Source organism: Meriones unguiculatus, chromosome 8, assembly GCF_030254825.1.
Source record: "Meriones unguiculatus strain TT.TT164.6M chromosome 8, Bangor_MerUng_6.1, whole genome shotgun sequence".
Lineage (NCBI taxonomy): Eukaryota > Metazoa > Chordata > Mammalia > Rodentia > Muridae > Meriones > Meriones unguiculatus.
Genome location: NC_083356.1, coordinates 87,725,180 through 87,869,358, shown reverse-complemented (window position 1 = coordinate 87,869,358; position 144,179 = coordinate 87,725,180). Strand labels below are relative to the sequence as shown.

Genomic DNA, 144,179 nt, shown 5'->3' with positions numbered 1-144,179 from the left:
TCAGAGTGAATCAAATAAAATATTCGTTACATTTCATATTCTTCCCTTGACTTGTGATCTGGTTGTAGTGAAATAAAATTAGGATGTTGCTTGGAATTAATTTAAGCATTATGCTGCATTATTCTAAGAGTGCTCATCTGCCTAGTGCATCAAGTAATGCACTATGCCTGACTTTCTAGATAATGGTTACCTCCTTGATACAATAAAATAATACCGTAACTGCATTCAATTTTTCAGCAAAACACACTTAATTCTGGTAATGATAAAAAAAAATCAGGGAATTACAATGTTGTGAGATCTGCCATTTTGAACAAGAAAAACTCAGCATTGTGGCTTTTATGTTATAATATGGAAAAAGTGCAGTTACTGATTATAACTATTATATCATCTTGAATTACAATAGGCAAAGCAGGGGACAGGGCATTAGCTTGACATTCCAGAATTAGCTTAATTTTTTGCTGGTACATTTTTCAGGAAGCCTACATATGTGTATGTTCATGTATATTTAACTAAAAATTCAGTGAAGAATAAAATGTGTTATATGCACATAAATAAAAATTTAATGCTGAAGAAACTTCTAAATTATTATTTTAGGAACTAATTTTCTTAAATCTGGGGACAATTATTCTCTCCAGAGGCCTGGGTAAGAGCCAGTGCATCTGCAAATATAATTACAGGTTAATTGTGGAAAGTGATTTAACATAACTTGGTAGAAGTTAGATAATCCAAAATTTTCAATGTAATTATTATTATTAGTTTTAAATCTTACAAGTTATGAGAAAGCTACTGAGCTTTTTGATTGTAGTTATTAATCTGTAGAATGGATGCTCTATCAGTATTTGTGCATAGAGAAAGCTACATAAAAATAGCAACCACTAGCATAAAATATCACAAAATCACCTTGCATGCTTTCTTCCTTTCTTGTTCATTTTCCATTTTCCTTTTTTTGGGGGGAGGGGTGGTTTCTCTGTGTAGTCTCGAACTTACAGAGATACACTTGCCTCTGCCTCCTGGAGTGATGGGATTACGGGAGTGTGCCACCACACAGGTGCATTTCTCCTATTTTAAAGGTATGTCATGATTGGGAGGATAATTTTATTATATTTCTTAAAATGAGTGTACCAGCAAGACTGTCTAAAATTATTAATAATGGCTTCCTTTCATGAAATATTGAAGTCTAATAACAAGTTTGACATATGTATTCATTGTCTCTGAATTCCTTTTATATCACTGAATTTTCTATTTTTCTTTACAGTAAATAAGACGTTTAATTTTTATCTTTCAGTTGATATATTCTAACTGGCTAGCCTAGTATGAGATATGTTTAAGAATTAAGTATGCATTTGCTGAACTTAAAATGTATTCAGTAGTCAACTTGTTACACATTGTTGTTTTTTATTTTCATTTATTACTATTTTGCCCACATACATTTATTAACAGTGAAGAATAATAATATGATTATTAGTGATCAAGATTTTACTTTAGGCATAAAATTGACAAACATGATATCTATAATCAGAACTTAGTAAATATACAATGGAAAAGAAAGCATTTAGAAATCAGAACCCAAAGTTCACTAAAATTATTTGAGAAAAAAGAATAGCAGATTTTGCTTATGATTAGTATGAGAGACATACTAATAAAGCTTTGAAATATCTCAACTGTTCAACTGAATTGTTTTATAGCAGCTTGCAAATCAGAGCAGTTAACTTAAATTTCGTTATTCAGGTTTTTTTTTTTTTTTTTTTGGTATTCCATTGTGAAATTTAGACTCATTTTATATCAGAATTTACAGGACGTTTTCAAGTTTGTAATATAAGGTTTTGTGTTCTTTTTCTGTCACTTCTTTTAAAGCAACTCAGTACTAGTGTTTATCTCCCAGAGTAACAAAAAGACTGTACAACCTCGAGAGTAGGAAAGAACTGTAAGGGGAAGCCGAAGAAGTTTTCTATAATTTATTTAAGGCAAACCTCTTAAATCCTTCAGAACCTACAACAATTACCAACATTACTTTGTTCTTGTTGTTTTACGTGTGTTTTCCTTGTGTGTGTGTGTGTGTGTGTGTGTGTGTGTGTGTGTGTGTCTATCACAGGTGCACATATTTCACATGTGTCTAACAGAGGACAGCTTTTCCTTTTCAAGTGTTTTTCCTCTATTTCCAACATTTGTGGCCTGGACACCAATGCCAGATCTTGGGCTTATTTACAAGTGCCTTCAATTACTTACTAAACCCTCTCAGTGGTCCCTCACTTTAATTTTTAATCAAGAAAATATTTGAAAGAAAAGGCTATGAAAGCATGACCATTTTCATACTCATATATTTACCTTGTAAAATAATTGGATGTCAGACAAAGAATTGCTTGTCATATTTTGCTATTAATATAATATATTTTATGCATAACCTGACCTGCCTTTATAAGTTACTGTAGCCTATTGTCTTCTTGCAAGATTTTCCAATGGGATTTTAATAAGACTCTTGTGTTTGCTGTCTTAAGCAGTACAGGCTGTTGAATTCAATTTGCAAGAAAAAATATTCAGGTATAAAACCAGATAATCTGTATCCCTATAGAATCAAAAGTCATTTTTACCAAAATATTTTAACACACAAAATTGCTTCTTGAGAGATGTTTGCCGTGATAAAGTGACAGAAAACTACATTTTCATTATAATTATAACTGACTTGTGATGCTAAGTTTTTATAATTTAAAGGTATTCTCAACTCTGACAGTCCTTCCACGTTGAATAATGCATCTCATCCTCTTAAATAGTTCTGCTGGCACAAGACAGCTGAGATGAAGTTGTCTTTCTAAAATAATTGCTCCATGGAGCATCCATTATACCTTCAGAAAAATGTATTCCTTGACTTCTACAAATTATAGACTAGCCTATAATGGGTATTTTTGACAGCTATTAGTTTAAAAAAATCTGAACAGTAAAATGAGTATTGATATCACAATGGTGAGCCGTGCATGTTAATACAGCTTATTCTCTGCTCTCCTGGAAAGCATGATGTCATTGTTACTTATAATGACACTGATGTAACAGCACTCATGTCCAATACAGTATTGGCAACATGTGCCATTTTGTCACCTATGAGATAAAAGCATAACTAAATATTTACAGTAGATGATGAAAATACCAGCCATAAAAGATGAAAAAAAAAGTATACATCTTTGATAATATCTTTCTTGATTATGACATTTTATGTGTACTTTAGAAACCATAAATTAGAAAAATCAAGAGTCAAACATACATTTTCTTTTTTGTGATACTCCTCAAAATGTCATACACTAATTAAAACATTTGATTTCTCAAAAGTTTTGAGAAATTTGATTGAAGTGTATTTTTTCATGAATAATTTTGAACTTTCACTTTTCAAATCAAACTTACTTCAATTAAAATATGTTATATATGCATATATACATGTGCACATATAATTTTCATTAATATTGCCCAAATGAAAAATAAAACTTGTAACTCATTACAAATTTCGTGACATATTGTTAACGTTTTCCTTATATTCTCCTGAACTCAATATAATAAAATTAAACTAAACAATTCTTTATAATGTATAGCCTTAATTTTGACAACACAAAATTAAACTTAAAGTATTTATTAGAGTCAAAAATCCCAAATACTTATCAAATTGTTTAACCATTTACATAGTTGAGGTGTTGTAGATGGAATTAACAAACAAGTATCTTGCCTTGTTTCATAACAGAAAGGCCCAAAATAGCAAAATTAATAAATTCAATGAAAAAGAATTGACATTTCATTGTCTTTGCAGTGGACTAAAAGTAGAGTGGGTAGACTTTTAAGTGGATAGATTATAGAGTTGTAGATAGTATTTGCCTTTGAGAACTTGCATGTGTAATACCTTTAAAAGCCCTGTACCTGTGTCACAGTTAGGACTGCAATTCAGTATGCATAGATCAGGAATGTATGCATAACACAAAATAGATTATAACAAAGATGGCCTCTGAAATACTCTACTGATTGAGGTTTGAAGCAGAGGCTGAGATACATAGCCAAACTTTGGGCAGAGTGCAAGTAATCTTATGAAAGAAGCGGGAGATAGAAAGACCTAGAGGGGACAGAGCTCCAAAAGACCAACAGAGCAAATAAATAGATAGATAGATAGATAGATAGATAGATAGATAGATAGATAGATAGATAGATAGATAAACTGAGTTCTGGGAGCCCTGCAGAGGCAAATACCCCAACAAAGGACAATGCATGGAGAGGACCTAAAACCCAGGCTCAGATGTAGCCCACAGACTCAGTCTCCAAGTGGGTTCCCTAATAAGGGGTACAGGGGCTTTCTCTGGCATGAACTCAGTGACAGGCTCTCTGATCACCTCCCCCCTGAGTGGTGCAACCTTGCCAGGCCACAGAGGAAGACAATGTAGCCAGTCCTGATGAGACCTGATAGGCTAGGGTCAAATAGATGGGGAGGAGGACCTCCCCTATCAGTGGACTAGGGGAGGGGCATAGGGGGAGAAGAGAAAGGATAGGTGGGATTGGGAGGAGATGAGGGAGGATGACACAGCCGGGATACAAATTGAATAAATCATAATAAATGATAATAACAAACAAAATTTAAAATGCAGTAGAACTGTTTGATTTAATTATTTTTACTTTTCTATGTTTAAAATATAAGTACTTTACGATGATTTTTACAAGTAGTACAAAAATCTCTTCATGTTTGAGTTTACCACAACAAAATTGTGGTGAAAGAATTACAGTGCTTCCCTTCAGGTCGTAAATTGTAAGTCTCAGAAAGAAACAAACAACACACATACAAACAAACAAACGACTGAAAAGCTATTCATCCTATGAGGCTGATGAACTAACTAAAACTTCAGTGATTATGGAGCATTTTAATGTTTCAGATCCAGAGCCAAATCATCTCAGGCTCTCTTAGGTCCGTATATTATACACAAACATCTATTCTTTGAACTTTATGTTTGACCCAAGAATATTGTGACTACTAAACCAATCTTTGGAATCCATGTGCATCTCCATATCTCCAGCCAATCCAGATGCTAAGAATGTCCTCAGATAGCATCTGAGACCTACAGCAGATAGATATTTTCTTGTTTTGTGGTAACCAGCCAATCTAATATTTTTTACAATACTTTTAAATTTAATGCATTTTAATTAACAGATACTTGTATCACTTCCTCCCTTCCCTTTTCTTTTTCAAGTCCTCTCCTTCCAAATCCTTCCATGTCCGTCCCACTCTCATATTGATCCATAAGGTGCAGTAGCAACACACTGAAATGTTTGCAAATGTTTGTGCTAACCAACAGCTGTCTATTTGGACTTGAAGGCCCTCTCATTGGAAGTGGCACATGCCTGGTCCGAATCAACTGGCCACCTTTCTGGGGCTAGTGAGATCCTGCTTCTAATAAGATAATCTACTGCTGCTATTTTGCTAGACCAGAATAATCCCTAACTACGTTCTTAATCTTCTTACAACCACAGGTATATGTAAGAACTACTGCTCATCAAAGCATCTTCTCTTTAGAGTAAATAGAAACCATCACAGAAATCCACAACTGGACACAATGCAAAGATCAAGGCTCACAGTGTACCCAACCCCAATGGATCTATCAGAATTAAGGTTCCCTGATCTGGGACCTAGACCGCCTGCTCACATGTAGCCCATAGGTAGCTCAGTCTCCAAGTGGGTACCCTAGAAAGGGGAGCAGGATTTTGAGGAGAGCGTGGTGGCCAAGTATTGCCTGTAAGAAGGTCTTCTGGGGTCTGACCAGTATGACTGCTGCTGGTTCTAGTTAAAATATTTCTGGATATTGGTACCTGAGATTTAGGATTGGAGATGGGCTGGGAGGCTGGGTGGGTCTTCTCAAAAAGGAAGGAAGCTGAGTCTTGCACCAGGATCTGCTGTTATTCTCTTGGGTATTGAGGCAGGAAGTGAGGAGACAGTACATCAGAAGGTCTGATAGGGAGCTGGGGATGAGACTGGGATTGGATGTGGAGAAATGAATGGAGTGGTGAGGATCGGCAGCTTCCCTGCCAGAAGTGGCCTGCTGGAGTTGGGGGTTGAGATAAAACAATGCAGAGCAGGAAGGAGGTGAAGAGGAGAATATCTGTGCATCGGCAGGAGAGAGAAGGCAAAGAAGGGAAACGGAATGAGTTGTTCTGTTGCAGAGCTGGCAATGAGGCTGAGGGAATTGGGTTTGGAAAAGCAGAAAGAGAAGTGAAGGTTTGTGGGTAACCTGCTTCCCTGGCCGGACTGGCCTGTGTGTTCAAAGAGAGTGCTTACTGGAGGTGGGGCTAAATGCCTTTTTAGCTAGTTGAACTTTAAACTAGCATCCACAAATGGGAAAGAGAAAGCAATGTTTATTTTTTCTGGTTCTAGGTTGCCACACTTAGAATTATTATGTCCACTCCCATAATTCTGCATGCAAATTTAATTTTCTAAACAGCTGACTAATATTCCATTATTTCAGTTTACCACAATTTCATTGCTGGACACCAAGACAGACAGTCTCTGCTTCCTGAATATTGTGACTAAAGCACCGAAGCACATGGGTGGGCAAGCGTGTCTGCAGTAAGATATAGGTAGCTTTGAAGGACTTCCTAGGAGTGGAAAACCTGGATCAAGTGATAGATCTATTTCAAGTTTTTGAGGACCCTATACACTGATTTCCATAGTGGCCACAACAGCCACTACCAGTGTGAAGAAGCTGAGTAAGCGTTCCCTTTCCTCATATCCATGTCAATGTTTATAATCCTTTATACTTGAATGTTGTCCATTTTGATTGGAGTAATATGAAATATCAATGGAGCTCTAATTTGCACTCTCAAAATGCCAAATAATTTTGAATGCATTTTTAAAGTGTATTTCTCACTCCTTAGAATTTCATCTTTGTGAACTCTTCATTTAGTTCAATGCCTTACTTTTTAATTGGGATATTTTTTAGATGTTCAGTTTCTTTTACTGTTTATTATTATTAGTTACATTTTATTAACTGTGTATCCCAGCTGTATCCCACTCCCTTATTCCCTCCCAATCCCTCCCTCCCTCCCTCCCTCAGCTTCTCCCTGCCCCTTTCCAAGTCCAAGGATTGGGGAGGACCTCCTCCCCTTTCGTCTGGCCCTGTTTTATCAGGTATCTTCAGGGCTGGCTGCAAAGTCCTCCTCTGTGGCCTAGCAGGACTGCTCCTCCCTTGGGGGGTGGGAAGGTGAAAGAGCCTGCCATTGAGTTCCTGTCAGAAATAGTCCCTGTTCCCCTTACTATGGGAAACCAATTGGTTATTGAGCTACCACGAGCTTTGTCCGAGTAAAGGTTCTAGATTATATCCATACATGGTCCTTGTTTGGAGAAACAGTTTCAGAAAAAATCCCTGTGCCCAGATGTTCAGTTTTTTTTGTGTATTATGGATATGAAATTTCTGTTAGATGTGTAAAGATGTTTTTCCATTCTCTTTGATGCTTCTTCACTTGAATGATTTTTTTTTTGCTGTGTTCAAACTTCTTTTGTTTCATGATGTTCCATTTATTAGTAATTGATCTTAATACCTCAACAACTACCACCCTATTCAGAAAGTCCTTTGTTGTGCCAGCGAGTTCAAACTTCTTCCTGTGTCCTGTGTCAGATTTAGGGTATTGGGTTTTAAGTTGAGGTTCTTTATCCTCAAATAGTTGAGTTTTATACATGGTAAGATGTTAATGACCTCGTTTCATTGTTTTACATATACAGTACAGTTTGAATAGCACCATTGATTGAGGTTTCTATCTTTTTTCAATGTGCTTTGTTGTGTTCCTTATTAAAAATCAGGTGGCTGTAGGAACTCTGATCCTCAGTTTTGTCTCACTGATTATTTTGTCTGTTTTAATGACAGCATAATGCTATTTTTAGGTATATAGCTCTGTAAATATAACTTGAAATCAAGATGGTATTCCCAGCATTTTTCTTTTTATTGTTTCGTTTTGTTTTGTTCTGTCCTGGTCTTTTGTGTTTCCATGTGAAATTTAATATTTTATTTTCCTATTTTTTTTTCGGGAAAATTGCATCAGGCTTATTTAGTTATGTATTTATTTGTTTGTTTATTACAATTTATTCACTTTGTATCTCTGCTGCAGCCTCCTCCCTCATCTCCTCCCAGTCCCACCCACCTTCCCTCTTCTCCCTTATACCCTTTACCTAGTCCCCTTGATAGGAGAGGACCTCCTCCCCTTCTATATGATCCTAGCCTATCAGGTCTCATCAAGGATGGCTGCATCATCTTCCTCTGTGGCCTGGCAAGCATGCACACTCCCACTCACAGGGAGAAGTGATCAAAGAGCTGGCCACTGAGTTCATGTCAGAGACAGCCTCTGTACCCCTTACTAGGGCTCATACTTGGAAACTGAGCCACCTATGGGCTTCCTCTGAACAGGGAGTCTAGGTCCTCTCCATGCATAGTCCTTGGTTGGAGTATGGCTTTCTGCAGGCCACCCTGGGCCCAGGTATTTTGGTTCTGTTGTTCTCCTTGTGGAGCTCCTATCGCTTCCAGGTCTTTCTATCTCTCCCTTCTTCTGTAAGGTTCTGCAGCGGACCGGCCCCTTCAGCCCTGCATCTGCAGAAAAATTCAGAGAATTCAGATATCAGGAAGGCACAGATAGGCGAAATGACAGTCAGACCCACACCAGGTGGTATTGGTTTGGATCTTCTGTGTTTTACTGAAGTCAAGCCAACACTTTTATAGTAATCTTACAAAGAAGCACCTTAAAGTTGACATATCCCCCGGAACATTTACAAAATTTATATTTTAACTGAAAGAGTAACCTGGTAGAAGCAATGTCTACAAAAATCTTGGCCTAACAGCCTCTTATGCAGAGCAAACATAGAACTAGTGACTGGTTTGTCAATTTAGCGAGTAGAGGGCCAGGGGCTTGTTAAACTTGTCATCTGTTTACATACTTTATTGTTAGTTAATTTGGGGTTGTTAATAATCCTCCCAACTAGGTAGGCTAAAGATTTACAAACCCCTGGAGGTAAGCAGTGAGGGGAATTCCTCCTGTTTGGCTTGCTAAGGATTTACAATCTTTCCTTAGAGATAGGATACTTGAGCTAGTCTGTCCGTAAAACTTATAGTATAATACAAAACTTTTTGACCTCCTATGTTTGCCTATCTTCTTTCTGCCTCATCATAAATATCTGTGTAGGTAATGGTTTTGTAGTAGCTTTACTGCAGTGGGAATATCCAGAGCATTTATCCTAACAGATCCTGATTAAACATTTTCTTTAAAAAGCCCTAAAACCCTTGTCCTTTTACTACCTAAAATGTTTGGTTTTTCCACAAGCAATTCCTGATGCTGAATCTGATTTATTACCTCTCCTAAAATTTTATTTTCCTTCTATTCTTATTTGCTAAAGCTTTTAGTGATCTATTAGAAATGTTTCCTTGAATAGTTAATTGTACTGTTTTAAGAATCATAGAGAAACAGCAAAAAAGCTCATCAATTTAATCCTGTAACCAAGTAAGCGTGGGACTTAAAATATGTCTTTTGGCTTAGATGGCCATGTTAGGGTTCTTGCTAGGGACTTCCAGGAAGCTGATTCCCATAGGAAAAGTGTCTTCTCCTCTGTTTGCATAATTTTATGCTTGTATAACATATTTTTATGCTACATGACGGTTCTGGAGTTAGTGTAGCAAGGTTCCCTGCCTATGAGTCTCAGTATCTCCTTTGATACTGTGATGGATAGAGTCTTTCAGAAGCTCTGCATTGGCCTTTTAATTCTGACTGTGTGATTCTATAGCTTGTTTTGGTAAGATTGCCATTTTCACAGTATTAGTCCTCCCAAAGCATAGGCCTGTAATGTATTTCTATCTTCTGCTATCATTTTCCTAAGTGCCTTATAGTATTCATTGTACAAATCTTTCACTTCCTTAGATAGAGTGGGAATAGTGTGACTTTGCAGTTGGAAAAAAACAAGAACTTCTTTGTTCACTCAACTGTGTTTTTAAAAACTATATTATTTTTTCTTTCTTGATATTTTAATTAATGTATGTATTTATTCACTGTACACCCCAATTTTAGCCCCTCCCTCCTCTCCTTCCAGTTCTACCCTCCCTCCATCTTCCCTCTTCTTCCCTCCCCTATTCTTCAGATAATAAGAGCCCTACCCCCACCCCCACCCCACCTCTTTATGTAGCATCAGGACTGAGCAAGTCCTCTTCTGCTGCTGTGGCCTGACAGGGCGGCCCGCCAGAGGGGAGAGATCATAAAGCAAGCAACAGAGTGTGTTTCAGAGACAGCTTCTTTTCTTACTAGAGAACCCACTTGAACCCCAAGCTGCCTATCTGCTATCTGTGTAGAGGGCCTACGTCCAGTTCACACATGGTTGTTGGTTGGTGTTCCAGTTTCTGTAAGCCCCTCTGGGCCTCGTTAGTTGGGTCTGTTGGTTTTCTTTTGGAGCTCCTGTCACCTTCAGTTCCTCCTATCCTTCCACACAATTTTCCACAAGACTTCTGACACTTTACCCAGTGTTTGGATGTGAATCTCAGCAACTGTTTCAATCCACTACTGCGTGGAGCCTCTCACAGGACAGCTGTGCTAGGCTCCTGTCTGTGACCATAGCAGAATTTTGTTCATAGTGGTAAGCGGTTGAGTCTCTTCCATGGGGTGGGTCTCAGATTGGGTCAGGCATTGGTTGTACATTCCATTAGTCTCTGCTTTATCTTTATCCCTGCACACCTTGTATACCGCCGGGTAAATTTGGGGTGGAGGTTTTTGTGGGTGGGTTGGTAATTCCATCCCTCCACTAGGAGGCCTGTTTAGTTAGAGGGTGTACTCTTCAGTCCTCATGTCTCCTGGTACTAAGAGTCTCAATTAGAGTTACTCCCATAATCTCTAAGAAGCCTCCCATGTCTTAAATCTCCTGCGGATCATGGAGAAACTCCTGCCAGAGGTTTCTCTTCTCTCTGCAGGCCTTCTGTTCTCCTCTCCCTGGCTCTCCCCAGGTCTGATCTCCACCCTTATTCCTCTTTTTTCTCCCTCTCCTGTCTTGTTCCATTTCTTCAGCCACTTCTGCTGTCTATTCTATTCCTCCTTCTGAGTGAGATTTAAGCCTCCACCCTTGGATCCTCCTTGTTACTTCTTTGGGTCTGTGAATTGTGGTATGCTTATCCTATACTATATGGTTAAAATTCACTTGTAAGTGAGTACATACCATGTGTGTCTTTCTGCCTCTGGAATACCTCACTCAGAATGATCTTTCCTAGTTTCCACCATTTGTCTGCAGATTTCATGAGGAGATTAGGGAGACACCAATTGGAAAGTAAGAAGTCACATTTATCACTATTCAAAGAAGATAAGATAGTGTATATAAATGATGCCAAAAATCCTGCCAGAGAACTCCTACAGCTGATAAACACCTTCAGCAAAGTGGCTACAAACAAGATTAATCTGTAAAAATCAGTAGCCCTCCTATATACAAATGACAATTGGGCTGAGAAAGAAATTAGGGAAGCCACACCCTTCACAATAGACACAAATAATATAAAATGTCTTGGTGTAACTCTAACCAAGCAAGTGAACGTCCTGTATGACAAGAACTTCAAGTCTCTGAAGAGAAAGTTGAAGAAAATATCAGAAGATGGAAAGATGTGCCATGTTCAAGGATTGGTAGAATTAACATAATAAAATGGCTATCTTCCTAAAAATGTCTTCTTCTATAGACCTATTAAAAAAATCTTTAGTTGATGCAGCTTTTGTCTTAACTGTTTTTCATATCTACTTGGGAAGTCATTTGTCTTCTTGTCCCACTTAAATTTCAAGACCATATACCTTGAGGTCCTGATATGGAACACAAACTGGAAAAAAAAAGCCTGTCCTTCTGGGTGTTACCTTATACTAATTCCTCTATTTAGCCCTCTCCACCTTTTTATTTCACACACTAGGTTTTATTTTCCATTTCATCTATGACACTCAACAATTTTCCTTGAGCAGAGAATACTTGCAACTCTATCCTATCTGTAAAAGGGGACCACAAGAAATCAGACTGTCCCCAAATGTAAAAGAATCCAAGTCAAAATCACTGTCTACAAAATGGCGCAGTAGGACTGAAAGGTCCATGAGGCATTTTCCCTCCCTAGCTCCCACATATCAAGCTGCCATTTCCATCTAGAAGCCCTAAGTGACCTTGATGATACAGGGAAGACAGATACAGGGAAGACAATATTTTCCTGTTGAGACAAAAAAAGCTCTCCAGGGGGTATACTGTCTAGTCTTCAGAATAGCTCCACTCAGAAGACGCCCCTCCCCCATAACTTCAAGTCAATGGGAGGTCCTTAAGAACTGTTAAGAACTGTTAGCAGAATTTCCACTTTGTATGTTTTTGCTACTGAAGATTCCTGTTGGTCCAATTAATAATGTATTATTTACTTTGATTCTAATTTCAATTTACTTAGTTTCTCTGTGTCTATGAAACCTCTTCATTGAGTAATAGGAAATCTAATGTATGTACCCCTAATATTATTGCAAACTCAGATAAGTCAGTATTTAAAATATTCTTAGAATAATGCCTGCACACACACAATATATACACAAATGCATTTTTTTCTGACATTAATTTCATCATCCAGTATTTTAACAATTTTATTTTCATCATTCTATTCTATTTAAACCTACTAATCACCTTAAAAGTCACCTTAAAAATAGCAGAACACCACTGTCTTATTATGCTATTGCTTTGCCTGGAGAAACACTTTCTACTGTCCATTTAACCAAGACAACAGATAGGGCTCCAACAAAAGACCAAGAAAAGAGACTCCATCCAAGTCTCACAAGGTGAATCAATGAGTTTACTCTGTCTGCTTATAGTAGCATGAGTGAGAGTTTACTTACACAAATGTGATGACTGAAAAGCAGTTACATTACCAAACATACTCATGACATCATCGTGGATGACTTTCTTAGGGGCACTGCATCATAGAGTTTAGCTTTTTGCTTCTTTACTTTTTACATTTCTAGCACCTCTCATGACTACGTTCAACTGGAAGGAGAAAAATCCCAAGTGAGAACCTCATGACTCTCCTCAATCTCTTTCACTGTGGATTGTCACCAAGTCTAATATCATAAGCATACATCTGGCCTCTTCACTTACGTCATTGCCATGGCTGTCAATAATCCTATCTGCTCCACGATGCCAAAGGAAAGTCATATCATACCTGCAAGATATGTTACAGTGTAACAACAATTTGAAAGTTTATCGAGCAGACCAAGAATCTAAATTATTACATTAGCCTTCATCTTCTGACATTTATGCTATGATTTTCTTTACAGAATGGTCTTGTGTACAAATAAATTAATAAAGACAATTGTTGAAATATTTAAAGAATTATGGCTCCTGAAAATTGATCTAAATTTTCCAGATTTGATTATAAGACAGCAACTTAATTTAGATCATTTGTAATAATATACATTCTATAAATTAATATAATCTATATTCAATATTATGAAAGCAAAATATTTTGTATTTCTCAAGTTATAGGAGTGTGTAAGAATCATAAGTTCTTATCACCTATAAAATGGTTAGAATTTCAATACAGCTTTTTGGTCTTTTAAAATAAGCTTGTTAGCAAAGCAAGACATATCTACTTTTGTCATATAACTTTTTTACTTAACACTGTTACCTTCTTTGATTTTTGACTTTTCTTATTGCAAGACATATAATAAAATATAGTTGAAAAACAAGGACATAAAGCTCCTAAGTTAGGAGCACTTTTTGTGCTTTCAGGAAATTCAGGATTAGCTCCCAGTACCCATATGCCACTAACATTGTTCTGCAACTCCAGTTCTAGAGGATCTGACACCCTCCTCTAGCCTCTGTGGACACATACCACACAAAGTACCAAGACATATGTGCAGGCAAAGACATGTGTTCATATAGTAAAATAAATAAATAAATCTGTCAGCCTTGCAACAAAATACATATATACAAGCACCCTTATATATGCTTACAGAAAGTATTTGTATATTTACAAATATATGAAAACAAATGAATAAAAACACATTTTTATTTATGAACAATGAAAAAAAACAGAGACCATAAACTGTAATGACAGCAAGTAGGTACACAAGAGGGTTTGGAGGTAGGAAAAAGAAGGGAAAATATAATTACATTTTAATTTAAAAATATAAAATAATATCTATAAAATAAATCTTTAAAGAGAGAAATAAAAATACATAAGTACAAAGTATAATGTACAGTCATTCAAAAATAAACTTCCATTTTCTATTTATATATTTCCTTCCCATGTACAACAGTGTTCATGAATCTAATGAGGTTATTTATAAATACCATTAATGTAGTGTTTCTGATTTCAATGTATTTTGGGCTTTTTTCCAAATCGGTACATTGAGATCTATCCCATTTCTTTTAAACGGCACATATTATTTTATTATAAGACTATATCACACTTACTATGCCATTACTATATTACTGGACATTTGGGTTGCTTCCAATTTTTGATATTACCAATAGTGTCTTAGGGAATATTCTTTTATTTTTTTAATCTTTGTGCACTACTACCAGAATTTTGTCACATGAATTCCTAGAAATGGAAATGCCAATACAAGGGTTGGGCCTGTTTGTTAATTGCATTGAATTTTGGTAAGCTTTCTTCCAATGTTATAATAGAAATTTATGTGCCCTCTGAGTAAAGAGAATATGTTTTCTCCATATAGAGTACTTTCACTATTTTATGTGAGCTTTTCCAGTACAAACAGGCCTAGTAATTTTTTTTCAGTATTTCAAACTATTCCTGAATTTTAAACAGCCCTGTCTTTGCAAGTTTTGCTTGAGTATCCAATGGTTGTTTTTGATAGAAGGTTGTTGTACACTGCTGAAATTTCTGAATGATTTCTTGAAATAAAATGACACACACACACACACCCAAACTTATCTTGTCTGAATTATACTGTGCAGAAATGAAGGATATAGTTTAAAACTAAATTTCCAGAACTTACCAATCAAGTCATGACCAGCTTGAGCCTGACCTGATGTCTTGAACAGACATCTGGTGCCTAATGCCTAGTGACCCATGTCAGTTTGCAATGGTGGGTAATATTATAGAAAACAAGCAACACTGTAAAATGTGTTACGTAAAAAGGTAACAGGAAGAGCATCTGCCTTCTCTGATAACAGCCTACACAGGAGTCCCATAAGGATAAGACGTCCTTAGCTTCCCTCTGTCCTGCTAAAATGAATTTCCATCCCCTTCTAGTGACATGAGACCTTCTTTGGAACTTTCCTACCTCACTGCTGCAGTGTACTTCAACAGATTCTCTTTGCCTGGTCATAGCTGGCTTGATAAATTCCTTTGCTGCTCATATCACTGTCTCCCCTCACCCCAAGATGTTTCTAATGCCATCGCATTGACATGTGGGAAAATATCCACTTAGCCTCACTTGGCCAAGTTTTCAGTGTGTGTGTGTGTGTGTGTGTGTGTGTGTGTGTGTGTGTGAATCACTTAGCATTTAGGAAGTAGCAGAGGTCTTCTTATCTTGTTCCGAATGCCACTAGGCTATAATCAGTATTGGGATAGAATCTGATTCTTTTCCACTCACAGCTCTCAAGGTCTGTTTTTTCTCTTTTAGCCAGATGTCTAACAAGCAACAGGACAGGAGCCTACTGCAGAGGGCCCCTGAAAGACTCTATCTAGCAGTGTACCAAGGCAGATATTAAGACTCATAACCAAACCCTCAGCAGAGTGCAGAGAATCATATGAAAGAAGGGGAGTTAGTATGATGTGGAAAGGATAGGAACCCCACAAGGACCAAATATATCTGGGCACAGGGGTCTTTTCTGAGGCTGACACTCCACCAAGGACCATGTATGGATATAACCTAGAACCTCTGCTTGGATGAAGCCCGTGGTAGCTCAGTAACCAATTGGTTTCCCATAGTAAGGGGAACAGGGACTATTTCTAACAGGAACTCAATGACTGGCTCTTTGACCTCCCACCCCCTAAGGGAGGAGCAGTCCTGCTAGGCCACAGAGGAGGACTTTGCAGCCAGCCCTGAAGATACCTGATAAAACAGGGCCAGACGAAAGGGGAGGAGGTCCTCCCCAATCCTTGGACTTGGAAAGGGGCAGGGAGGACATGAGGGAGGGAGGGTTTGGGAGGGAATGAGGGAGCAGATACAGCTGGGATACAGAGTTAATAAAATGTAACTAATAATAAATAAATAAATAAATAGAAAAAGAAATTTCTAGATTACATTAGTACCTCTGTCCCCTCCAAACAATTAGAGAACTGTCACCAGTTTAGGATATCATTTCAGTTAATATTGTCTCTCATAGAATTCAAAATATGGCTCATGCCCTCCATTTTTTCCCACTCAGCTCTGGATTATATGCTCTTCTGGATGCTTTCTCTGCAGTGGCATCCATTTCTCTTTTTCCAGCATGGGCATCATCCTTTCATTTTATTCTTTGCTCTGCTTTTGCCTAGTAATACAGTCATGGCATAGTGAGTGTGATATGGACTTATAATAAAATCATATGCAGTATTTAAAAGAAATGGGATATATATAAAACATGTACATTGTCACATGAGACATTAAACTCTCTTTCTGCCTGTCTAGTCTGCCTCTGAGATAGAACTGAGGTAAGAGAGGAGACTTCCAGTCTCACTCTTACTTGTCTATTTGCCCGGAAGTTTGTCTCTGTGGAAGTTTGTCCTGCTAAGTATATTCTAAGCACTAGCCTTTGTATCCAAACTGTAATAAATGGGTTACCATAAATACATGGTGGTTTCCTCCCTTGTGCCTTAATAATTTGTTTAATAAAAGAATATAACATCTTGAAAATGGTTTTCATGGCAGTCAAGAAACGATTTGCCTGATGAGACAAAGGCAAGAGTGAGACTAGGTCCCATTTGAATAAATTCAAAGATAGAAGCTATATATTATGTGGTCAAATATCTGTTTGTCTATTATTGGCCCTGGGTGGTTTTATTTTAAGAGTACACACTTTCAATCTGCTAAATAATCCAATAAGTATCTCTTACTTGTCACCTTCATTGCTTCCTAAAAATATGGATTTACTATGGAAAAATGAATACAGTTAGTAGTTTCTTGGACTTTGACAGGCATTGAAGTACTTAAGGGGACTTGGTAAACAGCCTCTGAAAGACAGTACTGATCCGGGTATCGAAGCAGAGGCTGAGACTCATAGCCAAACTTTTGGCAGAGTGCAGGGAATCTTAAGAACGAATGGGGAGATAGAAAGACCTGAAGGGGACAGGAGCTCCAAAAGGAGACCAACAGAGTCATAAAAACTGAGCCCTAGGGTCCCTGCAGAGACTGATACCCCAACCAAGGACAATGCATGGAGAGGACCTAAAACCCAGGCTCACATGTAACCAATAGACTCAGTCTCCAAGTGGGTTCCCCAGAAGGGGAGCAGGGACTTTCTCTGGCATGAGCTCAGTGACAGGCCCTCTGATCACTCCCCTGTCCTGGGGTGGGGGTTGCAGCCTTGCCAGGCCACTGACAATGTAACCAGTCCTGATGAGATCTGATAGGCCAGGGTCAAATGGAAGGGGAGGAGGACCTTCTCTCTCAGTGGACTAGGGGAGGAGCATAAAGGAAGAAGAGAGGGAAAATGGGATTGGGAGGAGATGAGAGAGGGGGCCACAGCCAGGATACAATTTGAATAAATGGTAATAAATGAGATAGATAGATAGATAGATAGATAGATAGATAGATAGATAGATAGATAGACAGATAATAGATAGATAGATAAGACCTAGTAAGATCCTTTTTAAATGAACTACATTTGGTCATCTGAATGACTGTGAAGGTACATTTTTGATGGTCATACTTTTTTTTTTTTTTTAAGATTAGATCCTACTTTCCTCATGTGTGTTTTAAGATTATATGCTGGACACTTTCCCTGCTAATGACTTTCCTCATGAATGACTAGTCTCCCAAAGTATACAACTAATCAATGGGCAGTTATTCAAAATCACTGAAATCTGTGTTCATGTGCAACATTAAATATTACCTGTTTTATAGGAATTCTTTGAGACTCAACAAGGAATACCACAAACAAAAACTGAACAATGGAGGCAAGACTCTGGCAGGTTTACTTTCACTCATGGTGTGCCTGTTAACACAAAATCCTGAAGATGTGTTCCAGATGGCACAACTGGATTCAGGTCCTTCTCTGATCCACACACCTAGTGATTTCTAGTCCTTCCACTTGAAACAACAGATTAATTTTCAGCACACTTCCTGGGACATCTAGGCCCTCTTCAGCTAACTCTGGTTCTGGGAATCTAAGATGGGATTCCATATTGATTTAGTAATCTTTATGTTTGTCTCCCACAGTTTCTATAACTAATTTTACTTGCAAAGCATAATTAGAATACAATGATATCTGACAATTCCAAGTTTCTATAGAGTCTAGAAAATTGATATTTTTTGTGGCGTTTAACTATTTTTGTCTCTTAAGCGTCATTTTGCCACCTCCTTGCCATAGTTCCCTGGGTGCCAGGTTCCATCAGAATCTATTTCTAATACTCCCAATTGCTAGCCAGTGTGCTAATTAGGACCTAACTTTTCCTTATCGAAGGATCTCAGGTGGCTCTCAGAGCACTGAAAGTAAATAACTACTGCATGCACACTCTAACACAAGCAAGTGTGTAGTGGGTGGCAAATGTGCATGTTCATGCACACATAGACTATGTACACACAATAAATAATGAAATATTTAAAATACCATTTATAAATGTGGCAGATTTATAACTATGATACACAAAATATCTTATAATGCAAGGAGAAAACTTGAACTTTAACTAATTTTCTTCTATTTTATTGATTCAAGTTCAGCATTGATGGCCATCCCTCTAACATTTTTCCAGCACTCTCTCTGCTTTTCAAAAAGTTGGATCAATGGAACCAAAGACCCGGAAATAAACCGACACACTTATGGACACCTGATCTTTGACAAAGATGCCAAAATCATACAATGGGAAAAAAAAAAGATAGGAACTTCAACAAATGGTGCTGGTCTAACTGGATGTCTACACGTAGAAAAATGCAAATAGATCCATACGTACCACCCTGCACAAAAGTAAAGTCCAAGTGGATCAAAGACCTCAACATAAAACCTGCCACATTAAATCGGTTAGAAAAAACAGGTAGGGAAGACCCTAGAACTCATTGGTACAAGAGACAAGTTCCTGAACAGAACACCAACAACACAGGCTCTAAGAGCAACAATCAATAAATGGGACCTCATGAAACTGAAAAGCTTCTGTAAAGCAAAGGACACCGTCATCAAAACAAAACGAATGCCTACAGATTGGGAAAGAATCTTCACAAACCCTCTATCTGACAGAGGGCTAATATCCAGTATATATAAAGAACCTAAAGAAGCTGAAAAGCACAAATCAAGTAATCCAATTAAAAAATGGGGAACAGAGGTAAGCAGAAAATTCCCGATAGAGGAATATTGAATGGCAGAGAAACACTTAAAGAAATGCTCAACCTCATTAGCCATGAGGGAAATGCAAATCAAAACAACCCTGAGATTTCACCTTACACCCATCAGAATGACCAAGATTAAAAACTCAAGTGACAACACATGCTGGAGAGGCTGGGGAGAAAGGGGAATCCTCCTCCACTGCTGGTGGGAATGTAAACTTGTACAACCACTCTGGAAATCAATCTGGCGCTTTCTCAGACAACTAAGAATAGCGCTTCCTCAAGATCCGCCATACCACTCCTAGGCATACATCCAAAAGAGGCTCAAGTACACAATAAGGACATTTGCTCAACCATGTTTGTGGCAGCTTTATTTGTAATAGCAAGAAGCTGGAAACAGCCCAGATGCCCCTCAACTGAAGAATGGATGCAGAAATTGTGGTACATCTACACAATGGAATATTACTCAGCAATGAAAAATAATGAAATTTGCAGGTAAATGTTGGGAACTAGAAAGGATCATCCTGAGTAAGCTATCCCAGATGCAGAAAGACACATACGGTATATATTCACTCATATAGACATATAATATAGAATAAACCTACTAAAATTTGTACTCCTAAAGAAACTAATCAAGAGGGAGGACTCTGGCTAAAATGCTCAATCCCCATCCCAAAAGGCAAAGAGGATGGATATCAGAAGAAGAAGAAATCAGGGAACAAGTTAGGAACCTGTGACAGAGGGTGTCTGAACTGTTGGGTAGAGAGGACAAGAGCTCCACAAGGAGAGAAACAGAACTAAAAAGTTTGGACACAGGGGTCTTTCCAGAGACTCATACTCTAACCAAGTACCATGCATGGAGATAACCTAAAACCCCTGCACAGATGTAGCCCATGGCAGTTCATTGTCCAAGTGGGTTCCATAGTATGGGAACAGGGACTGCCTCTGACATAAACTGATTGGCCTGCTCTTTGATCACCTCCCCCTGAGGGGGAAGCAGCCTTACCAGGCCACAGAAGATGACAATGCAGCCACTCCTGATCAGATCTGATAGACTGGGATCAGAAGGAAGGAGAGGAGGACCTCTGTTATCAGTGCACTTGTGGAGGGGCATGGGTGGAGAAGGGGGAGTGAAGGTGGGATTAGGAGGGGAGGAGAAAGGGGTTTATAGGGGGATACAAAGTAAATAAAGTCTAATTAATAAAAGTAAAAAAATAAAAAAAGAATAAACCAGAGGGCAAAAGTTACCTATTGATGCAACTTTACAAATATCATATGTCTTCAAAGGAAAATGTTGAATCAAGACTGTTGACATATATTATTAATTCTATGATCCTGGACATTCATGTATCTCCTTTGCCCACAAGTTGTGTTCTAAATATTAACTATTTTTTCATATTTCAGATTTTGGGTTGTTTTGTTTATTTCTTTGTTTTTCAGCTAGTTTATCACTAAGATAAGAAATAAAAGCTCCTTTAGTTGTCTTATTGCTCTGGCTTGGACTTCAAGTACTATGTTGAAGAGATATGGGGACAATGGACAGCCTTGTCTTGTCCCTGATTTCAGTGGGATTGATTTAAGTTTCTCTCCATTGAGTTTGATGTTAGCTATAGGCTTGCTATATATTGCCTTTACTATGTTTAGGTATGTGCCTTGTATCCCTGATCTCTCCAAGACTTTAAACATGAATGGGTGTTGGACTTTGTCAAATGCTTTTTCGGCGTCTAAGGAGATGATCATGTGGTTTTTCTCCTTCAGTTTGTTTATGTAGTGGATTACATTGATGGATTTCCGTATGTTGAAGCCAGAACCTGGAAACAACCCAGATGTCCATCAACGGTGGAATGGGTACAGAAATTGTGGTATTTTTATACAATGGAATACTACTCAGCAATCAAAAAGGAGGAAATCATGAAATTTGCAGGCAAATGGTGGGATCTAGAAAAGATCATTCTGAGTGAAATATCCCAGAAGGAGAAAGACAAACATGGGATATACTCACTTATATAGACCTATAAGATATGATAAACATAATGAAATCTATACACCTAAAAAAGATAATCAATTGAGCGGACATGGGGTAAGATGATCAATCCTCGTTTAGAAAGACAGATGGGATGTGCATTGAACGTATGACAGGAGTCTACTGAGCGCATCTGAAAGACTCTAACTAGCAGTGTTTTCAAAGCAAAGACTCATGACCAAACCTTTGGCAGAGTACAGGGAATCATAAGAAAGAAGGGGAGTTAGTCTGATGGGGAAAGGATAGGAGCTCCACAAGGACCAAATATATCTGGGCACAGGGTCTTTTCTGAGACTGACATTCAACCAAGGACCATGTATGGATATAACCTAGAACCTCCACTCAGATGTAGCCTGTGGTAGCTCAGTAACCAATTGGTTTCCCAAAGTGAGGGGAACAGGGACTATTTCTAACAGGAACTCGATGACTGGCTCTTTGGTCTCCCCACCCCCGAAGGGAGGAGCAGTCCTGTTAGGCCACAGAGGAGGGCTTTGCAGCCAGTCCTGAAGATACCTGATAAAACAGGATCAGATGAATGGGGAGGAGGTCCCCCCCATCAGTGGACTTGGAAAGGGGCACGGTGGAGATGAGGGAGGGAGGGAGGGAGGGACTGGGAGGGAATGAGGGATCGGGACACGGCTGGGATACAGAGTTAATAAAATGTAACTGATAAAAAAAAATAAAAATAAAAATAAAAAAAAGAAATAAAAGCTCTTATGTACATTGCAAAAAAAATAAAGTTTAAGATCTTCTGGTAAATAGTCCTGAGTATTATACCAAGATGTTTCCACTGAGTCATTATTATTTGGCTTGGAAGTTTTTCTTTTCTTTTCTTTTTTCAGAAGTGTGATTGGAAATGAGGAAAATGTTTATTGCTGGGGAGTGAAAAATGATGGGGCAATAAAACCCTGTGTTCTAAGGCCATGTGTGTCAGTTTTGCTAATTGGAAGGAAGTGAATGCAATTAAAAATGGACAGAAATCCAATTCCTTAAATTACCAGTATGTGAGAGGCAGCACTTATGAAGTATTGCTCATTAATGAGCCCAGGATAGACCTCTGTGCCAGGAGTTGGTGGACTCTGAAGTTGTTCAATACATCCGCTTTCAACTATTCATAACCATCAATGCTGTTCATGTTCGTTGCAGATCTTGTTGAGTCTAAGTGTTGTGTTGTGCAGTTTTGAGTGAATATTATATCTACTCCAACCTCTGTTTATTTTCTAGTTTTCATCTCCAGTATTGCATAAGATAAATATAGAGAAACCAAGGAGTATCTTAGCTTAGAAACATTTCCATGTTTCCTCCTCTTATCCTTTAATAGAAAAATGTTTGCAAATTAAAAGATTGAAGACAAAGATGATTCTAAGATATTTTCTCACAGTACCAGGAAGAAGTACTGAGGGCTTATGCTCTTAGGTATTAGGTAGAGATGTTTATTGAAGTATCTAGCTTATACCACTTTCTATTATAAAAGAAAATGAATAAGTGTATGAACAATGAAAGGAAGAAACAGAATGAATGAAGAAAAGAAGGGAAGAAAGAGAGAAAAATGCAAAATAAACTAAAAATTTTGGTTACCACAAAGTGAAGGAATTTATCTTTACCACAATCTTTGATTTTTATAAGGCTTGCATAGGTTTCAGCAAAAACTGTTATTAAAGAGGTTTGCGTAGCCATTAAATGAGGTCTGTAAAATGATTTCTAAGTAGCAAAGGACATCCTACAGTATTATTTCCTATCAAATTATTGGTAATTCAGCAAAATTTACTCTGAAATCTGGGTTTGACCTGAGATATGATAGTCAAGGTGAGCACTCATTTGTCTTATTCTTTTCTTCTCTTTTCATGTTGGTAAAGTAGAAAAAAGCTTCACGTGGGAGAATGATAAGAATGTGATATAGTATACATATATGTCATGTGTCATTATATAGGGAAGTTAAAGTAGGACACATACTATCATGTGTCATTATATAGGGAAGTTAAAGTAGGAGCTCAAGCAGAGCTGAAATCAGGATGCAGAAACTGAAGCAGGGACTTTAGAGGAAAAGCTTAACAGCTTATTTATTCATTTTACATCCCTATCCCAGACCCTTCCTCCATTCCACCTGGTCCCACCCTTTTAGCTTTCCCCCACTCTTCCTCTTCAGCTAAAAACAAAAAGAAAAACAAAACAAAAAAACCTCAAGTAACAGCACACGCTGGCCAGATGTGGAACAAGGGGAATACTGCGTTCCTGGTGGGAGTGCAAACTTGTACAACCACTTTGGAAATCAACCTGGAGGTTTCTTAGAAAATTGGGAATAGATCTACATCAAGACCCAGCATATCCTGGGCATATACCCAAAGATGCTCCAACAACATACCACATGGATCAGTCTGCTTTCCTCTACAAGCCAGAATCATCTGCTGAGGAGCGTCACTGCCCATAGTGCACTGGGCCTCCCATGTCAATCATTAATCAAGGAAATACCTCACAGACTTTCCTACAAGGAAATTTGAATTTTTTTTCAGTTATGGCTTCCTTTTCAAAGTTGACTTTAACTTATGTTAATTTCACAGAAAAAAAACTAACCACCATGCCTGCTATTTGGGAGTCCCAGCAAAAGTTCTTGATGTCCTGGAGGACCAATTCAATTCTACTTGAACTTGATATTTCAAGCCAACACCCCTTATTCCTCTGTCCTCTTTTTTCTTTTCTTCTTTCCCCTTTTTTCATTCTTTTCTTTCTTCTGTGTTTCTTCTTTTTTGTTATTTAAATAAAGTATTATAACTTCAGGGCATGATTAAAATAAGCTTTTCACAGAACCCCAAGCAGTCTTCCCATAAGACCTAAGGATGTTAACCTGTGGAAATACAAGGCCAGGATGAATGAAACACAACAAAAATACAGTGTGGCTTATCAAGCTGCATAAGACAAGTCTTAGAAGTACTTCTAACCATTCATTCTTTCATCTAAAAAAATACTACCAGGGGCAGAAAAGATAGTTCATTAAAATGCTTCCCTTACAAGCCTGAGGACAAAAATTTGATTCTCAGCACACGCGGTTTAAAATAAGTAAGTAAACAAAAGCCAGGTGCTGCAGTGGACGCTTTTATCTTCAGCCGGGTACAGGCAGATGCAGGAAGGTTCTTGGGACTTTTGGCCAACCTGAATATCGGGTTGTGTGAGCTCCAGGTCCAATAGAAAACCTTGTTTCAAAATAACACGGAGGAAGGTAGGGTCATGGCTTGGTGGGGGAAAGCTCTTGCTACATGTACATGAGGACATAATCCCCAACACTCATGTAAAATGGAGGGAGTGACTACGCATGCCTGTATCCCCAGTGTTTGTTGGGAGCAGAGTTAGAGGTTCACCGTAGCTTTCTGGACAGCCTGTCCAGCTGAAGTACAGTGAGCTCTAGATTCAGTGAGGGACCTACTTTCAGGGGAATTAATTGGAGATAGAACAGAAACATCCTACAAATGCACACACACACACACACCACAGGACATGCCACATACCTCACAAACACACACTGAACAATTGATACAGGTCAACTTTAGTGACAAATCTGTTGAACACCCGTGATGTCCGTATTAACCACTGATGTATTCTTGAAGGTCAGCATTCTTACAAGGGCCACCCTTGAGTCTTTAGATAAATCTTTTTAGGCAAAATAAAATCAGAACAGTGAGCCTCAACTGTCTTTAAAAACATGGCTCTTCATGGGTCCCCTGCATTGCCGAGGATAGGTAAAAACAGCGCGGGATTCAGTTATCTAATTCCTTCCTCTTGTCTCTTAATTTCCTCCTGCCAACTAGATATCTTTCCCTGACTATGGCTTATAGAATTACAGTGCAATGATATCATGAATCACTTGTATTTAAAAAAAAAAAAACAAAAAAAAAAACCTATTGTCTATACTTGTCTATACTTTAGTGACTTTTCCATTTGAACACTGTACCCTAACAAAATAAATATGCCATCTATTCTGAAAAATGTATCTACATAACATGTTAATCTTTTATGGCATACTCTTATCAAGGAGTAAATCTTAAAGCAAAAAAAAGTTACTGCATTTATTAAAATGGGTGAATCAATTTAAGCTTTCTTATGGTTTGTCAAATTTATAAAATATTATATTTCTCTTCAGATAGAATTACATACTGTGTAGCTCAAAGATAATCCCTATGGTCTTGGCATATGTTACTTAATTGTCTCAGAAGGAAATGCCATAAATAGCATGCTGTCATCCCCCACAGGCATTGGCTCATCTGTCACAGTGGGGGCTCCAGACAGGGTGAGGTGTTCTAAGACACTTAGTCTATGTAAATCACAGCCATTACTTCTTACCACTTCCCAATTGGTCAATTATGTATAAACATGTGTTAATAAAAATTTGTCTCTGTGCCTCTAAGGTACACGCCCATAACGCTATGTGAGTATGATAAAGTATAAATGGCATGCATTATTATCTGATCCAACCCCCCTCATAAATTATGATCCAAAGTGCCTGCATGGAAACAAAACTCCAGGAAAACTCTTAATGCCGGGGGGCCGGGAGCCAAATGATAGACTAGAAAACAATAAATTTCTTCCTGTCTGTGTCGTTGTGTGGAAAAAAAACAAACAAACTTGGATTTGTTTTTCCTTAGGAATAAAAATAAGCAAACAATATATTAAATCTTAAACTACAAAGGTTTTATATAAGCCATTAAATTCTTAATTTCCACAGACGATGGAACCATAGAATTAATTCAGTTGTTGATAATAAATATAGAAGTTGGAATTTTAGAAAGTCTAAGAATAATATCTTTTCGTTGTTTATTCTTCATCTACGTGTAGTGTGTATGTCTGTGTACAAACGCTACATGTCTGATGTGGGTGGCTATCTATGGAGGCCAGAAGATAGTGTCTGATTTCCTGGAGCTGGACTTACAGATGGGTGTGAGCCTCCAGATATGGGTGCTGCGAACTGATTTTCCATCCTCTGGAAGAGCAAGAAAATTTTTAACTCTTGAGCTATCTCTCCAGCACCTAGAATATGTTTTTGGAAAATATTTAATAATTATTGAAATGATGGAACAAACACCTTTTGAGTAGATTTCTCTAGGTTGCATTCTATATGAAGCTAATGGACTCTGTGAGAGACTATTATCAGCACATTTTAACAAGATACGTAAAAACTTTAGAATTACAAAGCCTGAATCAAAAATCCTCTCCCCATCTTTATGGGAACTACACTACATTAAATACACCATTGAGTTGGCCTGAATTTGTTTCCTTGGCAAACTGTAAATCATGCTAGTGATGCCAGTACAAATCAGAGTTGTAAGAAACAAGTGAGATTAGTAAGAAAAAAACTACAATGTTGTAAGGTCTCTATTTTATTTTTTTTTGCATGTACACTCATTTAAAATATTGAGACATTTATGTATAATAATCATGAAAGTATGATTATCTTTATTTGATATAAGTTTAAAAATGTTCCTTTAAATAAACATTTAGTGATGTTCATAAAACAGTAAATTATGCTTGAACATAATCAAAGCTGCAACAGTACCAATTATTTAATACACAGAAGAAACTGCCGAAGTAGTATATCCAAGCTCAGTAAACATTGTAATTATTTATTTGTACTTTCACTGAAGTACTATTGACATGAAGACACCTGCACAAGTTTAGTGCGTAACTTTGTATGTTTGCAAATATGCAACCCTTGATGCTAAGCTATACCTCTATCCCTCACATTCTGTATCATGGACTGCATCCCACAGCAGAACCTTACAATTTACTCATCTAGCATATAGAACCTTCACACCCTTGGAAGTTTCTCCTACCTTCCATGTTCTAATGACTGGTTAAAAAAAAAAATGAGTTACTCAGTTTTAGATAACTCATGTAAGTGAACATTTGTCATTCTGGAACCAGTTCAATACATAATATTATTTCAAGTAATGTTGTTACCAATTTCATAGTTAACTTACATTTTAAAGTTGAAATATATATACACATATATAATTTAGTATTACAATGTAGATAATGTATAATTAATCTATCCATGTATACTCATATTATTCCCATGTCTTGGTTATTATTAAAAATGATGCAAGGGACCACAAACTTTTCTCAGGAATCTATACTTTAGTTCTGACATATAATTTAGAATGAAAGCTAGAGGCAAGTTAATATAATCCCCAAATAAATACCAGTATTGTTAATACCTCTTTTGATCCAAGTTGTAAAGTCCTGGGACTCATTAAACTTCATGACGTTTTTTAGGTTTAATGTAATGTGGGTACCAAGTATGTGTACATAACTGTCAAGCTAGATTCAATGCAGACTGGGGTCAATTCTAACAGCAACTCAAAACACAAGCCAAAATATACAGACAAATCAGTTCAATGATTTGAAATTTCATAGAACAAGGCATATCATTACCAGAACACAGTGAAAATTGATCTTCAAAACTAAAGAAAAAAATTAAAACTCTAATTGTTTTTCATAGACATGGCCTGTATGTTATTATTACTAATAAATATTTGAGGTGCTTGTACTTCACACTTGTTTATGATACATTTAATCACCATCTTACATGGACAAATAATCAGAACATAGACTAACAAATCAATTGTTTTAGGATCTCTAGAATATACTTAAATATTTAAATTGTGAACTCATGTTAGACTGCTATTTATTATTAAAATAAATAATATAAGTGATTCCCAGTCACTTATATGCAGTGAAGTCTTGGTTTCTTTATTAGTATAATTATCAATTTATGAACTATGGATATAATAAATATTAAGGAACATAAGCAGAGAATTATGACAGGGTATGAGTTCATACACACACATCACACACACACACACACACACACAGAAAGAGTGAGAGAAAGAACCTGTTGGTAATGTACTACTTTTTACTCTTTAACATTATGATACATTCACCAGAGAATTTTTTTAATGAGAATATTTTTAATTCTTAATCAAAATTTACATTTATTTAACATTTTGCCTATCTTCAAACAACCTAGCACACAAATGTTTCTAAAGGGAGTACGTAGCAATATTGAGTGAAATTAATACATATGGAAAGGATGGTCCACTTTCATCTCTTTGCCTTCATTTTAATTTATAAAAAAATAACATTAAAATCAATATCTTATGTGTAGTATAAAGTGTGGCGGTCTATTTACATGAAATCTATATTTCGTCTTATCTTTCTATATTCTCTTTCTTGTCTTCTTCTCTTATATATTTTTAACTTTTCATTGTTTCATTGTTTCCAATACTTGTTTGTTCACAGAGTGAATTAATAAAGAATCACTGTTTTGTCCAATAATGTAGTTTGTACATAGTGAAACTTCAGATGGTACCTTTTATTGTTTTATTCAAAAAGGATGTATTGATTTAAATTTTAATGATTTCCTAAAAGAAAATACAAAAAGTAGCCTTTTATTATAGACCAGTAAACAGATTAGATAAAGACACAATTATGAAATAACTCATACAGTAAGATGTCACTGCAAAAAAACGGTGTGTATTCCCATCATCATTACAAAGTGTTGAGTCAGCACATGTGACTCAATAGATAATTGTGCAAAATTGGGTGTATTACTTTTCCTATTGATGTGAAGAAACAGCCTGAAAAGGACAACTTAAGGAAGACAGGGTTGACCGTGAATCCTACTTGAAGGGTACAGTCCATCTTAACTGGCTGTCAGGGTGGCAGAAACTTGACAGAGCTAGTCACATTGCATTCAACAGCCAGGAAGAAAACAAACGCTGCTGAATCCTAACACTCAGCTAGTCCTCTCTATTTCATTCAGTCTAGGGCTCAAACCCAGGAAATGTCATTGCTTACATTTAGGGTGGTTCTTCTCACCTCCAGGGTCCCAATTAGTGTAGTCATTCATAGGAGTGGCCAGAGGCTTATCTCCTAGGTATTCTGAATCTTGTGGAGTTGATAGTCATTATTAATCATCAAAATGAGGAAGAATGTTATCAATATCTATGGATGTTCTTCTACTACTAGAAATAAAAACTTCTCTAGGAATATCTCCTGACCACTTACTAGATCTGAATGTATCTTTTGTGTTGGTTAAACCAGCAATAAGAAAGAATATCGGAGGATATATAATAAGATGGATTCTGTCACATGTCCCCAAACCATCTCAAAGGAAGAAAGGAAACAAGGTAGGAGATGGGGCACAGAGAGTTATGAGGGTAGAGGTCAGACCTTGAAAGAGTGCGGGGGTGGGGTGAGAAGACAGAAGGACTGTAGAAAAAATAGAAACAGTGTGGGGGCATCTCTATGACAAGCTGGCAGCCTAAGTCAGGGTAGCTCCTGGGAGGATATGAGGGGTACTCAAGAAGAAACTCCTAGTAGCAGAGACCATAGAGACTGAAGAGGACACACTCTAACTAGACTAGTCTTCTAGCAGAAGGAGGGGTACACCAAAATACCCACAAAACTTGGACCCAAAATTTAACCTGCCTACAAGATGTGAAGAAATAAAGATAGAGCAGAGATTGGGGAATGTCCAAATCGTGCCTGGCCCAACCAAAGACCCATGCTACGGAAGAGAGCAAACCTCTGACACCATGAATTATATTCTGCTAAGCTTGCGGACTGGAGCCTATCAGAGTTGTCATCTGAGCCTCTATCCAGCAGCACCTCAAGACAGATGCTGAGACTCACAGCCAAGCACTGAGTGACGGTTAGGGAGTCTTGGGAAAAAGTGGGAGGAAGGAGAAAAAGACCTGGAGGTGACAGGAGCTCCACAAGAAGATCAACAGAGCCAACTAACCAGGGCCCAGAGGGGCTTGCTGAGACTAAAGCAACAACCAAGAACCATTCAAGAACTGGACCCAGGCCCCCTACACAAAGGTAGCAGATGAACACTAGGCTCCATGTTTGTTTTCTAGTAAGGGAAGTTGGAACTACTTCTGACAAGGACTCACTTGCTAGCTTTTAGATCACTTCCCCTAGTGGGACTGCCTTGACAGGTCACAGGGAGATGATATACTCAGTCCCTTCACAACTTGTTGAACCAAGGTGGATGGGAAAGGAAGCTCCCCTTTTCTGAGGAATAGGAAAGGGGGGAGGGAAGAAGGGAAGGAAAGATAGAGGGAGGAAGGGAAAGATGGAGGGAGAGGAAGAGACTGAGAGGGGAGGTACAATGGAGTTAACAACCAAGATGTAAACTGAATAAAATATAAAGAAAAAAATCAAAAGAAAACTTAAAACAGAAAAAAAAATAGTCTCCCAACATGTGACATAAAAAATTGTGCAGGACAAGACCCTCCAAAACTTTATGAGTAATAATAGCACACAAGCCCTGTCTATGAAAAACGAATAGATTTTTAATTTTTCCATTATTTTTGAAGATCACTTTTACTTTTTTGGGTAATGATTTGCCTTTGTTCAATGATGTTTCAGAACACACAATCCCATATTGACTGGCATGCACCATAAAGACTTTTATATTGTGCAGTCATATTGATTAACATAGACAGGAAAGAAGGGGGTATTCTGATTGGACAAATTCCATCTTTTGAAGCCATGGGTATTTGGCTCAGTTTTTAATGTCAAGTGTACGTTATAATTTATTCAGTCTTGCCTTTTGTTCTTTTCCACCCTCAACCTTAAATAATATAGTGTAATATTAGGTGTTTGAATTTATTAGTATTCATCAAAGAGTACTTTTGGCAGAATTATATCACAAAGACTGACAAGGGTATGTGTAAAACAGTACATGTGTAAGCCAGCAAAAAAGGTACATTTAGTGAGAATGTCCATTATATAACAGAAACTATATATTTTTTTGATCAAATAAAATTACGGAGGCGCCATGCATAGTGCTGTTGCTGAAGGCTATCATAAACCCCGATTTTCATGGGGTTATATGGTCTTTTCACCAAGGGAAAAAATTTCTTTATTTAACTTGCCAAAGTATTGAAACAGTTTGGGGATGGAGACCTTTATTTTTCCAATAAAAGAAAAGAATACCTACCACTTTTGCTTTTATATGTAGATGGAATAAAAATGCAGAAGGTATTATAACATTACACTGAAAACATGTGCTGCTTTTTGTTCTTTATAAATGTGTATCATGTGAATGTCACATTCTTTTTTGTGTGTCTCTTAAAAACAGGAAGATAAGTCTGTCAGTTACAACAATTTAATTTTAAAATATCTTTATGAATGCTAATATGTAAATAACAAGGGTAGGAAAGCAATTAGTAAACCTCCTGTCACTAATCAATTGTTCATTATTCAAAATCATAAATTTCTACTTTCTCTGTGAGAATGAAAACGAATTTCAAATAACTTGGTAATCCATTATACATTACAGACCCTTCTTGAAAATAAGAGTTAAGTGCTACTGACTATTTGAGTCACACCTGGGTTGATTTTCATTAGGAGCATGTGAATATTCAGAATATCTAACAGCTCTAAAGCCTTTCAGTCAGAAAGTTAAACATTTCACCAGCAAAAAGTTTTATTTCTTTTTGTGAGTAAGATTTCATGTATATATGTGTGTGTAGATAGATAGATAGATAGATAGATAGATAGATAGATAGATAGATGCTATCAGAAAAAAATAACGTAAGATTTTTAATCTTCTATAAACATAGCTGAGCAAATGTCTTTGCTTTGGTGGAGCATCTTTAGGGTATACACCCAGGAGTGGTATCACTGGATCTTGAGGTAACTCTATTCCTAATTTTCTAAGAAAGCACCATATTGATTTTCAGAGTGGTTGTACAAGTTTACATTCCCACCGGCAAGGAGTGCTCCCTTTTCTCCACATCCTCTCCAGCATGTGTTGTGACTTGAGGTGTTGATCTTAGCCATTCTGCTGGGTGTAAGGTGAAATCTCAGGTCCTTTTGTTTTGCATTTCCCTGATGACTATGAACATTGAGCATTTCTTCAAGTGTTTCTCTACCATTCAATATTCCTCTACAGAGAATTCTCTGTATAGCTCTGTAGCTCATTTTTTTAATTGGATTACTTGCTTAGTTGGTGTTTAACTTCTTGAGTTCTTCATATATTCTGTATATTAGCCCTCTGTCAGATATAGGGTTGGTGAAGATCCTTTCCCAATCCATAGGCTGTCATTTTGTTCTGCTGACAGCGTCCTTTGCTTTACAGGAGCTTTTCAGTTTCATGGGGTCCCATTTATTGATTGTTGCTCTTAGAGCCTGCACTGTTGGTGTTTGGTTCAGGAAGTTGTCTAAATTTCTTTCCTCAAATCACACTTTAAAGCTTATTACTATTGTGCTTGCAACTTTTAAGAGCAGTTTAAACAAATTTCTGTATTTCTGACATTTTCACATTAGGGGAATGGTTCAATTTAGTTTAATTAAGCACTGTAGATCTGATTTTTTAATTAGAAAATTTTTCAATTAAAAAGGTAAAAGCAACAGGTTAGCAATGTATACTATACTGTTTTAAAATAAAATATATTGGTATAATGAATGAAACAAATGTTGAAAGCATTTTTGTCATTGTTATCCTATCCTTGGATATGTATGATTTATGAATGTCTTAAATATATTCTGAAAATATATGTTGATCATGTTAATTTTAAAAACAAAACAAAACAAAACAAAACAAAACAAAACATATAGCCAATTTCAGTTGGAGATTGTAGTTTTCTCATTTCAATTTGGTTTTCATAGTCATAGATTAGCTCTTTTTTACACAAGGTCGGTCTACTTTGTAGTCCAGACTGGCCAGAAATTTACTATGTAACTCAAGTAGCCCTCAAATTCCTGTCAAATCTCTCTAATTCTGAGGTTTGAAAACACAAGGCGGAGTCATTATTCATGGCTAAAAATGTCTCTTTTCAAATTGAGTTAGAAAAATTAATTAGTTTAAATTTAATAATTAATTAATTTTAATAACTGAATACTTAAATTTAATAATTAAATAATTAATTGAATAATTTAAAATTAATTAAGTGATTACCTAGTGATCATTTTTTAGGGCATAATTATAAACAACATAATTAATATAACAACATAATTATAAAGTGTTATATACTTACATAGGTCTATAATATATAATATATAGTATATGTAGAACTTATGTTAGAAGTATTATCAAATTCTAATAAATATGATAGGAAGGATTGTTAATTTCTACTGTATTTGTTTAAATAATTATAACAATTATTCAGTTTACATACTTATTATTTTTTATTTATTATTTATTACAATGTATTCTGTTTTTATCCCAGATGCAGCCCCCTCCCTTATCTCTTTCTGTTCCCACCCTCCCTCACTATTCCTTCCTCTGTCCTCCCCTTCCCCCTGTCCACTAATAGGGAAGATACTCCTTTCCTATTATTTGACCCTAGCCTATCAGGTCTCATCAGGGCTATCTGGATCCTCTTTCTCTGTGGCCTAGTTAGGCCACCTAGCCAGGGGGAGTTGATCAAAGAGCAGACCACTGAGTCCATGTCAGAGACAGCCCTTGCTCTCCTTACTAGGGAACTCAAATGGAGACTGAGCTGCTCATGGGCTACAACTGAGCCAGGGGTCTAGGTCCTTTCCATGCTTGGTCCTTCGTTAACTCATCAGTCTCTGCAGGAACCCCTGAGCCCAGATTTTTTTGCCTCTGTTGCTCTTCTTGTGGAACTCCTGTCCCCTACAGGTCTTTCATCTCCCCTTCTTCCATACGATTTTCTCACTCTGCCCAAAGTTTGGCTGAGTCTAGCATCTGCTTTGATACCCTGCTAGGGAGAGTCTATCAGAGGCCCTCTGTGGAAAATGAAGGTACAACTTACCCAAACTTATGGGATACAATGAAAGGATTGCTAAGAGGAAAGTTCATAGAACTAAGAGCCTTCATTAAGAAATTCAAGACATCTCATTAAAGGCTCACCTGAAAACACTAAAAAGAAGAAGAAGAAAAAGAAGAAGACACATCCAAGAGGAGTAAATGGCTGGAAATAATCAAATTTAGGGCTGAAATCAATAAATTAGAAATAAAGAGAACAATCCAAAAATCAATGAAACCAAGAGCTGATTCTCTGAGGAAATCAAGTTGATAGATAAAGCCTTAACCAAACTAACTAAAAGGCAGAAGGACACTATACAAATAAAAAAAAAAATCAGAAATGAAAGGGGGGACACAATGATAGACAATGAGGAAATCCAAAGAATCATTAAGCGCTACTTTAAAAGCCTAGACATAACAAAATTTGAAAATGTAAATGAAATGGACAATTTTCTTGATAGATTCCATTTACCAAAGCTAAGTCAAGATCAGGCAAATAAATTAATTACTCCTATATCTCCTAAGAAAATAGAAGCTGTCATCAAAACACTCCATTAAAAAAAATGTGCAGAACGAGACAGTTTCAGTGCAGAATTTTACCAGACCTTCAAAGAAGAGCTAATACCAATACTCTTTAAACTATTCCACAAAAGAGAAACAAAGGGAACACATAATTATTAAGGTAATATCATTAATGACATAGAAGAGATAGACAAGTATAGAATGACATAATGTATAATCAAAACAAAAAACATAGCCAAATAGAAGCTTACGTTCTTATGAAATGTCCTTTCCAAGATAAAAAAAGAAAACTTTTGAAAAACTCTGAAGTACTTATTGGGAAATAGTCCACAAATTTTCTGTTTATCTTTCATCTATTAGTGTCTGAATGTGGGACAAATAGTTTTCCCTGGGGAGAAGCACAATTGGTTGTCTAATAACAATTGGTCACCCCTAAAAATCATAAATATGAGTGTCATTACAGGGACTGAAAAGGCAGTATTAATGTATTTAGGAATACACACATGCTTGTATACACATGAATGCACACATACACACATGCACACATAAATGTGCACACATATACACACACAAACACATACCTAACAATAATTTAAAAGAGACCATTAATTTAAAAGAGAGTGTGATAAACACTGAGAGGAAATAGGAACAGGAATGAGGAAAGAGTGGATTATAATCACAGGAAAAAAAACTCAAAATAATAAAAAAAACATGAAGAAATTAATGTTGCCTCTTTACTCTTATGTTAATACAACCAAATATTATCCACTTCAAATAAACAAAGTATGATAATGAACTGGAATGTGTGTGCTGAGAGAAAAGTGGTTTGGCATTCGTGACAACAGTCACTAAGACATGAGTGCTCTTCAGTGGGGGATGTTGAACAAAAAAGATAGTTACTCTTGGTATTGGGACCTCTGTGTTCCAGTGTACTTGCTAATGATGTGGACGACACACAAAGAGGGAGGGGGTAAAATATTCTGACAACATTATGCTACTTTGGTTAGTTAAAAACTAATGAGATTTGGGAGATGCTCCAGATGGCTCTAATCATACTGGAGAATTGTGCAGCCCAGTGGCAGATGAAATTCATTTTTGATAAATGTACATGAAAGAACATAGGAAAATTATAATCTAAACACTCCATGTACACCATGAGGTTTTGATCTTGCGAATTCTCTGAGGAGCAAGGCCTTTACTACTACCATTGATGGTTCAGAGAAGGTGTCCCCTAAGCATGTCTCTTTGGAAACAGCTGAGAAGATACTTGAATGTATTGAGACAGAGTTTTGAAAATGCAAATTATTTGGAAAGCTGTTTTGAGACAGATAAAAATGTTTTGCCCATTGCACCAGGATGAGTTTCTTTTGGGTAACAAGAACTGACAGAGACAGGAAAGTCACAGGAGCTTGATGGAATAGTTACTTATTCCTGAAGACTGAAAGACTGTGACAACAAGAGATCACATTTACATATAGTGACAAAGGTTTACTATGGTAAAGCTTTTCAGTCACCGAGAATTTTATCTTATCAACAGAACAGCTACTCTCAGACCCTGACAATTAATAAATTAGTTTAAATATTTAGCATTTGAAATTGAAAATTCATAGCTTGGTTTGTTTCAGGTACAGAGATGTAAGGGTTACATCTTGTATGTGTCCTATTATAGCTTCTTTGTCACATTTATACATAAGAAACAAAAATTATTTTAAAGGACTATGATTCTAATTTACCTCTGAGTAATAGATATAAATGCAAAATAATGTAGGATATATTATATACATGTACATTTTAAATATATAATTACTTCGTGTTCATAAGAAGTAATTAAAGAATTAGTCAAAATTGTTTTTAAAACACACACAAGGAACAGGGGTGAAAATGTCATACAGAACTAAGGTCCATTGATAAATTTATCAGCTTTAAAAATATGGATGAAATAATTTAATTTATTTAGTAAAGTACTAGACATTTTTTTGAAAACTGTTTAACTTTTGAAAAAATTCCAAAAACCTGTTTCCAAACATATTTCTTTTACAAAGAACATTTGACATCAATCATAACCTATGTAAGGGTTTTTTGTCTTTATAACATTTGACAGAAATGTATATATGTTCATAATCTCACATACTGCTTATTTCTTTGCAATATTTTATCTACTTAAAATGTTTAAAAATATATTTAATTTGTTCAGATGTATGTAAAAATATTTAAATGTGTGCTTAAATATTGCTCAATGTTTAAGAACACTATTAAGGTAAAAAAGCTGTTGGGGCAGTGGACAGGGGAACTTCAGAAGCTTGGCAGAAAAAGGGACATTTAGTATCATTCCCATCACAAGAGTGTCCCTCTGAATGACACATAGTTTCCCATGAGTTTGAGTAGACAGATTCAGTGGGTCATCTTCAGCTCCTGAAACCATTAAATCTTTTGCACAAATCCGTGTGGATGCCCTCTGATTCTCAGTATCCCTAGAAGCCAACAACTCTTCTCCAAATACTCCTCCAAAAAAAAAAAAAAAAAAAAAAAAAGACAAATCACACCGGCATGCTATTAACCTTTTACTGAAGAGTTTGTAGAAGTGAAATGAATAATATTAATCGCAACAGTCAAACGGCTCCATTTCGTTTTGTGAAGTGTGATTTTTTTCCCTTCTGAGAAAGACACAGCAGGGGAGCAGAGCTCTGGGCATTCACAAATAACTCCACACATTCTGTAAAAACACCTGAGCATTGACAGCTTTACCTCATGGAAGAACTGGTTACAAGGTAGTGTTAGTTTAAGTTTCTGATTTGTTAAAAACAAAAATTATGGTAATAAATCCCTTTGTAAAAGAATCATTTCTAAGAAAAATGATGTAAGTCAATGAGTCTAAAAACCCCCTTAAGATGGAAAACTTTGGTCAAATTTTTCATAGGATGTCAGAAGCAAGCCAAATGTTTTAAGTATCTGATTCCTTTTTCTTCTTAAAAATAACTGTTAATTTTCACAAGAGCCCTGGGCTCAGGGAAATGCATAACAAAATGAACGCATGGTTCATTCAGTGGACCCTATAAGTAGAGGGAAAAAACACTATCTTACATTTCCCCCAATAAAAGTGAGAAGAGAATCCTATTTCAAGGGCACTTTACCAAATCACAGTGTGTTTCATGTGAATGATTCGATACATGAAACATCTATTGTTCCTATTCAGCAAAACCACAGCTAAAGAAATGGAATCCAGCGTATTGGAGCTAAAATAGAAAAGCCAATTGAGCTTTATCTAGCCTTCCACAGTGAAAGAAGATGAGAAAAACAGGGGCATCTTATATATTATTGCTCATTTGATGTGTGTGACCAGCATTTGTACAATTTACACCATAAATTCCCATTAGTCAGAGTTAATCTCTCCCCCAGGAATTTTGCTCTCTTTACGTTTCTTGGCTTTATGCAATCTTTAATATCTATTCAAACAGGAAAAGTCTATCCTTAATTAACAAATGCATGTGGAAAGGAGTGAATAAATGAATAGTTTCATTGAAAACTGCATGGAAAGAGGTTGTGAATCTGTAATTAGAAGGGAAGAATAGCATAGATGACCCAGCCCAGATTTGTTATCCACATGTCATGCAAATTTTGCAAACAAACAAACAAACAAAAAAAAGTTTCTCATTATATGCTAACCAAAACTTAATCCAAATGGAGCACATAAAAAATCTGAGGCATTTCTGGCAACATTACTAATGCAGCCATGGTTTGAACATTCTTTTCTTCTTGATGACTTACACGCGCTAACAGCGGAGCACTTCAGCTCAGAGCAGAATGCATGGAACACAGTGGTTTTTGTCTTCCTTTTCCTTTCTTTCTTTCTTTCTTTCTTTCTTTCTTTCTTTCTTTCTTTCTTTCTTTCTTTCTTTCTTTCTTTCTTTCTCTCTCTTTTTCTTTCTTCTTTTTCTTCTTATCATTATCATCATCATCACCATCATTTATAATTTATTTACTTTGTATCCTAGTTGTAGCCCCCTCCCTCATTTTCTCCCATTTCCACCCTCCTTCTCTCTTCTTCTCCCATCCCTCTCCACTAGTCCACTGACAGGGGAAGTCCTCCTCCCCTACTGTCTGACCTATCAGATCTCATCAGGACTGCCTGGATCTTCTTCTTCTGTGGACTGGCTAGGTTGTCCCACCAGGGAGATGTGATCAAGAAGCAGGCAACCGAGTTCATGTCAGAGACTGTCCCTTCTCCTCTTCTGCTCTTCTCCTCTTACTAGGGAACCCAAATAACACTGAGCTGTCTGTGAGCTACATCTTGGCAGGAGGTCTAGGTTCTCTCTATGTATGGTCTGTTTGATTTATCAGTCTTTGCAGTCGCCCCTGGGCCCTGTTTTTGTCTGTTTTGTTGTTGTTTTTCTTTGTTGGTCTCATTGTGGGGCTCAGGTCCCCTCTGGGGTCATTATACCTTCCCTTTCTTCCATAACACTCCCTGTGCTCTGTCCAAAGTTGTCCGTGAGTCTCTGCATCTGCTTTGATGCGGGGCTGGTTGGAGTCTTTTTAGAGGACATCTGTGCTAGGTTCCCATCCTGTTCCCTCTCTTCTACAACTTCTGGTGTCTATCTTATTTTCCCTTCTGAATGAGAATTAAACATTCTCCCTAGGGTCCTCCTTGTGGTTTAACTTCTTCAGGTCTGTATATTTTAGTATATTTATCCTATATTATATGGCTAATATCCACTTATAAATGAGTATATACCATGCTTTCTCTGCTATTGGGAAACCTCACTCTAGATGATCTTTTCTGTTTTTACAGGACACACAAAAGTTTTGGTTTTTATAGAAATGTAATGGCTTAATTAGGGAAAACAACCACATATTTTCTTACTATAATGTCAGCATGCAAGAATCAATTTAGTACATTTTGAATCAAATTTTGTTAGAGTTACTTTTTTATTTTAAAATTTACCATGTGAGTTACTAACTTGAGTTTCATAAAAAAATTTATAAATGTTTTAGCTGATATTTAGTACATAATTTCTAACAGTTTCTGAAATAGTTCTAAACACTTTTCTGATATTTTGCATTCACTGTATACTTATTTGAAGTGGTTTTTCAACATTGATCATTCTCAAATCAAAATATTGGTAACTATGGATGGATTATTGAGGATGCATTAGATCCTAAATATCAAAGTCAATATTTTAAATAAACAAACTTATCCATCTTATTTTTTTGCAAAATTGTTGTTTTATTTAATAAATGGTAAAATTCCATGCATGGCAATTACTTTATAATTATTAAATTTATATTTTGTGCAAGCGCATGTATGGACATCAGAGACAGCTTGCAAGATTAGTCTTATTCTACCATGTGATTTCTTGAGAAACAGGGATCAAACAGACTGTCAGAGTAGTGTCACGTGCCTGTACCCAGTGATATATTTTGCTGTCCCTGCCAAAGAAATTTTTAAAAATAAAATTATTATATTTTATCAAAAATGTTTGATTTTATACTTATATGTTTTATATAAATGGCTTCACAAAAATCTTTTTGGTGTAGATGAATTGTGATTAAAAATTCAAAAGCTTCAATAGAGAAGAAAGTAGAAAACATAAAGGCATAGAAGCTAACTGTGCCTTCAAAACAGCAGATGTCAAAGCGAAGATCCACTGGTCCCTATATCCCAACAATTCATGTATGCACGCTTTTGCTGAAAAGAAAAAATTTGTTTCCTTGTCATTAGTAGATACGGTATCATTTTATCATCTTGTGAAATGGAACTTGCTCATTTCTTGATTATTTTTTCTGTTGTTGGCTTTGATTGTCCCAGATTTCAGAGTGACTTATGTGACTCATTTTCCTCTCACAGCACAGAGATAGTACCAGCTAGAGTTCATGATCATCTCAGTCTTTCTTATCGTCCATGAAAATCTCTTACAATTCAGTTCTGATCACCATTGTTTCTAGTCAAATATTATATCATCAATCAATAAAACCTTTAATTTATTTTGAAACTCATAATTGGAATTGTTTACTTTCTCAGTCTCATTTGTCATTTTCTACATCACATATTCCTCTCATCAAGCTTATCCTATTAATTCTATTTCCCTGATCACCACTCCTCCGCCTTTCTTCACAGTTGCATATTTTGCACTGAAAACTTACATTATCTCATATAAATATTCTTGATTCAAATTTACTTTTATAGTGTTGTCAGATTTACATCTTTTTGTACCTGATTCTTTACACCCTGATGTCAAAAAGTTTCATTCTCTAACAACCTTTAAATAATTAATTGGCCAGTTTAGCTACTTAATCTCCTAGCATGCAGAGTTAGATGTTCATATTTATGATCCACTCATCTGATCCTCTAAAATAGAAAAAAAAAAGTCCTGACAGAGTAAATCCTGAGAACTAATAAGGTCTTAAATGGAAACTGAAGCTTCTTATGTGCTTGTTAGTAGCCCTTGATGATAAAGTCTATTTCCCTATTATAATTTGCAGATTGCAATTTTATCTTCAAATCCTTATCATAACATAACAAGATGAAGTATAAAACATATGACACATGATATTAGGGTCATTTGTTTGGGAACTTTATTCAAAAGTACTCTGTCTTTTGACAGTTAAGTATCCAGGGAATAAGAGTATTTGTGTGTAAAAAGGAGTAAAGTTTTGTGGTCAAGGATGATATTTGATCCTGTGATAACATGGGTCAGAAAAGTTGACTCAGACACTGGAATATTCCATAACAACCAAATACATCTGGGCACAGGGGTCTTTTCTGAGACTGACACTTTACCAAGGACTACGTATGGATATAACCTAGAACCTCTGCTTGGATGTAGCCCGTGGTAGCTCAATAATCAATTGGTTCCCCATAGTAAGGGGAACAGGGACTATTTCTGACAAGAACTCAATGATAGGCTCTTTGACCTCCCCAAGGGAGGATCAGTCCTGCTAGGCCACAGAGGAGGACTTTGCAGCCAGTCCTGAAGATACATGATAAATCAGGGTCAGATGAATGGGAGGAGGTTCTCCCCAATCAGTGGACTTGGAAAGGGGCAGGGAGGAGATGAGGGAGGGAGGGTGGGATTGGGAGGGAATGAGGGAGAGGGATATAGCTTGGATACAGAATTAGTAAAATGTAACTAAAAAAAAAAACAATAAAGATATTTGAAGTTGGAAAAAAACCCCTCACATCTCTGAAATGTGATCAAGATTAAATGAGATGTCATATATATAATTTTTGTTATAGTTCTTCTACAAAAAATTGAATAATTGGTTCTTATAATGTTCCCAGAAATAAGCATAGCACCTAGGTGAGATGTCAGAGGCTTATCAATTATAAACTCTTAGTTTCATTGTGTTACCACATTATTACAGATTGCTTTCAATATCTTTTTATTCTGAATTTTCAGAAATGGGAAGAATTGACTACTAAAATGAGAACTTAAAAATGAGAATAAGTCATCTTTTTTTATTAATTACACTTTATTCACTTTGTATCCTCCCTGTAGCTCCCTCCCCCTCCCACTTTCCCTTCCCCCCTTCTCCATGCATGCCCCACCACAAGTCCACTCATAGGGGAGGTCTTTTATTCCTTCCTTCTGATACTGATCTATTAGGTCTCATCAGGAGTGGCTGCATTGTCTTCTTCTGTGGCCTGGTAAGGCTGCTCCCTCCTCAGGGGGAGGTGATCAAAGAGCAGGCCAATCAGGTCATGTCAGATATAGTTCCTGTTCCCATTACTATGGAACCCACTTGGACACTGAACTGCCATGGGCTACATCTGTGCAGGGGTTCTAGGTTATCTCTATGCATGGTATTTGGCTGGAGTATCAGTCTCAGGAAAGACCCCTGTTCTCAGATTTTTTGGTTCTTTTCCTCTCCTTGTGGAGTTCCTGCCCTCTCTAGATCTTACTGTTTCCCACTTCTTTTGTAAGATTCCCTGCACTCTGCCCAAAGGTTGGCCATGACTCAACATCTGCTTTGATAGTCTGCAGGGCAGAGCCTTTCAGAGGCCTTCTGTGGTATGCTCCTGACTTGTTCTCTGTTTTTTCCTTCTTCTGATATCCATCCTCTTTGCCTTTCTGGGTGGGGATTGAGCATTTTAGCCAGAGTCCTCCCTCTTGATAAATTTATAAAGAACTAAAGAATTTAAAAAGCAACAAATTAAGTAATCTAATTACAAATGGGGAAGAGAGCTAAACAGAAAATTTTCTGTAGAAGACTATTGAATGGCAGAGAAACACTTAAAGAAATGCCCAATGCCATTAGTCATCAGGAAAATGCAAATCAAAATGACCCTGAGATTTCACCTTACATCCATCAGAATGGCTAAGATCAAAAACTCAAGTGACAGCACATGCTGGAGAGGTTGTGGAGAAAGGGGAACCCTTCTCCACTGCTGGTGGGAATGTAAACTTGTACAACCACTCTGGAAATCAATCTGGCTCTTTCTCAGACAACTAGGAATAGCGCTTCCTCAAGATCCAGCTATACCACTCATAGACATATATCCAGAAGATGCTCAAGTACACAACAAGAACATTTGCTCAACCATGTTTGTAGCAGCTTTATTCATAATAGCCAGAACCTGGAAACAACCCAGATGCTCCTCACCTGGAGAATGGATACAAAAATTGCGCTACATCTACACAATGGAATATTACTCAACAATTAAAACAAACAAACAAGGAATTCATGAAATTTGCAGGTAAATGGCGGAAACTGCAAATATCATCCTGAGTGAGGTATCCCAGAATCAGAAAGACACACAGAGTATATACTCACTCAGAGTACAGGATAGTATAAGATAGGATAAACCTGCTAAAATCTATACACCTAAAGTCATCTTTTTTTTTTTTTAAATCTTTTTGTTCTAGTTTCTGGTTTTTGGCAATTTGCCAATGATGTTATTTCTACCAACAATTTCAAAAAAGTTGAATAAAAGTCAGCCATTCAAATACCACTCTTTGCTTTTATAACAACCAAGCATAGAAAAATATTTGTCAGTGTGTGTGTGTGTGTGTGTGTGTGTGTGTGTGAATAAAATACCTCAAAATAATCAATGAATGGTGTCCTAGTTATTTTTCTATAGCTGTGGGAAATGCCACGAGGAAAGGTGCTTATTGGTTTGCTTTTGATGGCTTGTTTAGCCTGCTTTCTCATCAAGCTCTGGACCATGTGCCAAGAGATGAGGCCATCCACATGTGGTTTCTCCCACATATATGGTTAATTAAGGAAACGCCCTACAGATTCGCTTGCAAGCAATGTGTATGAAGACAGATTCTCAATGGAAGTTTCTCTTTCCAGATATCTGATGTCAACTTGTCAGAAAACCCTGAACCAACATGAACAATTATCAGAGTCCATAGCTGTGTGAAATAATCAATCATGGCATTTTATTTCAAACTCCAGAAAAGGGAAGGGGCAGAAAGGGGAGGATTATTAAATTATAGGACACGTTTTTAAAAACTTTTTTAATTGATTCCTGGTATTCTTCATACTGTGTACCTTAACCCCCATTCATCTTTCTGGCCCTCCATGCTTGCCTTCTACGCTTGCACCCTTCTCTCCAGAGAAAACAGACACACACATGAACAAAATATCTCATCATGGAAGCTTTAATGTGTCACAGTGTGGCACGCAGTATACCTTTAACACAAACAGTTTTTCTTGTAAACATTCATTGCAATGAGTTAATGGTGTGGCTCTCAGCCTCTGCCTTCTGCTATGCTATCAATACTGGTCCCTCACTGGAACTCCTTTTGGATACCCTGTTGTTACCCTGTTGTGTAGAGATACTTCAGCTTTGGTTATGGAGGACCAGTCCCTTAACATACTCCAGCAGTTCATAGATGGTGTAGATGTTGGGGTGTGCCAGCTCAAAGGCCTAGATATAGGCTTGGGTTGTAGCTGAGTTAGTCAGCAGGACCACTCATAATTATGCCATTGGTGCCAGCTCTCCATCACTATGTAGGAGAGTAGCTGGGTCAGATCTATTGCTCTCATGCCTTTGGGGCCTGCTCTCCCGCGTTGCCTGGGTGAGGGGTGGGGCCAGCTCTCAGACATCAACATGGCCATGGCAGGAGCTCAGACCAGGGATGCCCACAGTGCCTTTGGTGGCAGCATGGGCCAGGACCTTACAAGGCCTCAAGTGGCATTTCAAGCTACTCATATAGGGATGTTTCTCACTACCCTTGAGTCTCCAGTTCTACCTTTCTTTATTGTGCAGACACTGTTCTGCTTTTCTTTTCCATCTCTTCACCACTTACTTGCTCATCTGTCTATCCTGATGATGGTACCTGGAGCATCTGTCTGTCTTTTATATGGACAACAGGAGGAAGTTGCCTTGGCTGGGTAGCCTTGTTTCTGGCTCATCAATGGTTTAAAGAAGAGAGAAAAGCTTCATTATTATTTACCACCAGTTTCACCAATATTTATTTTCCTTATATTAGAAAGAACCTTCATTACAAGCATTTAGAATTGATTAGCAAGTTTCAGAGTGGTGACTGCATCTACACAGTTTTGTAGCATTTGACACACAGATATGTTTTAATATGCTGTGAGAGTAAAAAGTGAAATGTCTCAGAGCTGTCTTTGTGCTGTAAGTGTATAGGATGACTCCATTGCTGCAACTGAACTAAAATGGGTCTGTTTTTCACCAGCCACAATTTGGTAATGCATCGATACATTTTTAATTAAAAATATGTCACAAGCACAATAGTGAAGACATCATATATTTTCCTTAGACTTTCCATTTCTTCAGACCGTAATCAGAATATTGTCTCTGTTAGTTGGTGACAGAATATTTCTGTTAAGATATTTGAGTAAAATCTAGAAACCTAATACTACAAAACTGCATTTGAGGTTACATGCACTCTGTCACAGGCAATTTATATAGCACCATCAAGACATAACATTTGTCCTTGACAGTACAGCAATAGGTAGCAAAAACTCTAATGGGCACTTTTATTATACTTCATTGCTCATGCTGAAGAAGTGACAAATAATCAGGGTACAATGCATGGAATCAATTAGAGCATACTATTCCCTTAGGAGAGAGGTCAGAATGCTACGTTTATATGCAGAGGATATGAGGTTCACAAGGTGTGTGTTCCAAGATTCATGAGCAGCAGAGAGTATTGCTACATTCACATAAAAATGCATAGAAAAGCTGCCTTTCATTTTCTAGCATCTTCACTCTCATTTTTAATTAATTAATTAATCAATTAAAATTAATCAATTATAAATAAATCAATAAATTTATTTAAAATAAATTAAAAATGAAGTTTAAATAAAATTAATTAATTAATTAATTAATTAGTATTTATTATAATTTATTCACTTTGTATCCAGGCTGTCGCCACCCTTGTCTTCTCCCAGTCCAACCACCCTCCCTCTTCTCCCCCAGACCCCTCCCCAGTCCACTGATAAGGGTGGTCCTCCTCCCTTTCTTTCTAACCCTAGCCTAGCAGGTCTCATCAGGGCTGGCTGAAACCCATAGGCTACTCAGTTTCCAAGTGGGCTCCCCAGTAAGGGTATCAGGGACTGTCTCTGACATGAACTCAGTGGCTGGCTCCTTGATCACCTCTCCCTGGGGGGTTCAGTCCTGCCACCTTCAGTTTCTTTATTAAGTGTCTTAAAGTTTTCCGTTTCTGGGTTACCATTTTATCTAGGTATTTTATATTTTTTTGTGTGGCCAAAGTGAATGAGATTGCTTTCATGATTTTTTTTTTTTTTCAGTATGTCTCTCCGAAGTAGGCAGTCTGTTGGTTGTTAAATAGAATGCATGTGTGTGCGTCTGCATGCATACTCATATGTGTGCATGCATGCCACAGTGCAGAACAGAAAGTCTATGGACAATTTGCTACAGAATTTGTTTTGGGGGTTGGAGAGATGGCTCAGTGGCTGGGGACACTGGCTGCTTCTCCATAGGACTTTGTAAGTGGTAACCTAAAGTAGTTGAGCTGTTGTGAAAATTTGTTCAATTAATCCTAAAATTCTCCGATTCTTTGATTTCCATTTGCCCATACTTAACAAGATATTGAAGCAGATATTAATCCGCAATGACTAATATTCATCATTGTTCCGTTCATGAGACAAACTATAAACACCTCAAATGTTCCTCAGTAACCAGAACATAAATAAGACTTACACACTCTCTCTCAGTCATTAAAAGTACTCAGTCATTAAAAGATCCAAAAATGGATGAGTAACATTTCCATAATGGAAAGAAAGCAGGTATAATGATAGGCTACATATTCTTCTATTCCTTATATGAAATTTTAAGCAAATTCAAGGGCAATTAAATTATGTGTTGATTAAGAGCTTAAGGAAGGGAGGAAATTATATAATAAGTAAAGGTTTTTACGTCAGAGAAATTAAAATGTTTGCAACTAGAGGTTGTAAATACACACAAATGTGAATGAACCAAATACTGTTGAAAACAGTTAATTTTTTTTGTGTATTATCTCAATAAATATTTAAATGGAAACACCCAGCATGTGAATTGATGTTTAGCTATGTTTATTCATAGATTAACCCAACACAAGTCTTCTCAATCATTGCAACATTTCACATAATCACTGTTAACTATATTATCATCTGCCTAGCAGCAATATTAGCCAATATATAAATATAAAATTTGAAATATTCCCATTTAAGTCCTGAAACATCAGAAGCCTTTCTCCAAAGTAATCTGCGAAAACAACATTTGGATTTTCTTTAATGTGTATACTATATAGAATGACATTAGCATTTTGCAGTGTCCAGTATATCTGATAAAAATTAATGATAACTTGATTTATAGGCTCAGAGTGCAGTTTTGTCTTTACTAGTGTGAAGAAACACTGTATTGGGGCTGTGTTCACACTTGTGTGCTTTCTTTTTCTTTGTTAGATGGGACAATTAGTCTCACAAACAAGTTCTCCTTGTTCTTTCTTATCATTTGCTTAATTCCAACTATGTTAAAGTAATTGAAAAACAGGACTTACATGATTTTTAGTTGTTAAACTTGGTATTTTTTTTACATGATTCTGCATTTCAAAATGATACTACTCATTATACTAATTAAAATAGCTATCACTTTACGTAGCTGGAGACTATTTATGAAATTATGGCTTAATTTAATAGTAACATCTATGTAATTTATTGAGAATAATTCATAATATTCTAGGACATTTTGTTACTATGGTGTGAGTTTGTAATTGGTCTATTATTGACCTAGCTGAAGATGAGAACCAAATTGATCAGACTTCTAATAAATTCCAATTTTGGTATATTTATCAATTTAATTACTATTGGGTTTAATGATCCAATTTTGATTTGTTAATCTATTTTAATGAATTGCAGATACAATGAAACTCAATGCAATAATCAAAAATTTAAATTTAAAAATATATCATATAAATAGGATATTTAGTTGAAGGAGATAGTTGCTGTATTGATTAAAGATAAATCGTTAGAAATAAAATAATTTTGAAAAATATAACAGAAGTTTTCATAGATAGCAAAAGTGTCTTTGGAAATTAAAAAGCTGTGCATTATACAGGGAACAATTGTAAATAAACTGTTTTTCTTCTGAAAACACTACAAATTTCATGAACTTTAGGCCTTCCAGTTTTTTTGGGATCCATGTATCATATTTTTAAAAATCTCATATTGCAATAAGGTGTGTATTTTTTGGAAATTTTAAGTAAGGTTTACAATTTTTATCACACTGTAAGCTTCTTCTGCTTTATGTACTACTGCAAAAGACACTCTGGGTTCTGACTGACTGTCAGTGTTCACCTTGCTGCTGTGTGTAACGTATTCGATACTGGTGTTATTGATGTAAGGTAAACTTCAAAAAACACACGCGGCAGCAGTTGCCTCTCTGTGCACACCCTGTAAAATTTTAGATGGCTTCTCCTGTTTCAGATTCAGTGCATGCTAGTCATGAAATCTTTGCATTCTCCTTGCTCTAAATATGAAACATTAAACCATCTGTTTTGAATGAAGTTAAATTTTGCAGTTATTCATCCTATTTAACTACTTTATTGAACTTTTACATGAATTTATCTACAAGAAATCATAATAGTATATTTTTTTACACTTTAGGTTTGTCTGTCATATCTAACATACACTTATAAATATTCATCATAGTGGGTGAGACTTTTCAAAACATGACACACGAGGCGGAGCCAAGATGGCGACTAGCACACACAGTTTCTGAGCAGTGGGATACCTGATCTTCTGAGTTGGAGATTGGAAGGACCCCCAACCCAGGAAAACCAGAGCGAGGCTTTCTGAACAACAGGGAACATCGCAGGAGGTGAAAACTTTGGCCTCCGGTCACCCGGAGACTTGCTTGGGGAAGGAGAGAAACGATCCTTTGTTCTTGCGGCACTCCCTTCCCCCAGACCTCCTTCCTCCTCGGCACAGCGGCACAGCTGACTCATCTTTCTCAGCGCAGACCTAACTGCCTGGGGTATACAGCCTCTGAGACGGAGCCCCAAGCACTTTAGCGGCAGACAAAAGCCAGCAGTACGTGCCCCGGACTCCCAGATTCGCGCAGCGGCTGCACCATCCTCCCAGGGCACGAATCTGCTAGACACCATACTAGCTCCGCAGGATCGCCATCACTGACGGTGCGGCCCGCCCAATCCCACAGTGACAGAGAATACGCTATATACTCACCGAAACCAGGCAGAAACGTCATACAACCTGGACACACCAGGCGCTGGGCCTCCCAAGCTTGGAGAGCACAACGAAGAGATCCCAGGACTTCCCAGAAAGCTTTGGGACTAGCAACCCAGTCTCCAGTTACAGCAGGACGTGGAGGCAGAGCAGCACTGAACTGGCGGGGCACCACAGCCCTCCAGTTTAAGACTAACCAGGGCCAAACCAGAGAACAGAGAGCCTGGTTACCCCATCCCTGCTGAAGTGACCACCCTGAAATCTCCAGCTGCAGCAAGACTTCAGAACCTGGCAGTGACAGCAGCACAGAACTGGCGGAACACATCAAAGAAGCAGGGCCAAACCAGAGAGCAGAGAGCCCCGGATACCACGATCTCGGCCAAGAGACCTGCCTGTAAGTGAGTGCATCCTTGAGAATCTGCAGTTCCCCAGATCCTGGGTCCTTCTAAATCAGAAGCCAGGCATCGAACACCCCTCCCACCCACATACCCACTTTGGGAAACAGAGGGGCACTAGGGGCATTGAAGTTCCTGCCCTGTGGGCCTGATTGAGGAGCTAAGACAGTTAATGCCAGAAATTGCGCTGCGATCATCATTAGTGCCTGCGACATATACAGTGCAGAGCCCCTCCCACACACTCAAGGATTCAACATTAGCCATCACTCTGTCCCTCGAGAAACTCATCCACGCACACTTACACACACAGACACGCACGCGCGCGCGCACACACACGCTTGCATTTGCCCCGTTTGCGCTTGCATACTTTCCTCCCACAGGTACAGCTAGTCCTCAGCACACACTGAGAGTGCTCAGCTTCCTGAAGAACTCTCCAGACACCAGAGAGAGACAGCACCAGTCTGATCTGCAGAATCCAAAAACAAACAGGGAAGGTTTCAGATAAGCCAATGGCCAGAGGTAGGCGAAAGAACACTTCCAACATAAATCAGGACATCATGACTTCACCAGCAAACCCCAAAATCGGTGGATACACCAATTCAGCAGAAGCACAGGAAAATGATTTTAAAGCCATGCTTGCCCAATTATTTAAGGCTCATAAGGAGGAAATGAACAAGTCTTTCAAAGAGATGGCCAGTCAATTGGAGGCAAAGAAAGAAGAAATAGACAATATCCTTAAAGAAACACAGGCAAACATAGCCAAACAAATAGATACACAAGTAGAGGAAAAATTAGTGGCATATAAGAAGGAAATGAAAAAAGAAATAGAGGCCATCGTAGAGAGACAGGAATCCAAATTCAAACACATGAAAGAAATGGTGCAAGGCATGAAAACAGAATTAGAATCAATAAAGAAAACACAAAATGAGAAAACCCTTGAGCTGGAGAACTTGGAGAAAAGATCAGGAACCACAAAAGTAAGCATCACCAACAGAATACAAGAGATGGAAGAGAGAATCTCTGGAGCTGAAGACACACTTGCAGAAATGGATACTTCTCTCAAAGAAAAAGTAAAATCAGAAAAGTTCCAATCACAAAATATCCAAGAAATCAAGGATGCTATGAAAAGACAAAATCTAAGAATAATAGGAATTCACGAAAAAGAAGACTCCAGACTCCAAGGTCCAGAAAATATTTTCAAGAAAATCATAGAAGAAAATTTTCCCAACTTAAAGAAAGAGATGTCCATAAATATACAAGAGGCCTACAGAACTCCAAATAGACTAGACCAGAAAAGAAACACATCACGTCACATCATAGTCAAAACACTAAATCTACAGAACAAAGAAAAGATATTAAAAGCAGCAAGGGAAAAAGGCCAAGTAACATATGAAGGTAGACCTATCAGAATCACGCCGGACTTCTCATCAGAAACTATGAAAGCCAGAAGGGCCTGGGCAAGTATCATGGAGACTCTAAGAGATCACAAATGTCAACCCAGACTACTATACCCTGCAAAGCTTTCAATCAACATAGATGGAGAAAACAAAATATTCCATGACAAAACTAAATTTATACAATATCTACACAGCAAACCATCCCTACAGAAGATACTAGAAGGAAAACTCCAATCCAATGAAAACAAATTCACCCAAGAAAACAGGGCATACAGATAATGTCCCAACAAAAATGAAAAGAAAACAAGCAATGAAACAGGGTTAGATCTTCGACTCCATTACAAAAGGAACTAACATGCATTGGTCACTATTATCTATCAATATCAATGGACTCAACTCGCCAATAAAAAGACAGAGGCTAACAGAATGGTTAAGGAAACAGGATGCAACATTCTGTTGCATCCAAGAAACACACCTATGCAACAAAGACAAACACTACCTCAGAGTAAAGGGCTGGAAAACTGTTTTTCAAGCAAACGGTTCCAGAAAACAAGCTGGAGTAGCCATCCTAATATCTAATAAAATAGACTTTCAACCCAAGTTAATAAAAAAAGATAAGGAGGGCCACTATATTCTCATCAAAGGAAAAATCCACCAAGAGGACATCACAATCTTGAATATCTATGCCCCAAATACAAGAGCACCGACATTCGTAAATGAAACATTATTAAAGCTTAAATCATACATTGATCCTAATACCTTAATAGTGGGAGACTTCAACACTCCACTCTCACCAAGGGACAGATCAACTAGACAGACACCAAATAGGGAAATAAAAGCACTCACAGAATCCCTAAATCAAATGGACCTAATAGACGTCTACAGATCATTTCACCCAAACTCAAAAGAGTACACCTTCTTTTCAGCACCCCATGGAACCTTTTCCAAAATAGACCATATAGTGGGCCACAAAGCAAGCCTCAACAGATACAAAAGGATTGAAATAATCCCTTGTATACTATCTGACCACCATGGACTAAAGCTCGACCTCAACAACAACAGAAACAACAAAAAGCCGACACGCACATGGAAACTGAACAACTTACTACTCAATGACAGCTGGGTTAAGGAAGAAATAAAGAAAGAAATTAAAGACTTCCTAGAATTCAATGAAAAGGAAGGCACAACATACCCAAATTTATGGGACACATTGAAAGCAGTGCTCAGAGGAAAATTTATAGCACTAAGTGCCTGCAAGAAGAAATTCGTAACATCACATACAAACAACTTAATGGCCCAACTGAAAACCCTAGAAAAAAAAGAAGCAGATACACCCAAGAGGAGCAGACGGCTGGAAATAATCAAACTAAGGGCTGAAATCAATCAACTAGAAACAAATAAAACTATCCAAAGAATCAATGAAACAAAAAGCTGGTTCTTTGAGAAAATCAACAAGATAGACAAACCCTTAGCCAAACTAACTAAAAAGCAGAGAGAAACTATCCAGATCAGCAAAATCAGAAATGAAAAGGGGGACATAACCACAGACATTGAGGAAATCCAAACAATTATTAGGTCATACTACAAAAGCCTATATGCCACAAAATTTGAGAATCTGAATGAAATGGATAATTTTCTTGAAAGATTCCATCTACCAAAACTAAGTCAAGATCAGGTAGAAAGACTGAATAGCCCTATATCTCCCAAGGAAATCGAAGCAGTTATTAGCAGTCTCCCCTCCAAAAAAAGCCCTGGACCAGATGGCTTCAGCACAGAATTCTACAAGACCTTCAAAGAAGTGCTAACTCCAATTCTCCTCAAGCTATTCCACAAAATAGAAACAGAAGGAACACTACCAAACTCATTCTATGAAGCCACAGTCACCTTAATACCTAAACCACACAAAGACCCAACAAAAAAAGAGAACTTTAGGCCTATCTCTCTTATGAACATTGACGCAAAAATACTTAATAAAATACTTGCAAACCGAATCCAAGAACACATCAAAGATATCATCCACCATGACCAAGTAGGCTTCATCCCAGGCATGCAAGGGTGGTTCAACATACGGAAATCCATCAATGTAATCCACCACATAAACAAACTGAAGGAGAAAAACCACATGATCATCTCCTTAGACGCCGAAAAAGCATTTGACAAAGTCCAACACCCATTCATGTTTAAAGTCTTGGAGAGATCAGGGATACAAGGCACATACCTAAACATAGTAAAGGCAATATATAGCAATCCTATAGCTAACATCAAACTCAATGGAGAGAAACTTAAATCAATCCCACTGAAATCAGGGACAAGACAAGGCTGTCCATTGTCCCCATATCTCTTCAACATAGTACTTGAAGTCCTAGCCAGAGCAATAAGACAACTAAAGGAGATCAAGGGGATACAAATCGGAAAGGAAGAGGTCAAAGTGTCACTATTTGCAGATGATATGATAGTATACATGAGCGACCCCAAAAATTCAACCAGAGAACTCCTTCAGCTGATAAACACCTTCAGCAAAGTGGCAGGATACAAAATCAACTCAAAAAAATCAGAAGCCCTCCTATATACCAAAGACAAAAAGGCTGAGAAAGAAATTAGGGAAACAACACCCTTCACAATAGCCACTAATAACATAAAGTACCTTGGTGTGACTCTAACCAAGCAAGTGAAAGACCTGTTTGAGAAAAACTTCAAGTCTCTGAAGAAAGAAATCGAAGAAGATATCAGAAGATGGAAAGATCTCCCGTGCTCATGGATTGGTAGGATTAACATTGTGAAAATGGCCATACTGCCAAAAGCAATCTACAGATTCAATGCAATTCCCATCAAAATACCAACTCAATTCTTTACAGACCTTGAAAAAAAGATTCTCAGCTTCATATGGAGAAACAAAAAACCCAGAATCTCCAAAACGATCCTGTACAACAACAGATCATCTGGAGGTATCTCCATTCCTGATCTCAAGTTGTACTACAGGGCAACAGTAATAAAAACTGCATGGTATTGGCATAGAAACAGAAAGGAGGATCAATGGAACCGCATAGAAGACCCAGAACTAAATCCACACACCTATGAATACTCAATATTCGACAAAGAAGCCAATTCCATTCAATGGAAAAAAGACAGCATCTTCAACAAATGGTGCTGGACCAACTGGATGTCTACATGCAGAAAAATGAAAATAGATCCATATTTATCACCCTGCACAAAACTAAAGTCAAAGTGGATCAAGGACCTCAACATAAAACCAGATACCCTAAATCAATTGGAAAAAAAAGTGGGGAACAGCCTAGAACTCATTGGCACAGGAGACAACTTCCTGAACAGAACACCAACAGCACAGGCTCTAAGAGCAACAATCAATAAATGGGACCTCATGAAACTGAAAAGTTTCTGTAAAGCAAAGGATACCATCATCAAAACAAAACGACTGCCTACAGATTGGGAAAGAATCTTCACTAACCCTTTATCTGACAGAGGACTAATATCCAGTATATACAAAGAACTAAAGAAGCTGAAAAGCAGCAAACCAAGTAATCCAATTAAAAAATGGGGAACAGAGCTAAACAGAGAATTCTCGACAGAGGAATATCGAATGGCAGAAAAACACTTAAAGAAATGCTCATCCTCATTAGCCATCAGGGAAATGCAAATCAAAACGACCCTGAGATATCACTTTACACCCATCAGAATGGCCAAGATGAAAAACTCAAGCGATAACACATGCTGGAGAGGTTGTGGAGAAAGGGGAACCCTCCTCCACTGCTGGTGGGAATGTAAACTGGTACAACCACTCTGGAAAGATATCTGGTGCTTTCTAAGACAAATAGGAATAGTGCTTCCTCCAGACCCAGCTATACCACTGCTAGGTATATACCCAAAGTTTGTTCAAGTACACAAAAAGGACACTTGCTCAATCATGTTTATAGCAGCTCTATTTGTAATAGCCAGAACCTGGAAACAACCCAGATGTCCATCAACGCTGGAATGGGTACAGAAATTGTGGTATTTTTATACAATGGAATACTACTCAGCAATCAAAAAGGAGGAAATCATGAAATTTGCAGGCAAATGGTGGGATCTAGAAAAGATCATTCTGAGTGAAATATCCCAGAAGGAGAAAGACAAACATGGGATATACTCACTTATATAGATCTATAAGATATGATAAACATAATGAAATCTATACACCTAAAAAAGATAATCAATTGAGTGGACATGGGGTAAGATGATCAATCCTCATTTAGAAAGACAGATGGGATGTGCATTGAACGTATGACAGGAGTCTACTGAGCGCATCTGAAAGACTCTAACTAGCAGTGTTTTCAAAGCAAAGACTCATGACCAAACCTTTGGCAGAGTACAGGGAATCATAAGAAAGAAGGGGAGTTAGTCTGATGGGGAAAGGATAGGAGCTCCACAAGGACCAAATATATCTGGGCACAGGGTCTTTTCTGAGACTGACATTCAACCAAGGACCATGTATGGATATAACCTAGAACCTCCACTCAGATGTAGCCTGTGGTAGCTCAGTAACCAATTGGCTTCCCAAAGTGAGGGGCACAGGGACTATTTCTAACAGGAACTCAATGACTGGCTCTTTGGTCTCCCCACCCCCGAAGGGAGGAGCAGTCCTGTTAGGCCACAGAGGAGAGCTTTGCAGACAGTCCTGAAGATACCTGATAAAACAGGATCAGATGAATGGGGAGGAGGTCCCCCCTATCAGTGGACTTGGAAAGGGGCACGGTGGAGATGAGGGAGGGAGGGAGGAACTGGGAGGGAATGAGGGATCGGGACATGGCTGGGATACAGAGTTAACAAAATGTAACTGATAAAATAAAAAAAAAAAAAAAAAAAAGAATAAATGGAATATGCCATGGGAAAAAAAAAAACAAAACATGACACACATTTTCAAGTATTTCAATAAAAAATAACCTAACATAATGTCTTCTAGACAATTTTCCTTCCTTTCTCTTTCTTTCTTTCTTTCTTTCTTTCTTTCTTTCTTTCTTTCTTTCTTTCTTCAAATTAGATACAAGCTAAGCATATTTTATTTTATTATTTTATTCATTTATTTAATGTGCATTGGTGTTTTGCCTGCACGTATGACTGTGTGACAAATCTTGGAGTAAGAGACAGTTATGAGGGGCCATGTGTGTGTGCTTGGACTTGAACCTGGGTCCTCCGGAAGAACTGTCAGTGTTCTTGACCGCTGAGCCATTTCTCTAGCCCCTCTACAAAAGTTTTTCTTCCTCACATAAAAATAACTGAATATTTACTATAACTGAAATTTGCTATAAATATTTGGTTATTTTTTTAAGAACTTAATTAAGGCTTTAGATTTGGCCTTCACATTAAATTTCTCATATTTAAACCTCTATTACCTAAGAAAATGACAAACTATACAAGATAGATATTAAGTAAATCTTTTTAAATTAAAAAAAAATAGATGCAGGGAATAAGGTGATTAGTCTTAGATATTAAGTCACTGAATAATAAATACTAAAATAACTTGTTAATTTTTCAATGTAATTAATGAATATTAATTTAGTGGAAAGATTATAAAACAAAGTGCATATTTTTATCTTAATCTTCAAGATTTATCTAAGATTTTTAGGCATATTTTTAGTTATTTTTTCCACTGATTTTAATATTCTTATGCGTATGAATATACTTGTTTGTGTGTGATATGCAATGCACTGGCAAATATTTATGTATTATTTATGCTTACCGAGAAGCTGCTTCTAGACATGGGGTAGATCCCACAATCACGTCTAGGCATATTTGTCTCCATTATCTTTTCTCCCAGATGCCTGTGACAGAAAGAACAACAGCCAACAGCCAATGGTTTTAAAACCACCATGCCTTTGAAAACATCTAGAGGGTATAGCATTTCTAGTAGAAGTCTATTGTTTTTCCAGTGGCTGGGTGTAGGGTAGAGTATGGCAGTTTAGAGATGAGGAAGACAGAGGCTCATCAATGTTCAGATTTAATCAGGCACTCCAGCATGAATGCTTTTTCTCCGGTCAAGTTTTTATGGACTTTGTATGCTTCAGATTTTGTGATACTGCCTTTGGTCTTTTTCATCAGTATACACCAGAAATCTATACTGGATGCTGATAGCACTTGGATTATTAACCTAGCAACCCAGCTACTGCTTCTATTATCAGCTAGTTGATGTTTTCTTTGAATTTTCTAGATATACTATTAATATAACTCACTCTTTCAAAGCCCAAAGTACAGCAGTTGTAGAATGTTCTCCAAACTTCACAGAAGTATATATGTACATACTCACATTATGCCAAGTGATGCCTTCATAATGTGCTGTCTTTTTGCATTTTTATTAATTATTGTTATTTATAACAACTTATTCACTTTGTATGCCAGCTATGTCCCCTTTCCTTGTCTCCTCCCAAACCCACCCACCCTCCTGTTGTCCCCATATGCCCCTCCCCCAGTCCACTAATAGAGGAGGACCTCCTTCCATTCTATCTGACCTTAGCCTATTAGGTCTCATCAGGACTAGCTGCAGTGCCTTCCTCTGTGGCCTGGCAAAGCTGTACAACCCAGGATGAGGTGATCAAAGAGCCTGCCACTGAGCTCATGTCACAGACAACTCCTGCTCCCATTACTAAGGAACGCAATTAGAGAATGAGTCTATGGGCTACATCTGAGCAGGAATTGTAGGTGCTCTCCATGCATGGTCCTTGGTTGGGGTATCAGTCATTGCAGGGCCTCAGGCGCAAGTTGTTGGGTTTTGTTTGTTTGTTTGTTTGCTTGCTTGCTTGTTTATTTTTGTCCTGTTGATCTCCTTTTGGAGCTCCTATCCCCTCCAGGTCTTTCTATCTACCCCTTCCTTCAGAAAATTCCATGCCTTCTACCCAACATTTGGCTATGAGTCTCAGCCTCTGCTTTAATACCTCCATCAGTGCAGTCTTTCAGAGGTCCTCTGTGGTAGGCTAATGTCCTGTCTTCTCCTGTTTCCAATGTCTATCACATTTGCTCTTCTAAATGAGGATTGAGTATCTTGCCTAGGGTCTTCCTTGTTGTTGAGTTTCTTTAGGACTATCAATTTTAGCATACTTATCCTATATTATATGTCTAATGGCTACTTATGAATGAGTATATATCATGTGTGTCTTTCTGCTCCTGGGTTACCTCACTCAAGATAATCTTTTCTAGTTCCCACCATTTGCCTGCAAATTTCATGATTTCCTGGTTTTTAATAGCTCAGTAGTGTTGCATTGTGTAAATGTACCATAATTTCTATGTTCATTCCTCTGTTGAGGAACATCTAGGTTGTTTCCAGATTCTGGCTATTATGAATAGATCTGCTACAAACTTAGGTGGGCAAATGTCCTTGTATATTTGATATTATTTCTGACACATGCCTAGGAGTGGTATGGATGGATCTTGAGTTAGCACTATTCCGAGTTTTCTGAGAAAGCACCAAATTAATTGCCAAAGTGGTTGTACAAGTTTACATTTCCAACAGCAATGGAGGAGGGCTCCACATCCTCTACAGGATGTGTTGTCTCTTGAGTTTTTTTATTTTTTTTTATTTTTTTTTTATTTTTTTTTATCAGTTACATTTTATTAACTCTGTATCCCAGCCGTGTCCCGATCCCTCACTCCCTCCCAGTTCCTCCCTCCCTCCCTCATCTCCACCGTGCCCCTTTCCAAGTCCACTGATGGGGGGGACCTCCTCCCCATTCATCTGATCCTGTTTTATCAGGTATCTTCAGGACTGGCTGCAAAGCCCTCCTCTGTGGCCTAACAGGACTGCTCCTCCCTTCGGGGGTGGGGAGACCAAAGAGCCAGTCATCGAGTTCCTGTTAGAAATAGTCCCTGTTCCCCTCACTTTGGGAAACCAATTGGTTACTGAGCTACCACAGGCTACATCTGAGTGGAGGTTCTAGGTTATATCCATACATGGTCCTTGGTTGAATGTCAGTCTCAGAAAAGACCCTGTGCCCAGATATATTTGGTCCTTGTGGAGCTCCTATCCTTTCCCCATCAGACTAACTCCCCTTCTTTCTTATGATTCCCTGTACTCTGCCAAAGGTTTGGTCATGAGTCTTTGCTTTGAAAACACTGCTAGTTAGAGTCTTTCAGATGCGCTCAGTAGACTCCTGTCATACGTTCAATGCACATCCCATCTGTCTTTCTAAATGAGGATTGATCATCTTACCCCATGCCACATGATCATCTCCTTAGACGCCGAAAAAGCATTTGACAAAGTCCAACACCCATTCATGTTTAAAGTCTTGGAGAGATCAGGGATACAAGGCACATACCTAAACATAGTAAAGGCAATATATAGCAAGCCTATAGCTGACATCAAACTCAATGGAGAGAAACTTAAATCAATCCCACTGAAATCAGGGACAAGACAAGGCTGTCCATTGTCCCCATATCTCTTCAACATAGTACTTGAAGTCCTAGCCAGAGCAATAAGACAACTAAAGGAGATCAAGGGGATACAAATCGGAAAGGAAGAGGTCAAAGTGTCACTATTTGCAGATGATATGATAGTATACATGAGCGACCCCAAAAATTCAACCAGAGAACTCCTTCAGCTGATAAACACCTTCAGCAAAGTGGCAGGATACAAAATCAACTCAAAAAAATCAGAAGCCCTCCTATATACCATTGAGTTTTTTATTTTAGCCATTCTGAGGGTGTAAAGTGAAATCTCAGGTTTGTTTTGATTTGCATCTCCTTGATGACTAAGGACGTTGAACATTTCTTTAAGTGTTTTTCTTACATTCCATATTCCTCTATAGAGTATTCTCTGGTTAGTTCTGTACCCCATTTTTTAATTGGATTACTTGGTTTATTGTTGTTTAACATTTTTAAGTTTATTATATATTCTGGATATTAACCCTCTGTCCGATAAAAGGTTGGTGAAGATACTTTCCTAATCTGTGGGCTGTCATTTTGTTCTGATCACAGTGTCCTTTGTTTTATAGAAGTTTTCAGTTGCATGAGGTCCCATTAATTGATAGTTGATGAATTGATGAGTATTTTTGTGTCAATGTTCATAAGAGAGATAAATCTGAAGTTCTCTTTTTTTGTTGGGTCTTTGTGTGGTTTAGGTATGAAGGTTACTGTGGCCTCATAAAATGATTTTGATAATGTTATTTCTCTTTCTGTTTTGTGGAAATATATGAAGAGTATTGGAGTTAGGTCTTCTTTGAAGGCCTAGTAGAATTCTGTGCTGAAACCATCAGGCCCTGGGCTTTTCATGGCAGGGAGATTTTGATGACTGCTTCTATTTCTTGGAGGATATAGGACTATTTAATAGATTACTTGATCTTGGTTAGCTTAGGTAAATGGAATCTATCAAGAAAATTGTCCATTTAATTTAGATTTTCAAATTTTGTGGCATATAAGATTTTTTAGTAAGACCTAATGATTGTTTGAATTTCCTCAGTGTCTATTGTTATGTCTTCCTTTTCGTTTCTGATTTTGCTGATTTCGATAGTTTCTCTCTATCTTTTAATTAGTTTAGCTAAGGGTTGTCTATCTTGTTGATTTTCACAAATTACCAGCTCTTGGTTTCATTGATTCTTTGAATTGTTTTCCTTGTTTCTAATTAATTGATTTCAGCCCTTAGTTTGATTATTTCCAATCATCTACTCATCTTGGGTGTTTCTGCTTCTTTATTTCTAGTGCTTTAAGGTGTGCCTTAACTTGCTTGTTTCAGATGTCTCAAACTTCTTTCTGGAGGCATTTAGTGCTATGAATTTTCCTCTTAGCAATGCTTGTATTGTGTCCCATTAGTTTGGTTCAGTAGTGCCTTCATTTTCATTAAATTTTAGGAAGTCTCTTATTTCCTTTTTTCATTTCTTCCCGATCCAGCTGTTGTTGAGTAGAGAGTTGTTTGGTTTCCAAGCATGTGTAAGCTTTTTATTATTTCTGTTGCTGTTGAGGTCTAGTTTTAGCTCATGGTGTTCTGATAGGATACAAGGGATTGTTTCAATCTTCTTGTATCTGTTGAGGCTTACTTTGTGTCTAACTATATGGTCAATTTTGGAGAAGTGTCTGTGGGATGCTGAGAAGAATTTATACTCTTTTGAGTTTGGGTGAAAAGTTCTGTAGACATCTATTAGGTTCATTTGATTTGGGACCTTCGTAAATGTCATTATTTCCCTAGTTTCTGTCTAGATGATCTGTCTCTATTTGAGAGTGGAGTGTTGAAGTCTCCTACTATGAAGGTGTTGGGATAGATGTGTTTTAACCTTTAATAATGTTTCATTTACAAATATCGGTGCTCTTTCATTTGGGGCATAGATGTTCAGGACTGTGATCTTCTCATGGTGGACTTTTCCTTTCATTAGAATGAAGGGTCCCTCCTCATCTTTTTTGACTAATTTTGTTTGAAAGTCTATTTTATTAGATATTAGAATGCCAGCTTATTATCTGGGTCTGTTTGCTTGAAAAACATTTTTTTCCGGCCCTTTAATCAGAATTAGTGTTTATCTTTGTTGCAAAGGTATATTTCTTGGATGCAGCAGAAGTTTAGATCCTGTTTCCACAACCATTCTGTTAGTCTATGTGTTTTGATTGGAGAGTTGAGTCCGTTGATGTTGATAGATAATAGATAATACTGACCAATGAAAGTTAGTTTCTTTTATTGTGGAATTGATAGTGATAGCGTGTTTGTGTGCTTGTTTTCTATTAGTTTTTTGTTGTTGTTGTTGTTGTTTTGCGAAGTATCTATGTCCTGTGTTTTCTTGGGTATAGTTAGTTTTGTTAGATTGGAGTTTTCCTTCTAGTATCTTCTGTAGGGCTAGGTTGACCTTGATTTCCTGGCTGTTTTGTATTTGGGTCTTTTCTGATTTTATTTTTTCTTTAAGAGATGTATCAATTTCTGCAATTGTATCTTCAGTTCCTGAGATTCTCTCTTCCATATCTTGTATTCTGTTGGTAATCCTTACCATTGAGGTTTCTGATCTCTTCTCTAAATTCTCCAGCTCCGTGGTTTTCTCTGTTTGTTTTTCCTTTTTTGATTCTAATTCTGTTTTCATGTTTTGCACCATTTCCTTCATCTGTTTGAATGTGGATTCCTGTCTTTCCATGATGGCATCTAATTTTTTTTTGTTTGTTTCCTCTTGATATGCCCCTATAATAACGGGATAAGCTTGGATTTTCAATCATTTTCCTGTGTTTCCGATGAATTAAAATATCCCTTGATTTTGGGGGTTGCTGGTGAAGCCATAATGTCCTGATTGTTGTTGAACCATCTGATGTTGTTTGTTCCCAGAGCCTGTACTGCAGACTGAGACTGTCTGTCTCTGGAGTCTGGGGTATTCTTCAGGAAGATGAGAGGGGTCCACAGGTTTGAGAGAGCGATGGTGTTTCAGATGCAGCTAAGGGCGGAAGGACACAGGGACATGTGCACAAGCACAGGATTGTGTCTGCCTGGAAGGGTGGAGTGTAAGGGAGGAGCTTACACAGGCCTGTAAGCACAGGCTACGGTGCAAGCATGGGTGTATTTAGGGCACAGTGTGCATGCACAGGTGCCCTGAATGGCTCAGTGGCCCACAGTCTTCTTTTGGAATTGTGCTCCAATCTCTCAGATATGTCTGGGCAGTACTATCTGGGCTCCAGGAATTGTTTCCAAAAACTGTTTGCCTGGACTCTGCTCGGAGACCCAAAAACCAGGGGCTTCAGTGTTGAGAATGCTGTCTCAGGCATCCTCATGTTGCCCACAGTGGGGGTGTGGGTGGGAGGGATCAGATGTCTGGAGGCTAGCTAGAGGGACCCTGGATTTGGGTCTTGGTATGAACCCTCTCACAGAAGCTCTCAGTTAAATTCATGTGTGGTAAACTCAGAGAACCCACAGTTTTCTAATCTCAGATTAGGGTCCCTGTTTGGCCATTAGAGTAAGGAGATGCCTCAAACCTGGGGTTATGCACTCCCCGATGCTGCAGCAACCACTGGGAAGCAAGAGATGCAAGGGAGCAAGAGATGGTGCAGCCAATAGTGCAGGGCCTGGGGTGGTTCATCACCCTCAGATCCAGAGGGGCTGTATCCAATCTATCTCAGCTAGCTCAGGAAGCCCCAAAGTCGGTGCTCTGGCTTCAGCCGCCCATCCACTAGCAAGTTTTGGAGTTTCAGATCTTCTGTCCTTTAGAAACAGTGCACACTGGTCGATGCCATCTTGGAGCCCTCCCGTAATGTGCTCTCTTTAAGAATTTCAAACACTTCATTGAATTACCTAACTAGAATATTCTTGTACTGTATGAATAGCACTTAATTACAGCAATGTGTGACTCATACTTAGTCAACAATGGGACTATGACATAATGCATAGGTAAGCAAGAATTTTGATTGTATATTGGCACATTTGCATGCTTCTGAAGTTTAGTATTTAGGCACTAATTTTAGACTAAATATTTATTGTTAGTTTAGCCATTTTATGTAATTTAAAATTTTCTAAAATTATTTTCCAAATCTATTGTTTTTCTTTTTTAAATTAAACTAAAACTTCAATTTTATTATAGTTTATCTTTAAAATACAATAATTATCCAATACAATGAATGTTCTGTTAGATAAATATGATTAAATAAAAAAGCAATTATAAATACCATTACCAAGCTACCTCTAGCATACAATTCTTTTTGATCCTATTAATTTTGAATGGAAAATTGTCAGACATTGTTGACAAAAATCCACTGAAGAATAACAAAACTAGAAAACTGTGGGGAAAAAAATGTGACAGGTATGGACATTGGGAAGAACTCTTCCCAGAAAGAGGCTCAGACATGTAACTTCAGTAAACAGATAACCATGAAAAAGATGAGAAGAATGTTGGGTTATTTGTTTACACCAAGATTCAGGTAAAGCCCTTGGCTTACTGGTTCAGGGAGTAGAAATAAAGGTCTCTGCCACAGGAAGACTGTCAAGAAACTTATTTGACCTTAACTTCACTGCTAATAGAAGGCACAATTTGACTCTCTGAAGACCAGCAGGAGACTGTAGTTAACCATAATCCCCAGGACTTGAGAAAACACAGCAGGAACCATTCAAAAATGTAGAACACAGATGATGTAGTATCTTTAAATTTGATTTGTCCCAGGAATGTACAGTTTACCCTCCACTTAAAAGCGATAAATTTGTCACATCACTCTAAACTATTGAATTCATATTATCTCATAAACTTCAGAACAGTCATTTTCAAATACTCAACATTTATTCTATTAAAAATGAGCAGTGTAAGAGTTGAAAAGAACTTCTCAGTTCCCGCAGCACTAAGTCATTATCTAGTACACATAATGTTGAGGATGAGAACTTTAATGTTGTGATTTAGCACTAGTTGGTAGGGCAAGTGACAGTACATGAAGGTCTTAGACTGGGTGAAACAAACAAAGGAAAACATAAACCAACAAGAAGGAGTAGCAATATCCAAAGTCAAGATTCTGACATTATTTATTATTATTATTATTATCATTTACAGTTTATTCATTTATATCTCAGTTTTAGCCAACCTACCTCATCTTCTCCCAGTCCCACCCACTTCTGAGTACTTACAGTTGCTTCTTTTCAGTAAGGTTTGGTAAGAAAAGTAAGAGACATTGGGGTTAGGAAGTAAAGCAGCATAGCTGTATTAAAGGCAACATGAACTATCCTGAAGAATGACTGTGAGAGATCTGGTAGAAAGGCAAGCCAGAAATTTGCCATTAGTCCTGAGGACATGAGGTTATGGCTTGGAAACACATGGTACAAGAACAGAGGAAGGTACAGAAAGTTATTCTCCAAGACACATAACAAGTAAACAAATAAATGCTATTAGAAAATGTCTGATAGTATCTTTGATTGATATCATGATTCCTATGAGCTTTGGACCATTTCACAAAATATAGAACAACATACAAAAACCAAATCCCTTAGAATACACTAGTCACAAATATTTTAAATCAAAATAATAGGAATAAAAAAATAAAATATAAATGAAAACAACATTATGAAATGGAAAATGGAACTTTATTCTAAAGAAAGCCAATTAGCTCATGAAAACACTCAAAATCATTAATTACTATTAATAATTGGGAAGAAAAATTATAAGTCAAAAATAAGAATTATTATACAGGGTTGATGAAAAGGTGGTATCTAGAAAAGATCATCCTGAATTAGGTATCCCAGAAGCAGAAAGACACAAATGGTATATACTCACTTATAAGTGGATATTAGACATATAATATAGGATAACCATACTAAAATCTTTACACCTAAGGAAGCTAATCAATAAGGAGCATCCTCAGTAAGATGATCAATTTTCATTCAGAAAGGTAAATGAGATGGACATTGAAAGAGAAAACAGGGAACAGGACAAGAACCTATCACAGAGGGCCTCTGAAAGACTCTACCCAGCAGGGTATCAAAACATTGCTGAGATACATAGCCAAACTTTGGGTGGAGTACAGGGAATCATAGGAAAGAAGGTGGAGATAGAAAGACCTGGATATTCACAAGGAGGTCAACAGAACCAAAAATCTGGGCACAGGTGTCTTCTGTAAGACTGATAATACAAACAAGGACCATGCATGAAGATAACCTAGAACATCTGCATAGAAGCAGCCCATGGCAGCTCAGTGTCCAAAAGGGTTCCCCAATAATAGGAACAGGGACTGTCTTTGACATACTCATGGGCTGGCTCTTTGATCACCTCCACCTGAGAGGGGAGCAGCCATACCAGGCCACAGAGGAAGACAAAGAAGCCAGTCCTGATGGAACTGATAGACTTGGATCAGATGGAAGGGGAGGAGGACTGCCCCTATCATTGGACTGGGTAAGGGGTATAGGAGAAAAGAGGGAGGTAGGGTGAGATTGGGAGGGGATTAAAACTGAGATACAAAGTGAAGAAACTGTAATTAGTAGAAACAAAATAAAAAGCAAGAGGAAAGAAATTTTAATATCTGATTATTCTATGTTCTAGCAATAACACTGTGAGTCTCAAATAAGTGAAAGCTTATACTTTAACAGGCATTCATTTACGAGTATAACATAAAAGGCAAAAGTTGGAAACAGTCTCAGAAAAGACCCCTGTGCCCAACCAAGGTCCATGCATAGACATAACCTAGAACCACTCCTTAGACATAGCACATGGCAGCTCAGTATCCAACTGTGCTCCCTAGTAAGGGGAATAGGGACTGTGTCTGACATGAACTCAATGGCTGGCTCTTTGCCCTTCCCCCCAAGGGAGGAACAGCATTTTTATGCCACAGAGGAGAACACTGTGGCCAATACAGATGAGACCTGATAAACTAGGGTCAGATGGAAAGGCAGGAGGACCTCCCCTATCAGTGGACTTGGAGAGGGGCAGCGTGGAAATGTGGAAGTAGGGTAGGATTAGGAGGGAATGAGGGAGGGCCTACAACAGGGATACAAAGTAAATAAACTGTAATTAATATAAAAAATTTAAAAAGTTGGAATAAAACCATGTGGGTATTGATGAATGAACTAAACCTATGTATATATAACAAAATGCCATATATACATACAGTAGAATATTTGTCATCATAAAATGAATGAAATCTGGACAGATTTAACTACTTGGGAGAGGCTTGAAAACATTATGCTAAAAATTATGCAGTCAGAAATTAACAAATATTATGTTTCCAATTACTCCAATTACGTAAAGTCTACAGAGCAATGAAAGTCAGAGAAACAGAAAGGAGAATGATGGATAGCAGAAAATGTGGAAGAGGGCCTCTGTGGTAGGTTCCTGTCCTGTTACTTGTTTTCTCCCACATCCAATGTCCATCCCATTTGTCTCTCTAAGTGAAAATTGATTATCTTACCCTGGGTCCTCTTTCTTGTTTATCTTCTGTAGGTGTATAAATTTCAGTATGTTTATCCTATCTTATAGGTCTATATAAGTGTGTCTATACCATGTGTGTCTTTCTCCTTCTGGGATACCTCACTCAGAATGATCTTTTCTAGATCCCACCATTTGCCTGCAAATTTCATGATTTCCTTGTTTTTAATTGCTGAGTAGTATTCCATTGTATAAAACTACCATGATTTCTGTATTCATTCCTCCATTGATGGACATCTGGGTTGTTTCCAGGTCCTGACTATTACAAATAAAGATGCTACAAATAGGACAGGAGCCTACCATAGAGGGCCTCTGAAAGACTCTACCTAGCAGTATATCAAAGCAGATGTTGAGACTTATAATCAAACCTTCGGCAGAGTGCAGGGAATTATATGAAAGAAGAGGGGATTAGTATGACCTGGAGAGGACAGGAGCTCCACAAGGACCAAATATATCTGAGCACAGGGGTCTTTTATGAGACTGTTTCTCCAACCAAGGACCATGTATGGATATAACCTAGAACCCCTGCTCGGATATAGCCCATGGTATTCAAGTGGGTACCCTAGTAAGGGGAACAGGGACTATTTCTGACATGAATTCAATGGCTGGCTCTTTGACATCCCCCACCTCCTGAGGGACCTAGCAGCCCTGCTAGGTCACAGAGGAGGACTTTGCAGCCAGTCCTGAAGATACCTGATAAACCAGGGTCAGATGAAAGGGGAGGAGGTCCTCTCCATCAGTGGACTTGGAAAGGGGCAGGAAGGAGGTGAGGGAGGGAGGGAGGGAGGGAGGGAGGGAGGGAGGGAGGGAGGGAGGAAGGGAGGGTGAGATTGGGAGGGAATGAGGAAGGAGGCTATGGCTGGGATACAAAGTTAATAAAATGTAACTAATATTAAAAAAAGAAAAATGTAACTAATATTAAAAAAAGAAAAAAAAGAAAATGGGGAAGAGATGAATTAATGACTATCTTAGGGGTACCAAGTTCTCTATCTAAAGACGCAGAGTTCTATTATCAGAAAAAGGTGGTTTTGTACCACAAATATCATTTTACACTACATTTAAAGTGGTTACTATGGTAAACTTTATTTTATGTGGATTTTACAATTAAAAAAATTCAAAATATAACCTAAAAAGGATATGAAGATGTTATGATTTGAAAAGCATTTAATTGATAACTTATGTTTACTCAGATTACATTAAAGAATTCTTATGCCTTAATATTATTAAATTATACAAGTTTTAAAGCGGGTAATTTAAATAAATATTCCACAAAAAATATATTCACAAAGTAATTGAGAAAATACTTGCTGAACGTATTAATAGTTTCGGAAACAGTTGAGACAAAAATGCTATGGAACTACTTATCTTCAAAATTATTCTATAAGGAGAGAAAATAAAAAGATCTCTCTGTAGAACACCAAGTGCCAAAAAGAACTACTTGGAGCGAACTCACAAGTGCTTCAAAAACAACTGTCAGGTTTACATGTTCTTGACCCAAATTGAAATAATGCAGCTGTTTGGAAAACACTTTTATAGACATATCCATGGTTAAACTGATACCACGTAACTCCATCGTCAAATGCCCAGAAGGAGAATACTACTTTACTAGCTATCTGTAATACTCTGTAAGTATACAGTTTTGCTCATAACTGTCCACATAAAAAAAAAAAAAACCTAAATATCATCAAGGAATTATTAGCTGGACAAGTTGCCTGGCATCCTTTCAAAGAAAAAAAAAACAACAAAACAGCAGCAATAAATGGGGAAATGACCAATAAATTTAACATCATAAATATATATCAAAAGCATTATGTGGCTCTGTGCTTCCCTTCGTGGCTCTTTCTGAAAAAGGTAGATGATAAAGAAAGGTTTCAGATTAGTGGTTGCCAGGGATTGTGGAAAGGCAGGTATGGACATTGGGAAGAACTCTTCCCAGCAAGAAGCTCAGACATGTAACTTCAGTAAACAGAGAACCATGAAAAAGATGAGAAGAATGTTGGGTTATTTGTTTACACCAAGATTCAGGTAAAGCCCTTGGCTTACTGGTTATTGTTGAAAGGCAGTGGCTGGGTGAGGTGACGCTGCAAAGGATGATGAGAAAATACTGGAAAAATCACCGAAAGTCTCTTATCTTATTTTTGGTATTCTAAAAATAATTTTGTTGAAGATCATGTAAATCAGTTTGAGAAATGACTCATTGCTAAATGATAATTGTGATTTATTAGAGCTTAGGTTTTTGTTGTTGTTGTTGTTTGTTTGTTTGTTTTAATTTTTAGCCCCTCTCTAAGTCCACTGACAGGGGAGGTGCTCCTCCACTTCCATCTGACCCTAGTTTATTAGGGCTCATCAGGACTGGCTGTAATGTCCTCCTCTATAGCCTAGCAAGACTGCTCCTCCTTTGGCGGGGGAGGGAGGGGTAAGAGCCTCCTACTGAGTTCATGTCAGAGACAGTCCCTGTTCTCCTTAATAGGGAAAACCCACTTGGATGCTGAGCTGCATCTGATTCTAGGTTATATTTACGTTTGGTCTTGGTTGGAGAATAAGTCTCAGAAAAGATCCTTGTGCCCAGATATATTAGGTCATCCTGAGTGAGGTATCCCAGAAGTATATATACTCATGGTATATACTCTCTTATAAGTGGATACTAGAGCCATAATATAGGATAAACGGATAAACGTACTAAAATCTGTACACCTAAAGAAGCTAAACAAGAAGGTCCTAAGGTAAGATGATCAGTCCTCATGTAGAAAGACAAATGGCATTTCTTTAAGTATTTTTCATCCATTCAATATTCCTCTATTGAGAATTTTCTGTTTAGCTCTGTACCCCATTTTTTTAAATGGATTACTTGGTTTGTTGCTGTTTAACTTTTTGAATTATTTTTATATTCTGGATATTAGCCCTCTGTCAGATATAGGGTTTGTTAAGATCCTTTCCCAATCTGTAGGGACTAATTTTGTTCTGCTGACAGTGTCCTTTGCTTTACAGAAGCTTTTCAGTTTCAAAATGCTCAAAGTCCTTAGTCATCAGGGAAATGCAAATCAAAATGATCCTGAGACTTTACCTTACACCCATCAGAATGGCTAAGATCAAAAACTCAAGTGACAACACAGGCTGGAGGGGATGTGGAGAAAGGGGAACCCTCTTCCACTGCTGGTAGGAATGTAAACTTGGAAATCAATCTGGTGCTTTCTCAGACAATTAGGAATAGTGCTTCCTCAAGATCCAGCTATACTAGTCCTAGGCATATATCCAAAAGAGGTCCGAGTATACAACAAGGACATTTGCTCAACCATGTTTCTAGCAGTTGTATTTGTAATAGCCAGAAGCTGGAAACAACCCAGATGCACCTCAACTGAATAATGGATACAGAAATTGTGGTACATCTTACACAATAGAATATTACTTAGCAATAAAAAACAAGGAAATCATGCAATTTACAAGTAAATGGTGGGAACTGAAAAAAAATCATCCAGAGTGAGGTATCCCAGAAGCAGAAAGACACACAGGGTATATACTTACTCATAAGTGGATATTAGACATTTAATATAGGATAAACCTACTAAAATCTGTACACCTAAAGAAGCTAACCAAGAAGGTGGACTCTGAGATGGTCAATCCCCACTCAGAAAGGCACAGAGGATGGACAGCAGAAGAGGGAGAAAACAGAGAACAGGACAGGAGCCTGCCACAAAAGGCCTCTGAAAGGCTCTACCCTGCAGGGTATCAAAGCAGATGTCAAGACTTATGGCCAACCTTTGGGCAGAGTGCAGAGAATCTTATGAAAGAAGTGGGAAATAGTAAGACCTGGAAAGGACAGGATCTCCACAGAAGAACAACAGAACCAAAAAAAATCTGAGTACAGGAATCTTTTCTGAGACTGATGCTCTAACCAAGGACCATTCATGGAGATAACCTAAAACCCCTGCACAGATGTAGCCCATGGCAGTTTATTGTCCAAGTGGGTTACATAGTAATGGGGACAAGGACTGTCTCTGACATGAACTGATTGGCCTGCTCTTTGATCATCTCCCCCTGAGAGGAGAGCAGCCTTATTAGGACACAGAGGAAGACAATGCAGCCACTCCTGATGAGACCTGATAGACCAGGATCAGAAGGAAGATGAGGAAGACCTCCCTATCAGTAGACAGGGGGAGGGGCATGGGTGGAGAAGGGGGAGGGTGGGTAGAATTGGGAGGGGAAGAGGGAGGGAACTACAAGGGCGATACAAGGTGAATAAATTGTAATCAATAAAAATTAAAATTAAAAACATAAAAAATAAAAAGGAAAAAAAAAGAAAGACAAATGGGATGGAAATTGAAAGTAGGAGAAAACAAGAAACAGGACAGGAGTCTACCATAGAGAGCCTCTGAAAGACTATACCTAGTTGTGTATCAAAGCAGATGCTGAGACTCATAACAAAGCCTTGGGCAGACTGCAGGGAATCATATGAAAGAAGGGGGGGGGGGGGTTAGTAAGACCTGGAGAGGACAGCTTGGTTTTAAAAAGAACTGCAAGACCAGGAGCTACTGTGAGAGGTCAGGAAGAGCTCCGTGCACCACTGAAGACATGTTCTCAGTAGTGAAAACCTTTGCTAATTTCACTACATATCACAGAATTATTTGATTTTTGTTGTTATATTTATAAAGTTTTTTTTAAGTTTTCAGTGTTCTATCAAAATCTTTTTTTTTCTCCTATAAGGCCTATGTAATGCTTTTTTAAAAAATATATTGATAGCTTATGATTTTGCCTAATGAGAACCTTCTTGTGATAATGTCATAATGAATACATTATGGCAGACTCCTGCTTTTATAATTAGGTAAGTTTCATTGTATTACAGTATTTCTGTTAAATTAATAAAACTAATTAGAAGTTTTTTTAAATAACAACAACAACAAAATACTAAAGTACATTTGAGCCATACATTGAGATTTTCATATTAAATTTCACTTCTAAGGTACAAAAAAGAATAATTGAAACTATCAGAATTTGTGTTACTGGTTTGTAATGTCCTATATGCCTTTTTTAAAGACCTCATGTTACTGTGAATATGGTATATCAGAAGTGTTGGGGTATATAATGTTTATTATTAGCACTATGATTATCACAGTGGTATCATTTAACTTGCTATGCCAAATAATAAGACACAGACACATGTTAAACTTATAATTGCCTTATTTACCTTGGGCCCAACAGATATTTTCCTTACATTGTCTTATATCCTCACCATCCATCTCCTAGCCCCCGTCCAATGTCATCCACCTCAATCCAATCTGCCTCCTCTTGTCTACCTTCCACTCATAATCCCATGGTACTTGCTTGTATTCTTCCTTTTTATTCCATTCTTGGAGTCTTTCCTCCACGTGATTTCTTCTCCAGGATAACCTATCATGCATCCTTCTTCCTCCTCTCCTCCTTCTGTTTCCCTTGATTCTCCTCAAAAGCCTGGAACCCTTGCCACATCTACCCCATTCTGCCCTGCCCAGGTTAATCCATCAATCAGGTAAGTCATAGGCAGGTTTACATAAACGAGGATGAGTGTATCCAGGGGGCAGTAACCAAATCTTCAGGGCCAGTCATTTTTAGAATTAGAGCTAACAATCTTCATTAAAATTAACAACCTTCATTTAAATAAAAGACTCATTCGCTGTGCACAATGGGGACAGGGGTGAACGTTGCACAAAGTCACCTCTTAGATGCTTACCAGACACAGGCAAGTTAGCCATGGAGAAATGGCAGGGGATATCTGGAAAAATGGGGGGAACTTTAACCTTGCAATCTATAAAGATGTATGACACAGGTGTGAAGGATGGAGATTCTTCTCATACAATTCAATGATTTCAGTTTGGTTAATTTAATCATACTGTGTTTGTCAATTTTGTTTTGTTGATGCCATGATACAGTTTCAGCTGTTAAAATTAGAGTTGGGGTTTTCTATTTGTATTCTTTCAAAAATGACTGAAGAAAGTCAAGGAAAAGGCATGACATTTGAGTATATGAACATAGAAACAATTGGTCACTTTGTAGATAAACACTGAAATGTTGCAAGTGCAATATATAATGAAGTCATATCTAAATTTGAAGTTCCAATATTCTGTCAATAGGAAAACAATATTTGCTGGGAGTGTAAAATGACTCTATGTGTTGTTAATCAATCATTCAGTTAGCTTCCTGCTGGTAGTTATGTAACACCTACCCTGTTGTGAATATTTTACCTGTGAAATCAGGGAGAAAAGGTAATTAAACAGACCTAGGGGTTTGGGTACAGCAATCTATTAATCAATATTGAGTGAGTATTGTAATAGACATCCGTATGGAACTGATTTTCGCTTTTCCATCAAATATTATTATAAAGAGAATGCTCAGAAAGTCCCATAATGAGCAGAGAATGCAGAAGGGAAAACCCTGCAGAACACATTCACCACATTAATACTCAGTGGAGAAACTGTAGGAATTCTTATGTATGCTTTCATTTCTTATTCTACCTCACATTTATAAGTATAGGACATGCTGATAGCACATTTTTAAGTTATTTTGAAATGTTAATTATTCTTTGGGGTGTTTTAAGATGAGATGTCTCCCATAGTCCTGAACTTTTGAATAATTGACCTCCAGTTTGAGGCTATTTTGGGAACCTCACGCTGCTTTCTTATGGTCCCAGGAACACCAGCCCAGGGGTGGACTTCCCAAAGTGAGCTGGGCCCCCCTACAGCAATCATGTTTCTGACATGAACTCAGTGGCTGGCTCTTGGACGACCCAGGCCTGAGGGGGAAACATCCTTGTCAGGCCACAGAGGAGGACAATGCAGCCAGTCCTGATGAGACCTGATAAGCTAGGGTCAGGTGAAGGGGAGGAGGACCCCCTCATCAGTGGACTTTGAGAGGGGCAGGAAGGAGAAGGGGTAGAGAGGGTGAGATTGGGAGGGAGTGAGGAAGTGGGCTACAGCTGGGATACAAAGAAAATAAACAGTAATTAATATAAAAAATAAAAAAATTAATTTAAAAAAGATTAATAAATTTTCAAATATTCAAATTTAAAAAAAGAAAAAAAAAAGAAATTTCAATGCAGGCTTGCCTACAGGGCATTCTAGAGGGGACATTTTCTCAATTGAAGTTCATTCTTACAAAACGACTCTAGCTATGTCAAGTTAATACAGAAACTAGCCAGCACAGGTTCCTTTTGGAAGGTGGTAATTGGCTATGAATCTGAAGAGCAAGCTGAGGGTGTAGCTCAATAGATAGATAGATAGATAGATAGATAGATAGATAGATAGATAGATAGATAGATAGATAGATAGATAAAATCACAATGGAAGACAAATAACATGAACTTTGAGAAGACATTTGACAAGAAACAGCATCTCTAAGATGTAAATATGGCTGAATAAAATAAAGCAGCAAAGGTTTAGTGTCAGACAGACTTCGTAATCTTCCCTTGTAATTTTCTGTGCTCCAGTCTCTCTCCAATTCACCCTGCCATCTCTGTCTACTAAAGTAAACACCATCTTGTGACTTTCTGTGTAAGTCACAAGACTTACCTCTTTCCAGACTTTCGACACTGACTTTGGAGACACATTACATTCAGACATGCTGTGGTTTTCTTCAACACCAAAACACAGTCTGCTTTTAAAAAATCTGTGTGCTGATCACAGTTCCCTTGTTATCAGTATTTGTGTTGTTAATACAACCAATGTGCTTAATTTTAGAACAGGTTGAATTATTATTATTATTATTATTATTATTATTAATTACCATTAAGCCTAAATGGTTAATGTGTTTAGTGGTGACAAGCCTTTAACTTTTTATCTTCATTCCTATATTTAGGTGTGTGTGATATTGGCAATGCTGCTCCTGTTCATTAAAATGTGACTATGAAAAATTTACTAAAATTCTGTAATACAGTTCTCATCTAATTTCTTATTTTTAAAGCAGAAATAATAGCAATTCCAATGTTCTACTAATGCTTAAATATTAACAGGCCAGCCTCAAAGTGTTTCAGCTACCAAACAGCCATTCCACATAGATATTAAAGAAAGAAATTGGTGTATAGTTCTGAGAAACTTCTAGATGAATCCTCTCTAAATATGCTGGTCCCTTTGCTTGATCTCTTTCTTAAATACTCACATCGATGAAGCATTGGGAGACACTGGTATCCCCTGGCTTCACAATTTCAGCATCAGATACAGAGAGACAACAACAGTTTTGCTTCTCTCCAAAATCTGTCACACTAGAGCCAAGTGATGAATTAGGTGTTTCCCTTATATCTTTTAAATACTGTTGCCAAATATGTTTTTTTTTTCTAAAATGCCAGAACAAAGTATTGTCTTTCTGCATGTTTTGCCCATAAAACCCTCAAAGTGGACTCTAGTCCAGAGCGGCAAAAATAGAGGGCAAGGAGAAAGAATCTCTTGTGTTCTTTGCCATTGACAAATGTGAGAGGGCCAGGACATATGGAGTGTGCTCCACATCATCATAACTAAGAACACTAGGCTGAAAGGTCAACATGTGAAAGCAGTCACCATCATCTGTTAAGACATAGATGAAGCCAAAAAGGTAAAATCAGTGATAATGCTGATCTGCCCCATGCATTTCAATACTATTATAGCTTATGTTCTTAGACAAAGAAGAAATTGGAGAAAAGACAAAGAGAAACATCTGACAGTTACACTCATTTCTGCTCTTAAAGAGGTAACCTTATCTGGCCCTACTTGGGAGTCTCCGTGCCTTGGAGATGAAGAAAACCACAAAACAGTTGGGTAGTCCCAGAGTCCTCTTGGCACAGCTATCCTTAAGCAAACTCAGAAACAAAAGATTTGGACACAGATCAGATTACAGGCTTTCTCCCATTGCCCCTAGAATATAAAAACTTAATAACAAAGTCAGTTTGCCTAAAACAACCTTTGATAATATATGTAAATGATATAAAATTAATATAAAAGAAATACAAGAATTTGCTAATCATAAAGAGACTGATTCACATTAAGCTGCAGTGAAGTCTTTTAACTAAAATTCAGAGAAAATAAATGAATAAAACAGGTCAGCCTGCTGAGAGCTTTCAAGCTTTTAAGTTAGGCTAACTCACTAGATGGACCACTACGCATTGTTCTAGACTTGGGGACTTGTCCAAACTGACTCATATTTTTCTGTCTGTTTAATGTTTCACTTTTGTGAAGAATAAAATGTCACATCTCATAAATGCTTATGTAGTCTAAAATGATTTGAGATTGATAATTCCTGTTTTCTCTGTACTTATAACACTTTCCAGGGACAAAATGCTATAAAAGGTATTTTCTTTGAAATTATGTTTGCCTCTTTTGAAGAATCTGCATAAATAAACATCTTCGTTACCAGTCAGTGAGAGATGCGAGATTGTCTCACCCATGATCTCTGACTCATGCATCCATTACTCCCCTCTGCCTGATCCTTATTTCCTCTGCTGTAACCTGCCTGACTGATGAGGATGACTGCTGAGGGGAAAAAAAAAAGATGGTAAGACCCAATTATTGAAGACAATATGGCTACACAAGTCTTCAAACATGGAGAAGTCAAGCTGGTGTCTACTGCAGACTTCACTCCTATTGAGTAGTGTCTATGGCACTGGAAGGTACTCTGCAAGCTACCAAAGGAGAAAGGTGAATACCAACTGATCTACAAGACACTTCCATGTACAATGAAGACCTGCCATCAAGTTGCACTAGTACAATATTGGCACAAAGCTTTGGGAGTAACCAACCAATATTTGAGTGGATGCAAGGCCTACCATGTGAGATGGAAGCCATCTCCAATAAACTCAGGTGTACAAGAGCCTGAGCCTAGATGGGCTGGGGACCTAGGCAAAAGCAGCAGTTCTCAACTGTGGGGCATGATGCCTTTGGGGTCAAATGACCTTTTCAAAGTGGTCACCAGAAAACATTACAATTCATAACAATAGTAAAATTACAGTTACCCATAGACTCAGTCTCCAAGTGGGTTCCCTAGTAAGGAAGCAGGGACTTTCTCTGGCATGAACTCAGTGGCTGGCTCTCTAATGACTGCCTGCTGGAGGGTATGTAGCCTTGCCAGGCCGCAGAGGAGGACAATGCAACCAGTTCTCATGAGACCTCACAGGTTAGGGTCAAAAAAAAGGGTAGGAGGATTTTCTCTGTCAGTGGACGAGGGGAGGGTAATAAAAGGAGGACGGTGGGATTTGGAGGAGATGAGGGAGGGGGTCAAAACTGGAATATAAATTGAATAAACTATAATAAATGATAAAAAAAACTTTTAAGAAGATACTGATTTTAGGGTTGGGGACTACCACAACATGAAAAACTGTCAAAAACCTGATATTAAGAAAGTTAAAAGAATGTAGCAACAAAATAACTTCATGACATTCTGCTGTATTCCAATGCAGTATCCTGCTCAACCATCCCTAGAAAAGCTTTATCTCACAGTAGGTGGAAATGTAGAGAAATGGAAATAAATAGAGACAGCTTGACAATGAACAGAGAGTGAGAGATTGTGGAGTACTTTGTACTAAATGGGTGTCTCTATTAATTTCCTTCTCTCAAGAGACAGAAAGATTGTGAAAATGGAGATGTAGAACAGCGAGAAAGCAAGGCCTTCTAACCACACAGGACCACTGTACATGCTCACAGAGACTGTAGGAGTCCACAGGGCATGCAGACTGATAATCTTTCAAACAAAATCTTAATATTCTCCAATGGAGTTTGACTTGGTAGACAAAACACTCTTAAGGCCACACACAGTAGCTAACTAACACAAAATGATCCCAATGAGGGTTTCAAGGTTTTTGTTTTTGTTTGTTTGTTTGTTTTTGTAAACCTACAGGTCGTTACTGGTTTTGCTTTTGTCTTTTTATGGGATTTCTGTGTGCAAATGTGTGTGTTTCCCTCTGGCTAATTTCTTCTGTTTGTTTTGTCCATTTCTGGTTTGTTTTCATTTATATAATTTTAATTAATTTTATTTGCTTTTTATATCATAATGAAAGAGGAAAAGAAAAGTATAAATCTTAGGGGGTAGTAAAATAGAGAAGAAACAGAAGGAGTTGAGGGAACACAAACCATAATCAGAATGTATTACATTAAAAAATCAAATTAAAAACCTGTAAGATTCCTTAAGGTGAGTACAAAGTCTACTGTGTTAAGCAAGTTACTAAATATTTGTGACCTTATTCGTCCTCTAAACATTACTTGGGAGAACTGGATCATATCCCCATTTTGTAACTTTATTTTATGCATTGATTTTTCTCCTATTACATACTCTTTTGTAGATTCTTCCTCCCACTTTTATTCTACCAAAACAGTTGTGTTCTAAGAGCCCATCCATTTTTTCTCCCCTCTTTTAGCCATTTGGCCATCTTATTCTTTAACTCTTTTTTACTAGAAAGCATTTAAAATTTTATTTTCTGACTAGTCATTGCTGGTTATTGACATTCAGATGTAGAAAAGTCTGCTGGGCATTTACTCTCGTTGGCTTCATGTGTTCCTTAAATTCAAAATGTCTAGTTCAACAGTCTTTAAGTTTTTTTTTTTTTCTAGTCTGTATTCTTTCAGAAAAAAACTGAAGGGAAAAAAACCAAAACTCTTGGTACTGTTAATAAATTCTTCTATAATTCTCAGGCTATTTACGGAATCTCAATGTTCACAAAGCAGCCGGCACTATTTCCTTGTTCTAAACTTTTATACCTCCTGTTGTAAGCTTCCAAGTATTGCCTACCACCGTCTCTCACTGTACCCTCCGCCCCACATATGAGGATGTTGCTCTGTAACGTAAACTAGCATGGCTTTACACCCTCCAGTAGCTTTTTTCTGCTTTAGGTAAAAAAAAAAGAAAAAAAAAAAAAAAAAAAAGGAAGTTCTGGCTGAGTAATGCGAATTTTCTTCTCCCTTTCTCTGTTCCATGGCCACTCCAAATACTTCTCTCATGCAATGGGATTTAATTAATTTTCATACATTAGAGATGCCAATCTTACAGAGGCTGGAATGGTTCGTACTTTATTTTCGATCATTTATTACACAATAATATGTTTTGTAAAGCTGTGTCTTGCTTTAGTTCTTATCAGGGATAATATTTTCAGCCCCGCAGCTATATAATTAAGCTGTTGCCGGATATTTGATCACACTGTGACTCCCAAGATTGTGTTATTTACAAATAAATAAATAAATAAGAAAAACCTTGGTTTTAGTTGAGATGTGGCTCAGCCCTTGAAAGCAACTTTAGTCCAAGACAGGATTAAATAAAGTCAACTGTAGGTCAAGAGGCAGAACGAGAAGCTGTTGACGGGGAGTGAAAACAGAATAAACAGAGTAAAGATGAAATCAGGGCAGATAGAGAGATGCATAGGAAGAAGAAAGGACATTCAGCTTTATTTTATTTTATCACTTTACAGCCTGATCCCAGCCCGCTTCCTTCTCTCCTCCCAGTCCCTTCCTCATACCCCCCTTTTCCCACCATCCCCTCAGAGAAGGTCAGGGCAATAAGGGGTCCTCCCTGGCACCTCACATCATAGCAGGACTAAGCTAGTCTTCTCCCACTAAGGCCACTCTAGCTAGGAGAAAGTAAAGGCAAGCCCTTACTCCCTCCCATTGGTAGGAGACCCACATGATGCTCAAGCTGCACATCTGCTACATATGTGTAGTGAGAGTAGGTGCAGCCCATGCATGTTCTTTGGTTGGTGGTTCTGTCTCTGTGAGTCCCCATGGGCCCAGGTAAAATTTCCCTGTAGGTCTTCTTGTGGTGTCCTTGAACCCTCTGGCGCCCTCTATCCTTCCTTACACTCTTCCACAGAACTGGCCTATTGTTTGGCTGTGAGTCTCTGGATGTGTCAGCTTGGATGAAACCTCTCAGAAGACAGTTATGGTAGGCTTCTGTCTGCAAGCATAGCAGTGTGTCATTAATAGTGCCCTGAGTAGGCTCTCTCATGGGGTGGATCTCAAATTGGGCCAATCATTGGTTTGCCATTCTCTTAATCTCTGCTCCATTTTTATCCCTACACTTCTTGTAGGTGAGGAAAATTTTGGGTGGAAGGTTTTATAGGTTGGTTGGTATCACTCTCCCTCCATTGGAAATCCCACTTGCCTATAGGAGGTGATAACTTCATGTAATTTTCAGACAAATGAATAGAATTAGAGAAGATCATCCTGAGTGAGGTAACCTAGACCCAGAAAGACATACATGGTATGTACTCGCTTATAAGTGGACATTAACCATAATGTACAGGATAACCATATAACAACCCACAGACCCAAAAAAGGCAAAGAGAGCCCATGGGAGGATGCTTGAATCTCCCACAGTAGAGAAAATAAACACCTGAAGTAGATGGAGGGAGGGAGCTATGTGGAAGAGGGAGAGGGGAGGTAACAGTAAGGCTAGGATCAGAAGTGGGGAGAGAAGGAGATGGGCAACAGAATGGGGAGGACCCAGAAAGAGAACGAAAATTGAGGGGGAAACATCTCCTGGTCAGGGGAGACCCCCCAGAAAGTCTTTAGTGATGACTGTAGCTAAAATCCTTGTGTGGAGTTTGGGGGGTTCTTGAGACAGCTCAGGGAAGGAAACCTCCTTTGGGGATGTAGGCTGAAGAGAAAGGTCAGATAGATAGCTTCTCTGTCTCTCTAAGGTAGCAGGCTTTCACACCAGCATCCAGCTCCCAAGTCTTCCTTGGTAAAAATTGAACAATTGAGATTTTGTTAGAAACGACATTAGGTTTCCCCAAATGCTCAGGAAAAAGCAATGAAATTAATTTATTAATAGAAACAAGACATTCTATTGTTCTTTCCAATAATATGATTATACAACCAATGGCCACACAATCCCTTTTTTACTGACATCATTTTTAAAAGCTTTTGATTCAACCTGGTTTTGACGAATGCCAACTTCACAGTGATATGAAAATCACATGAATAGTCTGATTCCTGTGCAAACCTTGAATTCCAAGAGAATTAGCACTAATTTGATAATGGATTGATTGAACTATCTGCTGATAGACATAGGGATAAGTACAGAGATATAGATAGATATGTATATAAATAAAACATAAATGTTATATTCTTATCAATTAAAATGTTTTCATGTTTTAAAACGTGTGTGTGTTTTAGAGTGGTTTAACAGAGCTAGCTCAACAACAATATTCGTTTTTGTTCCAACATCACATATAATTCACTCTCAGTGGTTCTCAAGAAGCAGCAGACGTTAACTGTCTTTAAAATGTTTGTGCCCCTCATCTCTAGACTTCTTCCCACCCAATTAAAATTTCATAGCCTCTGGCCATCATCTACCCATTATCTCATGGTCATCATCACACAACATTTTCTGCGAATACTCTGTACTCTAAAAACAAACAACTGCAGTTAAAGCAGTTGTCGAGTGTCAGTCCTCAGAATAATAAGTGTCAGTCCTGCATATTCCTAGTTTTGGGTGGTAGTGTTTTTTTGTTTGTTTGTTTTTTAGTTTGTTTGGTTGGTTTGGTTTTTGTTTGTTTGTATTTGACAAATGAAGTGCTTGCTCGAATGTTCTTGAATTCTTTTTCCCTGAAGAGAATATAATCTCTTAATTTTGCTATGAAGTAATGGAATAATAATATTCTCTTGTGTGATAGACACTGAATAAATATATGAAAAACAAATGGACCTAGTGACACACTCTACTAGCAGGAACTACTTTTATACATTTTAGGTCTTAGGAGATCAAACTTGGTTTACATCATTTCCTGCCCCTTCATCTGTATCAAGTATCAGAAACTCAATGATGAAAGACTCACAAATCTTTTAAATATATATATTCTTTTGAAACGAATACATGTATCACAAAGTGTTTTTGTTCAGAACTTTAGAATACCTTCCTTCGGGGAGGAGGAAACAATAACAGAAGGCATAAAAATTTCCATTAGTTACTTCCACTAAGTCCTACTCATTCAAAGATTAATGGTATTTGTAATTTACCTATGTAACTCAAGAACTTTAAACTGACACTCCAAGTAAGTTCTGTTCTTGAGAAAATTAATTCTAGGCATTGAATTTGAGCAAGCCACTCAGTGGTGAAAGCCAAACCAAATCATAGCATTGAGAAATTAAGTTTTTCATATATCTGGGCTTAAGGATGGTATGAGTTAAACTAGTTTATAGTATTGATAAGTAATCCCTTATCACATTTATTGTTTTTTCTTTGCTTTTAAAAAGCAAAAACTATTATTTTCCACAGTACAACTGTAAGGTGGCAGCTGACATGAAGAGTAACATGACATCGCTTGGTTCTAGATTGGCAGACTGGGTGGAGTAGACAGATTACAAAAGCCATCGTACTATCATTGCACACATTCCATGACCACTAACACAGCATGGTCAGTTCTGGGCGCTTATCACAAATACAGCGAAAGTTGCTAAGAGTTACGCATGTAAATGACAATTGATCCATTTAGATTGATCCTTCTGGTTTTCAAATGATTTCACATGCTTGATAAAGTACTTTCTAAGTTCCTTTTTCAAGCATATTGAGAGTGGTTAACAGTTGGACAGAGGGGAAAAATTGCATTTCAGGACATTCAAGCCTAATCAGTTAGGGCATAGTGCAAGTTTTAACCAAGAGAATGACACTAAAACTTTGCAGAATGCTTTCTATTCATCATTTTGATGAGAATTCTATAATAATGTCAAGATTATTGCAGTTACCATCGTACAGATATTGTCAGTAGGTAAAGTAGGTGGACATATAAAATAGGCTAAAGTAAAACGTAATGAATGTGCTTTTGTAATTCCTTTTTCTTACTTAAGTTCTGGCTGTTTGATTTATGATTTAGGAAATTTACTTTTTATTCTGAAATTCTTTCATTCTGAATTTTCAATACATGCCTCTTTTGGTATGTTTTAGTGTTAAACATCTATTACATATTTATCAGGTCCTGGAGCAACTCAGAACAAATGTCTAATTGAGGAGCTATTAACATATCAAAATGCCTACTGGCTGCCAGGCTTACTCAGCACCTCTCTGCTCCTTTCACCTTTCCCCTCCCAACAAACTCTCCAGTCCAGGGTCTTACTTTCATTCCTCCAGCTTCATATTTCCTATGTATCCCTCTCATTTCAGTCTGTGATTTTTTTCTTGCTCCACCCCCTATCCCTCCTACTCAATCTCATATCCATGTTCTGTACACTATTTTCTTTTCCTGTTCTGGATTCCTCCAGATATTTATGGCTGTACTTTCTCTCACATTTACAATAAAATCCTTACCATTAAACATTTAGATCTTCAAGATAGATGAGAGAAGTCTCTGGAACAGACCGTCCATGGCAGCAACCTGGTAAATTTCCACTGTAGGATGAACAAACTATTCTGACTGTTCTATGGGAGATAGAATAACTTCTCCAAATTCTTCAAGGCACAATGCAGATTATTCATTATCTTTTATGAATTTAAATGTCCAGTATATATAGATACTGTGCTCATTTCATGAATATGAAAGAGGAAAAAATAAAAGGTATATGTTGCTAATTTGGTTTGCTTGTGATTATTAATGGCAGTCACCAATGGACAATATGGATAAGTAGATTAAAATCTTCAAAAAAAATCTTCAGCAAAGTTAAAAAAAATTATTCTAATTTGAGATACAGAATTCTAAAACTATTACATACTTCCGTTTAATGAAACAGTACTGGTTAAAACATCTCTGCATGATTTGTACTGTTAGCAGTAGAGAAATAAAGACTTCATTTTCTTTATTTAAAATATCCCCTTGTTCTCCTACCTCTATTTCGTCCCATCTATCTCTGTAATTGTCTCCATTTTCTCCTCTCTGTTTTCTTTCCTTCTTGTAGTTGTGATACAAACATTTTATAAATGTGCATGTTTATAAATGTTAATGTGTGAATGTAGGTGGTATACACATTCTAATATCTAGGGTAGTTCCCAGTAGAGCCTATATTCTGGTGAAGGAATTAACTAATTCAGTGTTGAACTTTGAACTAAAACTGTGCATTCATATCAAATATAGGAGTAGTTAATCAGATTAATTCTCTATGTGAATGTGGCAATTTGAATAAATCTAAGTTATCAAATTGATGAAAACAACAGTATAATTTTATCTAGCAGAATGTCCTACTAGCTATTGATTGGTCTAAGCACAAGGTCAAGCTCAGCATTGCTTGCCCAATGTTTTCTTATAGAAATATGGAAACTATGGATATTTTGTGAAATTTCCTTCCTTCCTTCCTTCCTTCCTTCCTTCCTTCCTTCCTTCCTTCCTTCCTTCCTTTCTTTCTTTCTTTCTTTCTTTCTTTCTTTCTTTCTTTCTTTCTTTCTTTCTTTCTTTCTTTCTATTTTTTTTCTATTTTTGGAAATAGTGTCTCATTTTGCAGCCCTGGTTAGCCTGTTACTTGCTGTGTAGATCTGTTGTCCCTTGAATTCACATCAGTTCACCTGCCTCTGCCTCCCAAATGCTGGGATTAAGAAGCTATCAACTATTGTGTCTTTCTGCTTCTGAGTTACCTCACATCAGAAGTAGCAGAAGACAAGGAACAGGACAGGAACCTCCCACAGGGGGCCGCTGAAAGATTGTACCCATTAGGGTGTGGAAAGAAATACTGAGACTCATAACCAAACTTTGGGCAGAGTGCAGGAAACTTTATGGATGAAGAAGGAGATAGAAAGACCTGGAGGGGGCAGGAACTCCACAAGGAGAACAACAGAGCCAAAAACCATGGGCCCAGGGTAGCCTGCAGAGACCGATACTCCAACTCAGAACCTTTTGTGGAGAGAACCTAGACCCCTTGTTCACAGGAAGCCACAGACTGTTCAGTTTCCAAGTGGGTTCAGGCGCTGCCTCTGACATGAACTCAGTGACTGGCTCTTTGATCGCTTCCCTGGAGGAGGGGTGTGCAGCCTTGCCAGGCCACAGAGGAAGATGATACAGACAGTCTTGATGAGACCTGATAGACTAGGGTCCGGTAGAAGGGAAGGAGGTCCTCCTCTATCAGTTAACCAGGAAGGTGCATAGGGGGAGAAGAGAGAGGGAGGGTGGGACTGGGAAGAAGTGAAGGAGTGGGGCTATAACAGGGCTATAAATTGAATAAATTGTAATAAATTAAAAAATAGATAAATAGACAAATAAAACTTTAAACTAGCTGAGTGCATAGTGGCACACTCCTCTAATCCCAGGACTTGGGAGGCAGAGACAGGTAGATCTCAGTGAGTTTGAGGCCAGCCTTGTCTACATGTGCAGGACAGCCTGGGCTGTTACATAGAGAAACAGTGTCTCTAAAACAAATAAACAAATAAATAGAAAAAAAGAACAAGAAATTCTACTTTTAAAAATCTACAAATGGGGGCAGAGACATGGTGCAGAGGCTAAGAACACTGGCTGCTCTTCCAGAGGTCCTGAGTTCAATTCCCAGCAACCACATGCTGGCTCACAGCCATCTATAATGAGAGCTGGTGCCCTCTTCTGGCCCACACATATACATGCAGACAGAACATTGTATACATAATAAATAAATCAATCTTTTTAAAAAAAAGTGGCAAATGGAACAGAGATTTTTGAATAGATCATATGTTTAACCTGGACAACCATGTTACCCATGTTACCCAGATCATGTGAGAAATTCTAATAAGTATTTTTTCATTTTAAATTTAGAATTTTATCATTAAGTTTTTCAATTTTATTAAAATGCATGATAGCTTCAATTTAAATAGCGTGTTTTATGTTTTCATGGAACTTTTAATTGAGTTTTTAAACAATCAGGACATGTAAGTGAGGCTCTTTTACTAAATGCTATAGAAGAATTATAAAATAAAATAATATTTTAACAATAAATTTCAACAGATTTGTTCACAGCTGACCTTTTTCTGAATCTGGAGAAAAATGATAAACTAGAGAATTTAAGGTAAATAGATAAAAGGAAGGCTCAGAAATGAAGAAAAGAGACAGGCAAGTAGCTGTGAAGAAGAAAGAAAGAAGGAAGGACAAAGAGAAAGATAGGAGAGAGGGGAGGGAAAAGGGAGAAGAGATGATCTGAAATCTTAAGGGTAGAAAAATGATTCATTTTTTTCTAAATAAGACTCTCATGCTAGCACTATTTTCACTCACAATTTTATTAAAAGGAAGAAAGAAGGGGTTTTTTTTGAGCAAATTAAAGAAACATTCTCTACTTGCATTTTCTTGTGAGTGGTTAGCAGATATATCCACAAGTTAGTGAGTTTACTTAAGTGCCAAAGGCCAGGCATTTGTATATAAAGTTTCTCTTTAGTCAAAGAAAAGCAAATTAGAGAAATCTCTTACGAGTGTAAATATTTCAGACTGTAATAAACTCCATAATGTAATGGCGTAAAGTGCTGCCCAGAGCACATTAACTTGTTCCTTCCAGTTTCAACATCGGTAGTATTTCCCTTTTTGAGCTTAAAATAACAAATCACACATAGCCAAAAAGATGGGGGGGCGCTTAAACATAGGAATCTTTTAAAACTCTGATTCTAGCATGTGAACCTAATTCCTAAGTAGTTAAGCAGCAGCCTATTAACTTGTTTTCCACTTTTTTGAGTCATGACTTGACTTTCAAAACATCTTGGTCAACTAGACACTGAGTTTCCTTGCAGAAGCAGCATTGAGGAATCAAGTGAACTCCTTTCCCTTTGCAGTCCCCCTTCAGGGCAGGCCAAGCAAAAGTGACCCTGGCTTTTGACAAACCTTGCCGGAGCAAAATGTAACAAGCCCTGTCTTTTTTGAGCAAAGTTTTCTATTCTGACAGATACAGCTCAGGAGTATTTGATGTCTGCTTGCTGGCCATAGATAATGGTGCATCTTGGGACTGTTGTCATTCTTGTCAATAAAAGAGCCTGGGGGGATGTGCAGAAAAGCTACCTTTTGATTCACCATTTTTCTCTCCTTCCCAGGACATTTGTAAGCCTGTGGTCAGCTAGGTCACTTTTATTTTATCCTGATGTGCCTTGATAATAGCATCATGTCTACAAAATTTTTGACAAGCCATCGGTGCCTGATTCTTTGGCTTGTGTGTTGTATAGTCCTGCTCAATGTCAAACACTCTTTGAAAGCTATTGACTATGTTGGTGGGCACTGCGTTTGGTATTTCTTTCTTCTTTGATAAAATTAAGCCCATGGGAGTTGATCTTTGAATTTAGGGTAATTTTTTGGGGGTGGTAATGCAAGATATTCTGTCACTCTATTTCTGACACTCATAGAATGAAAAACTGAATTCTGTTTAACTCACTTAAGCATTTTTATAGTGCGAGCTTTGAAGATTGGAACAGTGGAAGTAAGTGAAAAAAACAAATGTTGCCTTTGTATTCTAATAAGTACAATCCATTTTCACGCTTTTTTAAAAATCTGATAAAATGTAACATGATAAGATACATAGTTTTTTATTATAAGAGTTTATGTATAGCTCAAAGTGTAAGCAGAGACTGGCTATCATTTCTCTTGTGAAAACATCTTTGAAAGCATTTTAAGAAAGGACGCACACATACACACATATGCATAACAGTTAAGAATCTATTCATATATGCGCCTATGCAAAAAAATTAATAAAACCCACTGAAATTTATACCATGTTAAATATTTTACAATAAGGGCTAGGGTGATGGCTCAGCTGACAAATGTCTGCTACATGAGGACCTGAATTTCAACTCTTAGCTCTCACTTAAAAAAAAAAAGAAAAAAAAAAAGTGAGGGGAGACCATGAATGTTTGTTACACCAGTTCAGGAGATGGTGCAGACTGATCTCCAGAGGTAACTGGTCAGTGAGTCTAGGGAATTGGTGAGCTCGGTCATAGTGAGAGATACTGTTTAAAACCTAAAGTTGAGGACATTCTGGAAAGGCACTTGATGGTGATCTCTGTCATCTATTTTCATGAAAACACACCCGTGTATGCATCTGTGTGCTCATACACATGCACACACAAACACACCTCTGTCCAAAGATATACTTGTATATAAACATCTACAAATACAGAGACATTCACACACAAACAAAAATTATGCACACCCAAAGAATGTTTTATAAAGTGTACAAAGAGATATGTGAGGTACGTGACAGCTTTACCTCACAGAATTTGGGGATATTTATGTCCCATTTCTGGTCAGTTCTTCTGAGGCATCGTTCTCCCTTTACGGATGAGTTAGAAAAAGCTTAGAAAGCATGGGTGAGTTTCTTAATTGGCATATAGAAATTGACAGAGCTGAGCATTGAAACCAAGTACTCTCTTTCTGAGTCCAACATTCTATCACAACGCAGCAATATGTCCATGTTTTTTGGCACACACTAAGAACTTATGAAATGCCAACTACCATCATCAGAATTAGATTCCTCTGGTCAACTATATTATTTCATATCTCTTTCTGGGAAAGGAGGCACTTCCTACATTTTAACATATGCTGAGAAACTATATTCATCCATGTTTATAAAACTAGTTTGTATAAAACTCATGTTGATATATTTGAATACCTAAACGTTCAAATATGAAGAATCATTATTAAATTGGAATACATATTGGCTTGATAACTGATAGAAGAACAATGCATTATTGATAATACTTTCAAAACTTGGCTAGAACTTTGAATGATATTGTGACTTTTAGATAAAAAATGAAAAACTACACTTGGAAGTTAATACATAACTTAAAATAGTATAAAGGAGACTTCCATATAGAATCTTTCTTTATAAATAAAGTCTTTTTTTATCTCTTATGCTACTTTATTGTAATCACATTTGATTTACCCACTATAGCCCCACAGTTTACATAAATCTTATATTTTTCATACATGTATAAAAAGATTCTACATAAAGAACAATGAGAAAAAAATCAGGTAGATAAAAGCTGGAAAATAAATCACAATACTTCAAAATAGAATGGAAAAATGTTATAATAAATTAAACAAATAGAAAGTTCAGAATGTCACCTTAATTATGTAATCAAATTATTCCTGGTTGTCTCATGTGTCAAAATGAAGCCTTAAAAAGATTTTAGAGCTTAATTGGGCAACAAAAATGCACACTATTTTTAAAAACACACTAACATTAGTAAGCAATAATGTAAATTTTTTAATTGATTTATTTTTAATTAATTACACTTTACTAACTTTGTATCCCAGCTGTAGCTCCCTCCATCATCCCTTCCCAATCCTACCTTCCCTCCCATGCCCCTCCCCAAGTCCACTGATAGGGAGGTCCACCTCCCCTTCCCTCTGCTCTTAGCCTATCAGGTATCACTAGGACTGGCTGCATTGTCTTCCTCTGTGGCCTCTTAAGGCTGCTCCCCCCTCAAGGGGAGAAGAGTTTTAATGCCCTGGTTACCTCAAGCTTATTTATTGTTAAAAAATAATAAATCATTGAGGCTGGAGAGATGGCTTAGAGCACTTGCTGTTCTTGGAAAAGACAGTGGTTCGATTCCAAATATTTACATAAACTTCCATAAATATCTGTAACTCCAGTCCCGAGGATCCAGTGACCTTATCTGGCCTCTATAGGTTCCAGGCACACATTCAGTGCACATACAAACATTTAGGCAAAACACCTTTACACCTAAAGTAAACATATAAAAATTTTAAAATAACTAAATAAAATAATTTTATGATGAAAACATATCAGCACTAAGATGTAACAAATGATGATAGCAATAGGGACATTAAAGGGGATTTACAAACCAATTTTATTCAGGAAAATAACTTGCTGCAAAGAAATGTTTTGTTGGACCTAAAATAAAAAATTCAGAAGTCTGCAGCTCATGATAGAAAGTATTGTTTATTCTTTACAATAAAACAAAAAAATTTAACAATTATACTCATAAATAGACTCTAACATTTCAGCAGAAGTCCTAAGGTGGGCAGTAAGGACAGGAGCTACACAAAACATAAGTGCATGCAAGCATGGCAGGGCTGTCTACGGATCAAGCAATGGTCCTCAGTGGCTATGGGAATCTGTAAGCAGTAAAATGCTACATGTCTGGAAGTTTGTGAGGTTTAAATTTCAATGCAAATCTTTAATATGTTTTTCTACAATAATAACAAAATTGAAATTGGTGTTTAAAGGTATGTTATTAGTTTCATTATTTCTTGAAAACATATTTGAGTGCTCTGTCTACATCACTCTCACTCCTTTCTCTCCCCCTTCAAATACAACAGATGTCCAAATTCATTCTCTTCTTTAATATCATTGCTACATCTATTTGCAAATATATATGTATGTGTATATGATTTTGTATATATGTATAAATATTTTCATTTTATTTCTATACTTCTTTATATATACATACATACACATGGATGTAGCTATAGATATATAAATGATGTAAATACAGACAATATTAGATATATAGAGAGGCAGAGATAGAAATAAAGGTAGGAATCCTATTCACCTATGCAGTCCACTCTGCTTTTCTCATATGTACAAGTGGCCTCTATGTCCCAGCCACGTGAGATTAGCCAATTTACATGAGAACCTTCCTTGAGAAAATAATTTTTGTTTTGTTTTGTTTTTCTGCAGGCATTGACCACCTGTAGCTCTTTGTTTAGAAATGTGACCCTGTGGAATTTCTGCTGCTTCTGTTGCCATATAAGCATGTTTGGTTATTATGCTGAGCCTGTTCTGGCAAGCATGTTGATTGCTCATGAGTGTAGCTTTTCTTTCACAGATAGAGGACTCTGGTTTCTTGGATCTTACTATCTTCCTGTCTCTCCTTCATGATTTTTCCTGAATCTAATGTGTTTAGGCTTAATTGGAGAAGTATCCATTGGAACTAGGCACCCTGCCGTCACTTACTCTCATTGGAGTTAAGCTGGCCTGAATTTTTCCAAATCACTGCTCAATCTGTTCTCTTCTTTCATGAAGTGATCTCTATCATCAACAGGGATTATTGAGCATTACCAGACATCTGACCCTGCTGTATGGAATTAACTGGCCTTGTGGTTTCTGTTGCTTAACTCTTAAGAAAGAACTTAGATAATAAAAGGAGCTTCAGGAAATTGTTATAGCAGTTGTGTGGTCTGAACTTGTGTCTCCTGAAACTTTTACTGCTTGTGTGTGGTTACGGAAAACCAAAAGTAAATGAAACGACTATTCATACAAAACTCGATATCCAAAGTTTTCTTCTTTTGTTCTCCTCTCAGGACATTACACTTTAGATTTAAAAGTGAAAAGCTGCTATAACACTTAGGGCAAATTTAACACTTCACAATTTTCCTGTAAGGTATTTTCAGTGTGGGGCATGTAAATGTTTTAATTTTTAGAATGTAAAAATCTGTTAATATAAATAAGATCCCTAATGGTAGCCATTATGGAAATTAGTATGGGGTGTCTTAAAAAACTAAAGCTAGGCCCAACCCTAAGACTCACCCCATGGCAGATATCCTGCTATGCTTGCAGACAGAAGCCTAACAGAGTTGTCCTCTGAGAAGCTGCACCCAGAAACACTTCCAAACAGATACTGAGACTCACAGCTGAACATTGGATAAAGCATAGCTAGTCTAGTGGAAAAGCGGGGGAAGGATAAAAGGACCTAGATGTGACAAGGGCTCCACAAGAAGAACAACAAAGCCAACTTCCTAGGACCCAGAGGGCATCTGAAGCACCAAGGACCATGTATGGACTGGACTTAGGTCCCCTACATATACATAGCCGATGAGCAGCTCGGGTTTCATGTGGGGCCACTAGTAAGGTTATGGTGGATGTCTCTGACATAGAATTTGTTGCCTGCTTTTTGATCACTTCCACATAGGCAGAAGATAGTTCTCACGTGAATAGATGAGCTGGGGTGTGTGATTAGGGGGGCTCCCCTATTCTGGGGAGGGAAGATTAGAAAGGAAGGGTGGGACTGGGAAGAGAGGAGAAAGTAATTGGTGACCGAGATGTGAATAAGCAACCAAAAAATAAAAATAAAAATAAAAAACCCAAAAAACTGGAAATTAAGCACATACCTGTAATTCTAGCACTTGGAAGGCAAAGACAGATCTCTGTGAGTTGGAGGCCAGCCTAGTCTACAGAGTGAGTCTGGGACAGCCAAGGCTATTACATAGCAAAACCCTGTCTTGAAAACAAAAAGTAACAATAAAAAACAAATAAACAAAAAACCAAACCAAAACTAAACAAAACAAAACAAAACTAGAAATAAAACTATGCAGTGGCTCTGGCTCCAGTATGTCACTCCTGGGCGTATACCCAAAAGGCTCCTTCTTACCACAGAGGTATTCATCAGTTTAGATGCTCAACTATGTTCATATGTTCATTGTTATTTTATCTACAAGACCTGGGAAATGGTATCATCCCAAATATCCATCAATGGATAAATGAATAATGGAAATATACATATACACAATTGGATTTTATTCAGTTGTTAAAAAGTAAAATTAGGAATCTTCAGGTAAACAGAAATGGAAAAACTAATACTGACCGAGGTAGTCAATTCCCCAAATTACCAATGTTGCACATTCTCATACATATGTTGATACCATCTTCTAATATTTTTATCTCTGTATTTAACTTGGAATTCTTAGAGAAGCCAAAAAATTAGAAAAGGATTATTCAGGTGAGTTTTCAAATTTTACTGTTTACAAACCACTTGTCAGATATTTGTCAAAAGAACAATGGAACAGAATAAACACCAATTTTATTCAAGAAAGACATTTTTGATAATTTACTTAATTTACAATCTTTCAGAACATATTTTTTATTGAAAATAAAGTCTTCTCATACTGACTGCAGTTTCTTCTTCCTCCACTTCCATATCCTCAACCAACTTCCCCTCTACCCATGATCCACTTCCCCTCCATTTCCTCTTCAAAAAAACAGCAACCCTCAAGACACAATAGTCAAGCTTGTATAAAGAAAATACAAGAAGATTATGCAAGACCCTTCATATAAGCTGAACAAGGCAACCCAATAGAAGGAAAAGAGTCCCAAGAGCAGGCAAATGAGTTAGAAATATATAATCTTATACTGTTAGGAGTCCCAGAGAAACACCAGGCTAACAGCCACAGAGAGGTCCCTGGTGCAGACTCTTGCAGGCCCCATGTTTGCATGCCAGTCTCTGTGAGTCTATGTGAGCCCTGCTTAGTTTATTCAGTGGGCCATGCTCTCCTGATGTCCTGCTCTGACTCCTACAGTCTTTTGTCCCCCTCTTTTTCAAGCTTTTCTGATCTCTAAGCAGAGGGACCAGACGAAGACCTCCAATCTAGATTCTTTCCACTTATGTCTGGCCATGAGTCTGTACTCTGATGATGACTGGACAAGACACCAATCCATGTGTGTAGCAGAATATAAGTATAAATTAATCAGTATAATTGTGTTTGGTTCTACCCTATAGCTCTGGTCTATCCAGTCTCCAGGTTACAAGCCTCTAGGCAGGGTAAGATATGGACTCCCTCTGCTGGTATGGACCTGCAGTTAAGCCAAAGATTAATTGGCTACACCCGTAAGTTCTGTGCCTTTTTTGCCCAGTCTCATAGTGCAGGCAGGACAGATTGTAGGTCAATGTTTTTTGTGGCTGGGCTGGTGTCCATGTTTTTCTTTCCCTAGCCTGCATAGTATCTTTTAATACAAAATAGACAAGAACGGAAGGGTGAAGACTTCACGCAGACTTCTCTGTGTTCAATGATCTGTATGTATGTTGTCCTTGACAAAGGGTCCAGCTCCCACCCTAACCCCATCCCCACTGTCACTTTTCAGTGAATCACCTTCTGTCCTAGAATCAGCATAGTTTTCTTTAGGGATTTCCACTAGAATGCTTCACTCAACAATTGAACCAAATTGCAACTCAGTTTCACCACTGGAAGCCTTGCCTTGCTACAAAAAAGTGGAAAACTCCAACTCCTTATAGTTCATTAGGAGAAGTCCTTACTGGGGTTAACCTCACAGATCCAGACAGTTTCTTCTGCACTAGGTTTCAGCTCCAGCAAAGCTCCCAGGTATAGTTATCTCTCCCTCCTTCTCTTTCTCCCTCATCCTCCATGATCCCATCCCACCACAATATTTATTCTATTTCCCCTTCTCATCGAGGTCCATGCATGCTTTTGAGAGCCCTCCTCTTTACCTATCCCCTATCCTCTCTGAATCTGTGGACTGTAGCTTGATTACCACATACTTAACAGCTAGTATCTACTTATGTGTACTTATATATTATACTTTTCTTTGTGGATCTAGTTTACCTTATTCAAGATGTTTTTTTGTTTGTTTGTTTTTGTTTTGTTTTCTAGCTGTATCGATTTGGCTCCAAATTTCATGATGTCATTTTTTTAATTTTATTTGTGATTTTTATTAATTTTAATTTTTATTTATATTAATCAGAGGTTATTTACTTTGTATCCCAGCTGTAGCCCCCTCCCTCATTCCCTCCCAATCCATTCCCCCCCCCGTCATCTCCTCCCTGTCCCTTTCCAAGTCCACTGCTAGGGGAGGTCCCCCTCCCCTTCCATCTGTCCCGAGTTTATCAGGTATCTTCAGGACTGGATGTCACTTTTTTTTTTTTTAAGAGTCAAGTAATACTGCACTAGGCAAACACACCACATCTTCTTCCACTCTTTAGGTGAGGGACATCTAGGTTGTTTCCAGTTTTTGACTACTGTGGGTAAAGCTGCAATGTACACGTTGAGCAAGCAGGTTCCGTAGGATGAAACCTCCTGTGGGTATATGCCCAAGAGTTGTAAAGCTGTTCCGTAGGGTGTTGGATTCTCAATGTTCTAAACTCATACTCCAACCAAGGACTATTCATGGAGATAACCTAGAACCCTGACAATGCAGCCACTTCTGATGAGAAGTGATAGACTAAGATCAGAAAGAAGGAGAGGAGGACCTCCCCTATCAGTGGACTTGGGGAGGAGCATGCATGCAGAAAGGGAAAGGAGGGTGGGACCAGGAGGGGAGGAGGGAGGGGCTTATGGGGGGATACAAAATGAATACAGTGTAATTAATAAAAGTTAAATAAAAAATTACAAAAAACTTGGCAGGGATTTCCATAGGGCCTATACAAATTTGAACTTCTCCCAGCAATACATGAGTGTTCTCTTTGCTCCACATCCTTGCCAGCATCATGAGCTATCATTTGTATTATTTATCTCAGTCATTCTAACAAGTGGTAAGGTAGAGTCTCAAAGTAAATTTGATTTGCATTTTCCTAATGGCTACAGATCCTGAAGATTTCTTTAAGTGTTTCTCAGTCATTTGAGACTCCTCTATTAGGAATTCTCTGTTTAGATTTGTACTAGACTTTTTACCTGAATCATTTGGCTTTTATATCTAATTTCTTGAGTTCTTTATATATTTTAGCTATTAGATCTCTATTGGATATGGAGTTTGGTAGACATCTTTTCCCAGTTTATAGGTTGTCACTTTATACAATTGGTGGTGTCTTTTGCACTAAAGAAACTTTTCAATTTCATGTGGTCCCGTTTATTAATCATTGATTGTAGTTTCTGTGCTATCAATGTTCTGTTTAGAAAATTGTCTCTGACGCCAATGCATTCAAGGTTGTTTCCCAGTTTATCTTCTAGAAAAGGTCCAGTGTGTTTAGTTTATGTTGAGATCTTTAATCCACTTGAACATGAATTTTGTGCAGGGTGATAAATATGGATATGTTGGCAATCTTCTACATGCAAACATCCAACCTGAGCAGCAGCATCTGTTGAGGATGGTTTCTTTCTTTTAGTGTGTATTTTTAGATTCTTCACTAAAAATTAGTTGTCCATAAGGGATGTGAATTTATGTCTGTCTTTGATTTGATTCTATTGATCAGTGTGTCTGTTTTTATGCCAACATCATATGGTTTTTTACTGTATAGCTTTGTAGTACAGTTTGAAATCAGAGATGGTGATACCTCTAGCAGTTCTTTTAGTTCAGGATGGTTTTAGCTATACTGGGCTTTTTATTTGTTGTTATGTTTGTTTTTTTCCACATGAAAGAGAGAATTGTGGAGTTGTTTTGGGATATTGATGGGGATTGTGTTGAATCTGTAGATTGCTTTTAGTAAGATGGCCACTCTTACTATGAAATTCTGAGTCAGGAACATTGAAGAGCTTCCCATTTTCTGTTATTTTCCTCAATTTCTTCGAAGACTTGAATTTTTTTTATTGTACAAATCTTTCAATTGATTGTTGAGAGTTACTCCAAAATATTTTATATTATCTGAGGCCTTTGTAAAGAATATTGTTTTCCTGATTTCTTTCTTAGTCTATTTGCCATTTGTATATAGTAGGGCTAATTATTTTTTGAGTTAGTTTTGTATACAGCTATGTTGTTTTTATTTATAATTTTGTTAATTTGCATATTCTGTGACTTTTAGTTAGTTTGCATAAAGGTTTTCTACTTCTTTTAATTAAATTTTTATTTTTATATTAATTAGTATTTATTTACTTTGTATCCCAGCTGTAGCCCCCTTCCTTATTCCCTCCCAATCCCACCCTCCTTCCCTCATCTCCTCCCTGCCCCTCCGTCTCTAAGTCCACTGATAGGGGAGGTCCTCCTCCCCTTCCATCTGACCCTCAGGTCTCATTAGGACTGGCTGCAATGTTCTCCTCTGTGGATTTTCTCCAAGAACCAATTCTTTATTTCATTGATCCCTTGTGTTTTTATTTTGTTTTTGTTTCTGTTTTATTGCTTTCAGACTTCAGTTTAATCTTTGTTGTTCTTTACTCCTCTTTAGTGAACTTGCTTCTTTTTGTTCTAAAGCTATCAGATGTAGTATCACTTTCATAGTGCCCCTTACTTTTGGATATATTGTGTATTCATTTTCAATGAATTATAAGATGTGTTTAATTAATTAAAAAATTTAAATTATGCCTTAATCCATCAGTGGAGAGTTGTTCAGTTTTCATGTGTTTGAAGACTTTCTGTTGTTTCTGTTGTTGAAATCCAGCTTTAATCCTTGGTGGTCTATAAGATGTATTAATTTTCTCTTGTCTGTTGAGATGTGCTTTGTTACCAAATATGTAGTCAATTTTGGAAAAAGTTCTGTGAGGTGCTGAGAAGAAGGCATATTCTTTTGTGTTAGGGTGGAATGTTCTGTAAATCTCTGTCAGGAATATTGGATTTATAAATTCAGTTAGCTACAGCATATTTTTTTTGTTTAGTTTTTGTCTGGAGAACATGTCCATTATTGAGAAAGGGGTATTAAATTCTCCCAGAATGTGAGGGTCAATCGTAATTTTCACTACCCCTGAGCACAGTACTGAGCAATCATTATTCCATCCTAACTTCCAAGCTAGCCTACCTTCCTCTGAGACAAAATTCCCTCATACTTGCTTTTATAAATCCTCTTCTGATGCTCCTAGACCTCTCCTCATGACTCAGTCTTCTACTTTCTTTCTCTTTCTACCCCCCTTGCTGGACTCAGATGCCCCACCCTATTCCCTCTGTTGCTCAACATTAGCTGGTCAGCATTTTATTGCCAAGGTAGAGAACAAATAGTGAGCATGTTTACACAAACTTGAGACAGGAGACACTTAGAGCAAATGTTACAATGCCATGTCCAGTTTGAAAAACAAATAGTGTGGTTGAAAAGTCAGCATTTGAATGAACAATGCTACACTTTGCACAGTGCACAATAATATAGCAACTCAGGTGTAATTCTAATATGTTTGCCTTTATATGTTACTGGGTCTTTTTCCTTTGTAACTTTTAATATTCTTTATTCTGTATGTGTAATGTTTTCTTTAGTATGTGACAAGGGGTTTTCTTTTCTGGTTCAATCTCTTTGGTGTTTTCTATCCTTCTTGTACTTTTATAGACATCTCCTTTAGGCTAGAAAAACTTTTCTATGTCTATGAGTTGATATGAGCTCTATTTCTATTATTTTTAAGTTTGGTCTCTTCAGAGTGTCCCAGATAGAATAGATATTTGTCTCAGAAAATTTTTATATTGAACATTTTCTTTGACTGAGTTTTCTGTTTCTTTTATCATATCTTCAATGCCTGAGATTCTTATTATTCGTTTGCACATGAATATTGACAAACAGCATCTAATCACCAGCCAGCCAACAACAGCCTCTACCCTTTTCAGAGGCCATAGCATTTATATATCCTCTGAAATGTTTATAGAATTTCAAATGTTACACTCACAGAAACTCTGCAGGTAGCAAAACCACACTCCTATTAGAGCAAGAGGCAAATCATGGCAAATCATAGTCACTTGATATGAAGCAATCTCATATTCCCCACACCTGGGATTAAAAAGAAAACATTCTTATAATCATTCTGTCCCCCCCCCACTCCTCCCCGAATAAGATTTCTCTATGGAGCTTTGGCTGTCTTGGAACTGGTTCTGTAAACTAGGCTGGCCCCTAACTCACAAGGATTCTCCGGCCTCTGCCTCCTGAGTGTTGAGATTAAAGGCGTACACACCACCACCCAGAATTTCTGTGTTGTTGTTTTTTTAATTTTAATTTTTATTTCTTCACTTTGTTAATTTGTTTTTATCTTTAAAAAGGTAGTTCTGTACCATTCATTGTTTATGTGACTAGCATAAATGTAGCTGGGTTTGTTCAGCAGCAACAAAACACAAATTATTACACATAATTAGCACAGACCCTCCATGAAGGAATATGACATAAAAGAAGCCTTCAGACACACACCTTGCTTATTAAGCATACACATAGACAATGCCAGTAGGAACTCTGAAAGAGCTGATTGCATATGATCAAAGGAAAGGTTCAGGGTACAGCAGTTATTCTCACACACCAGATGCTGACATGAGCGGAGCTGGCTCTGTCATCATTTTAAGTTTGTATTATGACAAGTGGAATCAAGTCTTGGTTGTCCACTTCTCCACCGTGGCTTGGCTCGAGAGCAATGCCACTCAGATGGAATAATACATAACTCATCTTTTTTTAAAATATAGTTTTCATAATGGTATTCAGAGCACAAAAATCAGTTTCACAGAGATTGTATTCCTGGAAGCCCTGTTCCCAGAAGAGATTTTAAAGCAATTTCAGCAAGTTTAGGTTATTCATTTTCAAGTTTATTCAGAATGAATCATGAGATGGCATGGTATAATCTCTTCACTAAGAATTTTAATAATTTATAGTGCAAGGTATGATTTAGATTTTATTATTGCTTAATGAAATAAGTAGCTTCTGATTCCATATATTTTATTTGAGCAGCTTTTATTTTGGAATAAAAAATTTCAGAATATTTTACCCACTTTATTAGGTGTTCTAAAAATAAACTTGGACATTACACATTTAGTGAATCATCCACTTTTCAGTGACTTATTTTTTTTAAAACATAAAGACGTGTACTTCTGCACTTTACTATTTTAAACTTTCACAATGCTTTTTCCTCTGATTTTTTAACCTATTAAAATATCGCTTAACATTTCTAAACTAGCTATTAGATGATTAAAACAATCAGACAAATAAGCTAATTTGGATTTTTGACATTTTGTTTATAATTTTTTCAAATTAAAATAATATTAATACTATAGTATTTTTGAGCAAATATTTACTTTTAATAAGAACAGTAAGAAACTCCAAATATTGATAACTTTGTTTCATCACTCCATACAATCTTTGTCTCCCCATTTAGCTTACAATTTTAATACTCTACTAAGCACAGTTTTGTGTTGAAATAAAAATTGTTACCTTTTCCAACTGTTTTGTTTTTCAATGAAGGAGGCACTAGACCACTTTATATGCTGGTGTAATGTAATCTTGTTCATTAGGAAGATTTTCTGATATGTAGTGCTGTCTTGAAAGTTGACTGTCTTTTCAGGTATTACAATTTTTTACAAATAATAATGCCACTTTTTTTTCAGTATGTTATCAATAGTTGTAACAGTATAAGATAATAATTTTAAATAAAATTGCCCTAATCATATTTGATATCTAGTTCTTCACAATTGAGTAAGCATCATCATTTGGTTTAGTCCTGGAACTGTTTGCTTGTTTTCTTTCTTTCTTATTATTATTTACAATTTATTCACTTTGTATCTCAGTTTTGGGTCCCTTGCTCTCTCAGCTCCTCCAGGTCCCACCCTCCTTTTTTTTTCCTCCTCTATGCGCGTGCCCAGTCCACTGATAGGGGAGGTCCTCCCCTACTGCCTGTTCCTAGTCTATCAGGTTCCATCAAGACTGCCTGGATCCTCTTCCTCTGTAGTCTGGCTAGGTTGCCCCACCAGTGAGAAGTGACCAAGAAGCAGGCAACCGAGTTCATGTCAGAGTCTCTCTTCTCCCCTTACTGCAGAACTCACATGGAGACCAAGCTGTCTATGCCTTACATCTGAGCAGGGGGTCTAGTTATTCTCTATGTATGTACTTTGGTTGATGCATCAGTCTCTGCGGTGCCCCCTGCACCCTGCATTTTTTGAGGGTGGAGAGTGCTTTGTTGATCTCCTTGTTTGGCTCCTGTCTCCTCTGAGTGCTTTTATATTGCCTTGGACAGAGAGCAGGGAGTCTTATGGAAGAAGGGGGATATAAAATGACCTGGTATCGCTTTCTTAAAGTCAAAGCAAATTTCACTGTGTGAAAAAGTTCATTAACAATGAAAAACTACAAGCTGGTATAGATATCCATGATGTTAAATCATAACTTTTAAAAGTAGGGATGGTGAACTGTAATGACTGTAAAAATTAGTTAGAATAGCTACATAAATTTTTAACAATCTAGGTATTTTCTCACCTTCTTCCCCTTTGCCTAAGAAAAGTGGAGAGCCCCCTTCACAAACCCTCCCCAGTTCATTAATTCTCATCAGGACTTAGTACATCCTTTTATATTGAGGCCAGGCAAGGCAGCCCAGCTAGGAGAAATAGATCCAAAAGTAGATACAACCCATGCTCACTATTGCTAGAGTACCCACATGAGGACCAAGCTGCCCATCCATTACGTATGTGTCCTGAGCCTAGGTCTAGTTCATGCATGCTCTTTGGTTGGTGCTTCAGTGTCAGTAAGCCCCTATAGACTTAGGTTAATTGACACTCTTAGTCTCCTTGAGGAGTTCTTGTCTCCTCTGGGAACTTCTTCCTTCCCCCACTCCTCCACAAGTCTCTTCAAGGTCCACCTAATACTTGGCTGTGGGTCTCAGCATCTGTTTCATTCTACTGCTTAGTGGAGCCTCTCAGAGGACAGTCATACTAGGTTCCTGTCTGCAAACATAGCAGAGTATCATTAGCAGTATCAGGCATTGGCTTTCTCCTATGGGGTAAGTCTCAGGCTGGGCCAGTGTTTGGTAGATCATCCCTTCTTTCTGTGCTCCATCTTTATCTCTGCACATCTTGTAGGTAGGGTAGATTTGGGTTTGATGGTTTTGTGGATGGGTTGGTGTCCTCCTCCCTCCATTGGAAATCCCATCTGGCTAGGAGGTGTCACCCTTCAATCTCCATGTCTTCCACAGCTAGAAATCTCAGCTAGAGTCATCCTCATGTCCTTCCAGGAGCAAACTCGGCCAGGTCTCCAGGTATCTCAGAGATGCCCGCCCCACTCTGTTTCCCCCCTTTCTCCCTGCCCTCTCACCTTCATCCTCTCCCCACATTCGATCTCCACCCTCATCTGTCTCTCCACTCCCACCCAGTTACCTCTCTTCATCCACATTCGACATCCATTCTATCTCCTCTTCTGAGTGGGATTCAAGTTTCTTCCCTTGGGACTTCCTTGTTACTTAGCTTCTTTGTGTTTGTGGATTTTAGTACTGTTAGCCTGTATTATATGGCTAATATCCACTTATAAGTGAATATATACTATGTGTGTCTTTCTGGGTTTGGGTTACCTCTCAGGATGACCTTATTTAATTCCATCCATTTGCATAAAAATGGCATGATTTCCTTGTTTCTAATAACTGAGTAATATCCAATTATGTAAATGTACCACAATTTCTCTATCCATTCCTCAGTTGAGGGACATCTGGGTTGTTTCCAGTTTCTGGCAATCATGAATAAAGCTGCTGTGAACATAGTTAAGCAAGTGTCCTTGTGGTATGGTGGAGCTTCTTTTGTATATGTGCCCAAGAGTGAGATAGCTGGGTCTTGAGGTAGAATTATTCCCAAATTTCTGAGATTGGGAACCTCAGAATCAGATTGATTTCTAACATGTGTACAAGTTTGCAATCCAATCATTAGTGGAGGAGGGTTCTCCTTGCTCCACATCTTAGCCAGTATGTGCTGTCACTTCAATTTCTGATCTTAGCTATTTTCACTGGTGTGAGATGGAATCTCAGAGTGATTTTGACTTGCATTTTCCTGATGACTAAGGACATGAAACATTTCTCTAAGTGCTTCTCAGCTGTTTGATATGCCTCTGTTGAGAATTCTGTTTAGCTCTGTGCCCCATTTTTAAATTAGGTTATTTGCTTTGTGTGTGTGTGTTTAATTTCCTGAGTTCCTTAAATATTTTAAATATAAGCCTTCAGTCAGGTGTAGTGTTAGTAAAGATCTTTTCCAATCTGTAGGCTGCCATTTTGTTCTAATGACAGTATCCTTTGCATTAAAGAAAACTTTGAGTTTCATGAGGTCCCATTTATTAATTGTTGATCTTAGAGCCTGAGCCATTGGTATTGTGTTCAGGAAGTTTTATCCTATGCCAATGAGTTCCTGGCTTTCCCCCAATTTCTCTTTTAATAAATTTATTGTATTGGATTTTAGGTTGAGGGCTTTGATCCACTTGGACTTGAGTTTTGTGCAGGGTGATAAATATGGATCTATTTGCATTCTTCTGCATGCAGAAATCCAGTTAAATCTGTACCATTTTTTGAAGATGCTTTCTTTTTTTTCATTGTGTAGTTTGGCTTCTTTGACAAAAACAAAAACCAAAAACAAGTGTCTATAGGTGTGTGAGTTTATTTCTGAGTCTTTCATTCCATTCAATTGACCTACATGTCTGTTGTTATGGCAATACCATGTGGTTTTTATCACTATTACTCTGTAGTACAGCTTGAAATGAAGAATAGAGATGCCACCAGAAGTTTTTCTACTGTACAGGATTGTTATAGCTGTCCTGGATTTTTTTTTTTTTTTTTTTAGTTTTCCATATGAGGTTGAAAGTTGCTCTTTCAAGGTCTGTAAAAAATTGCGTAGGTATTTTTATGGGGATTGTATTGAATCTGTAGATTGCTTTTGGCAAGATGACCATTTTTACTATGTTAATCCTACTGATCCATAAATATGAAAGATCTTTCCATCTTCTGATATTTTTGTTAAATTTCTTTCTTCAGAGACTTGAAGTTTTTGTTATATAGGTCTTTCACTTTCTTGGTTTGAGTTGAGCAAGACATTTTGTATTATTTGTGGCTACTATGAAAGGTGTTGTTTCCCTAATTTCTTTTTCAGCCCAATTTTTGCTTGTATAAAGGAAGGTTCTTGATTTATTTTTTGTAGTTGATTTTGTATCCAGCCACTTTGCTGAAGGTGCTTTTCAACTGTAAGAGTTCTCTGGCAAACTTTTGGGGGTCACTTATGTGTACTATCATATAATCTGCAAATGGGGATACTTCGACTTCTTACTTTTCAATTTCTATTCCCTTTATCGTTTTTATGTGTCTTATTGCTCTAACTAGAACTTCAACTACTATGTTGAATAGATATGGAGATAATGGGAAATTTTGTCTTGTTCCTAGTTTTAATGGGACTGCACTAAGTTTTTCTCCATTTAATTTGATGTTGGCTATTGGCTTACTATATATTTCCTATATTGTGTTTGTGTGTTTTCCTTGTCTCTTGAAGACTTTTAACTTGAGGTACTGCTGGATTTTACCAAATGCCTTTTTGTTTGTTTGTTTATATGAGGTATGAGATGATCTTTATTTCAGTTTGTTTATATGATGGATTACAATGACGGATTATCTTATGTTGAACTACCCCTACATTCCTGAGATTAAGCTTACTTGGTCATGTGGGATGATTTTTTTTATTCTTGTTTTTGGTTTGTATTTTATTGAATCAATGGGTTTTATTTATTTGTTTGTTTTTTGAATCAATGTTCATAAAGAAGATTGCTCTGAAATTCTCTTGTTTTTGTGGTCTCTATGCGGTTGCGGTATAAGGGTAGCTGTGGCTTCATAGAATGAGTTTGACAATGTTTCTTCTGTTTCTATTTTGTGGAAGAGATTGAGGAGTGTTGGTATTAGCTCTTTTTTGAAAGTCTGGTAGAATTTTGCCCTAAAACTACCTGGTCCAGGGCTGTTTTTGCTGGGAGAGTTTTAATGACTGTTTCTATTTCCTTAGGGATTATGGGTCTATTTAAATTGTTCATCTGATCTTGATTTAAAGTTGGTACTTGGTACCTATCAAGAAAATAATTTATTTCATTTAGATTTTTAAATGTTGTAGAGTATAGATTTTTGAAGTAATATCTAAAGTTTCTTTGGATTTTGTCCGTATCTGTTGTTATATCCACATTTTCATTTCTAATTTTGTTAATTTGGGTACTGTATCTCTGCTTTTTTGGTTTGTTTGTTTTTATGGTTTGTCAATCTTGTTGATTTACTCATAGAAACAGTTCTTGGTTTTGTTGATTTGTTGTATTGTTCTCTGTGTTTCTGAGTTATTGTTTTCAGCACGGAGTTTAATTATTTCCTGCCATCTACTCCTTTTTGGGTATGTTTGCTTGTTTTTCTTCTAGAATGTTCAGATGTGCTTTTATATTGCTAATATAAGATTTCTCTAAGAAGATACTTAGTGCTATGAACTTTCCTTTTACCACTGCTTTCATTGCGTCCTATAAGTTTGGGTATGTTGTACCTTCATTTTCATTGAATTCTAGAAAGTCTCTAATTTCTTTCTTTATTTCATCCCTGACCCAGTGGTTATTGAGTAGAGAGTTTTTCTGTTTCCATGAGTTTGTAGGTTTTCAGTTGTTTCTGTTGTGGAAGACTGATAAAATACAGATGTTATTTCAATTTTCTTGTATCTGTTACAGTTTGGTTTGTGACCATCAATGTGGTCAATTTTGGAGAAGGGTAGTGAAGTGCCGAGAAGAAGATATAATCTTTTGTATTTGGATGGAATCTTCTGTAGATATCTGCTCTGTCCATTTGATTCATACCATCAGTTAGTTCATATTTCTCTGTTTAGTCTCTGTCTCAAAGGTCTGCCTATTGGCAAGAGAGGGATGTTGAAGTATTGTGCTATTAATGTGTGTGGTTTGATGTGATTTAAGATTTAGTAATGTTTCTTTTATAAATATTGGTGCTCTTGCATTTGGGGAATATATGTTCAGAATTCAGTTGTCATTATGTTCTATTTTTTCTTTGATGAATATGAATTCTCCCTTTCCATTTCTTTTGATTTATTTTGGTTGAAAGTCTAATATTTTATTATTTAATATTTTATTAAATATTAGAATTGCTACTCCAGCTTACTTCTTGGATCCATTTTCTTGGAGAACCGTTCTTCCTGCCCTTTACTCTGAGATAGTGTTTATCTTTGTTGCTAAGGTGTGTTTCTTATATGCAATAGAATTATGTATTCTGTTTTGTATCCACTTAGCCTGTGTCTTTTTATTAGGGAACTGAGTCCATTGGTTTTGAGAGATATTAATGACTAGTGAGTGTTAACTCCTGTTTTTTTGTTGTTGGTGTGGGTACAGTAAATGTGTGTGGTGTGTGTGCTTCCCTTTCCTTTGTTTTTGCTGGTGGAGAATTATTTATTTCTTATGTTTTATTGGATGTAGTTAACCTCTTTGATTTGGAATATTCTCTGTAGGGCTGGATTTATAGATAAATATTGTTTAAATTTGTTTGATTTTTCTGTTGAAATATCTTGTCTTCTCTATCTATGGTGACTGAAAGTTTTGCTGGGTGTAGTAGTCTGTGCTGACATCTGTGGTCTGTTAGGGTCTGCATGGCATCTGTCTTGGTCCTTTGAGTTTTTATAGTCTCTATTCAGAAGTCTTTTGTGATTCTGATAGGTTTGCCTTTATATATTACTTGGTCTTTTTTTTTCTTTGCAGCTTTTAATATTTTTTCTTTGTTCTATATATTTAGTGTTTTTATTATTATTTGAAAGGATTACTTTTCTATTCCAATCTATTTGCTGTAAGTCTTGTGTGTTGATAGGCATCTTCTTCTTTAAGTTGGAGAAATTTTCATCTATGATTTCTGGGCCTTGAAGCCAGGAATATTCTCTATCTTCCTATTATTCTTAGGTTTTGTCTTTTATAGTGTCCTGAATTTCTTGGAAGTTTTGTGTCAGGATTTCTTTTTTTTTTTTTTTTCGATTTAATATTTTCTTTGAGAGATGTATCAATGTCTTTGATTGTATCGTCTATGCTTGAGATTCTTTCCTTCATCTCTTGTATTCTGATTGTGATGCTTACCTCTGTAGAACCTTTTATTTTCTTCACTAAGTTCCCTATCTCCAGGATTTCCTCAGTTACTTTTATTTATTTTGTCTACTTCCATTTTCATGTATTGAACAGTTTATTCATTTCCTTCATCTGTTTAATTGTGTTTTCCTGTGTTTCTTTAAAGGATTCATTCATTTTCTCTTTAAAGGCCCCTCTTATCTTTAAAAGGTTGATATTAAGGTTATCCTTTTTTGCTTCAGCTGTATTAGAATATCCAGGGCTTGCTGTGGTAGGATATCTGGGCTCTAGAGGTGCCATACTGCCCTAGCCCTTATTTATTTTATTATTACAGTGGTCTTAGCCATCTAGCTGGCCTTGGTGTTGGCTCTAGTAGCTATGCCCCAGGTGCACATGGCTATGCTGGGTATATCCCTCTGCTGGCTCTGGTGACTCTGATGGCTCTGGAGGCTATGTTCCTGATGGGACAGACAGATCAGGAGTCAGGAGAGAGGGATCTACTGAATGTTCAACAATCTAGATTTTTTTATTATATAAATATACCACTTCTTACTACTTATCACACAGCTTTGATAACACTGTGTCAATAATTCTCCATTTGTCATCTCTACCTGTATTCATCTCAATATTTGCTCTAAGATGTACATTTACTTCTACATGGACTGGAAGTAAACTGTGGCCTGACACTTTTCATTGGTTTCAGTGGCTTTGCTGAGAGAGGGAATTTCAGACATAAGCTGAAATACTTTATCTGGCATTCTACTGTATCATGTCTCCTACTTTCCTTGCTTCTACTAAAGGAGACCTTGGCTTTTCATTGTATGCTCAGTTGAATTCAAAATGTACTAGACTAATTGTTCTCAACCTGTGGATCATGACCATTTCTAAGGTTGCATATCAGATACCTTGAATATCAGACATTTACATTATTATTGATTGCAGTCTCAAAATTACAATTTCAAGTATTAACAAACTAATTTTTTGGTTGAGGGTCACCAAAACATGAAGAACTATATTTTTTATTCTTTATTTTTTTTTTTTCAAGACAGGGTATCTCTGCATAGCCTTGGCTGTCCTGGACTCACTTTGTAGATCAGGGTGGCCTCAAACACGCAGCAATCTGCCTGATTCTGGTCCTTGAATGCTGAGATTAAAGGCATGGCCACCCAGACAGACCAGCTGAGAAACTGTGTTAAAGGGTTGCAGTCTTACAAAGGTTGAGAATCACTGTAATCTAGACCATTACTGTCTAATGCTTCTCATTTCACTTATTTAACAGATATATGTCATGATCAATAGGCCACTATGTATTCATCTAATAAGAGTATGGTGTAAATATGGAGTGAGCATCTTACTTAATGAGGCCCTGAAACAGTCTAAAAAGCCACAGCCACGGTCTTAAATTCCCAAAGACTTGGTGCTGGTCCTGAGCGCAAAAGCTTGTTTGCTTTCCACACCATATTTCCTTTAATTTTTGTTCACCCCTGTAACTTTCTTGATTCTTTTTTTTTCTGATTGTTTTCTTTTCTATAATATCCAGATTTCATTTCTTTATATGTAACTTTGTTACTTTATCTACTCCCTACTCTCATTTTTTTTCCTATTCCTTCATTCCTTCCAGTTTTTAATCATCGGTTTTAGATTAATCAGCTATATTTTTCTCCCACAACTCGTAAAGTCTGTATTATCAATCTTTTTTATAACTACATTGTATCAGGTTGCATTTCTATAATTATGGGTTATTTATGAAACAATTTCAAATACACTTTCATTTTGATTCTTTAACCTAGATTGATGTGAGAGCACATGTATATATAGAGACAGGTAAGCATGTAAGTATGAGAATGAATATGTATACACATACATGAATGTTTCCTTCTACTGAGTCTACATGTTTTTGTTATTTAAGTACATTTTTTATAATTTTATTCTCTTAATTATCTTCTATTTTATATTAGATATTATATAAAGGTAAGTCTTGTATTTTGTGTAAGAAGAACTAGAAGACATATATATGTAAAGTTGTTAAAAAACACAAAATTAAAGTGTTAATTTAATTATGATTTACTCAATTATTTAAACAATAGAACTCAACTAATAGACTATTTCAGGAACTCCTAAGCTAACTTGTTAACATTTTTCTTGATTATAGTCAGAATATAATCACTTACTAAGAACTTATCGTCTTTTATGATAATAGTTTCTTCATTTATTTTTCTTTATTATATTATTATGTTTATTAATGCAGACTAATTTTAGCTACTTAGATCATTAGATATGTGTATAGGAACATTTTATAACCATTACTTTGTTGGCTTGTTAAATGTATGCCCAGGTTCATATTAAAATTTCTTAATCTAGTTCATTTATTTTCTTGCTATGCAGCAGTGCTGCTCTGTGATGTTGGTTCTCAGATTATCAGTCTACAACAAATGTGAATTTACATGCAAGAACTTAAATCAAAGAATTATGTCTTCATTGAGAAAAATCTTATCAAAACAAACCTGAAATAAGTAATATCTCTTATGCTAAGTAAAGGCGTTATTTTATTCTGGTGTAGGGTCCTTATGTTTTCATAGTTATTTATCAAGTGTTTGTTATAAAACATCAGTCAGTGCACATTTTATATACAAGTACTGTCTCTAGCTTACTGATGAATGTGACATTAATTGAAATATTTTTATTGCTCTTAATTGAAAGATACATAAACTTTAATCTATATACCCAAAAGTGGATTTTCAGTCTTCTTAGATATATTTGATGTGCATAATCGTTTTAAATGAAGTGTTGGAGAAAGGAATTTATGTCAGATAGTATAGGATGGACAAACAAGTCACATAATATTAATATGATAAATTATAAATCTTACATTAGGAAGTTCTGGTAATGAAAAGTGGTCAGTTAAATTTCATGAAGATTCTATTTTACATTTATCTACTGGTATTGTGAGAACATAATGACAGATATTGAGGAAATCTAAATAATCATTGGGTCTTACTTCAAAAGTCTGTATGCCACAAAATTTGAAAATCTAAATGAAATGAACATTTTTTTGATAGATTCCATTTACCAAAGTTGAATCAAGACCAGGTAAATAGAACAAATAGTCTTATATCCCCTAAGGAAAGAGAAGCTGTCATCAAAAATTTCCTATCCTAAAAAAGCTCAGGGCCAAATGGTTTCATCATCCAGTTCTACCAGACCTTCAAAGAAGAGCTCATTCTAATATTCCTCAAACTATGTCATAAAATAAAAAAGGGACATTACCAAACTCATTCTATGAGGCCACAGTCTCCTTCATATATAAACTACATAAAAACTCAAAAAAGAAAGAGAATTCCTTATGAACATTGATGAAAAAATACTCAATAAAATAGTTGAAAACTTAATCAAAGAACTAATTAAAGATATCATACACCATGACCAAGTATGCTTCATCCCAGGTATGCAGGGGTGGTTCAATATACATAAAAACATCAATTTAATCCACTATATTAAAAAGAAAAACTGAAGAAAAAAAAACATGATCTTATGCTTAGATGCTGAAAAAAAAAAAAACTAACACCCTTTCATGTTTAAAGTCTTGAAGAATTCTGGGAGCGATACCTAAATCTAGTGAAGGCAATATGCAACAAACCTATACCCAACATCAAACTAAATGAAAAGAAACTTAAATCAATTCCACTGAAATCAGGGGCAAGGCAAGTCTGTCCACTCTGCATATCTCAACACATTTCTTAAAGTCCTAGAGAGCAAAGAGAAATAAAGGAAATCAAGGAGATAAAAATCAGAAAGGAAGAAGTCAAAGTATCATTATTTGCAGATGATACAATAGTATGCATGAGTGACCCCAAAAATATATCAGAGAACTCCTAAAGTGTCTAATCATCGCCACCAAAGTGGCTAAATGCAAAAATTAACTTAAAACAGACAAACAAACAAACAAAAACAGTAGCCCTTCTGTACACAAAAGACAAAAAGTCTGAGAAAGAAATTAGGGAAACAACACCCTTCACAATAGCCACAAAGAATGTAAAGTACCTTGGTGTAACTCTAACCAAGCAAGTGAAAGATCTGTAGGAAAAAAAAAAAAACTTCAAGAGTATGAAGAAAGAAATTGAAGAATATATTAGAAGATAGAAAGCTTTCCCATGTTCATGGATTAGTAAGGTTAACATAGTGAAAATGGCTCTCTTCCCAAAAACAATCTACAGATTCAAGGCAATTGCCATCAAAACACCTAGATAATTCCTTACAGACCTTGAAAGAAAAAAAATTCTCAACTTCATATGGAAAAACAAAAAACCCAGATTAGCTAAAACAAACCTGCACACACACACACACACACACACACACACACACACACACACACGCACACACACACACACACACAAGTTTTAGAGGTATCTCCATCCCTGATCTCAAGCTGTACTATAGAGCAACAATAATAAAAATGGCATGGTATTGGCATAGAAACAGACTGGTGGATCAATGGAATCAAATCGAAGATCCAGAAATAAACCCAAAAACAAATAATCTGATTTTTGACAAAGAAGCCAAAACCATACAATGGAAAAAAAGATAGCATCTTCAACAAATGGATATCTACCTGGATACCTACATGTGAAAATGCAAATAGATCCATATTTATGACCCTGCACAAAAGCAAAGTCGAAGTGCATGGAAGTCCTCAACATAAAACCAGATACGCCAAAGCTGTTAGAAGAAAAAGTGAGGCAGACTCTTGAACTCATTGGCACAGGAGACAATTTCCTGAACAAAACACCAACAGCACAGGCTCTAAGATCAACAACAAATACATGGGACTTTATGAAACTGAAAACCTTCTGTAAAGCAAAGGGCACTGTCAATTGAACAAAAGGACAGCCTACAGAGTAGGAAAAGATCTTTACCAACCCTATATCTGACAGAGGGATAATATACAGAATATATAAAGAATTCAAAAAATTAAACACCAGCAAACCAAATAATCCAATTAAAAATTGGGTACAGAGCTAAACAGAGAATTCTCAATAGAAGAATACCGAATTGCAGAGAAACACTTAAAGAAATGCTCAAAGTCCTTAGTCATCAGGGAAAAGGCAAATGAAAATGATTTTAAGATTCTTTCTTAAACCATTCAGAATGGCTAAAATGAAAAACTCAAGTGACAACACATGCTGGAGAGGATGCAAAAAAAGGGGAACTCTCCTGCATTGTTGCTGGGAGTGCAAACTGACACAACCATTTTGGAAATCAATCTGGGGCTTTCTTAGAAAATTGGCAACAGGTCTACCTCAAGATTTATCTATACCACTCCGGGACATATATCTGAAAGATGTTCAACCATACAAAAAGGACGTTTGCTCAACTATTTGAAATTCAGTCAATGTTCCAATTAATGGAAACAGATGATAAGAGTAGAGATGACATCCTTACTTTGAAATATTTTTACTTCAGTGTATTTTTTTATGTTATCATATTTCATGTATTATTTTGACAGGATCTTAGGAAGAGCTCCAGAAGTTTTTGTTTGGAGTTTGATTTTTAGGAAGAAAGGCAGACATATGTAAAAAAAAATGAATAGCTCACATTTATAACATAAAATAGGAGAAAATGGTGAACAGTATAACAAAGGTATTTAGCCATTTATATTGTTGAACAAACTTTTTAGTTAAAAATCTCACAAATTTATCTGAGAGAAAAGAGACTTACACTAAGTTGTCTTTCAATTATCTCTTTACTGGCATACAAACTGAGTAACAGCATCATTATAGTTATATGTAATGATGATGAGATGTAATTGATGATCTGATACAGAGATGTCATGTTATGGGGTCACAGACATATAACCTGAGTTGGAGTTACATACATATATAACCTTAATTGAGGTCACAAACATAGACACACAATGATGACTTTAAAAATTTATAAATGTGTAAAACTTAAGAGCAATAGAAAAGTCAAGACAGAAAAATCTACATATCTGATTGAGTGTGTGTGTATGTGTGTGTTTGAAAATATATTATTCCTTAATAAGGAAACATAATTTAGACTGTAGACATAAGGTGAATGACTTACTTTGATATTATACCTTACTAAATAGACCTTATTTACATGAAAAAATAAACAAACCTCAAGTTTTACCTCATTGCATTTTGTGTATTGAATACTATGAGAATAATGCATACACATGTATTTGTTTCTTAGTCTTGCAAATGTGTGAATCAGTCAGTTAGTCTTCACTCAATCAAAAACACAAAAAAAATCTGAGAGGAATAGATTAATCCAACTTTACTGAGATAACTGGCAAAACCTGCACGGACTCTTTCACAAATGGCAAGGATGAGCTCCATAACCAGTGAAGACAGAAAGATGCTCATGTCTTAGTGGGTCCACTGGAATTCATTAAAAACCTTAGTTTTACAAATTTTCATATGGTTGTTACCTTGCTTTATATTCTTGATTTATATATTCATCATTATATAATACTAGAGCTTATGTTACACTTGTAGAATTCTTCACATTAAAATCTAGCAAGATAATTTTGGGAAAGAGAAGAAACCATAAACTTCTTGCTGCTGGTGACATGGGCAAGAAACAAACCAGAAGGGAAAAAGGTCATCAACGCCAACACAGTACAGATATGTCACATGCTATATGACACCTCATATGGTATGTCAAGAACTCTGAGAACTTTTTCTTCAGGTCTCATAAACCTTTATAGAACGACAACTGTAGATGAAGTATGAAAAGGTGACAAAGGAAGGAAAAAAATGTTAGTAATAACCATCATCTCAGTAGGAGAAGCAATTTCTCTTAACTTCAGTAATGATTTTAAGTGCCAGAGTCATCTATGGCTGCATGTTTGAGATTCTATCTTCTTTTTCCAACTCTTTGACATGTTTAACATTTATATTTATTTAATTATATATGTCATCAATTTGAAATTTTCTCAGAAAATTGTCTTCTATATCCAGCAAATCCCTAGGGATGATCCTGACTTGGGGAAGTAAGGCAATGAAGAAAGAATGGACATACAGAAATACAGAAAAGCTAGGGTTGTGTTGTGTGGGATCTTTGATGCAGAAACCTTAACATCCCAGAAGACTGTATTCATTATATACAGTTGAATAAAAAGATGGGCTTACTGTATATACATGGACTAGGAGGCATAATTATTATGCCAGATAAATAAGGAGATATTATCTCACTAAGATGCATCAAGGACTAAAGTCTAACTAATTTGTAGGTGCAGTCTCTTTAGGGAGAAGTCTAGGGGAAAGAAAGCTATGGTGGACATTTTTTGCCTACATTGTCAACATCAACATATAGATGAAAAAATAAGGCTTTGTCATTTTCCTCTTAGCCTCATCGTGAGTCTTGGACATGCTAACGACCTATATTTACTCATGACTTTAAACTTTCAGGAATGCTGTGCTTTCCAAATGATCATTTCAACAATGTTTATAGCTTTATAAAAATAGATAGCTTCTTAAGCATCTTTAAACCTGATTGCTATCATAATAATATAACTATTCTTTAACACCTATTATGTATAAACAATGTTTACTTATACATTTTTTTCATTATGTCTCTGGACATTTATTCAAGTGTGTCAGTGAATTTATAAATATGCAAACAACAAATCAAATGGAGAATGATATAAAAAAGAAATCACCTGAATATTGACAGAAAAAGCGAAGAAAGAGATAGAAAGAAAACAAGGAGACAGAGTTTTCAAGAATGATAGTGAAAAATTCAGTCAAAATTTGAAGTTTTATTAAGTTCCTAGGTTAGGACGTCATACTAGAGCAGTGCTACTTAACCTTCCCAAAGCCTCCACCCTCCTGTTGTTGATATCCACAAATTTATTTTGTTACTACTTTGTAGCTGTAATTTCACTACTAGTGTGTATTGTAATGTAAATATTTGTATTTGCAAATGATGTTAGGTAATCCCTGTAAACGGGTCATTCTAGGCCCAAGAGGGTCCCAACCCACAGGCTGAAAACCGCTGAACTTGTCTTAGTTAAGGATGTGGTATATACTCACTTATAAGCAGATATTAGCCATGTAATATAGGATAACAATACTAAAATCTACAGAGCTAAAGAAGCTAAACAACAAGGAGAACCCTAGGGAAGAGGCATAAATCTCATTCAGAATGGTAAACAGGATAGACACCAGACATGGTGGAAGAGAGCAAACAGGACGGCAGCCTAAACAGAGGTCCTCTGAAAGGGTCTATCCAACAGAGTATTGAAGCAAATGCTCAGACTCACAGCCGAACCTTGGACAGAGTGCAGGGAGTCTTATGGAAGAAGAGGATGGGGTAGAAGGACCCAGGGGAATAGGAGCTCCATAAGGAGACCAATATGGCTAAAAATCCGAGCCCAGGGGGCCGTGCAGAAACTGATGCACCAACCAAGGACCATGCATAGGGAGGACCTAGACACCCTGCTCCGATGTAGCCCATAGGCACCTCAGTCTCTCCCTAGGAAGGGGAGCAGGAGCTGCCTCTGTCATGAACTTAGTTGCTTGCTCTTTGATCACTTGCACCTGACGATGCAGCCTTGCCAGGACACAGAGGAAGAGGATCCAGGCAGTCCTGATGAGACTTGACAAGCTAGGGTCAAAAGTTAGGAAAGGAGAACTCCCCCTTTCAGTGGACTAGGGGAAGGGTGTGGGGGAAGGGAGAGGGTTGGGCAGGAATGAAATGAGGGAGGTGGCTACAATCAGATTATAAAATGAATATTAAAAAAAAAGAAGAATAAAGAAAAAGAATGAGGTGTTACTAGATTCAAGAGAATTCCTTTTTCTCTCAGCTATGCTCTTATGACCTGAGGCTGACTCACCGAGGTCTTCTACTCATTATTTCTGATAGCTAAAACTGTTCACCTAAAGTAAAGTGATGGTAAATGTTTGTCATCTCTCTTAAACACCTTTACCACAATAAAGAGAAGAGTCTGACCAGACAACTAGGCACTGCATCCAAGAAAGGAGACAAAATCAACCACTTTTAAAGCATAAATTCTTATTTTAAAATGTGTCAAGAAAATTCATTCAATATCAACATGCGTTTACAGCTTGCTTGTACTTTATCTTTGTCTCTAAAACTGCAATTTTATTTCTTTTTTAAAATTTTTCTCTATTATAGTTATTATCATTTCTTATAGTTTATTCACTTTATGTCCTGCTGTAGCCCCCTGCTTACTTGTTCTTTAATAAATAACTTAATGCACTTTGTTATGTATTTAATATGACTTTTCTATAGTTTTTAGTACCTAAAACTTTTACTTTATTTTAAAGTTAAAATTTGTTGACAGTTTTAATTTGTCAGATAATATTTTAGTCAGTGGTTTTTAGAAACAAATGTCATTATCTATTCTGAAAGGAAGATTGTAGGCTCAGCACAATGCCTTATTGTATAATATTTTGTTATTTTAGTAATAGTAGACATTTCTTAATTTATTATAATATATACTGTAGTAACCAAAAAATAAACTTTCTAATGTTTTACTAAAACTAAGAAAAACAGTAGAAACTGTAAAAACCAGAAAGGCATTTGCTATCATAATGATTTTTATGATAATTACAAAAATATGGACTTTAAAATATTATGTAAATTCTATAAAGGGACAAAATCACACAGGTTATGAAAAATTGTACCACAGTTGCTCATTAACAGGTCTACATTAATATAAATCTCTTTGAAGATTTATTTTCTCATTTCTTAAAGAAAGAAAACTTTGTATTTATATGTTTCTGTATTAACGGCCTAATTGTGACTGGCCAGTCCAATTTTTGTTTAAAGGATAGTTCCCTTGATCCATTCAATAAATACTGCTTGTGTGAAAAGGAATTTGAATTGATGGACAAGAATTGTAATCACCATGTACAGATTTATGGGTTAAGGGAATAATGTGATTATGCAAAGAAATGAAATGATGCTTATGAGCCCTTGATGAACAACAAAGGGTGTTTGTACTAAGAATGTCATGGATGTCAGAAGAAGGAAGAAGGTTTTATCACAAGCTCATTGTCTTTTAAGCCCATCAGTGTCAGAGCACTGAAATTGCACGTCATTGTAATTTACAAAGGAAGATTTTTATATTCTCAGTTACCCGAGTAAGTGCTCTGGTAATGCATCAGAATTTTTGTCATTTATTCTCTAATTTGATATTCCTGCACGGTTTTATTCTTTAACACTATGATATTACATAGGCTTGTATTGTTCTAGAAATCATTGCACAGAGATTTTAGGGACAAAATTTACTTATATTTGGATGTTTTTTTTTTTTTTCCTGATAACCATTGAAATAATTTGGGTTCCAAATTTGATAACACTGATGGGATCAAATAAATTATCCAAAATTAACAGACAAGGCTTGGGTTCAAGCTTTCTCAGTAACTGAGATTAAAATCACTATATAAGACATAATTTAACCATAAGGCAACTAACAAGAATGCATAATAAGATTAAATTGTTTCTGCAACCATGCATTTGTACCTTTCTGTTCATTCAGTACAATCTTTTTATCACCATTCAAAAAGTACCCAATAAAGGAAATGGCTTAACAAATAAATCTGAGATCAGAAAACAGACTCTGTTTTAGATGCACATTAACTTCCACTGTAGCAACTTCAAAAACAGTAGAATGTACTTTTCACAATCTCACAAAAAACAGTGCATTTTCTCTTTGAACTAGTATGGATTTAATCAAGTGTTGATAGCACACAGGTTACCTGAGTTAGTTATTTATGAACAATTTACAACTAAATGCATGAGAAAGTGATGCTCTACAGACTTACACTTAGTCCTACTTCAGGCAGCCTGCAGAAACCCCTCCTCCTGTTCTATCTTCACTCTCCGGGACAACCACCATGGTGTAGACCCAGTTATCTTTCCCCATCTAACTTCTCAATCTTTTTTTTTTTTTTTTTCTAGCCCATGCTTTGTGTCAGCTGCAGATCTACAGAAACACTTTCTATTATGGACCATCAGTGATAACCCTAGGCTAGCTCTACTCCTTTTTCCTGTTCACCAGGCCACAGAAGTGTGCTCTGCCTGGAACATCCATCGTCAACACTCTTGCCTAGGACTCAGAGTGGGCTACAGCACACAACAAAAGAGACAAATAATCAGAAAAACAATATCCACTAAAAATGCAAGACCAGGTATAAGACACCTCAAACACAATGATTTTAGATACCTAGATCCCAGTAAACAAAACAAAAAAACAACAAAAAACAACAACAAAACATGAATATCCAAGACAATATACTTCTAGAATTTCCTAGATTTAAGTACACCTTGAGAAGGGTAATTGAACTAAAGCACCAGACAAGAATTTCAAAATACCAGATAATATTTCAAGGACGTTAAAATGGAAGTGAATAAATGTCATAATATATGGAGCAACAACTAGAATTGAGAGGTATTTGAAGAATAGTATTTGAGGGGAATCTAGTGCAGTGGAAACTTCTTACAATGTATGAACTCAATCTTAATGATATCTGTAAATAATGACCTACCCAGATCCTTAACTGGCCATCTCTTGTCAGCAAACAATGCTTCCAGTACCAGGATTGACTTACATCAAACTAAATTGATGAGGAAACAACTCAAGATGTTGTCAATACAATATGTTGCTCTCCACAAACTGCCAGAAATACCCTACTGTTGAAGTCAATACCTATACAATTCATTGAACATGGAGAGGTAGATGTGCTGCCTACCCTGAACCTTCCTTTTCATGTTCTAGTGTCTACAATATGGAAGATTATCCTGTAGGTTACCAAAAGAGAAATGTACACACCAATCCAGCCATAAAAAGCTTTGCTCTACAACCTGTCCTGCCTGCAGTCTGTCAGAGCAATGGTGGAATAAAGCTTGTGGGAGTAACAAAACAATGAAGGCCCCCTTCATGAGATAGAATTCATGCCCAAAACTGCTTGAGTGATTAAAATCAGAGAATAGATAGCCCAGAGACTTAGAGGAAAACCAAATACTAATGTTCTAAATAGTTAAAAAATAACAATAACATTTGTTGATTTGATGATTTTCTGCTGTACTCATAGATTGGTGCCTTATTCAGCCATCATCAGAGAAGCTTTCTCCTACAATATATGGGAACAACTATAGAGACCCACAGTCTAACATTATGCAGTTAGATTGAGAGAGAGAAAGAGAGGGGTGTCAGAAAATGCAAATAGATCCATATTTATCATCCTGCATAAACTAAAGTCCAAGTGGATCAAAGACCTCAACATAAAGCCAGACACAAAAAACTGATAGAAGAAAACTTGGGGAAGAGCCTTGAACTCACTGGCACAGGATATTACTTCCTGAACAGAACACCAACAGCACAGGATCTAAAATCAACAATCAATAAATGGCACCTCATGAAACTGAAAAGCTTCTGTAAAGCAAAGGACACTGTCATCAGAACAAAACGACAGCCTACAGACTGGAAAACATCATCACCAACCCTATATCTGACAGAGGGCTAATATCCAGAATATATAATTATATTGATGAGCGTTGCATTGAATCTGTAGATTGCTTTTGGCAGTATGGCCATTTTCACTATGTTAATCCTACCAATCTGTGAGCTTGGGAGATCTTTCCATCTTCTGATAGCTTCTTCCATTTCTATCTTCAGAGACTTGAAGTTTATTTTATTTTATTTTTATGTTTTAATATTAGTTACAGTTTGTTAACTTTGTATCCCAGCTGTACCCCTCTCCCTCATTCCCTCCCATTCCCACCCTCCCTCTCTTATCTCCTCCCTGGCCTTTTCCAAGTCCACTGATTGGGGAGGACCTCTTCCCCTTTCATCTGACCCTGATTTATCAGGTATCTTCAAGACTGGCTGGAAAGTCCTCCTCTGTGGCCTAGCAGAGCTGTTCCTTCCTTGGGGGAAGAGGGAGGTCAAAGAGCCAGCAATTGAGCTCATGTCAGAAATAGTCCTTGTTCCCCTTACTAGTGTACCCACTTGGATACTACCACAGGCTACATCCAAGTGGGGGTTCTAGGTTATATCCATACACAGTCCTTGGTTGGAGAAACTGTCTCATAAAAGACTCTTGTTCCCAGATATATTTGGTCCTTGTGGAGCTCCTGTCCTCTTCAGGTCATACTAACTTCCCCTTCTTTCATATGATTCCCTGGACTCTCCTGAAGGTTTGGTTATGAGTCTCAGTATCTGCTTTGATACACTGCTAGGTAGAGTCTTTGAGAGGCCCTCTGTGGTAGGCTCCTGTCCTGTTACTTGTTTGCTCCTACATCCATTGTCCATCCCATTTGTCTTTCTAAGTGAGGATTGATCATTTTACCCTTGGTCTGGTCTTTCACTTGCTTGTTTAGAGTCACACCAAAGTACTTTATGGTATCAGTGGCTATTGTGAAGGGTGTTGTTTTCCTAATTTCTTTCTAAGCCCTATTGTCTTTCCTATACAAGAGGGCTACTGATTTTTTTTTTTAGTTAATTTTGTATCCAACCAGTTTGCTGAGGGTGTTTATTAGTTGGAGGAGTTCTCTGGTAGAATTATGGGGGTCACTCAAGTATACTATCATATCATCTGCAAATAGTAATAGGTTGACTTCTTCCTTACCAATTTGTATCCCCTTGATCTCTGTTAGTTTTCTTTGCTCTATATAGGACTTCAAGTACCACGTTGAAGGAGAGAGTAGGCAGCCTTGCCTTGTCCCTGATTTCAGTAGAACTGATTTAAGTTTATCTCTGTTTGGCTTGATGTTGGTTATAGGTTTCCTGTATATTGTCTTTACTCTTTTTTAGGTATGTGCCTTGTATCCCTCATCTCGCCAAGACTTTAAACATGAATGGATGTTGGACTTTGTCAAATGCTTTTTTGGCATCTAAGGAGATGATGTTGTGGTTTTTCTCCTTTAGTTTTTTTTATATGGTGGATTACATTGATAGATTTCGGTATATTGAATCACCCCTGCATGCCTGGGATGAAGCCTACTTGGTCATGGTGGATGATATCTTTTATGTGTTCTTGGATTTGGTTTGTAAGTATTTGATTGAGTATTTTTGCACCAATATTCATTAGGGAGATTGGTCTTAAATTCTCTTTCTTTGTTAGGTCTTTGTGTGGTTTAGGTGTCAGGGTGGCTGTGGCTTCATAGAATGAGATTGGTAACATTCCTTTGTCTCTATTTTGTGGAAGTGTTTGAAGAGAGTTTGAGTTAGCTCTTCTTTGAAGGTCTGGTATAATTCTTCGCTGAAACCATCTGGCCCAGGGCTTTTTTTTGGAAAGGAAACTTTTGATGACTGCTTCTATTTACTTGGGGCTATTCAATCTATTTACCAGATCCTAATTTAATTTTTGTATATGGACTCTATCAAGAAAATTGTCATTTCCTTTAGAGTTTCAAATTTTGTGGCTTATAAGCTTTTGTAGTAAGACCTAATTATTGTTTGGATTTCTTCAGTGTCTGTAGTTATGTCCCCCTTTTCGTTTCTGCTTTTGCTGACTTGGACAGTTTCTCTCTTCCTTTTAGTTAGTTTGGATAACGGTTTGTGGATCTTGTTGATTTTCTCAAAGAATTAATGAGACCAAGATTTGATTCTCAAAGAATTGATTCTCAAAGAATCAACTCTTAGTCTCATTAATTCTTTGAATTGTTTTCTTTCTTTCTAATTCATTGATTTCAGCTCTGAGTTTGATTATTTCCAATTATCTATTCTTGCCTGTGTCCACTGCTTTTTTTAACTAGGGCTTTTAGGTGTGTCAGATATAGGGTTGGTGAAGATCCTTTCCCAGTCCGTAGGCTGTCAGATTTTGTCTTTTTTATGGCGTCCTTGATTTCTTGGATGTTTTGTGTTTGTAATTTTTCTGATTTTACTTTTTTCTTTGAGAGATGTGTCAATTTTTGCAAGTGTATCTTCAGCATCTGAGATTCTGTCTTCCATCTCTTTTATTATATTGGTGATAGTTACCTTTTTGGTTCCTAATCTTTTCTCTAAGTTCTCCAGTTCCAGGGTTTTCTCTGTTTGTGTTTCTTTATTGATTCTAATTCTGTTTTCATGTCTTGCACCATTCCCTTCATCTGTTTGAATGTGGATTTCTGTCTTTTTACGATGGCTTCTATTTTTTTGTTTTTCTTTTCCTCTCTATATACCACTAATTGTGCCTCTACTTGTGCCTGTATTTGTTTGGCTGTATTTGCCTGCATTCCTCTGAGAAATTTGTTCATTTCCTCTTTATTTGCCTCCATTTGTGTGGCTATTTTTTTGAGAGATTTGTTTGCTTCCTCTTTATGTGCCTCTAATAACTGGATAAGCATAGCTTTAAAATCATTTTCCTGTGTTTACAATGAATTAAAATAGTCATTGATTTTAGGGTTTCCTTGTGAAGCCATGATATCTTGATTTTTGTTGGATGGGTTCTTATGCTGACTTCTAGCCATCTGCTTATCTGTAACCTTTGCTGTTTGTTGCTGGAGTCTGTACTTCAGACAGGGCCCATCTTTCTCTGGTGTCAAGAGTATTCTTCAGGAAGATAAGAGAGGTCCACTGGTTTGAGAGTGTGTGTTGGTGTTTCAGCTGTAGTTAAGGAAGGAAGGTTCCGGGTACAGGTGCACAAGTGTGGGAGCATGTGTGGAGGTGTGCCTTGAAGGACAGGGTGCAACAGCATGTAGATGCCTGGAATGTGGGGCGTAAATACAGGAAGGGGTGCGGGTGCTGGCACTGTTCACAGGCACAATATGCATGTGCATGTTCCCTGAATACCTCAGTAGCCTAAAGGTCTGTTGTACTGTCCTCCTAGTATTCAGATCTGTTTGCCTGGACTCCACTGGTAGACCCACAGAACAGGGGCTTCAATGTTGAGAATGTTGTCCCAAGGATCCCTGGGTGTGTGGGTGGGAGGGAGCCGATGTCTGGCTGCTATCATAGAGGGACTGATCTGGGGCTCTGCATGCACTCACTTGAAGGTACACTCACTTGCCAGCAGGCCTAATCAGAAAGCACAGGGGTTCTCCTTTTCTATACTCTCAGTTATTGGCCTGCAGGGGCAAATGAGAGTGTGGGAAATACTCAGTTCAGTGGTGTCCACTGTTTGTCCTCTAGGCAGGGACAAACTGCCTGCAGACCTGGCAGGCCCATTCAGCCACCCACCCCCGCGGAACTGTGAGGCCTGCCTCCACTGTCTCAGTTATGGAGCAGGTCAGTCTGGTCCGTACTTGGTGCAGTGGGTCCTGTGGGTTGAATCTGCTGAGGAGGGAGGTCTTTTGAGGAGAAGTGCCGGGTTTTGAATATTCGCCACTCTCAGTCCCAGGAGATGTCTGCTGGTGATCTGGATACAAATGGTCTCAGCTCATAGGTTGTTCCCTCTCACCCAGGAAGCACAGTGTTGATGTTATAGCTTCAGCTGCCCTTCCACTCACCAATTTCAGAGTTTCAAATCCCATGTCTCTTAGCTACAGTGCAAGTTGGTTGCCGCCATCTTGGATCTCCCAGCAGTGAATATTTAACTCAGCTTAGTGGTGAGTTTTTAGCCTTTGCCTTTTCCAGCTTGGCAATTCAAGCCACAGATTTAAGACCCAGGGCATTGTCTCCCCAGTGACAGCAAGATCTCATTGTATCTGTCCTTGTAATTGGCCCTAAGAGTGTCCACCAGCTTAGTCAGTGCATCCTTGTCTTCCGAGTTAACCTGTGTGAAGGCAACAGTGGTGTAAATCTTCCTGTGGACTAGATGCCTCAGCCTGGCTTTTCCTTTAATAATGCATTAGGGGACCTCCATCTTTTGGCCCAGGGCAGGTAGGAAAACCTCCATCTCATTGGGGTCAACTTCATGGGCAATCACCACCAGCTGAGCCTTCTTGTTCTCCACCAAGGTGGTGACTATGTTGACCCCTGCTCGAAGGACAGGTGGTCTCTTAGTTGGGATGTCTCCTTTCCCAGCATCTTTCTTCTCAGCACGGGCCAGTAGCCTCTGCTTCTTCTGCTTTGTCTCTGGCCTGTGCTTGTGGGCAAGCTTAAGCAGCTGGATAGCTGTTCGCAGGTCCAGCCACCTTCTTTCCCTTGGCCTTCTTTCCTCTGAGCAACAAGCTGGGATACAGGAGAGAGCACATAGCTCCTTTCTACATTCCTGGTTTTTGCTCTTACATCAGAATATGAACTTACATCCAAAGATTGGTAGCTAGAAGCTGCCAATTTGAAGTAGTTTTCTCTGTCTGGTTTACCTCATTTAATATGATATTTTTATTTCTATCCATTTATCTGTGAATTTCATTATTTCATTTTTCTTTACAGTCAAATGATATTTTATACTGTATAGGTACCACATTTTCGTTATCTATTAATAAACTGAAGGATATCTTTTAGCTTTCATGACTAGAACAACAGTGCACACAGAGGAACAAGTATCTGTAGAATGAATATGATGTTGAGTTCTTTGAATATATGTGAAGGAGTGGTTTTGCTGGTTTATAAGGCAGCTTTATTTTTTTTCCACCTTAAGAATTTTCCACACTGATTTCCGGAGTGTCCGGATTAGTTTGAAATCTCATCAACAGTGAATAAGGGTACCCGTCCCACCCCCAGAAGTTGTTATTCATTATGTTGTTGATCTTTGCCATTTTTACATGGATAGTATGAAATCTCAAAGTTGCTTTGATTTTCACTCATGTAATATTAGGGGCAGTGAACATTATTATTATTATTTTTTTCAGATTCATTTCACCCAATTTTTCTTCTTCTTTGGGAGCTATCCTTTTAGATCTCTGGCCCATTTTTAATCAGTCATTGACACCAGTTTTATTGACACTTTGTATTTTGAGTTATTTATATTTCCTAAATGTTAATAGTCAATTAGAAGATGTATAGTTGGCAATGATTCGCTTCATTTTTCTGTATGATTCTGCTTTATGAAGCTTATGGATTGATAGAATTACTATTTTAAAAATGACCATTTTATCAAAAGCTATTTACAGATTTAATACAATCGCACTCAAGATGTCCATCTCATTCTTTACAGAAATAGAAAAAGAAAGTCTGTGGTGGTTTGGATATAAATGACAATGATGGGCTCATGTATTTGAAAGCTTAGCCACCATGGAGTAGGCACTGTTTGAGATGGATTAAGGTATGTGGCCTGTTGGAGAAAATGTGTCACTTAAGGTGGGCTTTTAGTTATCAAAATATAATGCCAGGCTAAGTCTCTCTTTCTCTCTCTTTTACTTTCTCTCTATCTCCCTCTTCCTCTCTCTCCATCTCTTTTTTCTCTGTCTGTCTCTCTTCCTCTTCCTCTCTCTCCCTCTCCCGTGCTCTCTCCCTTCCTCCCTTTCTATCTTTCTCTGCTTGTGGACCAAGATGGAACTCTCAGCTACTATTCTAGAACTGTTCATTCCTGCTACCATGCTCTCTACCATGATAATAATGGCATAACCTCTGAAACTGTAAGCAAGCCACCAATAAATGTTTTCTTTTAAAAGAGGTGCCTTGGTCACGGTATCTCTTTTGTTGCCTAGGTACAGCAACAAAACTGTAACTAAGAGAGAAGGTGATACCAGCAGTGGTATATTGCTCTGTATGGGCCTTATCATGCTACTTCTTATAATGTGGACTTTGGAACTTTAATTAGAAAAAAATTTTTACCAAAGGTTTGGTTATGAGTCTCATCATCTGCTTTGATATGCTGCTAGGTAGAGTCTTTTAGAGGCCCTCTGCGGTAGGGTCCTGTCCTGTTTCTTGTTTTCTCCTACTTTCCATGTACATCCCATTTGTCTTTCTAAGTGAATATTGATCATCTTACCCCAAGTCCTCTTTCTTGTTTATTTTTCTTTAGTTGTGTCTTTCTGCTTCTGAGATACCTCACTCAGGATGATCTTTTCTAGTTCCCAACATTTGCCTGCAAAATTAATGATTTCCTTGCTTTTAATTGCTGAATAATATTCCATTGTGTAAAAGTACCACAATTTCTGTATCTATTCCTCCGTTGAGGGGCACCTTGTTTCCAGGTTCTGGTTATTACAAATAAAGCTGCTACAAACATGGTTGAGCAAATGTCCTTGATGTGTACTTGAGCATCTTTTGGATATATGCCTAGGAGTGGTATACCTGGATGTTGAGGAAGGTCTATTCCTAATTGTCTGAGAAAGCACCAGATTGATTTCCAAAGTGGTTATACAAGTTTGCATTCCCACCAGCAATGGAGGAGGGTTCCTCCTTTTCCACAACCTTTCCAGCATGTGTTGTCACTTGAGTTTTTGATCTTAGCCATGCTGGTGGGTATAAGGTGGAATCTCAGGGTCATTTTGATTTGCATCTCTCTGATAGCTAAGGACATTGAGCATCTCTTTAGGTGTTTCTCTGACATTCTATATTCCTCTGCAGAGAATTCTTTGTAGAGTGCATGGAATCATATTATAAAAGAGGGAGTTAGTTTGACCTGGAGAAGACAGGAGCTCCACAAGGACAAAATATATCTGGGCACAGGGGTCCTCTATGAGACTGTTTCTCCAACCAAGGACCATGTATGGATATAACCTAAACCTCTGCTTGGTTGTAGCCCATGGTAGCTCAGTATCCAAGTGGGTTTCCTAGTAAGGGGAACAGGAACAGGAACTATTTCTAACATGAACTCAAGGACTGGCTACTTTACCTGCCCCTGCCCCTGAGGGAAGAACAGCCATGCTAGGTCACAGAGGAGGACATTGCAGCCAGTACTGAAGATACTTGATAAACTAGGGTCAGATGGAAGGGGAGGAGGACCTCCCCTAGCAGTGGACTTGGAAAGGGACAGGGAGGAGATGAGGGAGGGAGAGTGTGATTGGGAGTGGGAGAGGGTTATGGCTGGGATATAAAACAAATAACCTGTGATTAATATTAAAAAATAAAAATTAAAAAAGTATAATAATCTAAAAAAAAGAAAAGAAAACCAATTTTAGACTTTAAAGGGGGCTTATTGAGCCATACCAGTAGGAGCATAGTATACAGTGTCAAAGAACAATGCAAAGTATGTCAGCTAGGCTCAAGAGATTTCAGAGGGGAAGAATATTAGCAGCTTGTGTAGAGACCATTCTCGTGACAATTTGGTAAAGAATGTGGCTGCTTTTTGTCCTTGTCCTAAAACTGTGCTTGAAACTAAATTAAAGAGGTTTTGATCATTTGCATTGGCAGAAGAGATTTCAAAGCAGCTAGTATTGACCATGTCTTTTGGTTATTAGTAATCACTGATATGAAGATCTATAATGCACAGGAACAAGGTGAACAAAGGAATATAAAACCTACAGTATGAGGAGAAAAGGAGCACCAGTCATGTTGAATTAAGTCTTGGGTTCAAGGATATAAAATAGTTTAAATAAATGCCTGATAAAGGCAGTGGTGACCTCAGGGCAAGACTCCACCCAGCAACCCTTCCAACATGTAAAAGGGATTTAGAGAAAAGCTAAAGCTGGGAAGGAAGCAATCCACAACAGAAAGCTGATGTAAATGTAATCGAAAAAAGGTGCCAACTTGCAGCTTCATTTATCAGCAGAGCTTGGCAGCTCATCATGTGGTTCTGGCACTATAGTCAAGGCTGCAAGAAAAGGGTTGTGGAATCTCCCTCTTTGGCTTAGGAAAGCTGCTGAAGCCAGAGGTGTCTTTGCATGGAGGCCCGGGAATGCCATTGTATGAAACTGTGAAGGTAAAGCCTGGATTCTTTTGGAGACCCCAAGATATTAGGGATGCTAGAGCCGTGGGATAACTGCCAGGAAAAGGAGCAGAGTAGATGTGGAAGCAGCACAGGAAGAGAAATTTCTTGTCAACAAATCTGAAGTCAATTGGAGATCTGGGAGGGATTTTTGACATCCGGCATGGAGATGCAGAATTTGAAGCATTCCCTGATGGGTTTTTGTCATGCTTCAGCCCATTATTTCTTCTCCCTGCTTTTTTCCCTCTTGTCTGGAATGATCATAGATAGATAGATAGATAGATAGATAGATAGATAGATAGATAGATAAATAGATAGATAGATACTGAATTTAAGGGAGATTACAGTTAAAAGATTACATGAATCTCAGAAGAAATTTTGAACTTTTAAGCAATGTTGAGACTGTTATAGATATGGGGAAATTTGATATTGAACTAAATTTTGCATTATGATATGGTTACAAGCCTATGGAGTCAGAGGGTGGAATATGGTAGTTTAAATACTAATAGTTCCTATAGGCTCATATATTTGAATGTCTTCGCAGTGTTATAGCACTATTACATGGTGTGGCCTTGTTGGAATTGGTGTGGCCTTGTTAGAGGAAGTATGTCACTGGGGGATGGACTTTGAGATCATAAAAGCCCTTCTCCTGTTTTGATTCATTGATGCTTTAATTCATAATAACCTGAAATAAGAAACAACATAGATAGGTGTTCCTCTACAGAAGAATTGTTTAAAAAATGTGGTACATTTAAACAGTAGAATATTACTCAGACATTTTTTAAAAAATCATTAAATTTATAGGCAAATGATTGGACCTAGAAAAATAATCCTGAATGAAATCCCAGACCCAAAAAGACAAATATAAATTGGCTTATGTGTGGATGTTAAGTCAATGATAATCAAACTACAACCTGTACAACCACAGAGGGTAGGTATAGACTAAGGAACAAGAGGGAGCAGATAGATCTTGTTAGGAAAGTGAAATAGAATTATGGGTGGTATGGTGTCTAGAATAGAAAGAACAAGTAAGCGGAGGAGAAGAAGAAGTTGTGGCAAGGAATACAGTGAATGATAAGGGCCATTTGAGGGGTTGTATGGAAACTTAATTCTCCTTATCTTTCCAAAAATATATACACATATGAAGGAGATGTAGACAAACTCATTGAATAGTGGGCAGACACGATCCCAGCTGGCCATCTCTTGTAACTAAACAAGTCTTTCTGTACCAAGATTGGGTTAAACCTAACTGAGTTGTTGGCCAAAGTGACCCCATGGGAACCCCCAAAGAACCCAGGCTGTTGCTAATACAATAGGTTGCTCTCCACAAACAGACAGCAAGACGCAACTGCTGAAGTTAACAGCTACATAACTCATTGAACACGAAGATGTGGGTCTGCTATCTACCTAGAGACTCCATTCCTACATTCTGACAGCATTGGTGCAAGACACTCTTCATGCTGCCAAAGTGTAAAGACCAAGCCAGCCACAGGCCCTCTGATGTACAACGGTGTACTACCTGTAATATTCGCTAAGGCAATGGTGGTACAAAGCTTGTAGGAGTAGCCAACTAACAACTGTCTTAACTTCAGGACCACCCCATGAGACAAAATGCATATCTGACACTAGTTGGGTGATCAAGAACCTAGATATCCCAGAGGCTTAGGATAAAACCTAATAATACTGCTCTAAAAGAAAAAATGTTGGTGAAAAGTGATTCCAAATGATATTCTGATTTACTCATAGATCAGTGCTTTGTTCATTCACCACAGAGAAGTTTCCTTCTGCAGCACATGGGAAATGGACATTACGAGTTATTATAATTGGCTATAGGAAGAGAGCAAGTTGTTCTGGGTTTTTTGTTGTTGTTGGTGGTGGTGGTGGGTTTTTTTGTTTTGTTTTGTTTTGTTTTGAAATAGTTTTGGAAACAAAATGTCTTCTTTTTAAAATTTATTTATTCATTCACTTTACATCCCAATGCTGTTCACTGCCCTTCTCTAAAAGAGAGGAAACAGGTTGTTGAAATCTGCTGGGCTTGCAGAAGAAATCCTTTAAGAGTTCAACCCAGCAGATGATTGAAACAGATCCTGAGACTCACAGCCACATTAGAAAGAGCATAGGGAGCCTTGTGGAAGAGGTGGTGGGGGAGGAGAGAAGGACCCTGAAGGGACCAGAATTCCATGAGAAGACAAACTGAGTCAAATAAACTCGGCCCAGGGGTGATTATGGAGATATAAGCGGCAACTAAGCACCATGCTTGGATTTGACCTAGCCCCCCTACACGTGTGAAGGCAATGGGCCAATTAGTCTTTATGTGGGTACCCTAGTAAGGGGAGCAGGGGCAGCCTCTGATGCAGATTCTGGTGCCTGCTTTCAGATCATGACCTCTGACCTCCTAGGGTTGCTGCCTTGCCTGGACTCAGTGGAAGAGGATGTGCTTAGTCCTGATGCATCTTGCTGTGCTGTTGTGGATGGTGGTGGTGGTGGGGTCTCCTCTTTTCTGAGGAGTAAGGAAGGGGTTTGGGGGAAGATGGCGGGAGGGTGGGACCAGGAGGAGAAGAGAGAGGTGGATACAATTGGGATGCAAAGTGAATAAATAAATAAATAAATAAATAAATAAACACACAAATAATTAATAAAATAAAAATTTCAAAGCATTTTTGAAAACTCTCCAGAAAATTGTATGAATTAAAGCATGATAAAATACAACATGTTTCACTAAATTTGTGTTTATACTTAGGAAAACATTGAGTAGGATATATAGTAGATAAAACTGATTTATTATTTAAAAGGCAATCACTAAAATAATTCTACTTGAGACAGAGATGATGATATATAACTTCCTATCACGTAACAAGAGACAACACAAAACTTTGAGTAATAAAGGAGAAATAAAGCTAAAAGTCAATTGAATAGTAATCAATATTCTGGAATCATTATATTTATAACTTTGCAAGGGATGTTAGAAATTTTTAGTCTAGAACAGGATACTGTTTTCTGAGTTGACTGAAAAAACCTGAGGCGAGATCATGAAAGGCATGCTCTATGCCTTTTACATTTTCATCCTCACCACCACTACCTTCCATTAAGTACCCATCATGTATGTATTAGATATAAATTTGTATTCATTCTTTTAAAACTGATTTATATTTCAACCTACCATGTTTTTAGCATAATGAGTCTTGTATGCATTATATTTAAAGCATGCATTGATACCTTTAATCCATTCTTCCATCTAAAAAAGCTTTCTTCAAAGGTCAAAGGATGAAGAATTCTGTACCATATATGAACTAAAAATGCATGACCTTATTTTCAGTTCAAAATTGGTGAGTTCAACTTAGATAATAATTACTATTGATATAACAATGAAAATGTTTTTTACTGCATCAGGGATTTCCCAGAAAAAAAATACATTAAACCTTTGGGTACTAAATAATCCAATGTTATCCTTTCTTACATGCAAAGAGATATACAGTAAAATGGCAATTCTATTTACATTACAGAAGACAGGGCCATTTAAGTCATAAGTACAACTCTACATAATCCAACTTATTTTAAACATATTGTTGGAAGAACAGTAATCAAATTTACCTCCAGGGTATCTTGTAGATTGATACAAAAACTCTATATGCAGAGTGAAGATTATGCTACAAACATGCTTCCCATTTCATTATTTGATGAATGATATGCCATACACAGTTATATGATTCTGTAATAAAAGATGATATTGTAATGCCTCTGCCCAGAAGAACAAAATTAATCCTGCTAAGGGGACATGAACTTAAATTCTGGAGTCAAGTAAGTTGCCTCAAGGATCATTTCTTGAGTTCTCAGAATAGAATAAAATGCACGTGGGCATTGAATCGAGGTCTTCCAACTATTTTAAGCTTTGAAAGTGTGTACTATTTGTGATATATTATTCATGTCAGCTTTCACTTTAGCATATATAAATATACAAAGATGAATACAAACCATTAAAGTAGTTATAACTATCAAATTAAGCTAAGTTCCCCATTCTTAATTAAATACTTCTAACTACTTACAGGAAAATAAAAGTGATGATATGCATACCTTCACTCTAATTAATTTTAAATAATGTACTTTCTCCTTGACCTTTCTAATTTCATCTCAAGATTACTTAAATTTTATTCCAACAAGGATGTATTATTGAAACACTTCTGGGCATTCTAAAGTACCTTAAATTATTTTATTCATTCAAAACCATTTGTAAGTAGAACCTACACAGATGAGCTACTAAGTAATCATGCACTTCTGCAAAAAGTTTTGATCAGCAATTCTCATAACTCAAGGAAGAGTCAAGGTCCTAGATAAAGAGAGAAACAATGACTAAGCCAGGGTAACTGTAGATAGAGTCGTATGCGCACTTGGTTCTCTTGTGTCTTTATGCCGGTCTGTCTCCGTCTGTTTCTCTCTCTCTTGTTCTAGCTCTCTTTCTCTCTTAGATATAAAGTTTTTATTTTGTTTGTTTGTTTTTTGTTTGATTGTTTGTTTTTCTGAGAAAATATGTCTCCGTGTATTCCTAGCAGTCCTGGACCTCACTCTGTAGACCAGGCTGTGCTTGAACACTCTGCTGGCTTCTGCCTTCCAAGTGCCAGGATTGAAGGTATACAGCACCAAAGCCAGGCTAGATGTACAGTGCTAACCACTCGAGATCAGTAACTCCTAAGTGGTATTACACGATTTTTAAATGTTTCTCAATATTCTTTTCAAGATACATATTTTCCCATAGGAAGTCATGTGGATTTCTCTTTTATGATGGAGAAAAATGTAGAATTCTGAAATATAGAGGATAAAACCATTTTTATATTTTTTATAAAAGGTTATTTTTAATATTATTACTTTATAAACAGACATGCTAGGTTCAGAGGCTCTTAATTTGTGAAGGTTAGGTGTCTGATTTTGAAGATAATAGTTTTCCAACTGATACTTCTGTATGCCAGCTGAGTCTTAATGTTGTGGTCAGTAATGGTTTTCTAATTCATGAGAACACAATGAGTCTCACTTCTTAAACATAGATTATGGAAATTGAATTTATATCTAGAACATGGAATATGAATATGAATGCTGTGAGAATCCTAAAATCTTACAGCATAAAATCAAGCAATCGTCATAATATGATAGAGGAACTGTTGGAGTGGGAAATTTGAAAAGAAGACTCATGACTGACTGAAAGAAGGCATTTAGAAATGAAATATTTAGCATTGGCATCATAACAGTAATGCCATTAATAACAGACAATTGGGATAGAGTTCATAATGACTTAATCTCTAGTTCATTAACTTTTATGAATTTAATAAGAACATATTAAAATGAAAAGACGTTACATTGAAATTACCAGCTTCTTATATACTTATTTTGATGAGTTTTAAAATGTACCCTGGTATGAGCTTCTACCATCTAAGTGAACTGTGAAACAAATTGCTTTATTTACTATTATCTTACATTTTTAGTATGCATTTTCTAGTTATTTGAAGAAGCCAATATGCAATATAACCAAACAAAGCATCGCAGAAATCTTAGATTATTTTCTCTGAATTAGTTGGTAGCCAGCTATTGTTTAATGGACCTTGATGATGTGGTTACTATTGGTTACAACAATAAGTCAGAAATGAATAATTATATGTTTTTCTTCATTTGAAAGTGGCTGGCACTTTGCTACAGTTAAAGAAACAAGTCCTAACATTTATTTTTTGAATAATTCTGTAATACTGTGTAAAGCTACCCAGAAGTGCTGGAATGATTTTTTTTTGTAAACACTATGATTAAACTTCTTTCAGCCAGGGGAAGTTCCAGGGAAGAGCAGCTGCAGAAGAGAGTGGGAATGCGGGCATCCCTGCTTCATTACTCTTCCCCTCATACTTTTCCGCAGACGTGGTTGATATTGCTGTACTTGTGCACGGTATGAATCACTGTGTTCCTCTCCACCTTCTAGATTCAATTCTTCGCTCTTCAAAATCTAAAAGTTGAACTTGCCTCAGCATATGGATGATGACTTCTATAAAAATGGTGTGTCTGAAAGTTCGTGTGACGGTATAATGATAGTCTTGTTATTGTATTTTCCTACATATAATTATTCTCCATGATTTTTTTTTTAAAAAAAAGTGAATGGATGTTTTTCTGGCATGCATTTCTGTGCAGCGTGTGCCTGGCTCATGCCTCAGAGATCAGAAAAGAATGCCAACTCCTGGAACTGGTGTTAGATGCATCTAACTGTTAGATGGACAGTTAGATGCAAGGATCTTGTGGGTGATGGGAAACGAACTCAAGTCCAGGATAATATGAGAATGTGTTCCCAACCAATCCTCAATTCTACCAACCACAATCTGTGAGTTCTGTTTTACTTAGAAATATAGCATTGGTTTATTCAGGATAAAACAGTAAAAGAGTGATGCATAAAACTTAATATAACATGAAAAAATGATGCATTTTTCTTACAATTTATTCATTGGTGTGGTCTTTATTTCTCTTCAAAATTTCCCATTGAAAAGGTAACATTCAATGATCTTTTTCAGAAATGTAAAGTACAAGAGGAGCACCCACTCGTAACTGCTGAGATGGTGCCCTCACCACAGTTTCAGAGGACTTGTTCATTTTGAAGTAGTATTATTTTGCACATTTGTTTTTCAGTTTTATTTTGAAAGAATATTGGTTATTGTATATTTTTGTGATGATCATGTCTAAAGCTATATTTTCTTTTTAGACATAATGTGATGACAGCATCCCATAATAGTTTTGATTTCTGTTTTCTTTTTATTTATTTCTACAGTATTCTGTTCTGTAGTATTCACAGTAGACACCTTTAACTTACTGCCATGTAGAGCTGAAAATATGTATTTTAAAATGGCTTCAAGGGTTTATATCAATTTCTTTTACCTACTTTATAGTAATCATGTGTTTTCCTTGTGTTATAATAGCACATACATGTGAATTAATTCACTTGCTGACTTATGGAGTGTGGTTTGGTTCCCTTGTGCGTTTTGAGGTTCAGGAGACAAAAAACCAGGAACATGTTTTGGAAAAACAGGTACTCTAATGTTGAGAGAAAGCTCAGTTCTTATTTGTGCATTTTTTTAAATCTACTTTTCTGTAGCATAATTACTTGCAATGTGTAGAAATGGACATTATACAATATATTCATTATTTCCAGTTAATTTCATTTCTTTACTATTCTTTTTTTGGGGTAAGGATTAAAGAGTATTTAGAACTAAAATACTATGTTATGAAAGCAATGGACAAAAGTACCCTAAAGGCTATAAAACTGCTCTGTGTAAGAGAAGGACAAGTGAAATTATTGCAGAAGTGGACTCTATAGTAGGAAACTGTCTTCAGTGAGACTGCTTCCTGCTTCCATTCCTCTGTATCCCATTTATGTATGTTTCTTTCTACCATTTAAACACTTTATCTATGGCTCTACACAGAACAGTTATTCCTACAGTGTATTAACATTGGGTATATTTGACTAAATATACTTTGCAATCTTCATAGTTGAACAACTACGTGATATCATGCATTCCCAAAGTATACATTTATTTTCTCACGGGAATGTAAAGAAATCCTACTTTCTTGTGGTTTATATTAAGAGAACAGTATTCTGTCTTTTTTATGTTTCTTTTTATCTGTAAAACATTCCTGGATGCTTTAAATACTTTTCTAGTTTTCTTTTCTTCTTATTTTTGAGATAGAGCCTCACAATGTATCTCAGGATGTATCTAAAACTTGCTATATAGCCCAGGTTACACTCAAACTGAAGATCTTCCAAAAGATGGGTTTATAATCATGCTGGAACATACCAAGAATTATTTTAAATTGACTTTCAAGAATATGACAGAGAAACAATGAAATGCTCACTGTTCTTAGTCATCAGGGAAATGCAAATAAAAACGACACTGATATTTCACCTTATATCCATCAGAACAGCTAAGATCAAAAATTCATGTGACGACACATGCTGTACAAGATGTGGAAAAAAGAGAACCCTCCTTCATTGCTAGTGGGAATGAAAACTTGTACAACCACTTTGGAAATCAATCCGGCACTTTCTCAGAAAATTAGGAATAGTGCTACCTCAAGATAATTGATTAGCTAGGGTCAGATGAAAGGGAAGGAGGTCCTCCCATATCAGTGGACTTGGAAAAGGGTAGGGAGAAGATGAGGGAGGGAGGGTGAGAATGGGAGGGAATGAGGGAGCGGGATACAGCTAGGATACAAAATTAATAAACTAACTAATATTAACAAAATAAAAAAGATCCAGCTATACCACTCCTAGGCAAAAATCAGAAATATGCTAACCTGTACAACAAGGACATTTGCTAAACCACATTCATAGTAGCTCTATTCATAATATCCAGAATCAGGAAACAACCTAGATGTCCCTCAACTGAGGAATGGATACAGAAATTGTGGTACCTTAACACAATGGAATACTACTCAGCTATTAAAAACAAGGAAATCATGAAATTTGCAGGCAAATGGTGGGAACTAGAAAAGATCATTCTGGATGAAGTATCCCATAAGCAGAAAGACAGACATGGTATATACTTACTCATAAGTCGTTATTAGACATATGATGTAGGTAAACATACTAAAATCTATACTCCTAAAGAAGCTAAACAACAAAGAAGACCCTAGAGAAGATGCTCAATCCTCATTCAGAAGGGCAAATGGGATCCACATCGGACGTGGGAGAAGACAGGGAATAGGATAGGATCTTACCACAGAGGGCTCCTGAAAGACTCTTCTGATCAGGGTGTCAAAGCAAAGGCTGAGACTCATAGCTAAACTTTAGGCAGAGTGCAGGGAATTATGAAAGAAGAGGAAGATAGAAAGACCCAAAGGGGACAGGAGCCCCACAAGGAGACCATCACACACACACACAAATGGCCCAGGGAGCCCTGTAGAGACCCCAACCAAGGACCATACATGGAGAGGACCTAAAATCTCTGCTCAGATATAGCCTATAGACTCAGTCTCCAAGTGGCTTCCTTAGAAAGGAGAGCAGGGGATGTCTCTGGCATGAACTCAGTAGCTGGATCTCTGATTATCACCTCCCCCCCGCCACCCCAGGAGGTATAGCCTTACCAGGCCACAGAGGAAGGCAATGCAGCAGTTCTCATTAGACCTGGTAGGCTAGGGTCAGGTAGAAGGATAGGACCTCCCCTATCAGTAGACTAGGGAAGGGGCATAGGAGGAGAAGAGGGAAGGAGGGTGAATTTGGGAAGAGATGAGGGAGGGGCCAAAGCAGGGATACAAATTGAATAAATTGTAATAAAAGATAATAATAACAAAAAGAAATGGTGTGACAAAAAAAGAATAACACTGCTTTTAAAAAAAACAAAAACAAAAACAAAACAACAACAACAACAAACACTTTAGTGAAGAGAAATATCCAAAACCTTTCAGTTTGCTTTTGTCAGTGGGCAGTGGGTTTACAATTAATATTCAAATAATAAAACATAGAATATTTTTCTTTAAATCAATTTATCAGTTGTTCTAGTCTTCTTCAATTACAGTTATGTGTATGTTGGCTTATTATCTCACATGCTGCTGAGGTCACTCTTACATAATCAAGTTTTTTTTTTCTTCCTTTGTATTTAATAATATTACGTATAATTTCTGTGTTTTTGAGTCTTCAGCTCTCTTTATCTGGGGTGTCTACACCTTTGTAATCCTGGTGCATCTGATTAGTCAATATCTACAATCGATACTTATCTCCCTTATACAGAAACACCTTTTAATTCTTTCTAAACTAGAATTTACAGCTTGTCCTCACGGTTTTCCTTAAGTACATATGCAGATTTGTAATGCTGTTTTAAGCTCTTATATTAGGTCTTTCTATGTGAAACTTATATAATCGAGAGCTTTGCATATATACTGGTTTCTCATTCTCATTGGTCACCTTACTTCATCTTTCATTTCTATCATAAAACATTTAATAGAAGAAATCTGTATATACAGTATATAACAAATCAAACCAGCAAAAACCATTAAAACAAAATCAAGAAAGTTCACATTCTGCCCACCAAACAGCAGGCATGGAGAGGACCTGCACCCCTGCTCAGATGTAGCCCATGGACAACTCAGTCTGCATGTGTGTTTCCTAGTAAGGGGAGCAGGGGCTCTCTCTGACATGGACTCAGAGGCCAGTTCTTTGAACACATTCTCCTGTGGGGGGCAGCTTTGCCAGACTACAGAGGAAGAGGATGCAGCCAGTCCTGATGAGATCAGATAGGCTAGGCTCAGATGCAAGGGGAGGAGGACCTGCCTTATCAGTGGACTAGGTGTGGGGCATGGGAGGAGAAGAGGGAGGGAGGGTCAGACTGGGAAGAGATGAGGGAAGGGGTTACATTGGGATACAAAGTGAATAAATTGTAGTAAAAATAAATCAATAAAAATGGCAAAAAAAAGAAAGTTCACATTCTGAGCCTTCTGCAAATCTGCTGTTCAACTACAACTATTTTTCTGCCTTTTGTGATCGTTGAGAATTGTATACCTCCTAACAACTCATTGTTATTTTATCTACATTTGTGGTTTCACAGCAAGCATGTGTGTCCTAGTATCTAACAAATATATATATATATATATATATATATATATATATATTTGTTATAGCCCATATATATATATATGGGCTAAAAACTCAAGTTTAAGTACAGGTTTATCTCTGCTTCTTTCCTTTTTTTTTTTTAAATAAAATTTACCCTGTAAATATTGACCCATTTGGATCTATCAAGCTCTTGTTTCTTGTTTCCATGTCTTTATGGAACCAGGCTGCTGTGCTATCCTTAATCTCTCTCATGGTAGCATACATTTAAAATAGGAAATGGCAGTCAATAAGAAAATGGAGGGATGACAATGTTTATCTTCTTTTCCCTTCTCTTATGAACTACAGTTGATAGAGAAGAATCAACAGAGACAAACAACAGAGAGTTTGCTTCAAATTTTTTTTCTGAAGCTTACTGGAAAACTCAGGAAAAAGGAGTAAGAGCAAACAAGTAGAGGCAAATAAGTATGGCCCAACACCCAAAATGTATGTATATGTAAAGTAGATATGAATACTATAGCTTGAATCTCAGATAGAATGAGAATCAGGATAAAATAGCAGTATGCATTCACTTGTTCACGATTCGGAGCACTTGAAGTCACCATAGAGCAAGCTGTCTTATACTTGTCCCAGGAGCTATAGTGTTGAATCTCTACTGGGTTCCCTGGAAGGCACATGTTTTCTTCTGTTCCATGACAAATATCTACGAAAAGCTTGCAAGCCTCTGTAGGCTATAAGAAATCATAAAGAGATCAGTGTCTAAAGAAAGACTAAGAATCAATTGATAGGAAAGGCTATGAGAATTCTGATATTGGATAGAAAGAACCTTAAGATCAGTGCCTATAGGAAGATTAAGGACCAGTTAGTTGGTAGAAGAAGTATAAGAACATTAATTTTTACCTCAAAAAGAGGTGGGAGTGCAAATTACCAAGTCCTTCTGCAGTTTCAGGAAAATTCACAATTAGGAAGGCTACGTTGTAATCACCTAAGAGAGGGTCTGAGTAGCTGTGTTTTCAACAATGCTGGTTTATAAAGAGCTCCTGTTTTCACATCTACCAAAGATAAAGTACAAAAAAGGGGAGATAATTTCTGCAAACTGAATATTTATTCTAAAGAGACTACATTTTATTAATGCTTACTAAGACTAAGGGAATTTGGATGAGAAATCACTTCATTAGACTGCACACACCACAATGCCATGAACTAAATTATCTTCTCTAGACAGATTTTGGCCTCAAGAGTAAGGATAAATTAAGTTTTATAAAATATTTTCCATATCAGTATGGCTGTATGCAAATCATGACCTTTTACATGCAGAATCAAGATATTCTTAAATAAGTTAATTCTATTCAATTTTCCCTAAGATACCTATGTTCAAAATTCTCTCCCACTCTCATATTGTGTTCAGAAATGCATTATTACTTTCTCCAAGGTAAATAGCATGAGACCAATCAATTCCTAATAATCTAGAGTACTCAAAAATAACTTGGGACATCTGGGAATCTGACTGTGATAAGCAATGCCAGGACTCCTCCAAAGTTTATTTTTTAAAGAAACTTTTTTAACTCAATATTTATTTTTCTCTGGAAGTAATAGTGGATATGGTAGTTCCTTTGTTAAGTCAAAGAAAGAAATCTTTCAAATCTGTAAGTCATTTAAAGTTTAATAACTGTTAAATGAAAATCAAGCATTAATTATGATGGGCTCTTGGACACAAAGATTCCCTGATTTGCAATGATTTGTATGAATTATCTAGATGATTAATCTAAACAGTATAAAAATACCTAATGGGTTCCTAACAGAGGTACAGGGTATATCACAGGATCCAAAGAGCTGTGACGCTTACTTTCAAGGGACTTGTGGTGATGTAGAGAGAAAATGTTACTCTTAAGGTAGGCATTGATGATGCCGATGATAAAGATTGCTTTGTCAGTTAGTGAAAAGTGCTGAAAGTGGGGTTCTGCCTATATTTGAAAGATAACTTCCCAGCAAGGATCTGAGATATGAAGTTATTTAATTCCTTCTGTGGGAAAAGTATGAGATCTTTGCTAGGAGGAATAAAAGCCCTAAAGACTTACCAAAGTCAGATGAGGTCCAAAAGTCCTAGGCTGTTGATGACACATGCAGGATAGAGGGAGTGTGTGATATGAAATTACACATACTAAGTACATTTTAAGCAGGAAGTGGTGGGTATTACCTAAACACAGAACTCATGCCTAAAGTTTTCAAAAAGCCATACGGTAGAGTAAGCAATTGTAACTGGACTGAAAACTATTCCAGTTAAGTACCCAAATTTGTTCCCAGCAGAAAACAAAACAGGAATCAATGAAATATAGTTTTCACTTATTTTCTGATTCTGCTATTCCTTAACAGGGCCTACTGCCTCAGCCATAGTTGAAATACCAGAAAGAATCCATGTCAGCTACTGTATCATGCAACTCATCATCATGGGGAGTTCCATGTGTTAATTGATACAACAAAATCTCAAAATTCAAAACGACGTAAAGCAAAGTTCTTCCCGTTCACCCCTTTCCAGTTGGAATTTTGATTTATTTTGGCCAATCAGGGTAACAAATAAAACAGAAGTATAATGTTAACACAGTTCTGTGCAATGTTTTCTTTTTTATTGAAAATTCTTCTGAGATAGCGTGTTAGCAATATGTGGTCCACACAAGAGGCGATAGCAACCAACATCCATTCCCAGTTGGTTGCATAGATGTGATTCTACCTTAAATAGGAAACCTCACTCAAGGTGCTTGGTAAATCAACTGCTCAAATAAGTGCAGGGTAGATCAGTGCACCACACTGGTTTACATGAGTCTGTGCATACAAAATGGCTTTTGTTTAAAGTCAGCATCTTTTACATGATATAATGTAAGCAATTAATGCCATATGTAATTTTGGCGATAATTGAAGACCTTGTTATCCAGGATGAATACTTTTATCTTTTTCTAATATTTTTTTACAAATGCAAATGAAAAGTGCAAGTTATTGTACATATCACTAATAAAATTTCTCTTCCCTAAGTTAACATAGAAATTCTGAAACTGTTAAGCACACGTGTATTAATAAGTCACTGTAGTTACTTATCTATCTATTCATCAGTTAGTTAATTTAACCTTTTTTGAGAAAACAAATCAGATGCTGTCCTGGTTGTTTTGAATTTAAAGATAATCAGGACATGGTGTTTGTTCCTCATGTCCTCCCTTCTGTTAAGAAAGAGAAGTAGAAAGAAAAAGATTTATGCCAGAAGGTCAAAATAACATGCAAAACAGACAATATACATGGGATCAGACAGCCTAGGCTTGTAAGCTCTGACACAGTCTAATTCATTATCAGATGATTATCCTATAATGAGCAAATTTCTGTTACTATATAACTTTGTTTTTTAATCTTAATTATGTAAAGACAAAAATAAAACTTATTTCCTGAAATTTATTGGTCTTAGTGCTAGAATATTCAAAGTTTTCTCAAGATTTATTTGAAAGCCCCATGTTGAAATTTAGTTTATTGTAATGTAGCAAGGTTATTACAGTGAGAGAGGTAACTCAGACATGGTAAAACAAATGTCCCATATACTCTATTTATGGTTCCAAGCACTGGATATTAATATTTGAGTATATAGCCATGAGTAACCAAACAAGCCAGAAAAGTGAAAAGTGGCTAGTCAGTGTGGTGGTGGAGAGCAATAGAGTGCAGAGTAACAGGACGTACGAGTCCTCCTATCAAGGAGGAAACAGGAAAGATTCAGGGGCTGGAGCTTCAACTAGGGAGGAAGAGTAAAGGCAATACATAGGAAGATGCAGTGAGGAGGAATAAACACTAAGGATGTTTGAAAGAGACATGAGTAATCATTATTCCATGTTTACATAAAATTCATATATGTGCTTATGCATTCGTTGCTCTATAGTTTAAAATCAATTATGACACTTAAGTTGACATGTTTTCCCCCAGAGGCAAAGATACCCTAATAAAATCCTCAGTACCAGACATGAGAAACCTCCTTCTGAATTGTTGGTCAAGAGAGTCCAAGATATCCATTTGTTGCCTTTGCCGTTGGTTGTCTTCCAGAATTTGAAAATAAGGTCCTATTGCTGAAGATACCACACACGTCAGATACAGAAGGCAGAGAGATATCTTCTCTCTGATGAATAGCTTTCATAGTATCAGAAGGTGTCATGCAACTACCAACGAAGAGGAGCAACTGGTAGTCTTATTGAGGTATAAAGCTGGTGAACCATAATAATGATTGGACTGGCACGATCTCCACAATAGAGTAATAGTGGCATTTTTATTTTAAACTTAATACAGTTCTTCCTATTAAATCTTGTCTGTTTGAAAATTGTAATTAGGTCTATGTTTTCTGCAAATAAACCTTTACTTTATCACTATTATAGACCCATAGAAAAAAAATCACAGGTAGTTGTTGCATCTGTTGCAATCAGTTTTTCTTATTAATAGTATGTGGGTTACAGTTATTGAACAAATATTAATACTTTAATACCCATAAAATTCTATAAATATTGTTTTTATTGACATACAGAATGGCTACTTTTCTATTCCAGTCTTCCATGTGGAAATCTGTATTATCATATCTTTTGTGTGATCACGTTGTTTGGATCATAACTCTTCTTGAGTACTCTACTTTGGGACAATTTCTCAAATTCTCTTATAGCACAAACAAGCTGACAAACCAATTTGGTATCAGATTCATTAGCTAAGTTCACTCTTCCTTGGTGACTCTACTTTGAGGCAAGTTGACAAAAAATAGCATATCCCTCAATAAAGATTTTTAAAACAATTATTTACATTTTATAGACAGTGAAACCAAATGTTCTAAAAGTCAGACCAGTGACAAAAAATATCTCAGGGACCTTTCTTTTTTTTTAATTCTTTATTAATGACACTTTATTCACTTTGTATCCCCCCCTGTGGTTCCCTCCCTCCTCCTGTCCCAATCCCTCCCTTCCTCCACCCTCTGCATTCATGCCCCTTCCCAAGTCCAATGATAGGGGAGGTCTTCTTTTCCTTCCTTCTGATCCTAGTCAATTAGGTCTCATCAGGAGTGGCTGCAGTGTCTTCTTCTGTGGCCTGGTAATGCTGCTTCCCCCTCAGGGGGAGGTAATTAAAGAGCAGGCCAATCAGTTCATGTCAGAGACAATCTCAGGGACCTTTCTTACGCACAAAGAACCTAAGGATTATACAAGTCTTCATATGTATTAATTTCTTTCATAAAAGGAAGGCTTTTAAAAGCTACTTCTATTATAGCAACTTCTCAAAATAATCTCTTTAAACTAATTTATATTAAAAAAAGAATGTACTTTGGGGTGGCTTCTTTTAGTCTCCTGCATTATACACGAAGTGGTGTGTTGAGAACATCATCATCTCAACATATATACATGGAGAAAAATATCTAAATTCTTCTCCTTCTCCTTCTCCTTCCTTCTCCTTCTCCTTCTCCTCCTTCTCCTTTCCTTCTCCTTCTCCTTCTCCTTGTCCTCCTCCTCCTCCTCCTCCTCCTCCTCCTCCTCCTCCTCCTCCTCCTTCTTTCTTCTTCTCATTATTGGAAAAGTCAGTAAGATCCTCACTCTGAAAATTTGAGTAATGTATACCTAATAAGAATGAAACAGAGCTGGCAAGATGGCTCAGAGTTTAAAAGCACTGCCTGTTTTTTCCGAAGCTCTTGAGTTCAATTCCCAGCAACCACATGGTGGCTCACAACCATCTATAATGAGATCTAGTGCCCTCTTCTGGCCTGCAGCCATACATGCAAGCAGTTCTCTGTATACATAATAAATAAATAAATCTTTAAAAAAATTAATGAAACAGGCGGTATTCTCCTCATTGTCCAAATAAAATATGAATGAATATTTAATGAATCAAATGAGGCTGTTTCTTATAAAAACCTTTCTCAAAAAAAAAAAATAAAAAATAAAAACCTTTCTCACCATCATGCAAGTTATATTTGATATTTTTTAATTATTAATTTTTCTTTATCTTTTTCAAATTTGTTTATTTATTTTTAATTATACTTTATTCACTTTGTAGCCCAGCTGTCGCCCCCTCCTTAGTACCCTCCCAATCCTACCCTTCCTCCCTCATCCCCTTCCATACCCCTCTCCAAGTCCACTGATAGGAGAAGTCCTCCTCCCCTCCCATTTGACCCTAGCCTATCAAGTCTAATCGGGACTGGCTGAATTGTCTTCCTCTGTGGCTTGGTAAGGTTGCCCCCTCCCCAGGGGGAGGTGATCAACTAGCCAGCCACTGAGTTCATGTCAGACATAGTCCCTATTCTCCTTAATAGGGAACCCAGGTTGACACTGAGCTGCCATGGGCTTCATTTGAGCAGGGGTTCTAGGTTATATCTATGAATGGTCCATGGTTAGAGTATCAGTCTCAGAAAAGACCCCTGTGCTCTCCCCTGTGCCAAAAGCTTTTTTCGTTCTGTTGCTCTCCTTGTGGTGCTCCTGTCCCCTCCCTCCAGGTCTTCCTATCTCTTTTTTTTCATAAGATTCCCTGCACTTGTGCCCAAAGTTTGGCTATGAGTCTCAGCATATGCTTTGATACCCGGTTGGGTAGAGTGTTTCAGAGGCTGGGACATACTTGATATCTTCTATTGCTGTTATAAAACTCCATGACCAAGGCAACCTACAGAAGGACTGGTTTATTTGGACTTAGGAGTTCACTGTCATC

At 37.2% G+C, this 144,179-nt stretch overlaps 1 pseudogene; it reads right to left on the bottom strand.

The window, feature by feature from the left end:
- Positions 1 to 122,811: 122,811 nt before the first annotated feature.
- On the bottom strand, positions 122,812 to 124,022 carry LOC110566605 (large ribosomal subunit protein eL8-like; annotated as a pseudogene).
- Positions 124,023 to 144,179: the final 20,157 nt, after the last annotated feature.